Source organism: Spermophilus citellus (genome assembly GCF_964194105.1).
Source record: "Spermophilus citellus genome assembly, chromosome: 17".
Taxonomy (NCBI): Eukaryota; Metazoa; Chordata; class Mammalia; order Rodentia; family Sciuridae; genus Spermophilus; species Spermophilus citellus.
The window spans coordinates 38134801-38278979 of NC_138199.1; the positions used below are offsets into that span (position 1 = coordinate 38134801).

The following is a 144179-nucleotide window of genomic DNA, read 5'->3' on the forward strand; positions in this document are numbered from 1 at the left end:
GAAGCTATTTGCTATGAGCACATATTTTTCAATAACTAGTTTTTTTGTACAGTGGAATTAAAAAAAAAAAACACAAGTAGAGTGACATCTTAGAATGACTTGGTTATAAAAAGTTATTAGCAACTTTTAAATTTATTCATTCAGCCTTTTATTCTAGAGTCAACACAGATTAACGCTGTCTTGAATGTTTTACATGGGGTAGAATTATTCATTGGAATTTATTTAAATGGGACCTATTGCCACAGGATGCAAAAAATACTGATAGCATATTGTTTTATGTTTGTTTGTTCTTGCAAACAGGTCCTGATTCTATATTCTGAAGGTAGGTGTGTTGGTCCAAAGCCATTTGTGAACTGTATGACTTTGAATGTTTTTTCTTAGAGCTTCAAATGTTAAGATTGGCTGCATAGCACAATCCCTGCTCTTAAAATTACTGAAGGAGATAAGTGAAAGAACAAATTAGTGTGGCAAATGCTTTGTTGGATGTAAGACCAAGATGCTGAAGCATAATCAGGGGCCATCTAACCCAGATTGGGAATGCCTTGGAAGGCTGGCATCTGAGTTGAGTCCTACAGATAAAGAAATTAATAGGCAGTGAAGAGGAACAAAGTGTACCAGACACAGAGATCACATCTGCAATCCTTGATCTATACTACTTTATTTTCTCATTTTTAAGTATACCCTCCTTTGCAAACATCCAGTCCACAAAGTGTCTTTAGAAATCTGTATCAAATTGGTTTGTTGATAGATTAATACTGGATTTTAACTCCTTTATATCAGTTGGAGCTATCGGCTACATAAATTTCACCATTGTCCAAGGAAGGGGAGGAGTGAAATTTAGTGAAAAGACAATACATAAAAATTGAATAGCTGCCCCTAGTTAAAAGCAGCAAGGACTGGAATCAAACTGACCTGGGTTTGAATTCTGGTCATACTGCGATAGCTGTATGATCAGGGTATTTTAACTTTTTAAAGTAATTTTTTCCACAGGTACACCGGACTTGTAAATGCACCTAAAGTTCCTGATTAGTGGTTTGTGCCCAATAACTGAAAACTTATAACAAATTATTTCTCAGTCCTAAGGCAAGAGTGAATAGGTTTATTCTAATCTATTACTCAAGGGCTTAAAATCTTTACAGATTAGTAGTTTGTTTAGGGAGGGGGAAATGACAGGAAAAACATGCCCAAATATATTTAGAGCAGTTAACTGCTTTCCAAACACCACTGCTGCCTCTGCCTGCAAGAATGGGGTAGAGGTCAGGAGGGCACTACTAAGTGGCACCATGGTAGACTCAAATACAAGACTTGTGCACCTTGGAGTTTTTTTTATGTGGATTGGTTTTGGTTTTTTATTTGTGCTTTTGGTTTTTTACTAAAGTAAATTTTAAATACATTAGGTGTCTCGAATGCTGAAAGGAAACAGCATGCTGAGTATCAGGGAGAGAGCTCATCAAGTGTTCAGCACTGTGAAGCTATCAAAGGGCCAGCTGGGATCCATCCACTCTTTTACTTTATGTGGTGCTGAGGCATGCTAGGCGAGCGCTCTACCTCTGAGCCGCAACCCCAGCCCTCCATACATTCTTCTTTTTTTAAATATATATATATATATATACACACATACATATTAGTTTTTGGTGGACACTATCTTTATTTTACTTTATGTGGTGCTGAGGATCGAACCCGGTATCTCATGCATGCCCTCCTTCATCTATTCTTTATGTGCAAAGTAACAATGAAATCCGTGTACCTATCATCCAGTTTCAGAATTACGATTCGACCTGCTTTCCACTAATGGAATTGCAGGTTTGCAAACGCGAAAGACCGAGTCAGCTGGGCCCTAGCTGCGGGCCTCCCGGAGGATGAATCAGCTCCCTCGGAGGGGAGCCGGGCCAGCCCAGAGCCAGCTTTGCACCTGAAAGCCTCCCGGCGGCGCCAGGCCAAATGACTAGGGCGCCGCACCTCCCAGAGGGCGGGCGGGGGAAGGGGATGTCACGCGGCCCCGCCTCGTCGCCCGGCCGCGGCGAGGTGGGGCCTGGCGTTTGCCCCGGAAGTGGCTGTCTTCAGCTGACAGCTGCTGGCACGGCGGCGGCCCCGGAGCAAGATGGCGCTGCGGCCGGGAGCCGGAGCTGGCGGCGGCGGGACCGCGGGACCCGGCGCGGGGGCCGCCGGGGGAGGCAGGTGGGTGTGAAGAGCTGGGTGGGGGCTGGCGGGGACCCCCCAGACCGCCGCCGCCGCCCAGCGGTGCTGGCCTCGCCGGAGCGAGGAGTGCTTGGCGGTTATGGCGGTTTTCGCCAGCTCCGACCCCTTTCCTTTCGGCTGGGCTGCAGGAAAAGGGTCGTCTCCAGGGACGCGGCGCCTGGCGCTAGTGTCCCAAGCTCAGGGGCATCGCAGCCTGGGACATCGCAGCCTGGGACATCGCGGGAGAGCGAGCGCGAGCTCGGGTGCGGGGAGGGGAGGCAGAGAAAGGAAGGGTCCGCTCGGCGGGTTGGGCCACCAGGAACCCCGACTCCTCGCCTCCAGTCCCCCTGCATCTGAAGCGACCGGGGTCTTCCCTTTTACAGGGCTTTCCTGGGCTGACCAAGATGTTGTAGGGCAAGCTTTGAAAAATCTGAATACAAAGCTGTTGCCGAGATGTGTATGTTTTCCATTTGTCTTTTCTCCCTTTACTGTGTCTTGTCCTCCTTTTTGTTTATTTTCTTGACACACGACAATCAGGAAAATCTGAAGACCTTTGAATTAGTGATTGGCTTGAAATAGTGCTCTTGAAGATTAACTATAAGACTCATGTGTGTCCTTTTCAAAAAGGCATTTAAAAACAAAGAAAATTCATTGTTAAACAGCAGTTATGCATTTATTACAACAAAGCTTCCAGACTTTGACTTAGCTAGCCCTTTAAAAATCTGTCTATTGTCATGTTTCAGGTAATAGATGGCTGCAGTTCTTATACCCAGAACTGTAAGGGGAGAGGTACAATTACCTGGTCTGAGTTTGTTTTATTAACACATTACTACACACACATTTGTAAGTAAAATTAGCTTTTTATCTTTAATAACCTAAATTGTCTTGGAAAATAAAGTCTTCGGTTTTTACATATAGTTTGTGAAGTCGTGAACACTACAAAGTGAGACCTTTTAATATTATCCCCTCTTGCAGGTGCTTACTGTATGCTAGGGGGAAAAGCAGTCTCTGTTGAAACCACCTGTGTGCAGCCCCATTTTTCATTTCCTCTGCAGACCTCTTTGACTTCAAATATAAAACTTTTTGCTTCTTCTTTTGTTTTCTTCTTTGTTTCATTAGAGCTTTTTGTGAATACTTGGTATAAATTTCTAAAGAAAAATTTAATCTATTAATTTTTATGTATGATGACAGTTTCTAAAATGTTTGTGACATTAATTTGACCAGCTCTAACATTAGTCTCCTTTTGATTGTACCCTGAAAGGATGACTTTAGAATAAATGGTAGATAATTTATGAAGGGCAAAATTTGCCCAAGACTTGAGAAGTATAATTTTTTTTCAAATCAAGTAAGGCAGCAAAAAGGCAGTATATGATGAATAGCACCAAGTTCTGGAAAATATCAAAAGAATTTCATGTTCTAGGCCTAATATTTATTTTTATTTTTTTGCCAGGGGGCAGGGGGAAGTGGTACTAGATATTGAACCCAGGTGTGCTTAACCACTGATCCACATCCCCAGCCCTTTTTATTTTTTTATTTTGGGCCAGGGTCTCAGGCTGACTTTGAACTTGTGATTCTCCTGCCTCAGTCTTCCTAGTTGCTGGGATTACAGGTGTGCACCACCATACCTGGCTCAAATTTCAATTTTTAAAAAAATTATTTAGAAAGGATCTCATGTGCAGAAAGTTAAGAGGATTATTTTATTTTGTTGTTGTTTTTTAACTTTGGTTTAGAGTATTTTAATATCATTGATCCAAGGATACAGATCTTTTTTTTTTTTAACTGTGGCCTGAATTTTGATAGAAATTAGAATGACTCATTAAAAACAATACCGTACTGTAAACATAGTAATGTCTGCATTCTCAAAAACTCTATGACAAGTTTGCCACATATATTGGAAACTTTCTGAATTGAGAAGCTATGTGCTCAGTAAAGAACATTATGGTTTTTAGAGGGCAATGGTAAGGGGCATACCTAACTATGTTTTATGAAAAAGAAACAAGCAACCTCTCTAAACCCCTCCCCTTGTCCCCCTAAGATTTTAATGGGGAATATTTATGAATTAGAAACGATCATATTTCTTAGAACGTCTCTCTATTCCAAAAACCTAAGTAAAAACCAGTGGCATTTTCCAACTTTAACAATCGTCTGCTTTTGATTGGTATCCTGAAAGGATGACTTTAGAATAAATGGTAGATAATGTATAAAGGGAATATATATACTTCTCCAAGAATGGAGAAGTATAGTTTTTTTTTTTTTTTTTTAAATGAAGTAAGGCAGCAAAAGAGTTGAAGATCTGGATTAGTGTAATTGTTCAACTGCTAGTCATTGAATACCTATGTGTGTAAGGTACTGGTTTTGATGAATTTAAAAGATATCCAAGACAAGATTCCTATCCTAGGAAAGTATATAAAATAATTGTAGCACTAAGGAAAGGAAAACAAAGAGATCACATCCTTTGCGGATATTCTAATTTGTGAGCTCTTCTGTTTTTTCCTGGTCTTGTATACTCTTTGAGGGCTTACATTCTATCTTCCACCATTTCTGGCCCATTTGGGCACACAAAAAATTTTTTGGTAAATATTTGATGATTCCACCTGTATTAAAAATAAAGCTGTTTTGTTTCAGCTGCGCCCCTCAGTTGGAGAAAGAGGAAGGGATCAAGAGATTAACACTTATAGGAACAATGTGAACAACACTCCTGCAGTGCCAGATGGGCTGTGGTCCTGAGTGGAGAGAGGAGTTCTGTGAGAGAAAACTGCAAAAGAGAAGTTGTGCTCAAACTGGAGAAGGCCTTGAAGCTAAACTAAGGGAATTCAATTTTCCCAGGCAATCATACATAGTTTTAACCCCAGATGTGCATCTTCCTAAAGGAGTCATTATTAAATGATCCACTAGGAATATGCATCTCTCCTGTGCTATGTTAGATGAATTAGAAACCATAAAGTCTGGAGGTGTGGCAATCCATTAGGAAATCTTTAGGAGTCCAGGCCTGAGAAATGAGGATAGGAGGGAATCTAGGTTACCAACAGAGGTATCTGAAAAGGAAAGATGAAGGAGATAGGAATTGAGACAAAACTCACAGGTCTCATTCCCACAGGGACATTAGCAATATATGAATTAGTGCTTTTATCTTTGAGATCAAATTGTAGGTCACCCTGCTCCCTAGTTTTTTGCCAAGCTTTTGCTGTATTATAGTCTTACTTAGCTGCTGGCTTAACCAGTCTTTAAGCATATTGACATTAGAGTATATAGTCTATATTAGATATAGATTCAGAAAATCATATGAATGGCACATGGATCTTGAGGCAGTTCAGTTTGCTAAGTTTTTACTAAAATAGGACACTATCAGTAGCGTTCTTAAATTTGTTTTTATCTCTGTTTTATTTTTTGAAATAACCTTTATGCATCGGTAGGTAACATTATTATCTGTGTGCTTGTCATAGTTGGAACTTTGGCAGACTTTCAGTTCTGTGTCCTCTTCTGACAGAGGGGAAGGCAGATAGTGGTGAAGGGATTGCACAGAGCTTCACAGTTACCTTATGGCAGAGCCAGAAGAAAAAGGAGAATAACTCAAGTGTGTCCAGTGTTTACTGAGCCACTAAGCCACACTGGTAATTTTATCTTTAAAGATAATTTTGAAAAATTTTTGACAGTTTGATTACTTAAATGCACTCATTGTGCCCAAATTTTATCAATCTTAGTATATGAGTGATTTCTCTAAAAACAGAGTACCACTATATTTCACCTTCAGTTTAAACCTTTTATCCACTTAGCACATTATTTAGCTATTATAGTTCAAAAAAGCTATTCACTCTTCAGGCCTCGCTCAGCTCAGGCCTGCTTGTCAGCAGCAGAATTTGCTCATGATCCCAGTGATCTACAAGGCTGTAAGTAACAACTAGATGGATGCCTAGCTAGCAGTCACATTACGCATCTTTCCACAGTCTCAAACACTTTGGAGTTTAGTTTATAACCTTTTTCTTGGGGAAGAGGGCTTTATAATAGCAAAGTGCAAGGGTTAATAAATTTGACATGTCCCAATCCTGGATTTCACTAGATTCTCTAAAGACTATCTAGAAACTGCTTCTTCAGAGTTGTGACTCCCAAATTAAGAACTTTTCCCACTCAAAAGTTTCTCTTCTTTGTTTTTTCCTCTAATCTCAAAGAATGAAGTGCCCCTTCCTTTTCAAAGCAGACCTCTTTTGCTGCCTTGTTATGTTAATTCCATTCCTTCGGAAACCTTGTTTTAGAATCGCTAAGTATATCTTTTTGTCTTCTCAGCAATGTCTTCCTTTTCCTTTATTAAAACTGCCCAAAGATGATCATTTTCAAAGCAGTGATTTCTTTTTCTTTTTCTTTTTCTTTTTTTGCTTAATTCTCATTCTGACCACCGTTTTTTATAATATTAAACATTGGTAGCTACTTTCTTCTGAAATACGGTTCTTCCTCAGTTATAAGCAGCTCCTTTGATTCTCAGTGACCATTCCCTCCTCAGTTTTCATTGTGAGAATTCTCCCAAGATTGTCATTAATTGTCATCTTCTCACTAGGTAGGAACATTTCATTTGCAGTCAGGTTTTGCTATTGTTTTTAATCTTCATTTGAAAGATCCTCCTTAGATTTATCTGGATCATTCTCCTGAGCCTGAGTTACTTTTCTGATTGCTAGCTAGATTGCTCCTTGTGAAGGCATTCCTCCCACCCTTCTCCCCAAATCTACCCATGACAGGTTCCTGTTTCCAGCAAACAGCATCCTCATCCTTTCAGTTTCCTAGACTCACTCGGTGTCTCAGCAGCATCTGCTCCCTCTCCTTTTCCACTGCTGTTCTCTGTCTTGGTAGCTTTTCATCTCTTATTATAATGGAAATTGGGCACAGTGGTGTACTCTTGTGATCCCAGCTACTTAGGAGGCGAAAATGGGAGGATCACTTGAGCCAGGACTTCAAGTCCAGCCTGGGCAACACAGTTGAGACCCTGTGTGTGGGGGGAGGGGGGAGAGGGAATGGGATTCTTAGCTAATTCTTTTTACTTCTTCTCTGCCATATTCTGTTAACAGAATAACCTAAAGCACATTTCTGATCAATCTTCTTAAAAATCTCTGACATGGGCTTGGGGATGTGGCTCAAGAGGTAGTGCACTCGCCTGGCATGCACGAGGCGCTGGGTTTGATCCTCAGCACCACATACAAACAAAGATGTTGTGTCCGCCGAAAACTAAAAAATAAATATAAAAAAAATCTCTGACATTAGGAAAATCACATAAAAACCACCAGTAGATACTACTTCACACCCATTAGGATCGCTCTCATGTAAAACAAAAAATAGGAAATAAGAAGTATTGTGGAGGATGTAGAGAAATTGGAACCCCATGCATTGCTGGTGAAATGTGAAATGATGCAGCTGCTGTGAAAAAGTTTGGTGGTTTCTCAAAAAATACATAGAGAATTATTATATGACTTAGCAATTTCACTCCTAATATGTAGCCAAAAGAATTAAAAGAGGGATTCAAAGATACTTACACATGGCAGCATTATTCACATCAACCAAAAGGTAGAAAGAACCTGAGTATTCATCAAGAAATCATTGGAGGGCTGGGGATGTGGCTCAAGCAGCAGCGCGCTCGCCTGGAATGCATGCGACCCGGGTTCGATCCTCAGCACCACATACAAACAAAGATGTTGTGTCCGCCGAAAACTAAAAAATAAATATTAAAAAAATTTAAAAAAAAAAGAAATCATTGGATAAATAAAATGTGCTATATACATACGTGGAGTGTTATTTAGCCATAAAAAGGACAGAAATTTTAATAAAGTGGTACAATATAGATGAATCTTGAAAATGCTTCCCTAAGTAAAATAAACAAAAGAGCAAATATTATATGATGCCATTTATATGTGGTGCCTGGAATTGGCAAATTCATAGAGACAAAAAGTAGAATAGTAGTTACTAGGAGTGGGCATCGAAAGGGTGAATCAGTGAGGATTCATTTTTTCAATGGGTGTTTCTATTTGAGAGGAAAGAAAAGTTCTAGAAAAGGATAGTGGTACAACATTTAAATGCCCTTAATGCTACAGAATTATACACTTAAAAATGACTAAAATGAAGACATAACCACAAAAGAACCCACTGGAAATATATTAAAATCAACATTAAACACTTTGAAAACCCTCTACAATCTAGTTGCTTTATAATCATATATTTTATATTTACCCTTAAGTTATTTTGCTAAATATCCCTGAATCTCTGGTCTCAGATCTTTTGCCCAGGCTATGTAGTGTGCCTCTCTTTCTATTTAAGATTTAGCTCAAAAGCTAATTCCAAAAAACTTTCCAAGATGTAACCCATTAAAATTAATCTTTGACTTCTCATCCCTATTAGTATTTTGCTTATAGCAGTTAGCATATTTATCCAGTGATATAATTATTTGCCTGCATCGGAGTCTTCAAGATCACAAGCTATGTCAGTACTTTGTTGTATTAGACACTCAATAAATGTTCACCAAGTTGAAACTAATCCAACCTTCTCATTTTATGAATGGAATCCAGGGAAGTCACCAAGTGACAGAGCCAGACCTTTTTAAAATTTTTTCGCTCTATACTAACGTGCTGATGCTCATGCATCCTATGGAGTTTTTTTTATATGTATATTAATGTTGAGCAATTCAGTATTGTGTTGCTGAACAGACATCAGGCCCTGCCTGTGATTCTTTCATTCATGTAAAGACATTCATGTTTTGTTTGAAATCTTTGTATATATGATGATCCTGATGTATTTGTATTCTGTTTTCAGCTTCATGTTTCCTGTTGCAGGTGGAATAAGAGCCCCTCAAGGTATGTGAATACTTGAGTTTTTAACTTTTGTTTTTTATTATTATATTTTTGAAACTAGGGATAAAAAAGCAAAGTAGAAAATAAGTTGTATTGTTGCCAAATAGAGTAAAATTTTCTTATATTATTGAACCTCTAAGATAACTTACTCTAAGATTTTTCAGAATTATTCAAATCACTCCTCATTTCTACCAAACTTACTTAAACATTATGTCAAGAGATTGATTTTTCATCTCAGAGATGAAGGAGACTTTCAGGGCAAGACTATTAAGAAAAGGTAATAGAATTGAAATGACCTGTAATTCTCTTAAAGATATTTTATCCTCCTTCTATTTAGTCTTCTAAATAGAAGACTGTTAGTGCCATACAATCAGAGCTACGACTGTCTTTGTTCATCAGTATCTCTAGCACCCAATGTGCTAATAGTATGTAGTAGGTTCCCTATAGATGTTTATTCAATGAATAAAAGAGCTTCTTTAGTTCTGTATATGATCTTGTACGTAAAAGATATGTAGATTAAAGTATTCAAGTCTCAGTTTTATTCCTAGAAATTTCTCTACTAGATGTACCCCCTCTGATTTTAGAACCAGGGCCCACTAATATCAATTCTAGCTCTGTCTTCAAGGAAATAGTAGTGAAGGGACATAATCTTGACCCCTGCTTCTGTGCAATGGGGACACAACATTGAGAGATAAATGTCTCTACCCTTCTCTTCTTTCTGCTCACTTCTTCCACTCCAGCATATTCCTGTCTCCATCTCACCCATGTCAAGCTGCTTCTGAAAACTGGCTCTCCAGTGTTGACTGGTTGTGGTAGACTCGCTAGGGAAACAGAGACTTCCAGGTCACCAAAAGAGATGAAAGATAAAGAGCGACTCAGTAGCAGGTGGTCAGTAGCTCATTCTGACTTTGTCTCTGTTTATAATCGGTGGTGAAGATTGAGTTTCAGGTAAAATTTTCCAGGGGTCAGTTGTATTCTTTTCATTGTATTCACATTTATACATTATTAAAGATACCTGTATTAAGATGTGTCCCAGATTTAGATCAAATGGTTTTGAGACCTTTTGTTCCTTAAGTAGGTATTACTGAGTTACATGTTCATTATCATGTGTGGTTTATTACTTTGTATTTTCACAAACTTGCAAGTAAAAATCTACATATGGATCAAAGAAACTGAATAAGGAAAGATCCCAAATGTTTCCTGACACTTATTTCTTCTAAATTTGTAATGGTTTGGGAGGTGTTTTTTTTTTTTTATAAAATATGTTGCAATGGGCTTTTTGATCACTCAAAGGCTTTAAATTATGCACAAATTGTTTTTAAAAGCACAAGAAACCAGTGGGGTGGCCACAAGATCATGTGTACCTCAACAGAAGCTGGGAGAGAAAACTTATTTTTCACTTTTATTCTTTTAAATGTGATATCAAACATCTGAGTTACCCATTCAAAAATGAAATTAATTAAAATTCATAAAACTTCAGGTCAAAGGATAAGAGGAAAAATATTATGACTTTTTTTAATCTGTTCATTCTAATTCTCCATGACACCTCAAGATCTTTGCACTTGATGTTCCTCTGTTTTGAAATATTCCTTTTAATAGCTGCATGGCTTACTCCCTTTCCTCAGGTCTTTGCTCAAATGCCACTCTGTTGTGGAAACTTGTTCTGACTATTCTGTGTGAAGGAGCAGCCACTCCATTCTCTGACTCTCCTCTTCCCCCTTCCTCTGCTTTATTTTTTTCTCTAGTCTTACCACTACCTGATACATAGGTTTTTTGGATTTTTTTTTTATTGTTATCTGTCTCCTCCAGTTACAATGTAAGTTCCATGAAGGTGTAGATCTGATTTGTTCATTGCTGTGTTTATAGAATTGTGCCTGACGTAGAGTAGTCCCTTAAATATCTGTATGAATGATCCCCTGAATAAAGGACTACTCTGTCTCTAATAGTTATTACCTACAAATGTACATGTTCATGCTTCTGAAATTAAGCTATGTATAAATAACCTGGGTAAACTAGACACAGTCGTTGGTGTACTCCTGTAATCTCACTGACCCAGGAGGGTTCTAAGTTTGAGGCCAGCCTCAGCAACTTAGTGAGGCCCTGTCTAAAAATAAAAATTAAAAAGGACTGGCGATGTGGCTCAATGGTAAAGCACCCCGGGTTAGATACCTAATACCAAAAGCATTAAAAATAATAATAATAGCAAACTGGGTAGTAAACAGTGGCAAGATAAACATTGATAACCTTTACTAGACCTTTACTCTTCTTAAGAATATTTTTAGAATATGGACACAATACCTTTATTTTGTTAGTTTTTTTACCTGGTGCTAGGGATTGAACCCAGTGCCTTACACATGCTAGGCAAGCACTCTACCACTGAGCCACAACCCCTTTACTTTTTTAAATTGAAAATTTGGTTAAAAGAAAAAACCGGGTTGGGGATGTGGCTCAAGTGGTAGCACATTCGCCTGGCATGCGTGAGGCACTGGGTTCGATCCTCAGCACGACATAAAAATAAAATAAAGGTATTGTGTCCACCTAAAAAAAACTAAAAAGTATATATTAAAAAAAAAAAAAAGAAAGAAAAAACCACCTAGTAGAACCAACATGACTGTATTGTGGTAAATGCAAACTTAGAGTGAAATGTACACTCAAGCTATATAGGGATTTTGTTTTATTCAGTGTTATACACCAAGCATATGTAACTGTGCCTTAACATTAGGCATTTAGTATTTATTTAAATCCCCAAAGGGATATATTTTTATTTTCTTCTGATCTTGGAAATGCTTCATTGGAAAAGTTTGGGAGATAATAGTCTAAATCATACTTTCATAGTAGTTTTCCTGTCTCTGCCTTTAGAGTTTGCATGTCAAAGGCTGTTTTGTGATAAATGTTATAATATTATCACCTAAGAAAAGGAAGAATAACAAAATTTCTTTACGTATTAAGTATTATACAGTTTTGCATATGAGAAAACAAGACATAGAAAGAAGTTAAGCAAATTGCCCAAGGTCCCAAAGCTAGTAAGTGATACTTCTAGTTGGCTTCCAGAGCTTATGCTCTTAACTGTTACTGTATTAGCTATCTGCTGCTGCACAACAAATTACCTCAAAACTTTATGTGCCTATAGGTCAGGAATCTGAGTAACTTTGTTAGGGATTCTGGCTTGAGGCCTCTCATGAGATTGTGGTAAAGATGGCAGCCAGAACTGTAGTAGTCTGAAGGTTTCATGGAGCTGGACTATCTTTTTCCAGGATGCTCATTCACATAGGTGGCAAACGCTCACTTCCTTTTGGGAGGAGGGCTCAGTTCAACACCACATGGATTCTCTGTAGGACAGCTTGAGCATTCCCATGACACAATAGTAGCTTGCTTGTAGGAAGAAGCTACAGTGTCTTTTGACAACTAGCCTTGGGAGTTACATACTGCTGTTTCCACAATATCCAATTGGTTGGACTAGTTCACTGTGGGAGGGAATGATGCAAGCATATGAATACCAGGAGTTCGAAATACTACAACGAGCCCATAATGTCCATTTTTTAATATGCATACAAATTCTGTGGAACAGATATTGTTATCTTCATTATACTGATCAGGTTTTATAGATTACACATACAACTAGATAAATGATGGAATTGGAATTCATATTCAAGTCTGTCTAATTAGGAACCTGTGCTTTTCCCACTATACTGTGTAGTCTTCTAATTAACAAGTATTTAAGAAAATAAACTTTAAAACATCTTGACTTTAGTTTTGCCTTGGTGTTTTCCAGCAGGCCTGATGCCAATGCAGCAACAAGGATTCCCTATGGTCTCTGTCATGCAGCCTAATATGCAAGGCATGATGGGAATGAATTATAGCTCCCAAATGTCCCAAGGACCCATCGCTATGCAGGTACTTGCCTCTTTGGTTGATTGTTTATAAAGGTATTGTTTTTTGTTAGATGCAAGCACACCAAAAGCTGTTGTTTTTTTTTATTGGTGCATTATAAGTATACATAACAGTGGGATTTATTGTCATATATTTGTACATGCACATAATATAACAATATAATTTGGCCTATATCATTTCTCACTATTTCTCCTTTCTCCTCCTCCCTCCCCTTTCTTTTACTCTGCCGATCTCTTTTATTTTTGTGAGATTCCACACATACATACTTGCTTTTCCTTTTGCCTCTCTACCCTCAACATATGAGAGAAAACATACAACCTTGACTTTGAGTTTGGTTTGTTTTGCTCAACATAATGTTCTCAAGTTCCATCCATTTTCCTGCTAATGACATCATTTCATTCTTCTCCATGGCTGAATAAAAGCTGTATTTTTTTCTCCTTTTTATTGGCATGTTATAATTATACATAACAGTGGGATTTGTTGTAATATATTCATATATGCACACAATAAAACCATATAATTTGATCAGTTTTATTTCTAGTACCTCCCTTTTCCCTCCCCTCCCTTCCCCTAGCCCCCTTCTTCTATTCTACTGGTCAAAGAACTGTATTTTTAAGAGCTTACCAATATAAGCTTTTGGCCAGGTTTGGTGGCACACACCTGCAATTCCAGCTACTCAGAAAACTGAGGCAAGAGAATAGCAAGTTCAAGGAGAGCCTGGAAGATCCTCTCTCAAAATAAATAAACAGGGTTGGGAATGAAGCTCAGTGATAGAACTCTTGCACAGCATATGTAGGCCCTGGGTTCAATCCCCAGTACTGTAAAAACAAAGGTTACTTTTTTTTTTTAATATTTATGTTTTAGTTGTAAGTGGACACAATATCTTTATTTTTATGTGGTGCTGAGGATTGAACCCAGTGCCTCACGCATGCTAGGCAAGTGCTCTACCTCTGAGTCACAACCCCAGCCCCAAGGTTACTTTTTTTTTTTTTTTTTTTTAAAGACAGGGTCTGAGGTCTTGCCTTGTTGCCCATACTGGCCTTGAACTCCTGGGCTCAGGCCTCCTATGTCACACCATCTTTACCCCCAACCCCCAGTGCAGTGGCCTGACAGGTCCTTAAGCATGCTTAGCAAGTACTCTAAAAATGATGAAAATGTGAATTATTGGAACTAGCAGAATAGACTGTGGAACTGCATTTTCTGTCTAAGAAATAAAATCTGAAGTGAAAAATGTTGGCAGGAGACTCAAATTATAAAAACTGATAGCATATTTTAAAATTTTGGAATTGAAAAATACATTAACCAAAAGAAGAGTTCTATGAATAGTTCAATAGCAAATTTAGAAATGGCTAAAGAATGAATTAGTGAACTGACAATAGGTCAGGAGAAGCTGTCTAGAATGCAGGCAAAATGAAATCCTCTCAAGCAATCTGGGTGCAGTGGTGCACGCCTGTAATCTAGCGAGTAGAGAGGCTGAGGCAGGGAATCTCAAGTTCAAAGCCAGCCTCAGCAACTTAGTGAGGCCCTAAGCAATTTAGTGAGACCTGTCTCAAAATAAAAACAAAAAGGCCTGGGGATGTGATTCAGTAGTTAAGTACTCCTGGGTTCAACCCCTGGTACCACCCCCAAGTCCTCAGATGCAGACACATCATAGAGAAACTAGGAGACCATACTAAGAAATTGACAATTAAGGGAGTTAAGGCTGTTTAAAAAGCCATTTAGTATCAAACCTTAGGATCTAAGCTGAGCAGAAAGAAAAGTGAGGCCATGATGATGAAGGTGAAGGCTAGTGGGAAATGTGGGAAAATGAACAGATGGCAAGTGTTAATGAGAAGAGAATTGGTGATTGTAGGTGAACTGAAAGGATAGGAAATGGTCAAATGTTGGGATGCTTAAAGTCAAGAATTTGAAGATGATGTTATTGATGCTGATTAATCAAGGATATGATCATGAAATGGGAAAATAGAATGGTATGTTGGACATGACTGAGGTGAGGAGATCAGAGACCTGAAAGGCCACAGCGTTATCGAGTCATCTATATGAATGTTAACATCACTTCCAGTAGTTTGTGGATAGAATGGAAGATAACAGAGTTCTAAAGTCTCCAATTGAAAAGTGAGAAAGTTGGGGGTGAAGAGATGACAGGAACAAGTTATTATAGTAAATGATGAAGTCGGATGGCAGGGAATTAAAATTTATTCAACTTAAAAAAAAAAATTTTGTAGGTGGATCTTTATTTTTTTATTTATTCAATTACATGCAGTGCTGAGAATCGAACCCAGTTCCTCACACATGTTAGGCAAGTGCTCTACCACTGAGCCACAACCCCAGCCCTTGTATTCAACTTTTTAAAGAAGAGGAAAGGTTTACAAGAGTCGAGAAGGAATATTCCCCACTTACAGAAGTGTAGAAGCAGCAATCTCCAAATGAGAGGGCTTCAGAGAAAGCCAGGTTTCAGTTAGGGCAAAAGGGAGAAGATTAAGAAGTAGAAGAGTTTTCACTCAGTGAAAATTAGCCATTATTATCAATGTCACCATAATTTTTAATATTAGATTTTGTGATTGCTTGTTATGTTATTGTACTCTTACTTCTGACACTTTAGTAAATGTTTTACTGTTGCATTGATACATCATCTACTATTGATTAAATATATTTCCTATAAAAGTTTGGATATCAGGCCTGTTATAATGAACATCAAGATATTATCATAAATATTGGGAAATCAGGTTTAATTTATTTGTAGAATTACTACCATGTTTCAGGCTCTTATCTAATACTGGAAATACGGAGATAAGCGTGATGAGATGCCTCATCTCAAAATGTGTGGATTAATAAACTCTCAGGAATACAACTGTGTAGGGGCTTCCATACCCTCCCTGAAGGATTTTACACACACAATTAGCATTGGTCACCTCTGAGACACTGAAGGGAATGGAGATGCTTTCCATTTTTAGCCTACTGCTTTGAATCTTTGAGTATATTTTATAGTTTAGTAATGTTAAATAAATATTAGTAAATGTTAAAGAATTTGTGCAGGTTACATTTTTCTTTGTGATAATCAAAAGGAAAGAATATATATTTTTTAAGCCTTTGTCTGTTTCTTCTAGGCAGGGATACCAATGGGACCGATGCCAGCAGCGGGGATGCCTTACCTAGGACAAGCACCATTCCTGGGCATGCGTCCTCCAGGTCCACAGTACACTCCAGACATGCAGAAGCAGTTTGCTGAAGAGCAGCAGTAAGAGATCTCCAGGATTCAAGGCTAACAAAGATACATAATAGCAGCTTTTTTTATAAATTGTCAGATGTTCTGTAGAGCATAGTTGAAGCTAAAATAGTAAAGTTGCCTTTGAAACATTTCAAAATACTTTTATTAGACATTTGGAGTCAAAAGGGACTTTAGAGATCCTCCAGTTTAAGGCTCTTGATTTATATATATGGGAAATGAAGTCCAAAGAAATGAAATGATGCATCAATCCAGTTTATAATTACCAGCAAAGCCCGAGCCCAGATGCAGGCCACTGATTCTCTTTCTACTCTTGGTGCTGCCTTCTGAAGGAAGTTTCTTTTTCATATGCAGAGAAGATGGTTTTATGTTTATCTACCTCTAGTTCTGAGAGATTACTTTTATATGCAAAGGTGCAAATTAAATCAAATACATATATACATAATTTAAGCCATTTTTAGATTCATTTCAAATATTTTAGAACAAATATAGTGATCAAACATTGTCATAGAAAAATTAGATATAATTAGGAGTGAAAATTATAGTTCTAGAAATATAATATTGCTACAGTTGTTAGTAAAAATCTGATCATAAGCTGGGCACAGTGGTGCATGCCTATAATCCCAGTGGCTCGGGAGGCTGAGGCAGGAGGATTGCAAGTTCAAAACCAGCCTCAGCAATTTAGCAAGGCCCTCAGCAACTTAGTGAGACCCTGTCTCAAAAAATAAAAAGGTTTGGGGATGTGGCTCAGCGGTTAAGCCCCCCTTGGTTCAATCCCTGGTACAAAAATAAAAATCTGACTATAACATAGTTAATAATCCCAAAGATGGATATTTATTAGATTGTTTTTCCTTCAGAAAACGATTTGAACAGCAGCAAAAACTCCTAGAAGAAGAAAGAAAAAGGCGCCAGTTTGAAGAGCAAAAGCAAAAGCTCAGACTTCTGAGTAGTGTGAAACCCAAGGTAAAATATTTACCATTTCTCCCTCCCCAGACATACACATCCCCAATGTGTCTCCTCTCACCTGTTTGGTGGATTTTGTCACTGAAGCACCAACTCAAGCTGAAGCTCTGATTGATTCCTTCCACTTCAATTTACCTAAATCCTAAAGTAAAGGATTTCTCTTTTTCTGTAAATATGCTCTTGTTGATAAGAATAGAATTTCAGTCATTATCTTCTCAATTATCTCTTACTACCTTGGTAATGTTTCTAATCTTCTTAGTTTAGGAAGTATTAATCTTAGTAATGTTAAATAAATATTAGTAAATGTTAAAGAATTTGTGCAGGTTACATTTTTCTTTGTGATAATTAAAAGGAAAGAATATATATTTTTTAAGCCTTTGTCTGTTTCTTTTAGGCAGGGATACCAATGGGACCGATTATATCTTAGTGATATGAAATGGGTTTCTGTTAGGACCTCACAGAACACTTAATGTCTAAGAGCACTATCTGAAAGCATTTATGAATGGGCCTTTAATATTTTTATATTCTGTAGAATGTCATTTTATGCCTTTGTTTTATGAACATATCAGTGTCTTTCTGACTTGGAGAATTTGTTATCAGAAATAGGTATTAAGAATATTGAAAATAGGGGTTGGGGTTGTGGCTCAGTGGTAGAGTGCTTGCCTCGCACACGTGAGACCCTTGGTTTGACCCTCAGCACCACATAAAAATAAATAAGTGAAATAAAGGTATTGTGTCCGACTACAACTAAAAAATAAATATTTTTTAAAAAGAATATTGAAAATAGACTAATATCTGTGTTTTTTCCTTTAATCTTGGAGGATTTAGGCAAAGAGAGATAAGTGAAGAAATAACGTACATTTGTTGTTTCTTAGACAGGAGAGAAGAGTAGAGATGATGCTTTGGAAGCCATAAAAGGAAACTTAGATGGGTTTTCCAGAGATGCTAAGATGCATCCTACTCCAGCATCGCACCCCAAGAAACCAGGTAGTTTTAAGAAGTATTAATATTTTCTTTCTTGGAAAAAACTTAGAGTCCCTCTGTGTTTAATTGACTATTATGTATGTGTGAAGCGAATGCTAGACTTTGCCTTCAATCTAAGTACAGATGTGGATGTTTTATTGTCCATGCTGCCTTGGGCTGGTAATGTTGCTCAGTAGCAGAGAGTTAATCTACCATTTGCGAGGCCCTCAATTTGATCCCTAGCATTGCCAAAAAGAAAGAAAAGAAAAAAGAAAGGAAGAAAACTTTACAGTGGCTTAAAGGATCCAGTCTAGATAACAACTGTCTTGGGAGGAATAAAAACCTTTTTGTCTTCTAGTTAAATGTCAATATGACAACTTTATTGTAAATCAGATCTTTTATATATGAATGAATATGTTAACACTAGCAATCTATTCACTGAAAGCAAATGTAATAAAGTTTACACTTTCATCCTCATTGTTTTACTATAATTTTACTTTTTTATGAGCTAGTTCAGATTTTATGTTCAGTGTTGCAGATTGCAAATTCTTCAAATGCTCCATTTTTTTTAAAAGTCATGAGTTTAATGATACTCCTTATGAAAGATTTCTTTAGTAAATGTCTCTGAAGTTTTTATCATTAGATAAGCAAAAAAGTACCTATTTAGAGCAGGTTAAAAAGATGCTTTTGGTTTTTTGTTATTGCTTTGAACATTTAGCAGTTGAAATTAGTCTTTTCTGTGCATAATTGTCATTACAGCCTTTTACAATATTTTATTAAAAATACAATATTTTGACATCTGCTAATTTCAAAAATAACATATCATTAATAGGTGAAGAGTTTTCATAAAACCATTTAGCCAACCAAGGAAGTATTATTTTAAAGTGTTAAGGATTATTAAATTTTATCTTAACTCCTTATATTATGGTACCTCTTATATGGGGTATCAGGAGAGAATAATCTGATATCAGCATTGCTTTCAATTCTTGGTTTTCCGGGACAGCTTTTACTCTTTCTACTAATTTCATGGGTTAGAGTGTGTGCCTAGATTCTGTTGCAAAAATATGTCCCTATATAAACTTATACACCAAGATTCAAAAGAGGATAGGTATTAGCAATCAGATTGAGATTCGCAAAGGAAACCATAACTTAAAAAGCCAAATATATCAATAAGAAGTAGTTTAGAAATAGACCTTGGCATAGCAGTAAAACAAAACAGACATCAGAAATTAATGCTAAAAACTGGACATGGCACTGAACTTGGATAAAAGAAAGGCAGGCAGAGAGGAATGATAGCTGTTAGGTTAACAATGTGCTGTCCATATAAAATGCCATTTTCAGCATCCAGCTATAGTTTTAACAATAAGTACTGACAAAGAGGAAGGCTCACTGTTAAGTAATAAATTGGTGTTTTGCTGTTCAAATCTCTGGATTCTGTCAACATATTTGCCCTTAACAATTTCTAGTTCACTGGAAAAAGAGTATTCTGAAGCAAGCCCAGGGAGATTCCAAAACTTCTCAAGTTAGGGTTTTAAAACTAGGACTAAAGTATATAAGAAGAGTTCCAACTGTTTTACCACCAAAGCCATCTTTTAATTTTTTCCCCATAGACTTTTTAACTTAAAATATTGAATAAACTAACTATATTATGAAACTTTTAATAATTCTTATTAATAATATATATAGCTGCCTGATTTTATGAGCCAAAATATCTACAGTAATTAACATAATTGCAACCAAATGCAAAGAAACACTGGTTTAGCCTTCGATGCATATTGCTAGTAAATAGCTAGGGTACATTTAAAAAATATTCAAAGTAGCTGAGAACCTAAATTGAGAATCTAAATCCATATTCTTGATAACCATTGTTGGGAAGACTGGGATTCAATGTGTGGCTTTTTTCTTTTTTAGACAAAATTGGCTATGTATGGCAGTAATTTTGCATATTCATTTTGCATCTTTCATAGAACCTTCAGTGCTTCCAGATTGACCCTAAAGAGAGGGAGTAATCATTTAATGTCCCCATATTTCAGATGAGAGCTATTAAAAAAAAGATTATCTATAAGTAATTGCTTTAATATTTAGTAATAATTAAAATATTTACTAAAAATGTATAAAAATCTGAAGCAACTGCTGGGCACTGTGGTGCACGCCTGTAATCCCAGTGGCTCAGTAGGCTGAGGCAGTAGGATTATAAATTCAAAGTCAGGCTCAGCAAATTAGCAAAGCCCTAGGCAACTTAGTGAGATCCTGTCTTTAAATAAAATTTTTTAAAAAGGGCTGAAGATGTGGCTCATTTATTAAGTGCTCTTGGATTCAATCCCTGGTACCAGAAAAAAAAAAAAAAAACAGGTGAAGCAACATTAAAATAGTATTATTAATGAGCGTTAGGTTAAATGTAGCCCCTGTAGAGCTGATTTATTCCCAAAATTGAAATGTCACATTTAGTGATAAAAAGCCACAGTAATGTTTTTGTCCTTTAGTTTCAAAGATCTTTTAAATATAGACCTCAGTCAAAGTTTACTTTCTAAGTTGACTGTTGTTTCATTCAACACTTTGTGGTATCTAAGTTTTAATGCTTTTTAAGGTGATATTTAAGAAAATATCACCTTAATAATGTGTTTAGTGTTCTTGGCTTCTGTAATATTCATTTCTCATATGATCGTTTTACTGAAATGTGATCTTTGCAAAGTATAGATCAGGCATGATATAAAAATTACAAGTTTGTATTGTGTGATTATTACTGAATTTCTTTCTAAATAACAAAATGTAAACATCAGAATGTTTTTTGGCCAGGGTATAGGTAGGTTTTTTTCTGATATAAGATATACATTGGTTTGAAGGAATATTATCCAGATAAATAGATCATTTGGATTTCAAAAGTATTTACCACTTTGATGTAAATTTATTAGTGGTCTTGGGTAAACAAAAGCAATTAGTACTCACCTAATGAAAGAAGGAGATTTTGAGTTTTATTTTTTTATCCATTTTTGGACAAAATGCAAGTTAGCTATAAAACTTCCTTTTAAAAAGACAAATTGTGCATAGACATCAAAGTGTTTTGCATGTGTTGTATAGTTCCACTTGACTGTTACTACTTGTTATTTTTTATTCACCTCCACTATTCATATTTCATTGTATTCTTTTGGAATTGTACTACACCTTAATTTCTTTCTCTGTGGATTTTCATATCTGTGCATTTCATTGCCATTTTCCATTTTGCAGATTGTCCCACCTCATCTCATTCTACTAAAACTGTCTCCCCATCACCTGCCTTTCTTGATGAAGAAGAATTCAGTGACTTTATGCAGGGGCCGGTTGAAGTTCCCACATGTGGGCCTTCTTCCGCAGCCCAGCCCTTTCAGTCTTTACATCCCACCACCCCACTTGCCCAGTTGCTTACTCAGAAGGCCGGGGCACAGCCTCTCCCTCCAGGTCAGATTCCAGTGTCTTTTGCCTTACATGGTGTCCCTGGGCAAATTCCTTTTTTCTCTACTGCCTCAGCCTCACACAATGTGCAGAAAGCAGGTAACTCCTAGCAGTATTAATGAAAATATTCTTAAGCTATTCTAGGATAATTTGTTTCTGTTACCGTATAATGATACAGTGGTGTTTTGCAAAGAGACATGTGCACAAATCTATGAGTACTGTTGAAATTCACTAAAATAAGAGTCTTGATTTTTAGTTCTAGTGTCTTCACATGCCAGAAAAGTAATTTAAAACATTTTGCTACTAAAGTAGAAAAAGTTTAAACCACCTTAAAACTTTAAAAACAAGTTCATTTCTTAGCATTACTCTTTTGTTTGGGAAAATCATCAATATCATTGTCTTAAGATCATGAGCTTAGGAACACTCCTTTAGAAAGTGCTCTTTCTGGTTCAGTGACAGCACTGGAGACAGAGGTTTGGGGTGTTTGTTCATTTACTATCAGTTTGTCCTTAGACAAGTCTTTAAACAGTCTGTACCTCAGTTTTTATCACCTATGAAATAAAGGGGGTAGCTTCGCACTCTGTCTTGAAATGGTATAGTGCTGGGAGGAATCTTGGCAAGCTTGTACTTAGTCCAGACTTTCTCATTTGACAGATAGGAAAACAGACCTGGAGATGATGCTCCCAGCTTGAGACCTTCCCAGTAATTAGCTTGTAGGTTGCCAGATTTCTAAGTAGTGGCTTCTGCTACACTGTTTACCTACTATCTCAGAATTCTTGAGAATCAGATTAGATAACTATGTTTAAGTTTTCTAAAATCTCTAGTCTCTCAAGTCCTATACAAATGGGTGGCTATTGAATTATGTCTAAGTTTACTTTGTATGTGGCAGGGTTTTCCCTTTAGAATATTGGGGTGGAAAGGGATGATTGAAAAGATGAGAAATATGCAGGTTTGTACAAATAATCCTTCATGCTGTTTGTTTAGGCCCTTCCTTGGAGGAGAAGCTCCTAATATCTTGTGATATAAGTACACCTGAGCAGGAACAAATTAAATTAAATACTTCTGAAGGTGGGCACAAAGCTGTAGGCCCAGGTTCCAGTAAGAACCATTCCAGTTTAACAGCCAGTAACGGGGGTGCTGTAGATGGATATATAAGTGGTACCACCACTACAGAGGCAGAAAAGACTTCAGACCAAAACCTGTCAATTGATGAAAGTGGTGAGCTCACAAAGCAAGAAAATTGTTTAACCAAATGTCGCTCAGCTGCTAACACCTTAAGCATTAATCTTAAAATGAATGCTGCTTGATTTTGCCAATTAAAAGTTTGCTTAAAATATATTTAATGCAATCCTTTCTTCAATTAACCCCTAAGTTTTTGCTCTGAATTCTTTCAACACATTGTATTATTCCTTTTCAAAAAATGATTTTGATAACCAGTTTTCTTAATCTGAATCATTCCTGTTAAAATTTCCTTTCCTTTTGTTTGACAAAAATTCTCTATTTTTTCCCTTTACAATTTCTGTTCTTCCACAAAGATCAAAGAGTTGGAACTGGAAAAGTCACCAATGAAAATATAGTTTTGTGTTCCTTGAAATTATATGCATTGCTGCCTAAAAGATCTAAATTTGGAGGCTGGGGATATAACTCAGTAGTAGAGCACTTGACTAGCATGCACAATGCCTTGAGTTCAGTCCAGCCCCAGTACATGCACATACATACATACATACACACACAAACACACACACACAGAAATTAAAATTTTTTTTCATTTAATCTTCAGAGATAAATTAGAATGTGGCAGCCCTGAAAGCAGACTTTTAGAGGATACTTTACTGAATAGTACAAATATCTCCAAATCCTATATATCTAATGCAGCAATGTTGTATTCAAGTTTTAAAAAAATCAGGTTGAGCACAGTGGCATTCACCTATAATCCCAGCTTCTTAGGAGGCTGAAACAGAAGAATTGTAAGTTCAAGATACTCCTGAATAACTTAACAAGACCCTGTTTCAGTAAACAAGAAGGGCTCCTTGGCCAGGAGCCCCTAGGTTCAATCATCAGTAATCATAAAAAAAAAAAAGTCATATGTTATAAAAAGCTGCAAGTAAACTTAGGCAATTAAATTTTTTTACATATATAATTTTAAACTATCATCATTTTTTTCCTTTAAGTTATAAAAATATGAAATGGTTCAAGCCTCATGATTTAGAATACTGATTCAGTACATGTTAGCTTTTCTTTAATTTATTCTTTAGGGCACAGTTATTGTGTAAGAGTTGTTTAGAAACCAAACACTTGCTATACACAGTGGTGCATGCTTGTAATCCCAGTGACTTGGGAGGCTGAGACAGGAGGATTGCAAGTTTAAGACTAGCCTTAGCAACTTAGTGAGATCCTGTCTAAAAATGAAAAGGGCTGGGGCTATATAGCTCAGTGATAGAGTGCCCCTGGGTTCCATCCCCAGTACAAAAAAGAAAAGAAAAAACAAAAGAAACCAAATACTTCAGTTGTATTGGTGACTTTTTTCTAGTGTCTCCAGACAGTGTTCTTTATAAAAAGTCATCACTCAATGTCATTTTCCCACCTTCTCATGGATCATTATTTACATTAATGTTCCTTATTTTCTAGGTGTGGGAGTGTTTCCTTCACAGGATCCTGTTCAGCCCAGAATGCCTCCTTGGATTTACAATGAGAGTTTGGTCCCAGGTAAAAAAGCCTCTTTACCATCTGAATATTTTGCTTTAAATATCATAGATGTAGTTGTAAGTATTTGCAAAATATGCAGAAGGAGTTGTCACTTTTCTCTTTTTTTTTCCAGAAAGAGTATAGAAAATTCAATAGATCGAGTGTTTCAGACTGATAGAGTAATTATATAAATGAAAGAGAAATATTTTGCTTTTTAATATTTTATTGACTATAATATACTTTTATTTCTAAAATCTTTCTTTAGTTATCTTTTAAAGACATTGTCAAATATTTATTTCAGAGGTTATCAATAACTTACCAAGAACTACACGAATATATTTAACGTCATATTCTGAATTCTCAGTGATTAGTTAATATTTTAAAATATTCTTTGTTATGTGATACTATATGAAGTAAAAGACCGGGTGGCATCTCTTTTATATTGCTGTTTACTTTTTCCTTTTTGTGTATTATTACTGCTTAGCATTAAAAAAAAAAAAAAAAAAAGGCCTACTAAAGAGCATGTTGTAGTAGTACTCAATTGAAATAAGGAAATGGTCATTTTTAACCATGACTGATATGCATAAATTAATGACTATTACAGCAGCATGTTAATCCTAATACACTGTAACTTGTTGAATTTACTTTATTTTGCTAACTCATTGAAAGCTAAAGATAGCTTTCATTAGATCTTAAGTTTTCTGGGTTGGCTAAAGTTGTTCTTCATTTGATTAAATAAAATTCATGCAAGAGTTCTGTAGCTGAACTTCTTTTTGCAAGAAATTTGGTAATGTCTATATTACAATGACATAATCAAAAATTAAAAGGTTAATTATTTTAAAAATGGGGTCTCAATTTTACATAAAAATAATTTTTCTTTCAATTACCCATTTTGTGTCTTTTTCTCTTCCTCTTTCTTTAAGCCCTCCCCCCAAAAAGTAATGAGATTTTGAATATTTTTTAGTTTTATCCATTTTCTGCCAGCTTATCTCTTTTTTTCTCCTCCTTCCAAACATATACACATACTTTCTTTTTGTTTGTTTATTTTGTTTGTTTATTTTTTTATGTGGTGCTGAGGATTGAACCCAGTGTCTCACACATGCTAGGCAAGTACTATGCCACTGAGCCACAACCCCAGCACCAAAATATGTGGTTTTATTGCCAATCTACTAACTTGTAATCCATATCCATTTTTCAAAAAAAAATTTTTGTTGTTCTTGTAGATGGACAGCATGCCTTTATTTTATTTGTATATTTTTATGTGGTGCTGAGGATCACACCCAGTGCAAAATATGCAAGGCAAGCTCTCTTCAACTATAGTCCCAGCCCCCCATATTCATATTTATGATCCTAGGTGTAAAGTGTTTTTTTTTTTTTTTTTTCAAAGAGAGGAAAGGGAGAGAGAGAGAGAGAGAGAGAGAGAATGAATTTATTTATTTATTTTAGTTCTCGGCGGACACAGCATCTTTGTTGGTATGTGGTGCTGAGGATCAAACCTGGGCTGCACGCATGCCAGGCGAGCGCGCTACCGCTTGAGCCACATCCCCAGCCCAGGTGTAAAGTTTTTGTTTTAAACATTTTTCTCTACCTCTCTTAGCCCTACTGACTTTCATTTCCATCAATTCCTCTAACTAGGCCTGCCAGATTTAACATACAACATACAGGATGCTTGGTTAAATTTGAATTTCAGATATACAGCAAATAATTGTTTAGTGTTAGTATGTCCCATGTAATATTGCCCTTTTTTTTTCTTTTTTTTTTTTTTTGGTACTGATCCAACCCCAGGCTGCTAACCACTGAGCCCTTATTTCTTTTTTATTTTGAGACAGAATCTTACTAAGTAGCTTAGGGCCTTGCTAAGTTGCTGTAAGTTACTGAGGCTGGCCTCAAACTTGCAATCCTCCTACCTGGGTCTCTGAAATCACTGGGATTATAGGTGTGTACTACCACACCTGGCCAGTGTTGGTATTCTTTATCCTTGATTGGTCACCCTATCTCTAAAGGCCTTTTCTACTTTGTCCTTTGAAAAACCCATGTGATTGTGAAAAACTCATCAGCAGTCTCTCCCTTTTTTCAAACACTGGTTCTGTTTTATCACTTTAACTACAACTGGGTTTTTCCTTGAAGGCTGTATTTCCAGAGCATCTTCTCCAGTGGTGTTTCTTTCATAGCCTCTGATTCACTGGGCCAGGAGAAAGGTGGTGTTGGTGTTATTCTTTTTTCCCATTGCTATGTTTAAACTGTTTCCACCAGCATCACTTACAGATTCTTCTTTTTTAAAGTCCAAAGCATCTGCCTATAGCACATTCATCTTTGTATGTTGTTTTTATCCAGAAAAATACAAAAACATCGTTACAGTCTTCTACTAAATTATGAGATGTTTTGTTACCTTCAGCCCTAAATTTTTAGCTTAGGACCAAGCTTCATTTCTTCTGAGCTCCATACCCTAATTGTTAGATAGTCCCACTTGAATTTCTTGATAGCTATTCAGACCCTGATGTGGCTTCAGTTCTATTAAAACAGTTTGATTTAAGATTATTATTGTACACCAACAATGACAAAAAAAAAGGATTGACCACTTACAATATGTTTACATTTATAATCTGTTTTTTCCTCTACTAGATACCTATAAGAAAATTTTAGAAACCACAATGACTCCAACTGGAATAGATACTGCTAAACTTTATCCCATTCTGATGTCATCTGGACTTCCCAGGGAAACTCTTGGACAGATATGGGCCTTAGCTAATCGAACTACACCTGGCAAACTTACTAAAGAAGAACTTTATACTGTTCTCGCCATGATAGCAGTAACACAGGTAGGTGATGTTTCTTAAGATAGTTCAAATAAACTTGTAAATATAAATTGAAAGAATATTAATCCTTTTTAACTATCCTTGTAGAACTCCTTGTACACTAAAATGTAGATCACTTTTAATGTACAGTACTTCAAAAATGTTCAGTTCATGTGGTGCACATATTAGCATAATCTTTTGTTTAAGGACTATGTAATGTATGAATACTCTCTGGCCTCACTCTATTCCTTTTAAACTTGAAAGTTGGTAATAGGTGGACAAATTACTCTCTCTGTCCTTCAAAGTCTTTTTACAAAATTCCTTTGGTACAGATAAAGTAGTCTAAGTCTGGTAACAGTTTTTCTTATAAAATCATTTTAAATTATTTGATGATAGCAAATTAACTGAACTTGTCAGAAAGGGAAAATATTGGAATTGATGGGTGTTAGCCACTTTTTTGCTGAATATTAGGTTTACATTACCCTTGTACTTATTTTCTTGTATCAAATTCATGAGTTTTGGGAATCAGAAAAAGAGAGTGAAAACAATATGAAGACTTAGGGTTTTTTTTTTGTTGTTGTTGTGGTTGTAGATGAACACAATACCTTTATTTTATGTATTTATTTTTATGTGGTGCTGAGGATCAAACCAGTGCCTCGCACTTGCTAGGCAAGTGCTCTATTACTGAGCCACAACCCCAGCCCAAGACTTAAGGTTTTACCTTTAGGTCTCTCTTTACCAGATATAAATTGTGGTTTGTAATCCCCTAAAATGTGTCCCTTTTCCTCCTGTTCCATATAGAGGGGTGTTCCTGCCCTGAGTCCTGATACTTTAAATCAGTTCCCAGCTGCTCCTATTCCAACTTTAAGTGGTTTTCCTATGACACTGCCTACCCCGGTGAGTCAACCAACTGTGCTACCTGCAGGCCCTGCTGGCTCCATACCCCTCAGCCTTGGACAGCCAGTCATGGGTATTAACCTTGTTGGACCAGTGGGTGGAGCTGCAGCCCCGGCTCCTAGTGGCTTCATGCCAACTTACTCAGCAAATCAGGTAAGTGAAGAAGCTGTGTATTCCAAATAATCACAGAAAGTGCATCTAGACAGGTTTTAACTTTTCATTATTTAAAACCATGAGAAAATTTATTAAGCATTAAGATGTTTGAGTTTTGTTTTGCTTGTTCATTTTTTTAAAAATTTTTTTTAGTTGTTGAGGTCTATTTTTATATGTGCTGCTGAGAGTTGAACCCAGTACCTCACACATGCTAGACAAGTGCTCTACCACTGAGCCACAACTCCAGCCCTTGTTCACTTGTTTTTGGTACAGGGGATCTAACCTGGGGTGCTTTACCACTGGGCTACATCTCTAGTTCTTTTTATTTTGAGACATTGTCTTGCTAAGTTACTGAAAGTCTCATTAAGTTACTGACACTGGCCTTGAACTTGAGATCCTCCTGTCAAGTCACTGATATTACAAGGGTTTTTTGAGTTATGAGTAAAGGGATATTTGTTATAATATTGTTAGAATAAAACAGTAGAAAAGCTGACTGTCCAAGGAGCCACAGTGCTGGCGGCGGCTGGGAGCAGTGAGAGCTGCGTGTGCTGCCCCTCCCCGGCGGGGACAGCCAGGCCACACTGCACGGGCGCTTCACTGCACTTCACTCACGGCGCGGGCGACCATGGAGTGAGCATAGGGCTTGACGGGAATTGACAGGAGGCACTCCAGTGAAGAAATGGACGAGTGTGTGTAATCATGGAATCTCCTTGCTGACCATCACCACCTGCTCTCCTTAATAAGCAAGAGAGTGGGTTAGGGGAGAAAGAAAAGGGTCACCATGAAACTTAAGCAGCGAGTCATGCTCTTAGCAATACTCCTTATCATCTTTATCTTCACCAAAATTTTCCTGAGAGACAACTTAGATACATCAGCTGCCAACCAGGAGGACCAGAGGGCTTTTCACCAAATGATGGCTTGCGGGTAGAGCTGGCACCCAAGCTGGACCACACCTTGCAGTCACCAGGGAGATTGCAGCCCAGGGGGTGGTACCCTGAAAAGTGTTCCCTGAAGAGACACCAGAGCTGGGAGCAATCATGCATGCCATGGCCACCAAGAAAATCATTAAAGCTGATGTAGGTTATAAAGGGACAGAGCTGAAAGCCTTACTGATACTTGAAGGAGGACAGAAAGTTGTCTTCAAACCTAAGCGGTGTAGGCGAGACTATGTGGTGGAAGGGGAGCCATATGCTGGTTATGATAGACACAATGCAGAGGTAGCAGCCTTTCATTTAGACAGGATTCGGGGTTTCTGCCAAGCCTCCTTGGTGGTTGGCAGTTTGTTAATCTACGGGCAGAGATCAAGCCTGTTGCTACGGAGCAGCTGTTGAGCACCTTCCTAGCTGTAGGAAACAATACTTGTTTCTATGGGAATTGCTACTACTGCTGAGAAACAGAGCCAGTTTGTGAAGATGGAGACACAATGGAGGGATCTGTCACGCTTTGGCTTCCAGATGTGTGGCCTCTGCAGAAACACTGACACTCCTGGAGCAGGACTTACCAAGAAGGCAAATTGGCCAGGTGGGAGTACGATGAGAGCTACTGTGTTACTGTGAAGAAAACGTCCCCATATGACTCAGACCCACGCCTCTTGGACATCATTGACACCTCTGTTTTGATTACCTGATTGGCAATGCCAATCACTATGAGAGCTTTCAAGATGGTGAAGTCACTAGTATGCTCATCCTTCTTGATAATGCCAGAAGCTCTCGGAACCCCTTGCTGGATGAGAGAAATATCCTCACCCCTTTCTATCAGTGCTGCGTCATTAGGGTTTCTACCTAGAACAGACTGAACTACCTAAAGAATGGAGTGCTAAAGTCTGCCTTAAAATCTGCCATGGCCCATGATCCTGTCTCCCCCATGCTCTCTGATCCTCACCTGGACGCTGTGGACCAGCGGCTCCTGAATGTACTAGCCACCGTGAAGCAGTGCACTGACCAGTTTGGGAAGGACACTGTGCTGGTAGAAGACAGGATGCCTCTGTCTCACTTGTAACTTTCAACAGAAAATAAGTGAAACTTATTTTTTCAAAGATGGAGAAACAGCACAATCAATTCCAAATGGTATGAGATGGCTTTGGAAGTGGCCAGCAGCAGGTTCTGGTGGTGGAGGACAGGGTGGCCTTCAGTGTCTTTGTTGTTTTCTGTAGTGGAAGCTAAAGCAAAGACCACAAGTGTTAAGAGCTTGGATGATCCTGCAGAAACACCTTCCAGCGTCCTCGGCAGTTGCTCATTTCTAGCAATGATCATCAGCATTGGTCAGTCTGTGTTCTCATACCAAAGGACAAACAGGTGTGACATTTGGATAAGTGAATGCTGGGATTGCTTCCAGAGTGTGTGTTTTGAAGTGAACTTTGCAGTCCTTTTTCCACACCTGTGAATTTTGTGGAAATACTATACGATCTCTTGTATCTTTTTTACCAAGACTAGTCTAATTTGAAAGCTTACTGCCTCAAGTTAATTATTTAAAAATAAATGAAAGATATGCATGGAAAGTTGTCTGTGTTATATAATTACTTTAAAAAAAAAAAAAGTATAGAACCATATAAGCCTATTGTTCTAACAGTACTTTTTACTGGAATGTATGCTGAGGAGCCAGTGTTTACAGTTTACTTTATAAATTTATGTGATGGGTTATGCCATATTTGCATCACTATTATAATTTAAAATATGCATAAAATGTTTTTTAAAGATGACAGCCTCTCAGTAACCCAAATAAGTTTGATTAGGCTATTTTCTTTTTTGTTTGTTTGTTTTTTTTAGATGTTGATGGACCTTTATTTTACTCACTTATTTATATGTGATACTGAGAATCAAATCCAGTGCCTCTCACATGCCAGTCAAGTGCTTCACCACTGAGCCACAACCCCAGCCCCATGATTAGGCTTTTTAAAAAAATGTATAGATTAGCTTTTTTGGTCAATCTTCTACCATTTATACTAGAAAGTATCTAAAAATACAAAATAGGATTCCTGCCTTAAGCACTTGAGTTGATGTTATATCTAAAATGTATTCTACTGAGCTAGAGGTATAGTTCATTGGTAGAGTGCTTTGCCTAACATGTGATCCCTAACACCACAAACACACAAAGAGTGCTCTTCTAAAATTAGGTAGTTATGAATACAGAATTTTTTTTTAATTTTTTAAAGTTGGTGCATTATAATTATAAATAATAGTGGAATTCATTATAACATGTCCATACATGCGCATAACAAGATTTTGTCAATTCCATTTCTGAGTACTTCTCCTGCCCCCTCCCTCCCTAATCCCCTTTCTCTACTCTACTGGTCTTCTTTCTATAAATTTGGAAATTTAAATCACATTTTTTGAGGTTGACAATTGGAGATTTGTTGTTTACTTATTTTTATCAATTTGATGCTTTCTATTTAAATGTCCTTTCTAAATCTAGGTGGGAAAGCCAGAAGAAGATGACTTCCAGGATTTTCAAGATGCTTCTAAGTCAGGATCCCTTGATGACTCATTCACTGATTTCCAAGAGGTACCTACTTCAAAACCAAGCAATTCCCAACATGGAAACAGGTAAAAAGGAGCTGAATATATTTAACATTGTATTTCATCATTAAAGAGGCATCCACAATAGCAAGCCTAAGTAAGAACAGCTAAGGTGACTTGCTCTAATACTTTACTTGATTATTTCTTCTTTATTCATACTTTTACTCTTTGAACTTCACTGCTCTTTGTCCACCTTAAGCTTTAGCAACCACTTTGGCAGTATTTTTACATAGGAAATGGACATTATTTGTCTTAAAAAATGTAAAAAGTCATTAAAGTGTTAGAAGTAGACTGGGATAGAAAACGTTAATCAGTCAGAAAATGTTCTTAGTTAAGAGCAGCCCCAGTTATGGGAAGCCTTATGATTCATAGAGCATCTTAGGAATAAGAAGTGGCAGAATGAGGGCTGGGGTTGTAGCTCAGTTCAGTGGTAGAGCGCTTGCAATAAAGGTATTGTGTTCATCTACAACTTAAAAAAAAAAAAAAGAAAGAAGTGGCACAGTGAGAGGGATTTTCAGCTGCTGTATGATATCCCTTCACCTGTGGCAATAATCCTGGTGTGAGATTTTGAGAGATACCCTAGAGCTTAGAGTTAGACACTGAACAGTTTCTACCTGAGGACCTGGTTCGACTCCATGTTGAACTGGATATCAGAGTCAGAGGAGAGAGAGCAATTGAGCCTTCTCCTAAGACAGAAGACTTTTGGAAGACAGCTGACCATTCAGAACATACTGTGTGCCAGGCACTAGAGGGCCTAGAATAATCAACAAAGCAGACACGGGGCATTGATGATAGAAAAATTCAAAAAGATTAAGGTCTGGGGTTCATCAGTTTGTTTTATTTTGTAGAGATCAAAACATTTCTTTTAGATGTTTGTATTTAGTAGAGTGAACAACTAAGTGAAGCTATGTACCACAACCAGGTAGAGTGATTACACAACAAATGGATTCACTAAAGAAAAAGCAAAACAGGTTTTTCAGGGCCAAATTTTTAGCTTTACCATCCAATAGAATGCAGGTTCTTAAATTTTAAAACAATGTGCCTCTCTCACTTGAATACTTTAATTAGAGTCAAAGAGTAGAGGGGGGCTGGGGTTGTGGCTCAGTGGTAAAGCGCTAGCCTAGCACGTGTGAAGCACTGGGGTGATCCTCAGAATCGCATAAAAATAAATAAGTAAAATAAAGGTATTGTGTCCAACTATAACAAAAACAATATTTAAAAAGAAAGTAGAGAGAACTGTTTTCATGTTTAAGATAATAACTACTATATATAACTGGAATAAACATGCTCATGGTGATTAGTCTTTTTTAATGACTTCAGAGAAAGAACTGAAATGAAACATTCATTTGCAGCATGCACAAAATTATAGTCTGAGTCAAACCCTTCTTGGCTAGAATTTTATTTTGTTGATTTCAATCAGCAGTACTTCATTACCCTGACGATCCTCTTTTTTTCCAATTATGTGGATATAGTTTTAAAATATATTCAATTAAATATCACAATTAGTAGAAAGATTTTACTGATGAGCTTTAAATGACCATAGCTAAAATTGGAGGATCATGAAAAACAAATAGATCATCCAACTTTGTGGTTTTTTTTTTAAGACACTAATTACTTTTATTCCTATGTAACATTCTGTGCAGTGAGCTGTAGTTTAATTACTTATGAAACTTAAAAATCCACCTAAAGTATAGATGATAGCCCATTATATTTTTCAAGATCAGATATGTAGCAGCTGTTTGGTAGTGATGTGAAATTTTAATATTTGATGGCACTAAGTCCTAAAGCACTGTGGACCCCTATTAGCATGCATGAGCAAAAGCCTGGTTTTTACCTTGCTTGTAGGCCACTGATAAGAAGATTTAAATGACTGTGGAAAGATTTTTGCCTTAGGGCAAAGAATTCAATAGAAATCCATTTATATACCTTGCATGTGTGGTATTGAATGACACAAACTGGTGGTGGAATGTAGTCATTCATATGTAAAGGTTGTTCTTCCAGGGAGCTGCCTGAGTCTGATAAGGGGGGAAAAAAGCAGTGCTTTTATAGTATATGTTTAAGCCTTCCAAGAATTACCCACCCAGATACTACTCATTACATTATTTTTCCAGCCAGGGAAAAATAGGACCACAGGCAGAAGTATCTTTATCTAATTTTGAAGTGATTGTTGTTTTGCCACAAAGATAGCTTCTGGAACTGCTGATGTGATCCTTGTAAAAATGCAAATTGTATTAACTCTGCTGCTGCTTATCAGATGTATGAACTTCTGCCAGAAAGCAGCGCAGTATGATCAAAAGAAGAACAATTTACATGTTGGCTTAAACAACATTTCATAAATAGATTTATATCTTAACTATTCCACCTCTGCACTCTCGATCTCTTTTAGAGAATAATTTATATTGAGCTTAACAGAATTTATTTTAAAATATTGGGTATATCTATTTTGAGCAGTTGACTTTCATAGATTTATGGACCTTAAGTAAACATTGTGCAAGATGGCTATTCTTTAATCTGTTTCCCTTGCCATTCAAATCATTATTATGCTTTAAAGAGATGCTTAGATGTTCAATGTAGATTTGACCCCTCTTCAGTTAATCAAGAAAAAAAAATTGTGTTTTTTTTTTTTCAAGAAAAACATTATTTTTAGTCATTTGTGGTATGTATATATAGTTTCTGGCTTTTAAAGCAGAGAGCCATGAGTTGTAAATAGGTAATTTGCTTGCCATTTTAATTCTAAGCTCCTATTTGATAACAAGGGAAGGACTGAATGTTCTGGTCATTAAGACATTTTCTTTTTTCCTTTTAGTACTCCATCTTTGTTGATGCCAGTACCTGGAACTAAAACAATGGCTTCAACGGATAAATATGCAGTATTTAAAGGAATTGCTGCTGACAAGTCCTCTGAAAATACTGTTCTATTTGGAGGTAAAAATAGTTTGTAAATTCATAAATCTTTGAATGTAACATTTAAATTATATGAATCTTTAAATGGTGACCTTTTATGTTAAACACATAAAATGTGGGTTATGATGTGGCTCAGTAGTAGAGTGCTTGCCTAGCTTGCCTAGCTTGCCTAGCATGTATAAGCCCCTGGGTTCTATCTACAACACTGAAAAAATACACACACAAACACACACACGTATGTATGCGTGCGTATATATTTATAATATATGATACAAGCATTTTACATATGTGTAAACATGTATGGATGCAAATGTGTGTGTATATACACATATGTAAAATGCTTGCATCACGTGTTAAATATATTTGGTTAACCCAATCTGCCTTCTTTCCTTGAGATGTGATCTCAAGTTTCCTTTCCATAATTGAGCTACTGTCTTTCTATTATAGAGCCTGGTGATAAGTATAGTGCTTTCAGAGAACTGGAACAGACATCAGAGAGTAAATCTTTAGGTAAGTTTTTGAATCCCTAAAGGATATATTGTTTCTATTGTTGAAGAGAATTTTGATGTTTCTTTCAGTAACACTTCTCACTTCTGAACATTATTGTATGTATGTTTTGGGGAAAAAAAAACTGGGTAGGTAAAACAATATGGTGTAGTAGTGATTTTGGGGATAGATATTTAAGCTAGAAATATTTTAATTCAGAAATCTTCAATGACTATCTACCACATTTAATAAATGTTGTGATAGAGTATGGGTAGGGAATTATCTTTTGGAAGAGGGACATTCCTTTCAATGTTGTGGTTTTGAAAATTAAAAGGAAGGTGGACACAATGGTGCATACCTGTAATCCCAGCAGTTTAGGAAGCTGAGGCAGGAAAGTTCAAAGCCAGCCTCAGCAATTTAGCAAAGCCCTAAGCAACTCAACAAGACCCTATCTCTAAATAAAATAAAGGTATTTGTCCATCCAACTAAAACATAGGGAGGTAGGGTAAGGATGTGACTCAGTGATTAAGTGCCCCTGGGTTCAATCTCTAAGGGAAAAAAAAGATTAAAAAAAAATTAAAAGAGGCAAATGTGGCTCAGTTACTGGGAATTCTTTTCTAAAATTAAGAGCAAAGCTCAAATCACTGCTCTTTCATCTGAAGATAGTATATTCCCTTTCACTGGAAGTCTGCAAGCCAAGTTGGAATCCTGTCTCAAAAGGTCAGCTGTGACCACTTTTGCTTATTGTTATGTTCGAGAAGACTTGAACTGTTCACAGTGCATGTGGACTGTGCAAAAGGTATCCACCAGTCTTTTACTTTTCAAGGTTTTTTTCCTGTTACATACAGTGCCAGGTACTACAAAAGTATGTGTGCACACCCATGTGTGTACATTAATTTTTAAATCATCATCCAGAAAGAAAACATTCTAGAATAACTTTATTAAAAACAGCTCTGAAGTTAAGCTCAGTGGTGTACTTCTGTAATCCCATTGACTTGGGAGGCTGAGGCAGAAGGATTGCAATTTTGAGGCCTGCCTCAGCAGCTTAGTGAGGCCCTTAGCAACTTAGTAAAACCCTGTCTCATAATAAAAGATAAAAAGGGCTGGGATGTATCTTAGTGGTAAAAATACCCCTGGGTTCAATCCCCAATACCTGCCCCCTCAAAAAAAAAAAAAAAAAAAAAAAAACTCTGATAAAGCAGTCACTATTACATATCATAAAGTAGATACAAGATATTTTACATTCACAGAGGTATGATATAGTGCATCTATAATGCAAGAGGATAGAATTAGAAGGCATTGAGATTTAATCTACTTTTCTCACAGAGGGCCCAAAGTATGGTATGTCAGCTTTGCTAAAGAAATGTGTCTCTTAGAATTTCTTTTCATAGTAGCACAGTTCTAAGTACTTACTACTCTTCAAGAACATGAGCTAAAAATCATTTAAGAACAATAACAACAACAAAAAAAAACATTTGAGTTCATATAAAGATGACCAGGTGCAGGTAAGCAAGGCTCGGCCTAACTACTGTTTGCTAAATCTGCCATGTTTGAATGGTGAGAGCTCCGTGGAAGGAAGGGGAGCATTTCTAGCATCTGAGGCAACAATCAGAACACAGCATCATTTCAAACAGAAGCAGTAGCTGAACAGTGCCCAATGGCTATTTCTATGGATGCTAACAACAATATTTAATTATTCTGGGCTGCTGGTGATGTAGCTCAGTATTAGAGCACTTGTCTAGCATGCATGAGGCCCTGTGTTCCATCCACAGCACTGCAAAAAATCAAATATAACAATAAAATTTAGTTGTCCTCTCACTCATAAAGGAAGAAGGGGAGGTCAGTTACTGTCCTTGGCTTGTGTTTGACTCAGTGATCACTACTCAAGATTTTCAAAGTTGGCTATGAATTAATGAGAAAGATGAGAGAAGAGGTTATATGCATGTGTCATTACTATCTCTGATAGAAAGGCTTAAAAAAGAGTAAAAAGAGAATATAGAATGATCATTTGAGAACCACATGTAAAAACTGAAAGCTAATATTTGTGGCTAAATCCTGTGATAAACATGATGTATATGTAGAGTTTAGGTAATCTATAGGTCAAATTGTGTCCTCCACAATTTAACTGTGTATGTTATGGAATGTATATGCTCTAATGAGGTATATATATTTCCTTTTAGAAACAGTACCATATTCTACCTTTATATACTAAATGCTCAAACTTGGGACATCCTTCAACAATTACTTATTTCCACCCTTCTGTTTGAGATGGGAAGATTTTATAGCAGTAAGGTAGATACACGGTACATGCTATACTGTTTGAACATCTCTAAAAGGGGAAAGCCAGCCAGGCACAATGGCACATGCCTGTAATCCCAGGGACTTGGGAGGCAGAGACAGGAGAACCACAAGTTCGAGGCCAGCCTCAGCAACTTAGTGAGACTCTATCACAATAGGAAATGAAAAGGACTGGGAATGAAGCCCAGTAGTAAAGTATCCCTGGGTTCAATCCCCAGTACATAAAAAAGTTAAAGCCACTTCTTAGAAGAATATCCAATCCCTTATAGCTCCTAGGCTCCAGAGGTATTTCCTTGTGTTTGTCCAAGCATTTAGGGTGTAACAACTATTTCTTCCTCAGTATGTGTATTAGGTACTAGGAGTATAAAGATGAACCCTAGAGGAACTTTTGACATGTTTCATTTACTCCTAGCAATGCTTTCTTCAGCTCTTGAGCCAAGACAAGTTTGGATTAAAGACCACTGATTTAAAACATCTAGGTTCTTTGGGTAATTTGGTGTTAATGATCATGATATATATGTTATTCCTTTTAAAGACAATAGGGAAATACAGAGGTGCCACCAAAATGTAAGCAGAACCTTAGTCCTGCTTTTTCAGTCCTTAACAAAGTCCCAAATTGTTGTCATTTTTGTTTGCTTGCTATCTTTTTTTATATAGTTATATGGCTTAACTTCAACAAAGTATATTAGTGTCTTGGAATTTATAAAGAATCTTAGATATTACATTGGAGTTGTGAATTTCTTATGTTAATAAATGACGGTTTTGTATTTCCTTATTTCTACCTGTGCAATTAGAGCCATGAATTGATATAAATGAAGAAAATGTTCTATATATAGAAAGGACACTTCTTATTGAAGTTTTAACAAAAGTGTTCTTTTTTGAGATTTTTAGGGCCCAAAAGTGACAAATTAGAGAGGAAAACTTAATTCACAAGTGAACCCAAAAGCTACCTACAAAATAATGTTCAGTGTGCCATTTAATATGCAAACTCCAAATATTGCAATTAATTTATTTGCCAGAAAATTTTCCTTTGTTTTGAATTTATAAATCCACCCATTTTTATTTTCTTTTAACCTTCACCTGGCTTCCATTTCTGATGGAAAAGTTTACAATTCATCAGTAAGTTTAGTTTGTTGTGGTGATTTCTTTATAAAAATAACCAAGCAAAACTTGTCAATTTCACAAATAATCAGAGCAACACATCAAAAGTTTAAGCTGTGAGAAAATTGGTGGTCATTACCTTTTCTTTTATAGAAATAACACAAATATAATCAGTGATATGCTTGTCTTAAATTCTGAGGTGATTTTTGTAAGTTTTATCTGTGTCTCCTGTCAATTTGTGAAATTGACTTGAGTTTTATTAATGGTATGTCTTTAAAAAATTACAGAAAATCTGAATGCTGTTCCTGTTTCTAAAATTTTCCTAATATTAAACAGATTTGTGTTGATGAATTTCTCTAGTAAGTTGAATAACATGTTAGAAGGAAAAATCAGCTTCTATTATTTTCATTTGATATATCAAAGTATATATTATGTTAAGAATATATTTAAAGCCTACATTTTATATGCCAATTTTAAGAATTGGATTTGGTTTTTAAAATATTTTATAGTTCATATGCTTCTATGTCTCAGTTTTGGGGGGAAAATAGGATATTTAAAAATTAGGTAAGGAAATTAAAGTTTGTTATTTTAATTTGTAAACCTCCAGAAATGACAGTAAAAATACTGGTTGGAATTTCTATATTCATATTTAGCTTATCTCTGATTTTCATTACCTGGTGTTTCCTAGTGGATTTTATGGTAGACCTTGAGGTGCTTTTAGAAAACTGAGATCATCTGTATCCTAACATTATACCTGTGAATGATAACATTAATATAAGAAATAATGAATAGAGACCCTATTAAGACTCATGGGCCCATTGTTAGAAATAAGTGTTCATAAGTACAGTGAGATGGCTGATTTCAAGAAAGGTCACTTGATCACAGATTTTTTTCTGTGAGATTCAATTTATTTGTTAGAGAGTATGGGGAGGAGCTGCTTTAAAATGTGCCAGACTCTTTGGCAAATAACTAGCTACCTTTTCAAAAATTTTCACCACAGTTTTCCTCAAATTAATAATGCCTCTTTATACTTGAGCAAGATCACATAGTATCCCCCTGCCCCCCGCTTTGGTGCTATGCATTGAACCCAGGACCTTGTGCTTGCTACCACTATTCTACATCCCCAGCTTCTAATGATTCTAAAGATGTCCAGCTGTTCAAAGTGTTTTATGACCTGAATATTAGATGCAGGATTGCTCTTAATACTTTGCTGATACCTCTGGAGAATTTTTTTTTTTAACCGTGTAACATGTTTTATCTTTAAAGGGCTACTATTTCAATATGCCTCTCTCAGGAACCTCCAGTGCCTGTTTCTGTTCTGTTGAATGCTCAACTGGCTGGCCAAAGCAAGAAAAAGTCTCTGAGAACAGTGCCTACTTCCTCATCACTAGGCTTCGGTGTGGAAACAAATACACAGTTTGATAGAGTTCAAACTATGATTAACATCAAACCAGTGGGGGAAACCCTATAAAGTTACACTTGCAGTTTAATATGCTGTGCCCTATGTGGTTTTTCAGTTTAGCATTCTTGTTTATTTGTCGGTGTTTTTTCTTTCAGGAGAGAGCTTTGCAGAATTCAGATCTGCAGGAACTGATGATGGTTTCACCGATTTTAAAACAGCAGATAGCATATCACCACTAGAGCCACCCACAAAAGACAAAACTTTTCCAGCACCCTTCCCCTCAGGAACTGTACAACAGAAACAGCAAACACACATGAAAAATCCTCTGAACTTGGCAGACCTAGATATGTTTTCTTCGGTTAATTGCAGCAGCGAGAAGCCCTTGTCTTTTTCAGCTGCATTTAGCACATCAAAACCCGTTTCCACACGACCTCAGCCAGCAGGTTCAGGCACAACGATGACAGCACTGGCATCAACTAAAACTTCTAGTTTGGCTGATGATTTTGGAGAATTCAACCTTTTTGGGGAATATTCTAGTCCAGCAACTATTGGGGAGCAGGATGACTTCGCAGATTTTATGGCTTTCAGTAATAGCTCTATTCCATCTGAGCAAAAGGCAGAAGACAAATACGATGTCCTTAAGGAAGAAGCTAGTCCTGTTCCTCTAACCAGCAACACGGGCTGCACAGTGAAGAGTGCGCAAAACCCACCTGCTTTATCCACCAAGTATGATGTCTTTAAACAGCTTTCTCTAGAAGGAGCTGGACTAGGTGTGGAAGAATTAAAAGATAACACTCCTTCTGGAAAAAGTGATGATGATTTTGCTGACTTCCACTCCAGTAAATTTTCTTCCATGAACTCGGACAAATCCCTGGGAGAGAAAGCAGTGGCTTTCAGACACACCAAAGAAGACTCTGCGTCAGTGAAGTCCTTGGATCTCCCTTCCATTGGTGGCAGCAGCGTCGGCAAGGAGGACTCTGAAGATGCACTCTCTGTTCAGTTTGACATGAAATTGGCTGATGTGGGAGGAGATCTTAAGCATGTCATGTCTGATAGCTCTTTGGATTTACCAACAGTTAGTGGCCAACATCCTCCTGCTGCAGGTGAGGAATTGGTGAGATTGCTCTGGTGATGGTAACGTAGATCTCAAAAGTGATTCTGTGGGTGTTGATTTACAGAAGAGTGAGGCTCTGGCCCTTCATGAATTTCTGATAATTAGCCTCCTTGTTGCCAGTCTCCTGGAAGCAGTGTTAAATTTGATTCTATGGATCCTTGAATTTATGGATACTGTGATTACACTGAAACTAGGTTGGATAGCTAAAATATTTTTATTTTTGAAATCCAATACTCTCTTGGCATCAGAGGCACATAAAAACCCACTGCTAAATGAACCCTACATTGCCAGAAATTTTATAGATTTTTGCAGTGTCAGCAGTCTTCGTTTCTGTGAGCGAAATCAGTGTTTTCCTCTCCTTTTTTCTTCTCTTGGATATATTTAGAAGCTGCCAATGTAGTATTCTGTTTGATTTACAGAAACTGACTCTTATTAGCCTAAGAAAATTAAAAAAAAAATCTAATGAGTTATACTTCAGTGTGCCACAACCCTTCAAGAGAAGAAGAGGGAAAGAGCTTATTTATGGATGTCTGTGTGGCACTGTCTGGCAAGGAGGAGGGCCTGTGTTAGTGGAATCCAGGTACTGTTTTCAGTGTGAGCTCTATTACTGGAAGTATTAAGTTTTAACAAATGTGTAGATGCTAGGATCAGGTGACTACTGATTTTCTGATAGAATATTTGAAAACATTATTATGGAACCCTCTTTAAATTATGTGTGGAATTATGAGTAGCAGTTTATTCTCTAGTCCAACTTCCTATCACAAAAACTAGATTCCCAAGTGTCCTAGTTTTTGTTTTGTTTTTTTTGATATGTATATAATAAGATAAACCTATTTTGTGGCCTTTAATAATGAGAACATCTCAGTATTATTGTATTCTGGAAAATGTATTCGGCAAATGAAGGGTTTATTTTTCCTTTAACCTGAGAGAGACACGTAAGACAACTTCCAAGTTTACAGGTTCAGGCAGAAATTGTAAAGTACTATAGCTTTTGCATATATCAGATTGCTAAGTCAGAAAACAAAATTGTACCTGTCCTTTGGTTATTGAAATGCTGGAGGTTTTCTTAAGCTGGGTGCTGAATTGGGAGCAAGTTAGCAGAGACCTTATGTCTAGTGTTGCTACTTGCGAAGGTATTTTGCCAGTGCAGTGGGCTGTCTGAAGAGCTCCTTGTGCCCTTGGCTATTTTTCTTTCATTTTTGTTGAGTTTTTGGTACTTTTCTTGCAAGTTTTCTTTTTCTTTTTTTTTTTTTTTCCTTGCTGCTGTTTGTTTGGTAGGGTGATTTTGTTTTTCTCTTTTGTATGAGCTGCTTCAGCCACAGCAGTTGGTTGCAAAGTGCTCTGTTTTCTAAACAACAATATTTGACTTTTATTTCAAAAGCTCATAACATGTATACTACTAGCCTTTGGACTCTGGAGTTATAATTAGAAGCTATTTTTCTGAAAATGAATCTATATTCTTTCACAGTGCCAAGCTAGATATCTTTATGAAACGAGTCTAATCTGGGTTTGGGGTGTCTTCTCCTCCCTCTTTTTATTTGGGGAGGGGAGGTTGGGTTTTTGATTGAGCTTCTTCCGATGAACCTGTTAAAATAATCTGTGCTCATGTTCTTTATGTATGTTTGGAACATTCCCAGATTGGAACCTGTCATGTTCAAGCCACGTCTCTTTAGTGTGAGGATACTCTGAAAAGCAGATTGTTTCCTCCCATTGATCTGTAAACCTCCTGTTGGAAAGGTGCAGTATCCCTTTAGAGCGGTTGTTAAAAAGGGTTGATATCTGACCAAGGATGTCTGTACTGTTGTTGAGCAAGTTTGCTACATAAATATATCCGAGAGGGTAAATGGCAGAGCTTTCTTCAATGTGATGTGGTTTTATTCTTCTATTCACCACAGTATCTTCTGCTCTCTTAGTTTGAGGGTTAAGGGTGTATCCTATTGGAGAAATTAAAAGGGGACTGATGAAGTGAATAAAACCTAGTAGATTGAACTGTGGACCTTAATTCTATTTAGAAACCCTAACTTAACTCTGAAGGGGATACTGTCTCTTTTTAACTCCTGCTATAATTCTTTGTATGGAAGGTAGATAATACTAATAACATTGCCTGATTTCTCTGCATATTATTACATTTAACCCTTTGAGCCCTTGCTGCATATAATTTCAACTAGGCTGCTTCTTTCCCCCACCAAATTTAATCTCTCTGGCACTGAAGCATCTTGATGTTCAGTCATTAAGATCATTGGGTTTTGTTGGCAGCAAGAGCTTACTCTTATTTGTGACATCCTCAAAGGGTTAGTAAGACTTTGTAGCTACCTACTTGTAAAGTAGGTCTTCTTTGACATTGAAAATCTTTGTATTTTAATCAGCGCCTTAATTTTTTTTGGCCGCTTTTCTAATGTCTTTTTTTCAATTTAGACATTTTCTGTGTGAATGTGCCTTCTTGAACTTGCTTTAGTATATTCCTCTGCAAATACTGATCTGCATGCTTATTCTGATGACTTCTTTTCCAGCTCTTCTGTACCACTATCTTTTGTGATCTGTAAGTCCTGTGTTAATAAATAATTCTTTGGCATATTTTGAAAGTGTGGGGATGTGTGTAATTTGTATTTTTTCAGGGTTAGACCACAGAAATACCTGGCTGGTATCAAGTTTAAAGCAGCAGTATCCCTTGAGATTAGACCATTTTTTCCCTTTTGTTTTGTTTCCTCAAACATCTGTTTCCTAAAAGAATACTGGTACATTTTAGCCTTTGCCCCTTATAAATAACATTGATGTATGTTCTTAATATGGCATTGGGCTTAAATATAACTATAGGGCTAGGGATATAGCTCAGTGGTAGAGCACTTGCTTAGGCCCTGGGTTTGATTCCCAGCATTGGGGACCAGCCACATAGATCATATATATATATATATATATATATATATATATATATATATATATGGTATATATTATAAATATTTTATATTTATTTAATTATGTTTTACCTGTTTTTTCATGTATATATCATACACACACATACACACACACATATATTAAAACTTGTTTTAAAAAGTTTAAACCTTACACTATATAATAGGGAAAGAGAAATTTTTCTTTTCTAGATGAAACTGGAGTATATTCTAGCAGAGCACCTGTCTACTAGGAGTTACACTGTGAGACAAAGGGGAGGTGAGAAAGAGAATGTAAGAATTAAGTGTTGGGAAAAAAGACACTGATGTTAAATAACTAGATATTTATAAGCTTAAATTAACTTTTTTTCTTCTTGTGATGGAGATCTATTGTAGGGCCTCGCACATGCTAGACAAACACTCTACCACTAAGCTGCATCCTCAGCCCAACATAAGCTTGATTTAAAATCATCAAAAGGTATTGAGATGGACTGAGTACCGTAAATCTAAACAGGATTTCAGTTGCCAATCTATGAACTAGAAATATTCATGGTTGATGCAAGGAAGCCCCCAGGCTGAGAATCGAACCCAATGCCTCATGCATGCTAGGCGAGTACTCTACCACTGAGCCACAACCCCAGCCCCGCCATTTTTCTTTAGTGAACTTAAAACACTGATGTAGAGACCTAAAGGTGCTTATAGAGGGTGTAGATATAATTTAAACCATAGTGTTAGGGAAGTCAGCACCAAGAAAGAATTGGAGGTTTTCACGCAGATTAGACAATACTGGAAGGCAGTTATACAGCAGCGTTTGATAGCTTGTCACACTTGTTCTATAATTTTTTTTGTTCCCAGTTTTCTTCTGCGACACCTGTCTGGGTGTTTTCCAGAGCAAGTTGAATAATACTTGGTTTCAAAAAACCTTGTATAAATGCATTATGTTTTAATTATTACATGTTCTGCTAAAAATTTGAAAGAAAATGATCTTAAGTGTATAAACCTGGGTGTTGCAGAAGAGACTTAACAGGACACACTGAGACCAATTTTTATAATTATGCAGAATATTTTCTAGGGTAGAATAGAGCCAGGAGTAAAGAGAAACTGAAATATATAAATATTTCATAATTTGCATTTGGTGAAATCTGAATTAAATCAGTATGGGAAGTTAAAAGATGTTTCTCCCTTAGTCCAATGAACATTGTTATTGCTATAAAAAAATCCCTTCAAAAATAGTGGAATTTGAGCATGTGATGTCTTTCTTCTTTCTCTAAATTCCTTCCTCAAAAGCTAGTAACTCTTAATCCCCCAGGCCTGTGTTCACAACTTTAGAAAATGTCCATAGGACTGGGTATGGCCTTCTGTGTCCTATAGTGCCAGCTCACGTTCCTGGAAATACCTTGTTTTCATGTACAACCTCCATTCAAAAAGGATTTGAATAGAGGTTACAGAAGAGACTGATAGGGTTACTTACCAGAATGCACAAGAAATCTATGTCTTGATTTGAGATCCATGATGGAAAGCAGATTGTATAGTTTATTCCTTTACCCTTTGTAAGAGGACTTTCCTGGCTGCAAACAAATAGTTGTATTAAAGCACACAATTTGGTGTATTATCTGTGTGCAATTGCGGCTCAACCTAGTGCAGCCTGGCAGTTCTCCTCCAGGAGAATTGGAAATACAGTAGTGATTCTCTGTTCATTTTGTGGCATTCATTCTCCATTTTCTTTTCTCCTTTTTCTCTTGACAATTTTCAGAATTCAGCTATCAAATTGAAAACCCATCTATAGTAATTTCAGTGATTACAAAATAAAGTGTGGGTTGTTCCACATCATTTTTTCCAGACAAGGTTTCTAGCACTTACAGCGTAAGCTTTACATAATCTCTAATATTTTTAAAGCCATTATACAATAATAATGTATAGCAGGACTGCTTAGAAACTGTAGAACTAATAACACAGGAAATGAGGAATTTTTTTTTCTTTTATCTACCTTCAATGAACTGATGTATCACATTTTTCTTAGAAAATGGTTTATAAGTATTCATTATGCCAGGAAACACTACCATATTGTTGATAAATGCTAAAGGTTAAAGATAAGTGTTATGTCAATGTTCTGTCTTATATCGCTTATATAATGTTCAGTTTAGTACTTATTTGTTCAAAGGATTTACACCTTAGTGAATTACATTTTGACCCCATTGTAGCCAGTATATTTAAGCAAAAGTAAATTTATTTATTTATTTTTTAAAGAGAGAGTGAAAGAGGAGAGAGAGAGAGAGAGAGAGAGAGAATTTTTTTAATATTTATTATTTTTTAGTTCTCGGCGGACACAACATCTTTGTTGGTATGTGGTGCTGAGGATCGAACCCTGGCCGCACGCATGCCAGGCGAGCGCGCTACCACTTGAGCCACATCCCCAGCCCGCAAAAGTAAATTTAAAACTCAACTTTGAGGCTTGACTTTAGTGAATCTTTTATATTTCCTATTCTGTCTTTCATTTGGTTTTTTAGTCTCTTCTTTTTTGGTGCTAGGCATCAAACCCAGGCCCTCACAAATGCTAGGTAAGCACTCTACCACTAAGCCTATACTTCTAGCCCTTATTTGCCCATTTTTGTGAGTTGCCCCAGAAGGCAAAATGTTATATGGATGTCACTTTTTAAAAAATAAGATTTATTAAAGACCTATATAGTTATAAAAATACTTAAAAGTTCTTCAGCTAAGGTAGTCCCTGTTGCTTATAAAGCCTTTAATCTGATGAGTCATTTCTTTTCTTTCTTTCTTTTTTTTTTTTTTTTAGTCATTTCTAATTTAAAAAAAAAAAAAGAAAAAGAAAAATCTTCTTGTCACATAATTACACAAAATGATCTTTTTTATTACCATAGCAACTTGGTTGCAGTGTTTGAACTGGAGCCGTGTTCGTTAAATTTACCTTTGGTCTCTAGAAAAATTGCTTCCTGTTGATAGATGAGATTCTAAAAGCTGTTTCTCATATAGTTCCCCCAAACAACTTTCTGGTAGGCTCTAATAATAATGACAAAAACAATAACAATTTAAAAATCTGTACTATGAAACATTCTGCTGAATCCTTGGAGACTAGACAGGTTTAATTGTATCTGCCTCCTGATTGAATTTCATCTCATTTGAGTCTGGGTACTTTCTGACTTCTTTAAATAGTGGGAGAAAATCACTACAGCAAGAGACTAGGAAAGCATTTTGTCTAAAGGCTCATTTCATTCATTATAAACTATGCATTTTTTTTGCCTGAATATTTTTTCCTTCTGTTTAATAAGTCATATTTGAAGGGTACCATTTGCATTACACAATTTAAAAATACCTATTTTTTATCACTGGTTGATGTTTTTTAGTAATTTTTTTTTTAAGTTGTTGATGGTCCTTTATTTTTTTTATTTGTCTGCAGTGCTGAGAATCAAACCTAGTGCCTCACACATGCTATGTGAGTGCTCTACCACTGAGCCACAATCCCAGCCCACTGGTTGACTTTTTCCTAGCAGTTTTATTAATTTTGTACCTTTTCCTTAAAAGAGCTGAGGGAGAGTTTGGGAAATGTTAGGAGCCCTTCACCTTGTAAAATAGATTTGTTGTAAAAGAAATGACCCAGTGTTTTGACTTAATTGTGAAAATCTGGGTCACAAAACTTTTGAACATTTTCCTTGAAAATTCCATATGTGGTTTTTAGAGGGGCATTTAGCTTGCCTTGGACCCGTGTCTAAAATGAAACCCAACACTGCTCAGCCTGACAGATTGGACAGCACAGCTGTGAAAGTGGCTTTTCCACACCAGCCATGTTCAGCCTCAGCTGATTGTGCTTTTTGAAACAGCAAGAAATTTTCCCTAGTAACATCACTAACATGATAAATTGACTTTTAATTTTTAGTTTGAAATAATTTCATCGTAGGCCATAAACTAGTAACCAAATGCCAAATTGAGTGGTGGCAGCTATGCTGAACAACAACTAGCTGTTGTGTGTTGCTCGCCAGGCCCTGCACTGGCCTTCCACACACATTATCACAGTTGGTCATCCTGGACACAGTCCGTCCAAGTACATGGTCTTCTCCTAATTTGAAAGATCAGCAAACCAAGATTCAGAAATGTGAAGTGATTTGCTTAGTGACCCACAAGTAAGTAGGTGTCAGAGTTGAACTCAGGTCTCTCTAAATTAAAAAAATCCTACATTCTTTCTGTTACTTATGCTCTTCTTAAATTATTTAAACACATATTAAGAATGTTTCATATAATAAGTCTTATGCCCCATCATTTTTTTTTCTTTTTCTTTTTTCTCAATGGTTGGAGGGGTGGGGGGAGTAGATACAAACTAAAGCTGACATGGGAGCCCAATAGAACCCAGATCTTTGATTCCATTTTCTAAGGGCCAAAGTAGATTAGATTGATTTTTCTTTCCTCATAATCTACCACAGCAATATGACATCCACATTGACCAAAATAACAATTAGGTAAGTAATTGCTTAATTCAAATCTCATATTTGGCCTTACCTGAGACAGAAATTCCTAATTTATTACAGTGAGGTGATACTACTTTCACTTTCGTTTTGAGAAACTGTTAACTTTTAACCAGTTTGCCATGTACATTTTATATGACCATGTCTTCGGGGAATATTTTCCAACAAAGTCCAGAGGAAGACATATTTTAAGCAGGGAATATGTTATACATTTTAATGTTTATAAGGAAATAGATAATGTATTAAATTACTTTAATCTTTTTTCAACAGTATATAGATGAATCTTTCATCATTTTTTAGTAATTTTTAGAGCCAAAGTGATCCCTTTAAACTAAATGTAAATACCAACTCAAAACTATTGCAGGTTTTTTTAAGATCAGATCAGATATTACAGCCCAACTCCTTTAGTAGAAGCTCTAAATTTAGTTATTCTTCAACATAGTAGAAAACTAGTCAAATGTGCTAGGCATTTTGCTTCCGCAGAGTTCAGGGCATTTTGCCCAAATTGTGAGTTTGCCTCTAATTGTGGGGTCTTATTTCCCTTTCAGATATAGAGGACTTAAAATATGCTGCTTTTGGGAGCTACAGTAGCACTTTTACAATGAGCACCCTTACAAGCTATGACTGGTCAGACAGGGATGATGCATCTCAGGGCAGAAAACTCTCTCCATTTGTCCTCTCAGCAGGAAGTGGATCCTCCTCAGCTGCCTCAATTCTTCAAAAGAAAGAGACATCATTTGGCAGTTCTGAAAACATCACCATGACCTCTCTCTCCAAAGTAACAACTTTTGCAAGTGAAGATGCTCTTCCAGAAACTACCTTCCCAGCTTTTGCCAGTTTTAAAGACATGATTCCCCAGACCAGTGAGCAAAAGGAATACGAAAGTGGGGACTATAAAAATTTTATAAGACAAGACCTATCTATAGCTGAACAGAGCCAAGAGGCCACATGTTCAAGCCCAGCTTCCAGCAGCGCCTCTCATGAAACCCCCAAAGAATGTTCAGATGACTTTGGAGAGTTTCAAAGTGAAAAGCCCAAAATCAGCAAATTTGACTTTTTAGTAGCCAATTCACAAAGCAAAATGAAATCCAGTGAAGAAATGATCAAAAGTGAGCTGGCAACCTTTGACCTTTCTGTTCAAGGTAAGTAACTTCAAGGTAGATTTTATTATTGTGGGTTTATTCCATTGAGATGTTTAGACAACCTTTCTTAGAAATAAAGTGTTCTACCAGATGTGGTCGAGCACACCTATAATCCCTCCTGAGGCAGGAAGATCCCAAGTTCAAGATCAGACTTAGCAACTAGTAAGGCCCTTAAGCAACCTAGTGAGACCCTGTCTAAAAACAAAAAATAAAGAAAGGGCTGGGGATGTAGCTTAGTGGTTAAGTACCCCTGGGTTCAATCCCCCATATCAAAAAATAATTTTAAAAAAAGAGAGAGAAAAGAAAAAGTTTTGGGTTTAGCAAGAAATAGATTTTCCAACTTTTGAAATCAGGTCAATTATAGATAGCTCTAATAAAGTTTTCCCTGAAACTGAATTGACATTATTGTTAGAATATTTTAACCGCTTTTGTATGAAACACAAGTTATCTGTTGTTCATTAATGAAGTGGTATGCTGGTTTTTTTTTCTTTAATTAAAAAAAATAACTTTTGTGCATGGCGAGAGAAAGGGGTTCAGTTTCATTTTGTTGCATATGGATTTCCAGTTTTCCCAACACCATTTGTTGAAGATGCTATCCTTCCTCCATTGCATGCTTTTAGCCCCTTTATCAAATATAAGATAGTTGTAACTTTGTGGATCAGTCTCTGTGTCCTCTATTCTAAACCATTGGTCTATCCGCCTGTTTTGGTACCAGTACCATGCTGTTTTGTCACTATTGCTTTGTAATATAGTTTGAAATCTGGTATTGCTATACCGCCTGATTCACACTTCCTGTTTAGAATTGCTTTTGCTATTCTGGGTCTTTTATTTTTCCATATGAATTTCATGATTGCTTTGTCAATTTCTACAAGATATGCCGTTGGGATTTTGATTGGCATTGCATTAAACCTATAGAGAACTTTTGGTAATATCGCCATTTTGATGATGTTAGTTCTGCCTATCCATGAACAGGGTATGTTTTTCCATCTTCTAAGATCTTCATCAACTTCTCTCTTTAGGGTTCTGTAGTTTTCATTATATAAATCTTTCACCTCTTTTGTTAGGTTAATTCCCAAGTATTTTATTTTTTTTGAGGATATCGTGAATGGAGTGTTTTTCCTCATTTCCGTTTCCGAAGTTTTGTCGCTGATATACAGAAATGCCTTTGATTTATGCGTGTTGATTTTATATCCTGCCACTTTGCTGAATTCATTTATTAGTTCTAGTAGTTTCTTTGTAGACCCTTTTGGGTCTTCTAGGTATAGAATCATGTCATCTGCAAATAGTGCGGCCCGGGTTCGATCCTCAGCACCACATACCAACAAAGATGTTGTGTCCACTGAGAACTAAAAACTAAATATTAAAAATTCAAAAAAAAAATAAAAATAATAAAAATTATGAGATTTCACAATCTCTATTTCTAGCTTTTCTTGAAAAGTCATATTATCTGGCAAAACTAGGCCTGCATTCCCATGTCTTGACAATCAGCTGTAGGTGATTAGCATTACCCCACATAGGTAATTCTTCCAATTTGTGATTGTCCCCCCCACTTTCTTTTTTTTTTTTTTTTTAAGAGAGAGTGAGAGAGAGAGAATTTTTAATATTTATTTTTTAGTTCTCGGTGAACACAACATCTTTGTTGGCATGTGGTGCTGAGGATCGAACCCGGGCCGCACGCATGCCAGGCGAGCGCGCTACCGCTTGAGCCACATCCCCAGCCCTGTCCCCCCACTTTCTGCCTCACACTGCTTGCCTGTTTCAGATGACATTCAAATTTGCCTCTTCCGCTTTAATCCCATCCTAATGAGATCTTTTACTTCAGTTGGATTGAGAGAGCATATAGGAGCTCAGGTACAAATCCATGACCAGTAAGTAGAAAAGCAGCACAGCTCATGTGCACTGATATTTTTTTTTTAAAGAATTTTTTTTCTTTTTAAAGAGAGAGAGAGAGAATTTTTAAAATATTTATTTTCCAGTTCTCGGCAGACATAACATCTTTTGTTTTTGTATGTGGTGCTGAGGATCGAACCCGGGCCGCACGCATGCCAGGCGAGCGCACTACCGCTTGAGCCACATCCCCAGCCCCATGTGCACTGATATTTAGAAATGCACTTCTGTCCTCTAGACTCTGATGATTCTGTACTTAGAGTTATAGAAGAGCTACAATAGATCAGAGTAACGAAGAAAACCAGTGCAGGGAAACCAAGCAAGAAAAAACAGTTTTGTAAAAGGGATCCAACAAGTAGCTTTCTAGAAAGAATGAATGAGATTGTTTTTCTAAATGCCTCATGACATAACCATCTGAAAAGGAGAGTCCTGTTAACAGGCAGGAAGGAGCCTCTGCTTGAGCTAAACTGAGTAATCAAAAGGTCCAACTGTACCATCCACTTCTCCCAGGATCACACAAGAGGAGCTTGAGCCTTGGTGATAAAGAAATAAGCCGGTCCTCTCCTTCTCCAGCCCTGGAGCAACCTTTCAGAGACCGTTCTAATACTCTGAGTGAGAAGCCTGCTCTGCCTGTCATTCGTGATAAGTACAAAGATCTGACCGGAGAGGTGGAGGTGAGTGGGGTAGTTTTCTTCAGAGGAACAAATAAAAGAGTAGCTGAGCCCTAAGAACTCCAGGAAAAGAGTCCTTTCAGCTTTCACCTAGGAATATGAGGGGGAGAAAGACACAAGGCACCACACATAAAATACATAATTAAAGTGAGACACTGGAACATGGCCCTGCCTGGGTGAAATACCTCCCAGATGTGGCATCCACTGAAGTAGTCAGAGACCCTAAAACTGAAATTATTTGGGGGACTTTACAAGGAGGGAAATTCTTGGGACTTAAATTTTGAGTTCATAGTTATATATCATCTTACTGAATATTAAAATGTCAAAATAGAGGAGAGAAGGGAAATATTCTGAGTCTTCTGTTTATTGCTTCTTAGTCTCATGCTGTCTTCCTCCTGTGACCAACACACTTAACTCTCTTTGCTCCACGTACACACACACACACACATACACACACATACACACTCACTCACACACTCACTCACACAGCACTGTGACTGAAGTGGAAGTCAGTGATTTGACATGAACTCTCACACTAGAAACCTCCAAGGTGAGTACCTTTGAAAAAGGCCTACACTGTTACTAAAACAAATGAGGCAGCGTTTGTAGAGGGAAGCTGCTATTAAACATTTACCTTAGATTCACAAGTCATGTGCTCGGAAGTTACATTTATTAATAATTTAAAATAATTATTGTTAGATGCAGTGGCACATGTCTGTAATACCAGCAACTGGGGAGGCTGAGGCAGAAGGTTGACATATTCAAGGCCAGCCTCAGAAATTTGCTTCAGGGCCTGGGGTTGTGGCTCAGTGGTGGAGCACTTGCCTAGCACACGTGAGGCACTGGGTTCGATCCTCAGCACCACATACAAATAAATAAATAAAAACAAAGATATTGTGTACAACTAAAAGAAATAAATATTTTTTAAATATTTATTTTTTAGCTTTAGGTTGACACAATATCTTTATTTTATTTTTATGTGGTGCTGAGAATCGAACCCAGTGCCTCACGCATGCCAGGTACGCACACTACTACTTGAGCCACATCCCCAGCCCCAAAATAAATATTTTTTAAAAGTTAAAAATAAGTAAATAAAAAGGGCTGAGAACATAGCTCAGTGGTAGAACACTCTGGTTCAATCACCAGGACTAGAAGAAAAAAAACAAATACACACACACACACACACACACACACACACACGGGTAAACTGCTTTTACAAAAATGATTTTTATAAAAAGTCTTAAAAGCTCTTTTTTTTGACAGTTATTAATTACAGGATCCTAGACTTGCCTTATAACCTAGTTCTTTCTACACAAATTCACAGGAAAATGAGAGATACGCGTATGAATGGCAGAGATGCCTAGGGAGTGCCCTGGATGTGAGTATGTCACCTTTGTGTTCAAACAAACATAAGTGTTCTTTTGTATCATTTTGCCTTCCTCTTGGTTCCTTTGAACCAACAGAGGAAAACTTGAGGGGAGCCTTACTCCCATGGCCCTTAGAAAGTGAAAGTCATAGGTCATAAGTAAGACTTCCTTCACGTTCATATGGCAAAAATTATTAAAAATGCTGGCTCACCTGTCAGCTGTCTCTTTGACTGTCACTATGTTTGAGAAATAACGAAGTGATATCATTACCTCTGCCTAAATCAAAATAATATTTAAGCTAAAGAACCTCAATCTTTTCTCTGCCAATGTAACGGAGGATGGTTTCTTTAAGGTTAAACTTAAATTCTCAGATTTGTTTCAGTGTATAATATACCAGTCAGTCATGGTTTTTCACACTTCCTGGTTGGGTTTTCTACTAAAAATAAATTGATTTGCAGTGACCTTTTTTGGTTACATAATGTAATGTGATTTCATTTCTTGTAGGTCATTAAGAAGGCAAATGACACCTTAAATGGAATTAGTAGTAGTGCTGTTTGCACAGAAGTTATTCAGTCAGCTCAAGGCATGGAATATTTATTAGGTATCTTCGTTTTGTTATTACTTATTTGAAATCATGACAACGCATTATTATCGGTTTTTGCTTATGTTAAGTATTTTGAAGCTGGATCTCTCAAGCCATATACAACTTCACTAAGTGGCATCTGCATTTGAATATAAGACACTTAATTCATAGGCAGTAACTTTGACTCTAGGGCCAAGTTTTAAGTCTTTGTTTTATATATATAATAGCAATATAAATTATACTTAACTAGTTTATCCAAGAGTTTGTATTAATGAGGCATTAAAATGAAATTATTAGCCAGGTGCATTGGTGCATGCCTATAATCCCAGGATCTTGGGAGGCTAAGGCAGGAGGATCACAAGTTCAAGGCTCCAGCTGAGCAACTTAGTAAGAATCTGTCTCAAAATAAAACTGAGGGAGTAGCTCAAGGATAAAGCACCCCCTGGTTCAATCTCCCATATTGAAAATATATATTTCTTATCAGTTCCTTACCATACTCAGTAGGTTCTTCCTCCTTACTCCTTAATGGCATAAACAGATTTCCTTAACTTCCTGGTCATTTTCAACTATTAAACGTTCCAACTCAACTTGAAACCTCAGTCTCTGTCCAGTTCAGTGTTCCTCCCCTCCCCAAGTTCATACCTGATCTGTGGCCAGGGCCACATGTACTAGTCTAATAATCATTTTCAAATCTTCACTTAAATGTCACCTTCTCACTGAGGTTTCTCTGTATTCTTTCTCAAAATGGTATCTCTTCTCCTGCCCCTAGCATTCCTGTCCTTGTGCCCCTGTCTCTGCTTGGTTTTCTCCTTAGCCTTATCCATTTTCCCCCCTGTGGTGCTGGGGATCGAACCTAATCCTGTCACCTTTAATATCTTATATATTTTACTCATCCTTGTTTTACTGTCTTGTCTCCCTTTGCTAAGATGAACCTCAATGAAGGCAGGGATTTGGGTATGTTTTGTTCACTGCTGTGCCCCCCAACATCTCATCTAGTACCTGACACATGGAAGTCACTCAAAGGATTTGCTGGACAAGTAGATAGTGAAGGGCTGGAGTCTCTGCCAGACTCTTGACACCTCGCTCTAGTTCCCCTTTTCCTGCTCAGATAGGCACAATTCTACTGTATTAGCAGATATCCACCAGGAAACGGGGTACCTGTCTTTCTGTCTAGTAGTGGAAGATTCTCTTAAAAGCCCACTCACTTTTTTTTTTTTTTTTTAATATTTATTTTTTAGTTTTCGGCAGGCACAACATCTTTGTTGGTATGTGGTGCTGAGGATCGAACCCGGGCCGCACGCATGCCTGGCGAGCGCGCTACCGCTTGAGCCGCATCCCCAGCCCCGCCCACTCACTTTTTAGAGTAGACATAATTTCTCCCTTTCCCTTGGGGAAAGAAGAGGAAAAGCCATAGTGCTGTACACAAGGCTGTTGCCACCCCACCCCGGATTCTCCAGCATTCACTTAGAGGCTGGGATAATCTATCTAGTGACTGTCACATTGTAGGAATCCAGGTATACCTGGTAACTGTCTTTAGAATGTGGAGGTATTTGGCACCTCTCATCCTTACTTGAAGATTTCAGCCCAATGCAGGGTTAAAAGGAAAAGAACCATTCTGCATCCTATTAAGTGTATAAAAGATACATGAAGGGCTAGGGTTGTGGCTCAGTGGTAAAGCGTTCACCTACCATTGCCTGAGGCACTGGGTTCCATCCTCAGAACCACATAAAAATAAGATATTGTGTCTACCTATAACTAATATATATAAAAGATACGTGAAGCCAGTGAGTTTGTAAATCCTTGAGGATTCAGAAGGGTGAGATATTTCTTTAATTACTCTATGATGATATTAACATTTAGATTCTTTTAAACTTTTATTATTCCTATTTTCAGTCGATTTAATGGGATTTCCTAGATTCAAACAGAAACTCATAAACCTGCAAGGGGAAAAAAAAGCTAATAACTTGCCTAATGCGTGTTGTTCTCCAGACACTATTCTAGGCTTTATTTTAGAACATTAACTTATTTCATCCTTTCAACCATCCTTGGAGGAGATATCATTATTATCCCAACTTTACAGATGAGGAAACTGAGGCAGAAAGCAATTTATGTGACTTGCTCAAGGTTACATGCCTAATAAAGGACAGAATAAGGATGAACCCAAGCAGTGTCACCCTAGAGTGTCTGTTTTTACCAGTAAACTGTCCTGCAGCATTGAGAGGTGAATTGGTCCCTAATAGTAGGCTCCCCTCTGTCTAGATATATTCCTTAATTCCAGCCAGTGTGCCAGCAAACAGCAGTGCTGCCCTATCTTGCTCATGTCTTTTTCTGTACTTGCAACTCTTGACTCTCTCCTCTCTTGCCGGTCAGGTGTTGTTGAAGTGTACAGAGTAACCAAGCGCGTGGAGCTGGGAATAAAAGCCACTGCAGTGTGCAGTGAGAAACTGCAGCAGTTGCTGAAGGACATTGATAAAGTATGGAATAACCTCATGGGCTTCATGTCCCTCGCCACACTCACAGTAAGCCTGGTGAACAATTCAGTAATTGCTTTTCTTTCCAGAAACCTATGTTGCACAGCAGCAAATATATTCCTATGCTGGCACTTACAGGAGGATGAAGGTGCCCACTGGATCCCTCATGTTAAAGGAGGAAAGAATGTGTGTGTGGGCAGTTGAGTGGTGCTGGGTGGACTTTGGGATAGCTTCAGGGCCCACTGTACCTAGATAAAATGAGAGTAAAGGACATCTAGTAATTAGAGAAATGCAAATCAAAACTACTACTCTAAGATTTCATCTCACTCCAGTCAGAATGGCAGTTATCAAGAATACAAGCAACAGGGCCTGGGCTATGGCTAAGTGGTAGAGTGCTTGCCTAGCATGTGTGAGGGCTGGGTCCGATTCCTGGCACCAAATAAAAATTAAAATAAATAAATAAATAAATAAAGGTATTGTGTCCATATACAACTTAAAAAAAAAAAAAGAATACAAGCAACAGTAAGTGTTGGCGAGGATGTGGGGAAAAGATACACTTATACATTGCTGGTGGCACAGCAAAATGGTGTAACCACTCTGGAAAGCAGTATGGAAATTACTTAGAAAACTTGGAATAGAACCATCATTTGACCCAGCTATCTCACTCCTTGGTTTATACCCAAAGGACTTAAAATCAGCATACTACAGTGATGTACTAACACCAATGTTCATTGCAGCTCAATTCACAATAGCTAAACAGTGGAACCAACCTAGATGCCCTTCAATAGATGAATGGGTAAAGAAGCTGTGGTATATATACACAGTGGAATATTACTCAGCATTAAAAATGAATAAAATTATGGCATTTGTAGATAAATGGGTGGAGTTTGAAAATATTGTGCTAAGCAAAGTAAGCCAATCCCCAAAAAACAAAGGCTGAAATGTTCTGATAAGTGGATGCTGATCCATAATGGGGGAGGGGGTATGGGAAGAATGGAGGAACTTTGGATTGGGCAAAGGGGAGGGAGGGGAAGGAAGGGGTATGGAGGTAGGAAAGGTGGTAGAATGAGAAGGACATCATTACCCTAGCCATATGTATGTTTGCACAAATAGTGCGACTCTACATTGTATACAACCAGAGAAATGAAAAATTGTGCTCCATTTGTGTACAATGAAATGAAATGCATTCTGTTGTCATGTATAACTAATTAGGACAAATTTAAAAGGGGGGTAGAGGACATTTCCTCTATCTACATCCTTCTTAAATCACATACATATATGCAAATTTTGCAAAAAAGCATTGGTTTGAATTCCTCCCTTTGCACTTCTAATTATTATGTCCTCATATGTGTCCTTCTAAAAAGCTATATGATAGATAAATGTCATGTTGCTGTCTTATAGTTTACTACCTTTCTTAGATTCTTGAGTTATTTTCATTTTTTCCTGTTATGAGTAGTACTGTTCCAAATAAACAAATGATTAGGGTTTTTTTTTTGTTTGTTTGTTTTTTTGTGATAAAGTTCCTCAAAGTGCATTTAAGAGGCCAGAGTGTGGGGCTGCATGTGTATATGCATGCATCATTTATAGCTGCTGTTGCATTTTTTTAGATGATTTTCCAGATAGCATTTAATTTTGTAAGAGGCTTTGCAAAATAATAATTTGCTGTTTTTATTTCCATCATGTATAAACTGAGAAAATATATTGGTTATTGACCTTGCACATTTCATATTTGTGATAGATTTATGTACATATATATAGGCTAGTAAACTTTTATCAGTTTTTTTCCCTCCTTTATTACTGTCACCTTTTTAATTTCATTGTGCAAAAATATTATGTATTCATACTTACTCAGTTTGTCTCTTAGGATATTCTTTATTTCACAATAGTCAGAAAGTTATCTTCCTTCTACAGCTGGAATAAATATGCTATTTTTTTTCTTTTTTTTATATTTAACTTTGTGATCCGTCTGAAAAGGATTGCAGCTTGCAGCTGTGGTAGAAAGCAATTCTTACTGCTTTGAACTGAGAACCCAGTTGTCCCAACAACATGTATTAAATATTAGCAAATCTTCTCACCATTGTTATTTTGCTTCTGGATTACAATATTAAGTTATTAAAGAGTTTACATAGTTTCCAAAATCTCTATTTTGTTCTTTAGAATGATTTTTCAATTTATAACCTAAAATTATACAACTTGGGTAATTAAAAAAATAGATAACTGTCCTAGATACTGTAATAAGAAATGGAATGCAAACATTTGGAAAGAAGAGATGAAAGTATGTCCATTTGGTAATATGGAATTCTTCTAGAGGTTAAATGTATAAGTTAACAAAAACTCATAGCTGGGCTTTGTGGTACACTCTTGCCATCCCACCTAATTGGGGAGCTGAGGCAGGAGGAGCACAAGTTCAAGGCCAGCCTGGGCAATTTAATAAGACTATCTCAAGAAATAAAAAGGGCTACTGATGTAGCTCAGTGGTTCAACCCCCCAGTACCATAAAAATAAATAAAAAAAAAAAATCATAGTGTTCCTACAAATTAACAAGAGCTGGAAAATATAATGAAAGTGGAAAATCTTTTTTAAGTATTAAATCATTCAGACCCTCGTCACTCCTGAACTTCTGACCTTACAGTTAGAGTGATGATTCCATTTTTAAATTCCATTTCAATCTCTTTTCTATACCATTACTAGACTGTTCTTTCCAAGATGCAGATCTGATCATGCCATTTAAATCCCATTTAAAATCCTGTAGTGAGCTCACCATGGTCTTCAGGATCAAGTTCAAATTTCTTAGCTCAGTGAAGGTCTTCCTGTCCTTGGACTGCACTTGCCTCACGGTTTGGCTGCCTTTCCCCAAAAGGTGTTCCAAGAGCCCTTCCTGTGTGTGTCCTTAGCACATTTCTCTCAATTCTCATAGTATTTACTGTGCTTATTGATAATTGTGTGTTTTATTTTCATTTGCCCCCTAGCTTGTCAATTCCTTAAAAAGAGGACTGTCTTTTATTTCTTTATTGGTATTCTGACACAATGTTTGATGGGATCTTTCTTGTTTTAGTAAATAAATAAAGACAATGAAAAGGAAAAATGAAGCAAAAGGAAAACAAATAGGGAAGATAAGATAAAGCCAAGAATGAAGTTAATTGTACAAAAATATGTGCTTAAAGTGTTTGTATTTATTATTGGTGAGCTGTACAGTAACATTATGTGTTCTAGGATTTTATAAGACATGGCCAGTTCCATGATTCACTGCGTTCATAACTTAATACTCAGAAGCAGCATAATTACTGCTGGCACTAATATCAGAAAGTAATTTCTTTTGTGAATTCTCATTAGGAGAAAACTTCCAGAAATAACAGCAACAAAAGAAAACTAATGTAACCAACATTATCTTCAAAAAATACCCTTTCAATAAATAAAATAATAGGTTTCATTCAATAGTTTCTTACAGCATCCTCATGGAGGTTGTATAGGAAACTTTTTGCTCTTTATACCATTTCTTCATTTTAGGTAAATAAGCTCCTCATGGACCACACTGCCATGGTGAGGTGCTTTGAATTTAATACTGCGACCAGCAAAGAGTTGCCATTTGTTCTGTACCTAGACCAGACCTGCTGGGCATTGTGCTATGATCTTTACATCCATTCACATTTAATCCTGGTAACAACCCTAAAGGTCATTAGCATAAACCCTCTTTTTTTTTTTTTTTTTTTTTTTTTTTTTTTTTTTTTGGTGGTGGTGCTGGGGATTGAATTCAGGACCTTGTGCATGCAAGGCAAGCACTTTGCCAACTGAGCTATATCCCCTGCCCCCTAAATCCTATTTTTACAGGTGAAAAAATTAGGGCTCAGAGAAGATAAAACCTGACTGAAACTGACAAATCTGGGATTTGAATCCACATCGTTTTGAAATTATTTCTTCCTGCTATGTTATTTCTAGCTTGCAAGATGCTGAAATAGACTTGTTTCGGCTGTGAAGATTACATGGGACTGTTCCCTTTGAAAGACCGCTGCAGCGGGGCCAGGGTGGAGCTCAGTGGTAGAGCAAGTGTTTAGCATAAACAGGATTCAATTCCCCAGTGCAAAAAAAAAAAAAAAAAATCTTCACTGCACTGTTTTCTTCCACTGAAAAAGTCCCCTAGGTTGCTTTGTGGACTTTTGCCTAAGATCAAGTGTAGTATCTATTTATTACAGTTTAATATATGATATATCCTCTGTCCAAGAACAAAATGTTAAATGGATTTTTGGAGGAGGGAGATGGAGTAGGACCCTGCTCCATACATCCATCTAATATCATAGTACCTGCAGAAATGGTGCAACCCCTTCAAGGGAACATCAAAAAAATGTTTAAAAAAGAAATGGAAAAAAGTCCCAGGTATAGTGTGCTTCACAGTAGGTCGGGATTCTTGGCTAAGGAAAGCGAGATACACAGTCTTAAATTTCAAATTGGGACTCCTTGGTATTTAAGCTGGATGTTGATGAGGCAAAAAGGTGCTTGCATCCCCCCACCCCCACTTCCCTTAAATACTTCCTCTGCCTGTGAACTGAGACTCCCTGTTGGTAGAAGCATTTTCCCCTCTGAGCACCCAGACCAAGAAGGAACTGATACAAAAGAGAAAAGTTACCTAAGCTTTTATCTCATGGATGTGGGTTGAAGTTCAGTAGGTTTGGAACAAAAAAACTTCAATCCTGGAAAACAAAACCAATCAATTTTGCCATATAAAATCTACAAGAAGAGAAAGGACTCCTTTCCTCAGACCTGTAGTCAACTAGAAATCACTCAGCCTCTTTGAGCTCACTGCTATCGTGATATGATACAGGCTGTTTGTTTGATAATGCCTTTCAGTGTAAACTAAGCAGTGAATTTCAGATTCATTTCCGATTGCTGTGGCATATCAAGAGAACAGTTTAATGATAGCAATTTTTTCTCTTGCCAGTATGTGCAGTGTTTTAGAGAAAACATCTTTACCATGTCTCTGGATGGCAATTCTCAGCTGACAGTAGGTGGCAGTGGTAGACAGAATAATGGCCCCACAAAAATGCCCCCATCCCTGATACCTGTGAAGATGTTACTAGTAATAGTAACTTTGCAGAGGGTGATAAGTTAAGTAGCTTCAGGTGGGGAAATGATCCTGGATTATCTGGTTGGGCCTAGTGTCATCCCAAGCAACTTTATAGGAGGAAGGTAGGAGAGTAAGAGGAAGGAAAAAGTCATGAAACAACAGAAGCAGAGAGAAATTGGCAAGTGTTATCCTACTGGTTTTGGAGATGGGACCTGGAGCCAAAGAATGCACAGGCAGTTTCTAGAAGCTAGAAAAGGCAAAGAAAGAGATTCTTCCCTAAAACTTCCAGAAGGAAGGCAGCTCTTCCAAGCCATCTTAGACTCTGACCTCCAGAACTGTAAGAGGGTAAATTTATATCTTAAGCCTTTAAATTTGCACTAGTTTGTCACAGAAGACTAGGAGAGTATTACACAAAACCTTGTAATGAAACCAATATCCAAAAGTCTAGAATTGCTTTTGAAACGTATGTAGATCATTCTTCATATCTGTCAACTTAGACCAGGTTATGCTGCAGTAACAAACACCCCCTTGCCAATCTTAGCAATATACTACAACCACACTTTTTTTTTCTTGCTCATGCTGTGTGTTCATCTCAAGTTCGAGGGGGCTCTATGCCACGTTCTTCTCACTCAGAGACCCAGGTAGACAGAACCTCCACCATGTGAAATAGAGGAAGGGTCTAGGACCTAACCTGACAAATAGCACATTGCTCTTAAAGGCATCCTTTCAGAGGTGATACATGTGACTTATGGTCTGTTGACCATGGCAAGTTACATGGCCATGCCTAATTTCAAGGAAACAAAGAAGATCAGGGTATCACTTTTCCAGAAAAGGAGACTGAGAATATTGGTAAGGAATACTAATTACCACCAAACTCTTCTTCCTTAATAATGATTTTCTTGGACACCATTTTAGCAGGTCATTACTAGCTAAGGATTCAATACTGTGTATCTCAGTCTAACTCTGGGACTTGTCAGTATAAGCAGGTCATATATAGTATGTTTTTAAAAAAATCCTTGCTAAATACATGAAACATCTTCTAATTAAATAATTATGGTGGCCTGTTGAAAGCATAACTTCAGCTATTGATTGGTGTCAAACTGCTACATACACTACAATAATCCCCTGCTTATAGAGGTGTATTTAGGAAGGTTAATTTTGTCATTTGAAAGATTAATTTGATCACAGGGTAATTTATGCAGAGCCTTTTGATTTTCATTGGAGATTACAGTATGACCTTTTCCTCCACTTTTCTAATGCCTTCAGTAAACACATATTAAAGGGCTTTTATTAATTTGATTTCAAATTCACAGTTTTCCCAGATTCCAATTATTTCTCAAATAGTCCTGATTCAGTAAGATAATGAATGTCTGTAATGTAAATGACAGAGATGGTAATGTATTTTTAACTTCTTTGGAAAGCTTTAGTTTATCAAAGTGAATGATTGTGACAATCTTTTAGACTATTTTTTACTTTTCAGAGCAGTTTTATTTTTTGGTCTGATGTTGTTTGGTTGATTGTTTTTAGTGTGGTGCTGGGAATCGAATCCTTCAAAGTACATTTCTCAATATCTGAGAGTCTCAACACCTATTAAGGAAGTAAGATAGCATAAGTGAAATTATTACCATTTGCAGATGATAGAACTAGAAAACAAACAAGTAACAGTACCATCGCTCGACATTTGACCAAAGTGCCTATGATTACTAAAAAAGGAAAGGGAGAGAAGAAAATTTATCCTCTGACTTGGCTAAGGCCATGTGAGTTTACTGTAGAATCCTCAGAATATAATTGAAACACCACACACACACGCGCATACGCATGTTTTTCCTGCCCTTCCTGGAGTTTAAGAAAAATTTGTGAAACTACTTAATGCTTTGTTATTTCACAATAGAAAGGGATGGAGAAACATGATACGTAGTTCACACATTTTTCTAGGAAGAAGCTGCTTTTTTTTTCTCTCTAGGGAAGAAAACTGAAAGTATATAATACAGCTTTCCTTTGTTGTTCAAAAAGAGCCTGGTAACCCTCTGTGGTTCAACCTAGAGTAACTTCAGAAAATGTAGCTACTACTTTGGTAGGAGTTTGCCATCATCCCGGATCACCTCAGTGTCCATGAGGATAAACCAACACCGTGCCAGGTTTCCAGGTCCTTGACCACTTGGACACAGGGCCCTTGTGTCCACTTGCTGGCTTCACCTGCGTGCATGATCCCTGGAGACTGTGTTCCCGTGTCAGACTGCAGTGCGTCTGCAGTCCTCAGTTCAGACAGCTGACTTTCTGAGCCCAGCCACGCTGGCAAGCCTCCACTCTCCCCACACTCCACCTGCACTGCCCTTGTTCTTGGTTCTTAGGACAGGACACTGGCTGGACCATTTACTTTGTTCCTTTCAACTCCTGTCTGTCTTCACTTCCTTTCCCACCTGCTAATCCCTGTGTGCCCGACTCCTCCCTTCAGTCAGGCTCATCAGACAGCCAGCCCAGATATGTGCAGCCATTTTCCTTCTCACAGCCATCTTGACCCACTGCTGGTACAGGGACTCCCACCACCGCAGTTTGCTGCCCTTGATCAGTTCTCAAGGCCACTGCCATTTATATGCTACTGATAATCTCACCACCTCCTATAGAGAGAGGACAGGCCCTCTGAGTTTCCTCCCATTGCAGTGGTGTGTTGGAAGCAACTCTTCCCAGCTTATAAGAACGGATTGTTATATTTTCAGGAATTTTGTAAATCAGTTGTTAAGCACCACCATTATTAAAAATTATATAAATTTGCAGTTAAAAAGTAAGAACAGAGGTTAAAAAAATACTAAAAAAAAGACAAATACTCAAGACTCTCTAGTTCTTTTATTATATTTTACTATTATCTAGCTTTGTGGGTTATTTATGTTTGTCATAGGACAACCATCTGTCTCTGTTTGCTCAGGACTAAGGAATTTCTTCAGTGCTAAAACCAGAACAGTCTTCCACAAACCAAGACAGGTAGTCACCATAGAATATTGTATAACATGATACAGATACTAGATAATGATATGATTGTACATCTCTTCCCAATTTCTTGTGCATTGACATCACTATTAAAAGCTTGAAATCAGCAATGGTGGGAGTATTTGTATCATGGAAACCTGCAAATGCTTTATATCAGGGTTGCTTTATTTTATTTTATTTATTTTTGCTGATTATTTAGATTTTAAAAGGTGTCAGAGAAGCCCAGTATGGTGGCGCATGTCTGTAATCCCAGAGGTTTACATGCCTGTAATCCTCAGCAGGAGGATCGCAAGTTCAAGGCTAGCCTCAGCAATTTAGCAAGGCCCTAAGCAATTTCATAAGACCCTGTCTCAACAAATAAAGAGGGCTGGGGTTATGGCTTAGGGGTTAAGCACCTCTGGGTTCAATCCCTGTACCAAAAATCAAAAAAATATTAACGTGCATTAAATTTAAGCATGCTGTGTGTATAGGGATTGTATTGTGAATACCACAAAGTTGAGAAAATATTCCTCAATGTTCAGCAAAGAAGTTACTCAGTCTTTGACAGACGAGTGAATTTCTGAGATAATGTCTTTGTTGTTTCACTTTAGTCTTAGTCTTTAACATGAAAATATCAACCAGTATTTATTTCAAAACTACACATTTGTGAAAGTAACCAAAGAGTGACTATGAATCCAAGAGTTGGCAAAATCAAAGAAAACATTCCATGAGAATCAATTGACTAATGGAATTTACAATAAAGATGCTTATATATTTTGTTATTTGTAAACTATTTGCTGCACATCCTTTATAGCAGTTAAGTTTATAGTAAATTGTGAGTGTTTGTATGCATACTATTTTCTTGTTGGAAGATCAGTTCTTGATGGCAGGGAATGGGACGATTTTGCTTCTAAGGAAGCCAAGGATGCTGCTGAACAAACGATTATCCAGCCTAAAATGTCAGAAATAAATTGCTTTAGATATTTTAAAAACTTCTTCAGGGCTTAGGGTGTGGCTCAGTGGTAGAGTACTTGCCTAGCATGTGTGAGGGTTAGATTGTCACTACCTCAGGCTGAGGATGTGGCTCAAGCGGTAGCACGCTCGCCTGGCATGCGTGCGGCCCGGGTTCGATCCTCAGCACCACATACAAACAAAGATGTTGTGTCCGCCGAAAACTAGAAAATAAATATTAAAAAAAATTCTCTCTCTCTCTCTTCTCTCTCTCTCACTCTCTCTTTAAAAAAAAAAAAAGATTGTCACTACCTCATATAAATAAATGAATAAAATAAAAGTCTATAAACATCTAAAAAAAATATTTAAAAGAATCAAACTTCTTCACATTGAGTCCAACACTTCTAACTGGGTGTGGTGATGCATGCCTGTAATCCCAGAGGCTCAGGAGGCTAAGGCAGGAGGAACTCAAATTCAAGGCCAGCCTCAATAACTTAGACCTAGTCTGAAAAAATAAAAATGGCTAGGGATGTAGCTCAGGGGTTAAGAGCCCCTGGGTTCAATCCTGAGTACCAAAAAAGGAAAGAAATTGACAACTTTCTAAAATACAGACCTTGCCCTTTTAATCACTATATTCCATATTTCATAGATTTATTTTGGAGGAGTGCATTAGATAACTCCTATAAAGAGTGAGCATAATAGCTGGGCATGGGGCGCATGCCTGTAATCCCAGCGGCTTTGGAGGCTGAGACCCTGTTTCTAAATAAAATACAAAATAGGGCTGGGGGTGGGGCTCAGTGGTCAAGTGCCTCTGAGTTCAATCACTGGTACAAAAAAAAAAAAAAAAAAAAGCAAGGCTTGACTTTCAGATCTTGGAGTACTGACCTCCAACTGCTGACTTTTCAAATCTCATTCTCAGGACTAGGCCCAGCCAGCCAGCCACCTGCACACAGAGCACCTGACCTTAACTGTCCCACAGCAACTCCAGCTTCAGCTCAGCTGTACCAAACTGAACTCTTCTCCCACCCTCTACCTTCAAGCCTGATCCTCCTCTCACATCCAACAGATCGCTCAGTCCTTGATTCCACTGCATTCAAAGCTTTTCCATGTGTCCATTCTCTTCTCTTCCCCACTGTTGCTGCCATAGCTCTAACCTTTAGTATGTCCCCTGGATTGCTACAGCAGCCTTCTAACAGGCTATACCTTGAGGGTGGCCACCCCCAACTCATTGCCTACCATGCAGCCAGAAGGATCCTGCTGTGATCTGGTTACAATGCTCCTTACATCCCTTTGAAGGCCCTTCATGTTCTAGCCTCACCTCCTCCCACCTTTCATAAGCATGACTCTCACCCTCTAGCTTCTTGCCCATATCCATGCTTAGAGGTCTTTGCCTTGTGCCACTTAATACATTTAATACCCTTTGCTCCCCTACCTCACCCAACACATCCCATCTGTACTCGGCCAAGATGATTCCAAGTTCTAGGAAGCATTGCCTGACCTCAGGCTCCTTCTCCTGAGGTTGAGCGAGGTGCCCTTCCCCTTGTCCTGGTACTCAGTGCTTGCCTCTGAGTAAGCACTGGCTACAATTATGACCCTGAATTGCCTGATACCCACCTGACCCCTCTGTAGACCATGAGTCCTCAAAGTACAGGGATCATTTTTTTACTCATGGTGGCATCCCTACTACCTAGACTATAGCAGGTATTTGGCAAGTGCTTGGGGGAAAAAAAAAACTAGGATGGTATTAGAGACTTGGCTTAATTTGCTGCCAGACCTCCGGAGGATGAATGATCAGGGAGTGAAGCAAACAGCATTTGAAATTCCTGGACTCTTACCCATTTGTCTTGTTACTTACAGCCAGATGAAAATTCCCTGGATTTTTCTTCTTGTATGCTGCGACCTGGGATTAAAAATGCTCAGGAACTTGCTTGTGGGGTGTGCCTCTTAAATGTGGATTCTAGGAGCCGGGTAAGTCGTATGCCTTCCAAAGAGGACAGAGTGCTTCCCTAACTTGACCTGGGTGACAACATCATGTAGCATGCTTCAGTGCAAGTTTGTGACTACAGGTGGGGATTTGAAAAAATCACAAAAGCCGAGGTAGTAGGGAATACCTTTCTTTCCAAGGGCAGTCGGGGGTGCTGTTGAAGGAGCAGATGTGGTCCTTCCCTTTCTAATAAGCATGCTGTCTGCATTTCACCCTGGGGTAGAAAAGAGGAAAGGTTTCCTATGAGGATTTATGTGGAGGCAAGAAGCCCTGTTTTGGGTTTTTTTTGTTTTTTGTTTTTGTTTTTGTTTTGACCTTATGGTTTCAACATTATTTCAGAAAGAAGAGAAGCCTACAGAAGAACATCCTAAAAAAGTATGAACCAGTTACACATTATCTTAGCGTGTCCATCTTAATTTTGAGTGTGGAAGGCAAACAGACGATTCTGTTGCCATCCCGGACTGTTCCAATCATGATCCTTTACTGAGTCATCTCTGTTCCCATAATGTTTGACTGAATCAACTAACATATCTGTGTGGACCACTGCTGTCTTGTTTGCATGCTTGTGTCTCATAATTGGCTTCTGGTGTTATAGTTATTTTTCTCTGCAGTGAACAGGGTAACAGAATGAGCAACTTCTGGAAGACTGGAAGTTGTAGTGACACACAGAATGAGATCAGAGAGCTTCAGGAATTAGCTGTTAACAGACAAAAACAAATCCGTTGGGTTTTAGAGTTTTATTTACTTACTTTTAGCATTTTAGGAAACTAATCATAGAAGTGGTCCAGGTTGGTACTACTTTTCCCTAGTTGACTGTAACCTACCTTTAGAAATTACTAATCTGGAAATAAGTCTTGTGTTCATTATTTTTTATAAACCCTATACCTGTTGGGACTTTTTAACTACAATAGTCTCCCCTTGTCCTAAAGGAATATGTTCCAAGACACCCAGGGGATACCTGAAACCTCAGATAGTACTGAGCCCAACATATGCCATGTTTTTTTCTATATGCACATACCTATGATAAAGTTTAACGTAAGAGAATAGTTACAATAACAAAATAATTATAGCAATACACTATAATAAAAGGTGAATGTGGTTTCGCTCTCTCAAAAGAGTGAGGATATGTGTTCATATTGTGAAACCACAGTTCACTGTGGATAATGGAAACTGCAGAATGCAGAATTGCAAATAAGAGGGACTATTCCTGTTGGCATTAGACCTAAGAGTTGTTGATTCTTTTCTAACTCTCCTATAATTTTTCTGCCATAAATGGACTATAATCAGCCACAGAATTTTAAGGGGTTACAATTAGAGGGCATCCTTCAGCACAGTAAGGGATGGCAATTATCTGTGGCTGTTGGTAATTTTAGTTCCGGGTCATGATCTCTCCCCAATCCCCACAGCCTCTGTCTGCCTTTTCTAGGAAAGACTTGGCCTTCTTTTGCTGAAACTAGGTTGAATAGTAACAATCTTTCTACCTTTAATTAGCAGTAAACAACCTTGTTACTTGAATTCCCATAGCTACTTACTCAGCTTTTGTGTGTGTGCCATTCAGGCCTCAGCCTCTGTGACACCTGGTGAGGTGTATGTGTTGGTTGCTGATAAGCACTTGGAAGCAGAAAACACCTGACTTGCCCCATATCTCTATTTCCGGCAGGCGTTCAACTCAGAAACAGACAGTTTCAAGCTGGCCTATGGAGGGCACCAGTATCACGCCAGCTGTGCAAACTTCTGGATCAACTGTGTTGAACCAAAACCTCCTGGTCTCATCCTGCCTGACTTGCTCTGAAAAGGTCCTTTAGGAAGCACTGTTTTGTTTTTGTGTTTTTTCTGTCACACCTCTGAGGGTGACAGGGTCAATAAACAGAATATGAGTACTGCAAGGTTCACCTTCATGGATCTATGAATTCCCCAAGAGGTAAAGAAAATGCAGTGGAAGTTCCCCGACATTCCTATAGACAACCTTTGATCTCTGATTCCTACTGCCAGTCTCTTGGACTTGAGATAAAATTGCCTACCTAAACCACAAGTGACAACAGAAGTTCACACACTTATTTCTAGTTCTCTTAAAGATGTTTGAAAATATGGACCACAGTTTTCTTTAAAGAATGTTTTGCTGCTGCAGTACTGAAACTGTGAAGAATTCGACATTTGAAGAAAAATAACTTATTATTGTGGTACTGGTATTGGCAGGACTGTTCAAGCCAGTGCTTATTTTATGTCTAGAACACGTGGTCCTGTGAAGTAGAACGCATTTCTCTGCATTTAGTTTGTAAATATCTGTAATGAATAAACTGGAAATTGTGATTAAACTGATACTCTATGTTCTTAAAGAAAAAAACTTTGCTCATCTCCATTGGACAGTAGCGGGCAGTGAAGGCAGATGTACCATCTTTGTTGTCACAACTGAACCTCTGACCCTTGTCACCTTTCAAGAAAACTCTTTTCCAAAACATGCCTGAGTCCTTTGCAGTGGAGAGGAGCATCCACTTCTGACAGAGGCCCCAAACCTGCACATCAGGATGAATATGCTTCCCCTTTGAAGCCTTCATTTTTGCCCCACAAAAAGGCTAGTTATTTTTCCAGACAAGATCTGGAAAGGCTGTGAAACAAAATCTCTCTGCAGTGGCATCTCTCCACATTTCCAAAGATGATTGCATAGGGGCCAGCACTGCATATCTGTGAGAGATCTGAAAATTAACTCAGGGTGAGAGAGGAACTCCCAGCCTAGTGAGCAGGATAGTAAGATACGTGTCTGTTTATGGTAGAGATACATGCCGTAGAAGCATGGAAGGAAATTGTTCATCAACCTCACTAAATTTTAGAAGGAAAAGGCTCATGTTCTCTGGTGTAAGATTTTCTTTGCCGCTTATACCGAATGCATAAAATCAGAGGACCCAGAGCCAAATGTTAAAGACTGTTATTTCTTGGAAGAATGGACCAATCTAGGACACATATTTCTCTGTTGCTTTTGTGCTCCATGAAGATATTTTGGATCTAGTATGTTTCACTTTGTATGACTTAGGCTTTCTGACCTAGGCTTGTTTTTTATTTGTAAACTTTGAGAAGGTTGCATTTTTTTGTCTGGATATCTGCTGTTTTTACATAATTGTTTTCTCTCTTTGGGACAAAACTTGGAGGAATTGTGCTGTTTCATCTTACACCTTTTACATATTCTTTAAGAAAGTCGTAGAACATTTTAAACAGCTGTTGATGTGGCTTCTGCTTTACCCTACTGTATACAGGGTGCACAGAGAAGTGTTGATAAGTCTGTTTTTCTCATTTGCTCTGAATGATGCCATCTCCAGCTATTTATAACTGAGATGGCTTTCTGATTTGTCACCTAGAGCCTTCTGCCTTTGCAAGGTGAGTGTGGTGTCTGTAACGGGACAGGTGGGCTGGTGTTTAGCAGACCTTTCCTGAGGTCTCTGCCCCACTTCATCCTGGACTGCAACAGTTTTCATTATGGCACTAAAATAACACGCAGGCTTAACTGTCTTGCAGATTCCATAATAGAATCTACCTTAGCAAGAATGTTTCCCAGTTTGATGGAATTTATATTGCTGAAATACTTTGGGGAGAAGGCTGTATGGACACAGTGGCCTATGTCAATGATATTTTTTAAAGTACCTGTTCACTAGATTGGTTTCCCTTCCTAGATTGACTCTAGAATGCATCAGATTAAATTCCTGCATGTAATCACAGCTGTGTTTATCAAGTGTGATAGGTTCAGTGACTCTTTGGGAGGTGCCAGAAGAAAATTCAGTAGATGTCAACAAAAACCTTTTGTGATGAAAAGTGTTCACTACTTTTTAATATCTGCTTAATACTTGAAATGTTTAGTTACCTACCACCAATAAGGATTCGCTAAGTGTGGAATACCATCAGGCTGACTTTTCTTTGTACATGTTTGTTAAAATGACTCATCATTGCGTTCAGCCTCACCTCGGCTCCTGTTAGCCAAGAGCCCAGTGTCCTTGGAAACAGTAACCAAGGTTACTTATTTCCATACTGTGTATTGTGTCGGGCAGCTTCACCCCACTGCTTGAATGGTGATTAATAAGCACTTTTCTTTTTGGCATTGCATTTTAGCTTTAAAATTTCTATGGCTTATTATGTAATTTAATTTTTGTCTGGACACGCTTGAGATAGAAAAGTACAAGGTATACTAGGACAGTTTCCATGTTTTTCCTATGGTTACTAGTTAACATTGTATATGGGTTGCATATTCTAAATTATTTGAATATTTTGTGTATATACACATATTGTGGGCACTTTGGGCGTTTTGTTTTTTGGTCTGATTTGTTAAAGATATGTTCTACTTTCCTATTTAATTAGTATGTTCCTAAAGCTATAAAAAGATTATGAGGAGCTATATGACCTATACATTTGAAATGCTTGCTCTATACTGGGACCACTATGAAAATTCCCCTTTTATACCTTCTAGGTCAAACACATTACTTTGTGTGAACAGCTAATAAACTGATATTTTCAAAGATATTTGCCATTTAGAAGGGAGCATTATAGTCTGTTGTAGACCATTCTGGCAAATGTTAGAATGCAGGGCAAGTTTAGCCTATTTTGTTTAGGTTGGGGAGTATTTCTTTGGAGAAGTATAGGCCAAATAAAAATATTGAAAAGCCCTTAGGTCAAGCTGAAAAAAAAAAATCTTAAATAGCCCTTGGGTGAAAAATGCTTTACAAATACCTTTCTAACAAAATATATCAAAATTTTTTCTTAATTCCATTCTTCATGTTGATGTGTAAGAAAGTGTGTTTTTTTTGAAAAAGCATTTACGGGGGTGCATTTCATTATTTTGTAGTGGTGGCCATATTAACCAGTGCTGTACATCCACAGTGAAATGAGTTGGTGAGATGTGGAATTTGGTCCTGTATTTTAAAAGATGGTATGGCTTTTTCCCCTTTGCTTACATTTTAATAAACAATTGCCCTAACTGCCATGTTTAGACATTATAAAGATTGATCTCTAAAATATTGTCAAGGTTTATTCTGAATTAAGCATGTGTTAAGCTTCTCTAACAGAAAAGCCAACTGTAGAAAAATCTCAAGCTACTAGTCTTTTGGTCTTTTCAACAGGTGTGGAGGCACACACCTGTAACCCTAGCTTCTCAGGAGGCGGAGGCAGGACTCCAAGTTCAGGACCAGCCTGTGAAACTCAGTGAGACCGTCTCAAAATAAAAAAGGCTGGAGAGGCAGCTCAAAGGGAGAGCACCCCTGGGTTTAATCCCCAATAACGTGCACATGCAAAGTAAGCAGAATGAATTAAGGCCAAAGCACTTAGGTTATCAGGCTTCACGATCGCAAAGAAAGCTCTTAGTCACAGCTCAGTAGTGGAGTTTGCTGGGATTTCTACAGGAAATTTTCTTTAATAATACCTGTGACCAGCTGTTTTCCTCATAGTACAATGATTATTTTTGAGCTGTTACTCAAAGACTATCAGTTCTCAAATTGGGCTTCCTAATAGAATCAATCTCTAGATTTTATCTTTGATCATGTGCTAATGTTAATTTGTGTTCCTTTGAATTTCCATATAAACTTTGATTTTCCTGTTTAGGCAAGAATGATGTACTTTTATAAGAGTGGGCAAATGGTATAAAACAAGGTAGGATTTTTAGATGGAAAAAAATTGCCACAAAGCAGGTAAAATCAGGAAATTTTATCTTTGACTTTTTTGTTTGTCTAAACATGTGCCTACCTGCTGGCCTGTCAGTGGCTTCCTGCCAAAACAGACCAAGTAAAATGAGGCAGTGATGGGACTTTCCTGCTGTGTGGTACAGATTTCTGGATGACTCTCTCATTCAAAACAAGGGGCAACCTGGTCATTAAACTTCTATCCCAACTCTCATGGATTGTGTTGTCGAATTTATTGGGAGCAGGAAACTGGGTGACATATCTAAAGTTAAAGGAAGCCATTATTTGCTTATCATTTATACTTAAGGTTTGGTTTAGAACATTTTTGTGTTAACAAAAGGTATGTATCTGCTTGACTATTAAGAACTGATTTTTTTTAGCCGGGCACGGTGATGCACACCTGTAACACCAGTGGCTCCGGAAGCTAAGACAGGATCATGAGTTCAAAGCCAGCCTCAGCAAAAGTGAGGACTAAAGAACTCAGTGAGACCCTGTCTTTAAATAAAATACAATAGGGCTGGGGATGTGGCTCAGTGATAGAGTGCTTACCTAGCATGTGTGAGGCACTGGGTTCAATTATCAGCACCACAAAATAAAGGTCCATTCACACACACACACACACACACACACACACACACAAATAGGGCTGGCGATGTGGCTTGGGTCAGGTCAGATGCCCCCGAGTTCAATCCCAGGTGCGGGGGGGGGGGGGGGGACTGATTTCTTTGATGAAGGACTCAATACTTTGGTGCACTCCATATACCAAGAGAAAGCAGAAAGCCAGATCATTTATCAAAACATAACACTCTAGCCATGACTTGAGAGGCTGAGGCAGGAGGAACACAGTTTGAGGCTAGCCTCAGCAACTTAGGCCCTAAATAATTTAGGTTGACCCAAAGGTAAAGCATCCTAGATAAATCCCCAGTACAAAAACTTTCCACTGTTCCAACATGAATATTAATGTCTGCCGTCCACAAGGACATGTAACACTGACATGACTGGGAGGTCTATTTCAAGTAGTGTTCATAGTTGTCATTAGAGCCATAGGTTAGCAGTTATTGGATACCATCTTCCACTGTCAACACATGCACATACATACACACTCCCAAATTAGTAAAACTTCTGTTAAGCAGATATATTTATTAAAAATAATGCTAATATAATCCTGGGCACATTGATTTCAAGAGGGTTTTTGCAGCAGATTTCATTATACTTATCAACTAAATAATAAAGGTTAGGTTATTTTAACTTACAGAGTCACTAAATAATGAGAAAGGAAAGAGTAGAGCTAATCCAGTAGAGACTGAAGCTGGTATCAGTCTTCTCTAAGCATCTGTTTGGTGGGCAGCCATGGGCAAAGCCTATCTAAAGGGTTGGTCAGGACCCACAGTGATGTTTTGCACTGAGTTGTTCCTGCACCTGCCATGGTGCCAAAAGCAGAACCAAACAGCTTATTAAACTGTTCAAATTGTTAAAAATGATTAAAAGCCAGTTAAAGATTTTCATAAACACTATTTCAAAATGCTAGTTTTAAAAATGTTACTAGCAACGTATGCATTCCCCTATGTCCCCTCCCTATCTCTCAAAATAAACTTCACACCCAATTTAAAAACTCTTAAGGGGGAACCAAAAGTCAACAATTTGAAAAGATGAAGAGGGGAGCAGACTGTGTAGCAGATGCTGGTACTGCTCGGGGGCTGCCGATGCAGGCTTTGGTGGCATTAAATCCCCCAGTAAGGCATCAGGTGTCGGGACTCTTTCTCGTAAACGTCTGGAACTATGCCGTAAGGTGTCTGTACCATCTTAACTGTAGACTTCCCAAAGAGCTGTCGCTCGTAGTCTATCAGCTGCCTCCAGAAGCCCACGTTGGGCCTTATGACAGGCCTCCGGGCTTTCACCCAGTTGTACGCCTCCAGCAGGCACACGTTGTGGAACTTCATCAGGTAGGCAATACAGAGAGTGGCCGAGCGGCTCACCCCTGCAGCACAGTGCACCAAGGTAGCCCCATGCTTCCTGCTCACACTGTGGATCTTGTCAGCCACAGTGTCAAAGTACAGTCCGATGGGGGCATGAGGCATGTCAGCCAGAGGCACTTTGACGTATTCAAATTGGGGCCAGTTGAAATTGGGGATCTCAATGGTAGCATTAACAATGCAGGTGATGCCACGAGCCTGGAGGAGGTGCCGGTTGGAGGCCACACTGCCTCTGCCCAGGAAGAGAGAGGAGGTGATTTGAGCAATGCCTCCTACATCTCCCTCGGAAATCATCCGAGGAGCCATGAGAGTCCGTGGTAGTGTGCTGTGACCTCTGGAGCTCATGAAGATGCCAGCAGTCACACTTGCATCATCGGGGTACGACCAGAGTGTGTGGTTGTCTTCCACCAGGGAATCCTAAGTCACAATATCTTTCCTGCAAAATACAGGTATCTGTCAGTACTTCAAAAGCTATTGATGTATCACAGCCTTCTGCAGTGTTTCGTGAAGTAGGAAGGGGAAAGGGTGAGAAATAGTTATTTTCTATAATAGAATGAAGAAAAATCATTTTCTATTGATTAACAGGTAGCCTAAGACCCCAATATGTAAAATCAACATAAAACTCAGCTCTAAGTGGAACTAGTCATCCTATTTTCAGAAAAGTTAAAGACAGAAGAAACATGACCAACTAGTTCCTGAAGAACCATCTTGCAGGGCCCTGCCCCTACTAAAGTGAATGGCATTCTATGTTGATTAGAAATCAGAAATTTTCATCTCCCGATAGTCATGTTCTCATACTTTGCCTACTCCCGCAGCTATGGTGGCTGTATTTTCCTAAATCTAATTCCAGACCCAGAGATCTTACAAAAGCAAAAATGGACCTCATATTAGATTAAGTATTTAGTGAACCACCTTTATAGACTAAAAAGATACTGAATTGGATCAAAACAGAAAAGCCAGATCACCTCATTCCTTTATTATTAAAAACAACTATTTCCTATCATATTTGTGACACATGAACACACTGGAAATCCAATTAAATTTGGGAAATGTGCTGTGGCATTTCCATGGAAATAATCCTAGGCAATCTGAAGGCCATGGTCTTAAAAGTTCATTCCTATAAATTAAATGGGCATGTGACCTGACCTGACCTGATCCTGGGTAGAGCTAAATGGTAACTTTACCTTCCTAGGCCAATTCTAAGCTCTCAAGTGAATCCCATTGGCTTCAAATATATTGGAACTAAAATTAATATAGTTCACTCTCTTGAGTATATGCTTACTATAAAGAGTATTAATAATCACAGAAAAGAAAACTATTTGTTTCTTGAGATTTTGGATTTATCAGTTTCTCTCATTGCAAAGTCACAATGCTTTATAGTCTGCCCACTGGGAAGTATATCATGCACACCTAGATACCACAGGAAGACTATAGTGCTCAATATGACAAAAGCATCCCCAGGTTCTACAGAGGTAATGCTGCGGCCACTCACTTGCTGCAGAATCCAGTGAATGCTGGAGCCCTTGGTCTGGATCCAGAAATTCTTAGGTGAGCAGTGCTGATTACAGTGGATAAAATTCAGATCTGCAGGAAGACAAGAAAGCAAGGACACAGCCTGTCAGGAAGTTCACAGAATCCCCCCTGGGGCTAGGAATGGAGCTCAGTGGTAAAGGGTTAGCTTAGTATGCAGGAGGTCTTGGGTTCAATCCCCATACTGAGGAGGAAAAATTCCCCCTGGGTTTTTACTACTAAATCAAGTTTGACTGGAATAAATTTAGGAAGCAGAAGGCCTCCTAAATATTGCATCCAAGGAATGCACTGCTAAGAAATATCAATCTAAAGCCAGGTGCAATGGTGCAAGCCTATAATCCCAGCTGCTTGGGAGGCTGAGGCAGGAGGATCACAAGTTTGATACCAGCCTCAGCAAATAGCAAGACTGTCTCAACATATGAGCTGGTAATGTAACTCAGCAGTAAAGGACCCCTGGGTTCAATCCCCAGTACTTAAAAAAAAAAAAAAAAAAAAAAAAGTCAACCTAAGTCTCAGCTTTTTATTAGTAACTGTGGTGTATAAATGTTTAATACAATAATTCAGAGACCATATCAATGAAATATAAAACACTGCAGAATGCTCCTTTCACTAGGTCTGTAAAAGATGCAAAATTGATCCAGAGTTTCTTCCTGGTACCCTCAACTAACCCAGGAGAGTGAGGATCTGAGCTGGATGCTACAGCGGGTAGAAAAGCTATGCAAGATGCAAGGAAAGATGAGCAGACATGTGACTAACAGTGGAGGACAGTACAGGGAGATCTAAGATGGGGGAGGAGGGGGATGGCCAGGAGTGTTGTCTTTGAACACAGCACTGAGGACAGTTTCACAGGCAGCAGGGCTTTAGCCACCAATGCCAGCTGCAAGCAATGGTGGTGTTCAGGAGAGCAAATTCCATTTTGTCTTTCATGTTAGCCTTCTTATTTTACTCATTTATGTAACAATATGATGAGAACCTGTGAACATCATAAAAAATGTGTTGTTCTCACCTGGTCCCTTGCCTTTCCCAGGTAAGTATCACTTTAAATTTTTTTATAGCTTTATGGAGGTGTAAATAACAGACTGCTGTGTGATTTAATCAACTTGCTGAGTTTTGACATATAGATATACTCAAGACACTGTGACTTCAAAATAATCCCCCCCAAGTTCATATTCCTTTATAATTCACTCCCTTGCCCTTTCCCTCATTTTCAAGCAACTTTTGATCTGTTATTTGTTACTACAGTTTGCATTTTCTAGACTCTCAACCCTGCCTCAAAAAAACAATAGGTTAAAAGAAAACCTGAAGGGCTGGGGCTTAGCTCAGCAGTAGTGTGCTTACTAGCACACATTAGGCCCCAAAGATTTAAAAAAAAATATATATCAAAACATGGTTATATCGTTATAATGCAGTCTTCAAACTATCAAAATCACCTGGAGGGCTTGTTAAAACACAGGTCACTGGGCCCTTCCCCAATCTGATCCAGTACATCCAGAGTGGGGCTCAAGCTGAAGCTACTGGCTAGTGACACACTCTGAGAACCACTGCAGAAGTAGCTGGGGTGGGGCGCTGCAAGATCCCCTATTCAAGACTGAGGCATTAGAGTGCTGTATCTGACAGCTCCTAGTATCAGTGCTGGCTCACCCAAGGTCACACCCCTCCGTGGGGGCCCTCACCAGATGACTAATTCATGCATAGGGGTACAACCAGGGCTGCAGGTAAAACTGCATCATGAGGAGGCATAAGGAGGTAGTCACATAAGGAAAGGTGTGTTCGGTGTAAAACATGAACAGGACAGTAACTTAAGTGAGTACATGTTCCCTACAGCAGAACACTCTTTCCTGGCAGTTTAAAAAGCAAAGTCACTGTGATAACAAACACAAAATTAGGCCTTCAAACTTCTGGGGACTCTCTCCTCACTGAAGAAAATCTGGAAGATGCTAATCAAATATTCAAGTAGGTTATTTGGTTTTCTAATTAGGAAGGACTTGGTTCTGTGTCCTCCCAGATAATTATACCGACTGGAAGTCACCTGCCTTCCTGAGCTGGGTGCCCAGGCTCACTGGCCTTTTCCGTAGAAAGGGCTTCATGAGGGACCATGGCTGTGCAATGGAGGGCTGGAAGCCTGGCTGCTTCAGTTACCTCATTCGTTGAACAGTGATAGGGTATTTGGTGCTTCAGGGAAAACAGACTGAGTCCTTAGGGCAGAATCCAAGTGAGACAGACAAGATGCTCCATCCCTGCTGCTGCTAGTCAATCTGGTGCCAACAAATCTGCTTAAAATGCCAAAGCTGGTCCACAGTTTCAGAAAAACAACTTCTGCCAGAGAGCACTCAGAGGGCAGATACTACAGATGCTCCTCTGACAGATCCTCTTGACCCCCTTTACAGACTGGACAATACCAGGTGAGAAACAGCGAGATGACGGCAACTTGGAGAAGACAAGTTTTTAAAAAGCCAGGAAAAGATCCAGGGTGCTCCGTTTCTAGCTCTAGACCACACGTCTTCTCTGTGGATGGTGTGGGGCAGCCGTGCCCTCATTACCCAGCTTGCAGGGTTCTAACACCACCAGTCAGCACCTGCAGTGCCACAGAGGGGTCTTGTACCTGCCTAAGAACATGTTTAAATGCTATTTACAGAAAAAAGACTAGGCCCAGATGGGCGGAGGTGTTCCAGTTTTATCTAGTGTCCAAAATAGAGAGCTGCCACAGCCACCTTTTGGTCACAGACAGACTTCCTCACAGCAGAGGAGGAGTCCAGGAACAGTCCCAGGATGGTCACAACAAGAAGCCCTAGTTTGATCCATTTCTAAGATTAGCAGAACTTGATCATAAAGAAATTTCTTTAAAAAAAAAAAAACCCATGGGTATTACATCACAGTTGCATCAAAATCAACTTAGTAAATGTGTACCAGAAGACAGAGAAAGGAGATCTATTAGGAGAGTTTGGCCCATATCTGAGAGATGAAAGATGGCATGATGCTCTGAGAGAACATGACACTCGCGCTACAGCACAATGGTGTCTGGGATGAGGGTGGTCAGAGGACACAGAACATCCATGCAGCTCCAAGGTGTTCAACTGCATTCACTTCTTGGAGGGAAAAATGCTTTCCTAGCCAGGAGGATGGAGGTGAGGTAGTATTAAACACAGAAAGGAAGAGCTGTCCTACACCAACCCCAGAAGGTTAGGGGGATTTTTAATTATTGCTTTTTGGATTTTTTTTTTAACAAGCTATAAGAAATGTCTTGTCAAAATGATGATGAGGACTGGTATTGTGACTCAGTGGTACAGTGCTTGCCTGGCACGTGTGAGGCACTCGAGTTCAATCCTCAGCACCACATAAATAAATAAAATAAAGTCACTGTGTCTGTTTATAATTAAAAAATACTTTTTTTAAAATGATGCTGAACTCTTAGAATAATAAACATCAAGCATTAAATGCTAACCAAAGTAAAGAATTAGTGTCTGTCCAGCCACCTTAATCTCAATAATCCATAACCTACCAGCTGCTTGCTCTCTTTGGTACCGGAGCACCAATCCTGAGGTTAGCACCAGCATCCATACTGATGGTGCCTCTGGGAAGTGCTATCTGGGGTCCCAGCCTATTCACAGCATCCACCCCAGTGCTATCGGGGGCTACTTTTCCTTCTCTTTCTCTAGATAACCACCACTAGAATCAGCAGTTAAAGAAGTAAAATTCTACTTACTGCTTTCTTTTCTCATGTTGAACAAGCAGAAAATGGTCACAATGGTGCCAGAGAATATAAAATTATCTAAAATATTTTTGGCTTTAGGAATTTCAGAGGGTCAGAATACACACTAGAGGTTTACACCGTCACTATTTTATACTGAAAAAAGCTCATGAAATCACATTTTTTCCTTCCCTTAATGCATAATTCTTAAAAAAAAAAAAAACAGATAAACTGCATGGTGGCACACATTTGTAATCCCAGCTACTCAGGAGGCTGAGGCAGGAGGATCACAAGTTCAAGGTCAGCCTGGGCAACTTTGCAAGACCCTGTCTCAAAAATAAAAAGGACTTAGGACGTAGCTTAATGGTACAGCACCCCTGCTTCAGCCTCCAATATGGCATGCATAAAAAAATAAACACCTTGAAGTCATTCTTTTTAAAAAAGAAACATTTTAGCCTGCACTGTCATAATATTACTTTTTAATTCACTGTCATTATTAAATCAGAAATGTATTCCACTGGGGGAAGAGTTAAGATATTCACTCTTATAAAAGAAAAATAAAATCACAATGTGGCAATCTTTCATTAAAGAAAAGTAACTTTCTGATAGAACATTAATAATAAAATTCAGGGGATGGAGTTGTGGCTCAGTGGTAAAGCACTTGCCTGGCATGTGTGAGGCTCTGGGTTCGATCCTCAGCACCGCATATAAATAAATAAATAAATAAATAATCCATTTACAACTAAAAAATATAGGGAAAAAATTAAACAAATATTGAGTAATATTCATGTCAAAGTAAAATGAAGTAAAAGATATTCACCAATTGTCCTCAGGCACCTGAAAAGCCTTAGCGGTTGGCTGAAGCAGCACAACATCTTATATTTGAAGACAAGGTCACCCATCAGATTAATTAACTGATATGTTAGTGTTTGGACATGAAGTTAAATACACATCATACACATAAAGCTAAAGACTGAAGAGTACCACTTTTGTTTAGCCACATCCTCCCCCAGTGTGACACACAGCTACCAAGCAACTGCCTATGCAGTGGTGACCAACCTGCCCATCTCAATGACCACAAGTGGACTCTAGCCCCTGAACATGGCACTTGCTAAACTTAACAAAAGCCCATCACTGTAAGATTCCAGCCAGCTGATGGATGTGGAACATGCCACAGTCCAAAGGAGGAGACAGGCTGGCCACTTCATGAGCACAGGAGAAAGGAAAAAAAAAAAAAAAAAACATGCCAAGGCAGTGATTTTAAGAACTTAGTTCCACATGATAAATTCATGTATCTTTCATGTTGGAATAGAATGAGTATGGCAAAGACACTATCAATAACTATTAAAGATGAAGGTACACATATTCATTTGAGTACCATAATCTGTTCACATCTGGAATTGCAATTTTAAATTTGTTCCTTGCCCAACTAAATGTTTAAATTATCCATCACTCATCCATACAACAGTGTTTGCTGAATCCGTGCCGTGTTCAATACTAAATGTTGTTGCAGACTGCTGCAAAATGTATTTGCCGAGATGGACACAACAATACCCATCCTACAAGACATTTTATTGGTCCTGAGGATTAAAACCAGGGGTGGGGTGCTTTACCACTGAACTACATTTCCAGTCCCTTTTATTTATTTATTTTTTATTCTAAGACAGGGTCTTGCTAAGTTGCCTGAGGTCTCACTAAATTGCTGAGGCTGTCCTCAAACTTGCAATCCTCCTGCTTCCACTTTCCAAGTCCAAGTCACTGGGATTACAGGCATGTACCTCCATGCCCTGCCCTACATGGAAGTTCTTACAGTATGATCTTGACATTCCTCCTATCCAATGTTAGATGGTATCTCCTGCCCTTGAACCTGGAGAAACTTCCCAACTGCCTGAGCCAAAAGAAAACAGTAGAAATGATGCTTACAAATATGCCACATACTTCTTTCTACCTTGTTCTCTTGAGATCTGCTCTTGCAACTCAACTGCCATGCTATGAGGAAAACCAAATTAGCCCAACAGAGCTATGCATGGAAAAGCCATATGTGAGTGATCCAATCAATAGCCCTGGTGATAGACAAGATATATGTGAGTAAAGACACTTCACTGACATTCAAGCAGCCGGCCACCAAACTGTCCCCACCCTATAAAGGTTCAAATTCCTGACCTATAGGAATCTGTGAGCACAATACAGATAGTTATTTTATACCACTGAGTTCTGGGATTATGTTACACAGCAACACAAAGTAGAACAGGGAACATAAAAGTAACAAGATATAATACTGCTCGATTTGATTATCTTAAAGAGATGGTGCACCATGCACAGTGGCAGGTGACTATAATCCCAGCTACCTGGAGGCTGAGGCAGGAAGATGGCAAGTTTGAGGCCAACCTGGGCAACTTAGTGAGACTGTCTCAAAATAGGCTGGGAATGTACTAAGTAGTACAGCACTTGCGTAGCATTCATGAGACCCTCAGTTCAATCCCTAGTACTGAAAAAAAAGGAGCAAGGGTGACTGGGGGTATTATCTCAGTGGCAGAACTCTTGTCTAGCAAGCAAGAGGCCCTGCATTCAATCCCAAAACATTCTCTTCATATCTGTCCCATTCCCCAGAAAAGATTTATTTAGCTCACAGATTTGGAGGACAAAAAGTCCAATATTAGGCAGCTCCATCTGTTCAGCCTCTGTTGAGGGCTCCTGGGGCTATATGACAACATGACAATGGCATCATGGTGGGAGCACTGGAGAGGGGGAGAAATCACATGGCAAAACAGGAAGCTAGACACCAGGAAGGGTCAAGTGTTGCTTTTTATAAAATTTGCTCTCATGAGAACTCACTCCAAGACCAGCATTACTCCCTAATCCTTCCCAGGGCAATGCCCTCATGACCCAATTACCTTGCAATAGACCCAACCTCTCAAAGACTCCACTGCCTCAACAGTACCACACTAAGGACCAACCCTCCAGCACATGAACCTCTAGGAGAGAGACTCAAACCATAGGTGTCTTTAGATTATCAGGCTTTTCTCCAATCCATTTCTGTCTGCACTACTCAAAAGAGGTGACCAAAGGCCTAACAGCATTGATAGAAAGAATTTCAGGGACCATCCCAAAACCTACAGAACAAGATCCCAAGTCACTGTATACATAGTAAAGTGACCAGTGCCACTCATTCATCTACCTCACCATCTCAAGGAACTTACTGACGCAAGCTAGAGCACCTGCCCTTTTTAAGCCACATGAGCCTGCTGAGCTTTTCCCAGATTAGTATCATTCTGCTGTCTTCGCTCCCAGATTAGGTATCAGAGGTAAATGGAGGTTAAGAGGCTTTCCCAGACTCTAGACAGAAAATTAGTAGCCCCTCTGGGACCAGAACCCTCCTTCCATGAGCTGTCCATGGTTGATCAGTCATATAACCTGACCACAACAGACCAACCAAACTAAAGACTACAGAAATGTACATTTCCTTGGGGAAAACAAGTAAAAACTGCAAAGAGAAACGAATTAAGGAACATAAGGTCAGTCTGTGCTTTATCTATAATCTAGGAATTAATCTCCCAAAATCCTAAACTGGTGGTGCTATGAGATGATTTTTAAGTAAAAAAAAAATCTGATAAAACTGAACCAAGAAAATGCCTGCAAAAGTCTACAATTACATTACTTACATTACCTTTGCTTAATGATAACCACAAACCAATTTGTGCAACCACTTACACAAATAATATTTTAAAATCTTACAGGAGTAAGAGGTAAAAATTAAAAGTGAATCATAGACACTTGGATAACTTTGATTTTTATAAGTCAGAATCCTGAGAGGCAAAGTACCTAAAAAAAAAAAAAAAAAAAAAATCACAAATCAGCAAAAAAATTGCCAAAGTCATTAGTGACCTCCGAGAAGCAGGACCAGAAAATGCTGATACTTTTGTAAGGTCTCAGATATTTTTGTAAGGAGCACTTACTTGCCTAGCATGTGTGAGGCTCTGGGTTTGATGCTTACACTGCATAAAAATAAAAACTTTTTTTTTTTTTAAAAGATCTCAATTCTTGAAAGTTCATTATTTTAAAGAAAACAAAAAGGGAATTTACCAATTAGAATTAAGTTCATAGGAGAAGATCTGAGTTAATAATCACCCTTTGATCACCTTACCCTTTGATATCTCATAGGACATATCAAATTCTCAACACTCCAGCAGTGAGCTTCACCCATTTCCCTACAAGCACTTCTTCATCATGCACCTGGTCCAATTCCACTTTTTTTGTGTGTGATTTTATGCTAAATTAATAACATATATGAAATACTGATACATTAATTTCCCATTTTTTCTTTAAAAATCAAAAGCATTAAACCCATAAGAATTTCTGAGAAGGATGAGATAAAAACAGTGCAGTCTTGCCAGATATGGTGGCACATGCCTATAATCCCCAAAACTCAAGAAGCTGAGGCAGGAGGATAGCAACTTAAGAGGCCAACCTGAGCAACTTAGCAAGACCATTTCTCAGAACAGAAGACACAGATACCAACCCACATGAATATAGTTGTACGAGACAAAGGCACCAAAAACATACATTGGAGAAAAAGGACAGCCTCTTCAACAAATGGTGCTGGGAAAACCGGAAGTCCATATGTAGCAAAATGAAATTAAACCTCCATCTCTCACCATGCACAAAGCTCAACTAAAATGGATCAAAGACCTAGGAATTAGACCAGAGACCCTGCGCCTAACAGAAGAAAAAGTAGGCCCAAATCTTCATCATGTCAGATTAGGCCCCAACTTCCTTAACAAGACTCCTAAAGTGCAAGAAATAAAATCGAGAATCAAGAAATGGGATGGATTCAAACTAAAAAGCTTCTTCTCAGCAAAGGAAACAATCATTGAGGAAAAGAGAGAGCCTACAGTATGGGAGCAAATTTTTAACACATGCATCTCAGAGCACTAATCTCCACGATTATATATAAAGAACTCAAAAGACTTAATACCAAAAAAACAAACAACCCAATCAATATACCCAAAAGACTTAAAAATCAGTATACTATAGCAATACAGCCACACCAATGTTTATAGCAGCTGAATTCACAATAGCTAAACTGTGGAACCAACCAGATGTCCATCAATAGATGAATGGATAAAGAAACTGGTGTATATACACAATGGAATATTACTCAGCATTAAAAGAGAATAAAATTATGGCATTTGCAGGTAAATGGATGGAATTAGAGAATATTATGCTAAGCGAAGTAAGGCAATCCCAAAAAACTAAAGGACAAATGTTTTCTCTGATTAATGGATGCTGATCTATGATGGGGGTGGGGGGCATGGAAAGAATGGAGGAACTTTGGATTGGGCAAAGGGGTGGGTGGGGATGGGTTATGGGGGGTACGAAAGATGGTGGAATGATATGGACCTCATTACCCTAGGTACATGTATGATTGCACAAATGGTGCATTTACACTGTGTACAACCAGAAAATTGAAATGTTGCATTCCATTTGGGTATGATGAACTGAAATGCATTCTGTCATATACAAGTAGAACAAATAATGATAACAAAAATAAATAAAATAAAAAGAGCGAGGATGTAAATCAGTGGTAGAGTGCCCCTGGGTTCCACCCTGAGTACTAAAATAAATAAAGTCTCTTGCCCTACACCCTCTCATACTGAGAGACAACAGGCCAGTAGCCCTCTGAAGGCAACTGGGTGTCTGAACCAACATATAGCAAAGGGAGGAACTGAATTTTAAGCTGAATATGAGTGAAAAGGCAGAGGATCCTGATTATTCCAGTGGCCTTAACAATCTCCTGAAAAAATAATGTCTTAACAAAATAAGGCAAATGAAAAAAAAAGGTAAAAAAGAAAATATACACAGATGAGGGAGAAAAATTCAATGGATTAGACAAAGGGGAATGAAGGGAAGGGAGAGAGATGGCAATAGGGAAGGCAGTAGAATGAATCGGACATAACTTTCCTGTTTATATATGAATACACGACCAGTGTAACTCCACATCATGTACAACCACAAGAATGGGAAGTGATATTCCATGAATGTATAATATGTCAAAAATATACTCTACTGTCATGTATATCTAAAAAGAATTAAAAATATATATACACAGGCCCCATTAGAAGACTGTAATTATTAAATGTTAAAAATTTTATATATTGTTATTCACATTCTATAAGAGGATGCAATGGCATCTGAACTTTATTCTTGTTCCAATCAGGTGTCAACCAAGAATAGCCTAGGTCCACCACTTGTTTTTGTATCATTCATGATTTGAGAATCATTTAGTCATTTTCTAGTTGGTTGGGAAAAAAAACATCAAAAGAACAGTACTTTGGCACATAAAAATTCCATGAAATTCAAATTTCAGCATTCACGAATTATGTTCTATTGGAACATAGCCACACTCATTTGTTACATGTTAACTGCGGCTGCTTTCTGACTACAATGGCAGAGTTAAGTAGCTGCAACAAAAACCGCCATGGCCCACAAGCTAAATATTTATTAGGAGGCCTTTTACAGAAGAAGGCTACCAAACCTGGTTGAAATTAGTACATTAGGGCTGGGGATGTGGCTCAAGCGGTAGCGCGCTCGCCTGGCATGCGTGCAGCCCGGGTTCGATCCTCAGCACCACATACCAACAAAGATGTTGTGTCCGCCGAGAACTAAAAAATAAATATTAAAAATTAAAAAAAAAAAAAAGAAATTAGTACATTATAAAACCATCATGGTATGGTAATCTGTATTGCTCAAAGTGTGGTGCTAAGATGCCCTACATCAAAATCACCTGCTTGTGGGCTGGGGATGTGGCTCAAGTGGTAGCGCGCTCGCCTGGCATGCGTGTGGCCCGGGTTCGATCCTCAGCACCACATACCAACAAGGATGTTGTGTCCGCCGAGAACTAAAAAATAAATATTGAAAATTCTCTCTCTCTCCTCTCTCACTCTCTCTTTAAAAAAAAAAAAAAAAAATCACCTGCTTGTTAGACTGCAGACTCCTAGACTCCACTTGGGATCTAATTAATCAGAATTTGGGGAGGGGGAGATGAAGGTCTAGGATTCTGTATTTCTAGCATGTTAACACTCCAAAAATAATATTAAGGATCTCCAATATGTTAGCCAAGAGCTCTACCAGAGCTCCATCCCTGTCCATCTTTTTTGTGGTGCTAGGGACTGAACCAAGGGTCTTGCACACGTTAAGCAAGCTGAGCAACAGTCCCAGGATCCAAAATTATTAATACTATTCTTTTTTCTTTTCTTTCTTTTTTTTTTTTTTTTTTTGGTACTAGGGATTGAACTCAGGAGCACTCGACAAATTAGCCACATCCCCAGCCCTGTTTTGTATTTTATTTAGAGACAGAGTCTCATGAGTTGCTTAGTGCCTCACGACTGTGAGGATGGCTTTGAATTTACGATGTTCTTTCCTCAGTCTCCCAAGCTGCTGAGATCACAGGCACGCTCCACCATGCCTGGCTTCCAAAATTACTTTTAATAGAAGAAAATGAACTACTAGGAATAGCTGTCCATCCAAACCCGCTTCCAGTCTCTGGCCTGCACATGGAAGTACTCTTCACATGGGAATAGAATAACAAGTTGTTTAGCGAAAAAATCTGTCAAAGATACTAGCATGCCCCAACAGCTACATCAGTAAAATTCTTAATTAAAAATCTTGGTTTCACTGGGCACCAGTGACACATAACTATAGTCCCAGCTAATAAGGGGGAAGGGGGCCCACAGCACTGAGATAAGAGAATAATAAATTCAACACCAACCTAATTTGGCAAGACTCTGTCTCAAAATAAAATTTAAAAAGTTAATGGAGAGGCAGCTCAGTACTAGAGTGCTTGCCTAGCACACGAGAGGCCCTGGGTTCAAACCATAGTAAGATAAAAAAAAAATTTTTTTTAAATTTCTAGTTTGTATGTAACTTGTGTATTCACAGTATTCTTCCTGCCTTTCTTTTCACCAGTGCTTCCGTGAACTTCCAGAAAGGTCATCTTCCAACTGAGAAAGGCCAGAACTTCACACATTCTCTTGGCCACACAAATTTCTACCAGTCAATGGGAACAAAATTTTCTAGTTTAAAAAAAAAAAAAAAAAAAGAATATTCTTCAGGATGGGGTTGTGGCTCAGCAGTAGAGCACTCCCCTAGCACGTGCGGAGCGCTGGGTTCAATCCTCAGCACCACATAAAAATAAAGTAAAGGTATTGTGTCCAACTACAACTAAAGAGCTGGGAACATAGCTCAGTTGGTAGAGGGCTTGCCTTGCATGCACAAGGCTCTGGGTTCAATCCCCAGCACCAACAAAAACAAAATAAAACAAAACAAACAAAAAAAGTTTCTTTTTTGCCTAAAAAAAAAAAAAGTTTTCTTGTGCTTGGGGTGTATAGCTCAGTAGTAGAGCATTTGCCTAGTATATTCAAGGTCCTGGGTTCAATCCCCAGCACCTCAAAACCAAACAAAAAGAGTATTATCATATGTACACACAAATTTAATGACCTAAGAAGAAAGAAAACATGCCAGGACCATCCATGATGAAACTGGACAAAGGCAGAAGCCAGCCCAGTAGTTAACTATGAATTTCAAAAGAGCCCTTTTATCACCTGAAGTCTTGAGACTTCAATACAGGCAAGGGGAATGCAAAAACTGACCAAAGGGGATAAGAAGTTGCTCTATGTCAGTTTAAGTTATGAGCAGGAATTCCATGTGTCCAGGTGCGCTGGATGGGATGCCCAGCAGTGACTTGAGCAGGTCCCTGGCAGTGACCTGAGCAGCCCCTGGAAGGCCAAGGGGATATCAAAGCACACAAGCGGGATCTTTTCCTTCATCACTCAAATTAAAAGGTTCCAACAATGTTTTTTAACCCACCTCCCATCATCTTTTCTTAAAAAAGTTCAATTTATATGTATGTGGTTTTTTACATTATGATTGGAAGATCTGGGAAAAAAAAAAACTTTAGTAAACAAAAAAAAAATGTGATTTATGTAAATAAACACAGAAAAGAAAAGAAATAAAAAGGAACTATAAATCTCAGGTCCTTTGGGCTCTTCCATCATCCCCCGTACCCCAGAGCAACTAGTAAAAACCTACAGATGGTTATAACATTCTGCTCATTGGAAAGAAAGAGACGAGTACCTGAATTTAATAATCTATCCCCCCTGCCCCGTAGGGAATGTGTGTATACACACAATGTGGGAGTCCTGTCCTCAAGGTACTTTTAATGAGGATAGGCCCAAGCTCCTGCACCCACGATACACTCACTGTTCTATATTCAGAGCTGGACTCAGGGAAGCATTCACCAGTAGGATTCACTCAAGACCTTTAAAAGGTTTCAAGTTACTAGACACTTTTATTTCCAGTACTGCATTTTGCGTAGTTCAATTTTCTATAACTAGTCATCTATCTTAAAAAAAAAAAAAAATCAATGGATGGATTCTACTGGGCATCTGTCAACCAAACACAATGGAAAAACACTTCTAGGGTTTGGGCAGTATGTTAGTCCAAACTATATAACTAAACAGAAGTAAATATAAACGCATTGCAGACTACACAAGTGTCATTTATTTATTCATTTAAGAAGTATGCAAGCATATTGTGGTTAAACAGCAAATATACTGGATTATAGATTCAAGGCAGACACCAATGCAAGAATGAAAATTGGTACAATTACTTTGGGCAAAAAGCATCAATTAGTAAAGCTAAAAATATGCACACCTGACATAATTGCCCAAGATCAGAAACAATCCAGATGTCCCTCAATAATAGACAGACAATTTGTGGGAAGTCATACAAAAATAAACGAATTAGAGTCATAGGCAACAATGTGGATGAATTTTTAAAAAGAGCATGCTGCAGCAATAATATATTATATATACACACACAATATGTATAATATATAATACACACACACACACACACTTTTTACAGCATTATATATTAACCAAAAGAAAAAAAATCCAAAAGACTACTCACTCGATTTTATTTCATAGAGGTGAAAACAAGCAAAAAACAACTATGCTATTTAGAAGACAAAAACTATAGAAAAGAAAGGATATTATTTTCATAAAAACCAGGGTAGTCACTGGCTAGGTTACCTATGGTCCTTAGGAAAGAACAGGGAGAGGACGCTTCTCGACTTGCAAGATGATTAGTTACACTTGAGTTTTCTTTAAAATAATTTATCAATTTATCCATTTGTTTTATACCTCCTCCTTCTTCATGTTATGATTCACAATTTAAAAGATTAAATAAATATAATGTTGATTTCCAGAAATTCAGAACCATTACAACTCTGGCCAGTCTGGAAAGACTACTTCCTCTCTGAATGTTACTACGAGCCTATCAGCTTCATAATGCCAGGAACCTTATTTGCCTTCTACCCTGGTATTCATCACAGTACCTTTGGCATGGTAAAAGTTCAAAAAATATTTCCTTCATAAGTGCATAAACTGCTGATATGAACTTACTCACTCATTTCTTGAAATTACCTACTTGAACTGTACAACCATTAACACTTTCCTTTGTCTTCACCCCCTGAAGCTTTCATAAATAATAAAGCTACCACCTTAAATGTTAGCTCTGTAAGTTTACACCTTGTTGCTTTAGCAACTCTCCCTGCCTTCCACTACCTTTTGTGCCTCCTTTAAGCAAAGAAATGATGAACACCCTAGTCTTAGATTTCTTTTTATGGGAAAGTTTTCATTTGCATCTGAGAGTAAAGTAAGGATCATAATGATTCAATTACTTTGAAGTTGTTTATAAAGAAATCATTTACCTACTGCCTTCAGAAATACCACCATGCCATCAGGGTTAATAAAACTTTACAATGAGTTGTACTTAAAAAGCATGCTGCTTGGGGCTGAGGCGGTACCTCAGTGGGAGAGCACTTGCCTCGCAAGTGTGAGGCCCTATATTTATTTATTTATTTTTATGTGGTGCTGGGTTTGATCCTCAGCACCACATAAAAATAAATAAATAAAGTGTGTCCATCTACAACTAAAGAAAAAAAAAAAGCACGGCTGCTTATTCTGGACTGAAATAAAATCTCTATAAACAGAACCAGACAACTGTAAAATAATTAATTTCAGCTAGAAAATCACTTTGTGCAAATAGACATTTATGAAGATGCTGAGAAAAGTCTGAAGGATAACACAAACCAATATAGACAGACACAGCTGTTACTTTTGAGAAAGATGTCCAAAAGAAAGCTATAACCTATTGGTAAACTTTCAATTTTTACACAGAGAATAATTAAAGCATTTCTTGTGATATTGGAAAAACATTTTTAATCCCCCTTGCCTTAGAACAAAATCCCTACTGTAAAAGAATCCATCAAACAGTTCCCTTCCTAATGCCCATCTTTTTAAAATGCTAGTTTTTATGCTAAGATCTTAAAGGATTTGCTGTACTTGTATACCTGGCCAATTTTTTAAATGATATTACACACACACACACACATATGCCATTCTATTAAAGAACATCACAGAATTCATACCTGCAGTTAACCAATATGAAAGATTTTAGATGAGAACTCAGCAGGGACACCTTCTACACTGATGTTAAGGCTTGAAATGAAGGAAACTGTCTCCTGTTTTATGGGGGAAAGCCAAAAATACCAAGCAGCTATCTCTCCTCCCCCAAGCGTCAGAAGGTGAGTCAGAGCTGGAGGCAGGAATGGGGCCCATGTGTCAAGCCGCCTATGTAGGGCTCCTTCCTGCCTCCTCTCGGGAATTCTCAATTCCCAGCTCTCACCCAGCCTGATGTGAATTCTCAAGATGTCTCTGGCGAAGAAGAGGTGGTAATTCATTCTGCCGGTGCCTCATTCCCTGTGTTTCTCAAGGGAGCCCAGACTGGGGACCTTTATGAGTCTACAAGTAACAACAACCAAACTGCAGCTCCGGGGAATGGAGCCTCCACACACACAACTTTACAAAGAATACAGTACTTATGCTTCCTTCATTTAAAGAGCAGGAAATTAACAGAGAAGTTGTGACTTGTCAGATGTTACTTAACTTTGTAGCAGTAGCATTCACCGGGCTGCTAATCACTGCCCTCTTTTTTCACTGAAATGTACAATCCCATGGGAAGACTTTTCAACGTTCCATTTATACTTCGGAGTGGCTACTTAGGGGGAGGAATTCCAGCAAACTCTGGGTTAAATCTTATGGTCCATTATTCCTCTAAGGCCAGTCAAGAATCAGAAGTTTGCTCTTTGCCTCCGTTTTTGCATCTGTAAAACGGGAAGGTAATGCTCTCCACCTTCCTCTTATAAACTATAATGAACAGCTAACGAGTTAACACATGCCAAATGCCTTAAGGTCCTGCTGGGTGGAAAGTACAAGGTGGTTAAAAAAAAAAAAAAAAAAAAAAAAAAAAAAAAAAAAAAAACCCTACACAGTAAAACTGTATGTTTAAGTCACTCCTCCTTCCCTTGCCTCCGGGATGCCCAGTTACCATAACACTGGCTGATACCATTGGCAACATCCACCTAAATAAAATATAGTTATACAATCCACTTAAGGTGGCTACAGCACTTATTTCCCCCACCCCCACCTCACACAACTCAACTTCTTAGGAGAAATTTTAAAAGCTATTTATTGGCGTCGTGCACACCAGAAAAATACTCAAGTTGAATACTTGGCATCGCTGAAAGTCAAGTTGTTTCTACCAATGCACTAGAAACCTTTGGAAGATGCAAAAAGCCTCCGCGGCTCCTGAAGATCCGCCGCAAGTGGATGCTCACGGCGGGGTGAGGAGGTAGAAAGGCCATGGCGGGGCTGGCGAGGAGAGGGATCAGAGGGGAGAAGCAGACCAGGATGCTGGTGGCATAGCGAAAAGGGTCGGGGTCCCAGGGCTGGCGCCTCGGCGGCAGCTGCTGAGCCACAGGGGTGCGCGCCGACGTCCCGGGAGGAGGGGGCGCGGCGGAGGGCTCCGGACCCGCCTCCACTCCACACTGCCTCCAGGACGCCAGACCGCCCGGGAGAAGGTAGGTTCGCCGGCACAAAGTTTCCAGAGACGAAGGTCGAGCGGGTCCCGGGCCCCTAGTCTCGCCAAGACCCGGGCCCGGTAGGCGCGAAGTTCCGCACCGCCCGCCCGCACAGCCCCCACCCCCCGGGCCTCAGGGCCCCCTACCGGCACGGCGCGGCTCGCTGCTGGCGCTCCGTCCTCCTGCGCGGCTCCCTGCTTCTGCGGGCTGGGAGCCGCGCGCGCCCCTCCTTCTCCTCTCCGCCCGCGCCCGGGGCGGGCCGCGCGCACGCTCCCTGCGCCCCGTCGCCCTCTCCCGAGGGGGTGAACCCGGGGCGGGGGAGGAGTGGTATGGGCGGGGGGAGCCCGAGGTGGACGCGTGGGGCGTCCGTCGCTGCGCGTGCGCGCTGAGTCTCCGCGCCTAGCGTTGCGGCGGGTCGCGCCCTAGGACTCAGAGGTCAGCAGCTCCTCGGCTTCAGTCTAGGGGGGTCAGGTGTAGTTTTCTCACCTGTCTCTCACACATAGACCCCCTCCATCTCACTTAGGCGTTTGCCCACCAGCTGATTTTGAGAAGGGGTGCAGGGGTAGTGTACTTGGGTACTACTTTCTGGATGGGAGAGTATTAAAGGCAACAAAACAATACAAATATAAAAGGTGCGAGCACCGCAGAGAGTGACTAATCACCGCCTCTCTCCCCACCCCCACCTTCCATGCGGCGCGGGAGAACCCAGGAGTTAGGATGGAAGGTTGAAGGAAAAATAAGTCTCATGGCAACTGTTGGGTGAATTTTGCTTGGACAGGTGTGGGCAGTTTCTAGTATCTGTTGTGGAAAGCTATCTTGTCCGAGACTCAAACGGAGGTAAAGGTATGATCTCCTGCCTGCTCCAAGACGCCCAAACCACCGGCACCACAGCGCGAGTGCCCATCAGTGCTCCCAGAGTGGGCAGGTAGGGTCTCGGGAGTCCAGGCTGGACACATAGATTCATTGAAGGCTTATTTGTTGTGACACCCTGGGGGGGGGGGTCCTTTTTTATTTAGGTCTGCCCATCCGTAGCGTGAGTAGATGCAAAAAGGACTTTCTTCAGCACAACCCTCCCCGCCCTCCCACCTCCAGCAGGTGAGGGGCAACACAGGGGAGGTATGAGCGACTTCCTCAAGCTCTGCAGTGAGTCAGACACCGGAGTGCCGACTCCATGCCCAGTCCTGTACTCACCAGACCCAGCTCCTCACCGTTGTAAATCGTTGGCATCAGAATTGCTGAACAGTCAAACGAGTAGTCATAGGTTTGGGGGGAGGGGTTAAAGGGGGAGCATGAACCGCGCTTGGGTTTACATCTCTCTACAGCTTGAAGCAAAAGCTTTGAGGCTTTTTAAATGCTCTTCCTGATCGCCATTGGCCAACCAGATTCAGACTCATCCTGTGGGTGCTGGAATATCTAGAAGTTTTGTCTGCTTCCCAGATAAAAATATAACATCAAAGACATTTTAGTGATAATCCTGGGAAAGCGAAAAAGGCCTAGATGGTAGAGATTTATTTTTGCCTCCATAAAAAGAATCAAAGCTAGAACCACAGTCTTTGGGAAAGGAGTCCCCTGTGTTTCTCCTTTGCTTAGCAAAGCAATAACTCGTCTTTTTCCTTTTTCTCAAAACGGTGTCCTTGTTATTGGATTGGCATCGGGGACCAGGACCAAGCTTTCATCAACAACACTGCCTTCTCTGTGCTGACAAATCTTCTCTGCCTCTGGTGCTTTTTGTTGTTATTTCAGTTTTCTGTGTTACTGGGAATTGAATCCAGAGGTATTATATACCACTGAGCTACACCCGTGCCCTTTTGATTTTTTTTTTTTTTTTTTTTTTTTTTTGAGAGAGGGTCTCATTAAATTACCTGCGGCTGGCCTCAAACATGTGATCCTCCTCCTACCTTAGCCACCTAAATTTCTGGGATTAGAGGGGTAGATGGGCACATGCAGCTCTGCCTTTGTTTTGTTGTTGTTTTTGGTATTGGGTATTGAACCCAGGGGCACTTAACCACTGAGCCACATCCCCAGCCCTTTTTAAATATTTTTATTTAGAAACAGGGTCTCATTAAGTTACTCAGGGCCTTGCTAAATTGCTGAGCCTCACTTTGAACTTGCAATTCTCCTGCCTCAACTTCTGGAATCACGGATTACAGGCGTGTGCTGTGAGGCCCAGTCAGTTTCTTGTTTTAAAATTCCAGTAAATTTATACTTTTTTAACCTAACATTATGAGAGCAGGAACCTATTTTGATAGAAACTAAATTTTTCATATCTTACAATTTTTTTTAATGCCATGAGTTTGATTTTGTGATAGGGGTTCACTTGATGCTTTGACTGTATCCCTATGGATAGACAGAATCACAGCCTTTGGGACAGGAGTTCCCTGTGTTTCTCCTTTGCTAGCAAAGCAATAAACCTAAACCTTTTTCCTTTTTCTCAAAAAAAAAAAAAAAAAAAAAAAAAAAAAAGCTTTAAAATTAGGCAAATTGTTCCAGCAGTTCATATAGTGACTTATTTTTGACATGCCAATACCAAAATAGCAAACTCTCTAACAGAAATGATTGTATGCAGCTTTTCTCCCTACAGTCCTTCCTTCAGCCAATTTAATGACTCAGCAGGACAAAGAGTCATATCGCCCATCAGATTCCAGCTTGTTTGTTAACATAGGTTTCCAAAACAATCTCTAAGTAGTGACAAGGAGTTAGGCATTTCATGGACTATGGGAACTAAACCTAGCATGAAGAATCATCATCAGTGAAGAGGAGGGAAATGCGCTAAAATAGAGTACATGTGGAGTGTGCTGTTGACTTAAAGATGGAGAGATTAAGAAAAGTAGGAAGAAGTGCTGAAGTCAAGTAATAACCATGTAATGATTGTACATATGCCTGTGGGGAGGGAGGTGCTTTCTGTCTTTACAGAATGAGGAAGTGTGGACTCATGTTTGCCTCTGCCAAAAAAAGGGTCTGTAAAGTATGCCGTTCCAGACTAGCACTGTCCAATAGAACTTGGTGTGACCACTAACATCTTCATTGTCCAATAGAGTATCAATATACTAGCCCCACTAGCCTTAGGGAGCTACTGAGCACTTTATAAATGTAGTTAGGGTGAGCAAGGAACTAAATTTGTTATTTTATTCTATTTTAATCAGTTCAAATTTAAATCTTACTGGACAACACTTTTTTTGGGGGGAGGGGTGGTACCAGGGATTGAACCCAGGGGCGATTAACCACTGAGCCACAAAATGAACGGTGGTATAACCAAGAAATAAAATATTGCCACCACCCTAGAAGCCACTTGTCTATTCCTCTCCACTCTATCCTCCTTCCTTGTCCCACCTCACAAGTAAAAACTACCTTAAATATTATCATTCTTCCCTTGTTGCTGCTGTTGTTTAAATCATTTCTACTATCTGTATATCTATATCTTAACCAGGGGTCAGCAAACTATGGCCCACAAGCCAAATCTGAGCACCGCCTATGTATGTATGACCAAAGTTGAGAATGTTTTTTTTTTTTTACAGATGAATGTTTGTGATCAATTTGATAGGGAGCACCCACCTTGAACACCAATTAAGCAAAACATTATCTCCCTGTTATTGACTGAATTGTGTTCCCCCCAAAAGACATGATGAAACCCTAAACTCCAGCCCTTTTTTATATTTTATTTAGAGACAAGGTCTTGCTGAGTTGCTTTAGGACCTCGCTAAATTGCTGAGGCTAGCTTTGGACTTGCGATCCTCCTGCCTCAGTCTCCCTAGCCTCTGGGACTACAGGTGTGCATGATGGGGCCCAGCTTTGTTTGATTTGGTTTGGTACCGGGAATTAAACCCCAAGGTGCTTTATCACTGAGTTACATCCTAGCCCCTTTACTTTTTTGAGGCATGATTTCACTAAATTGTTTAGGTTTTTGCTGAATAATTGAATCTGGCCTCAAACTTTTGATCCTCCAGCCTTAGATTCTCAAGTCACTGGGATTATAGGCATGCACTACTGCACCTGGTCTGGACAGCACTTTCTAGAATATAAATATGTGAGTTTATGGGTGTCAATTATTTTAGGGGTCATCTCCTACAAAAGTATGATTTGGGCCCAGCAAGAGTTTGGGTCTTCCTGACTACAACTAAATAAACAGTTCTTTAGAGCACTGCAGCATCTGTGCTAGATGAGAATTGATTTGAGAAAGCAAATAAAGAGTGGAGACTTCTTCTCCAATTAGCTTCTGATGTCTTTTTTTTTTTTTTTTTTGGTACTGAGGATTGAACCCAGGGTGTTGTGCATGCGAGGAAAGCACTCTACCAACTGAGCTATATCCCCAGCCCTAATGTCTTTTTTTCTGAACATATTCTCACTGGTTGGGCAATGGGCTACTTAGAATACACTTTTATGGGTCCCTGAGAAAGAATGGTTGCATCTTCCATTCATATCATTGCCTCTTGCTAACAAACTGGCAATAAACTGAGCATAGGGCACCCACCTGTAATCCCAGCTACTTAAGAGGCTCAGACAGGAGGATGGCAAGTTCAAGGCCAGCCTGAGAATTTAGTGAGACCCTGTCTCAAAATAAAACCTTAAAAAAGTTGGGTGTGGTGGTATATACCTAAAATTCTTAGGAGGCTGAGACAGGAATACTCCAAGTTTGAGGACAGCATCAGCAACTTAGCGAAGCTGTAAGCCTTTTAGTGATACACTTAAAATAAAAAAAAATTAAAAAATTTTGTTTGGGATACTGAGGATTGAACTCAGGGGCACCCGACCACTGAGCCACATCCCCAGTCCTATTTTGTGTTTTATTTAGACAGGGTCTCACTGAGTTCCTTAGTGCCTCTTGCTGAGGCTGGCTTTGAACTTGCAATCCTCCTGCCTCCGCCTCCCAAGCCACTGGGGTTACAGGTGTGCGCCACCACACCCAGCAAAATAAAAAAAAAAATAAGTGCAGGTAATGAGACTCAGTAGTTAAGCAGCTTTTGGGTACAATCCCCTGTACAAAAACAAAACGACAAAAAAATTTAAAAAGGGGGGTGGGGATGTCAGTGGTACATACCCTTGGATTCAATACCAAAAAACAAAAACAAAAACAAAACCTGGCAACAGCTTTGCTTTACCTGTCAGAATTGGATAAGAGCAGTGATCAGGACACTCCAGTCTACAGAAGTTTGATTTCAGGGAGCCATTAGGTCTTGTGCCTCACAGGTATTTCAAAGCCTGCTCACTAGTGACTGTAATTACAGTTTATATATATGCCACTGATTTCTATAAAGATGCAAATACCCTAAGAGAAGCAAACATTTTTAAAACTACTGTCCTTTGACAGGTTTGAGAGGAACAGTGGACACCAGGTACCTGGGAGAAAACTCTATGCATGTGGGAAAAATAAAAGAATTAGCAGGACAGAAGTCTTAAGATACATTTCATCTACTACAGAGGTTTGCCTAAGGCGTGTGCTATTTCAGAAGATGTAAGAACACCTATATAAGGACTAACTAGGTTTTATTACATGAAAAAAATGCTTTAATCTTCTATTTTTAGTTTCATAGTTCTCAAAATTTTCTAGTAATAAAGAAATGTCATATTACAAACAAAAAAAAGGAAAATAAAAGAGAAAAAAGCATCACCATCACTTTATTAACAAAACAGTGATTAGCACCTGAATTTGTCTTTTTTCTATGAAAGATTTTTTAGTTTTCTTTACACAGTTACAATCATAATATATAGTTCTGTAACCAACATCAAGTTTCTTGGACTAGGCATTACATAAGGGAACATTGCAACATGTCAAGGATAACTAGGTAATTTGAAATCTGTCTCTGAAATTTTCTACCTTTAATTCAATACCAGGGCTACGGCAATGATGCAGTGATGAGAATTAGAAGATAAACAGCATCCATGCACAATACACATCTGCCTCTTTTTATATTCTGTGGCTCAGATTTCAGTGTCCTTCCATGTGACTTTAGCATGATGTGAATTATGTGGTACAACCTGAATGCAGTTAAACGGAGCTAGCAAAGGTTCAAAGGGAAAGAAAGGGAGATGCCAGTTGTGTTGTATACCTTATGTGATATATACCTTATCCCCCCACTGTTCATCTTTTTCTTTTGCAGTACTTGTGAGTGGAACCCAGGGCCTCACACTTGCTAGGCAGATGCTCCAGCACTGATCACATCCCTCAGCTTTATTTATCCCATTTAATCTTTGCCAAACCCAGTCAGGTAGGGATTATCAACCACACTTTAGACTGGAGGGTTAAAAAACTTGCCCAAGGTTGCATATTACTAAATAGCAGAACAAGGATTAGTACTCAGATTTTTCTAACACACCAGGCAGGTAAACAAGAGATCATGTATCCGTATAATAAGGTCAGTAATGTCAAAAAAGTAAAAAATCCGTACTTTTTCCTCAATTATTTCTTGCATAAACCCTTCATTTAAAAGTGAGTGTTTAAGAGAGCTAGGGATATAGCTCAGTTGGTAGAGTGCTTGCCTTGAATGCACAAGGCCCTGGGTTCGATCCCTAGTAGCACCACCAAAAAATCCCACACAAAACAAAAGTGAGTGTTTAAGCCAGGCATGGTGGAGCATACCTTTAATCCTAGCAGCTCAGGAGGCTGAGGCAGGAGGATCACAAGTTTAATGCCAGCCTCAGCAACTTAGCAAGACTCTAAGCAACTTAGTGAAACCCTGTCTCAAAATAAAAAATAAAATAAAAAGGGCTAGGAATGTGGCTCAGGAATGTGCCCCCCACCCCCCTTCATGGCACTGGTACTTTTTTTTTTTTTTAATAACTAGAATGTATTCTAGTATTTCTTGACAAGAAAAAATATTTTTTAAAAGTCTTCTTTAAAAAGTAGAACGAAGGGCTGGGGTTGTGGCTCAGCAGTGTGCTAGGTGTTGGGTTTGAGCCTCAGCACCATATAAAAATAAATAAACAAAATAAAAGGTATTGTGTCCAACTACAACTAAAAAATAAATTAAAAAAAATAGTAGAACAAAGAGGGCAGAGGTTGTGGCTCAGTAGTACAGTGCTTGCGTAGCACATGTGAGGCACTGGGTTCCATTGTCAGAATCATATAAAAACAAATAAAGGTATTGTGTCCATCTACAACTAAAAAAAATTTTTTTTAAGTAGAGTGAAGAAAGAAAATATTCCCCTCCCCCAAGAGTTAGTTACCTGTAGTGATGATAACACCACCATAAAAGGTAAAAGACATGCTTTTAAAGACACCTAACGTAATTAATGCTGCTTTGCATAACTTCCTACCACACCAAAGAGGAAAAACCTGGTCCTACAAAAGGGAAGTACATGTACACGTCAGCCCAAAAGCTTGGAGACTTCCCTCTGGTTATGGAATGCTACCCATAACATCCAAAGCCGCTGAGTATGCAAATGATGAAGTGGAATGTGATAGTAGAGCAGCAAAGGTTCCCAGATGGGTTAAAAGGCAACATCTAACCTCCTGAGTTGTCCATCTGCTCTTGCTTTGCTAAATAGTAGCAAATTTGTAACAGAAAGTCAGTAACCTCAAATAATTCTTCACCAGACTCAAGAAACATACTTCCGTATAAACATACCCTCTGCATTGTGTGTCTCCAGAGCCCTGGGGCAGTGTCTGGCTATATCCTGGATGCTAATTAGGGGTATCCCTTTTCATCCCAGGGCCTCTAAGCTTAGGGCTCCTATATCCTCCCCAATCTTGCCACCTGTGCTGGAAATCCCATGCTTTGTCTTTCCTCTTCCTAGTTTCCATGGAGACCCAACAATTTACTTTTTTCCCCCAAGTCTTAGCCATGGTTATTTTTAACTGGAAAACTCTGAGCCAGGTCACAGCTGGGATCTGGATGATGCAATGACGTCTGTAGCCACCCTTCTCTCCCACAGACGGACGCCTTCTTTTCTGCAGTTGCTGGGGGCGGAGACACTCCTGGGAGACTGTGCTCTCAAAAGCGTTTTTTGCTTTACATCATGAAGTTAAAACCCATGCCCTGACTTAGATCTGACAGGTGTCCTGAATCTGAAGCTGTGTACACTCAGAACTAGGAGAAGATTATTATTTTTTTTTGGGGGGGGGAGTGGGGGGATCAAGGAAAAGTTGACATTGCTCTCAGCTGTCGCTGCGGTTTAGGTACATGGGGGCTCTGGCTCCTATCCCCCAGCAGAGTAGCTTTATCTGCTGCAGATTGCTCTTGATTAAAAAGAGGATTCTAACATGGGACAAGGTGGTAACAGGTGGAAGAGTTGTTTCCCATCTCTCCCGACACCAACAGCAAATGCTTATGTTATCAGGGTCAGAACACTGCTGCCCTCAGTCACAGAAGATTCACATCAGCCCACCCATCCTTGATACCTGGCAGCCAGTGCCTTCAAGGCATATCTGAACTTTTCATACTCCTTTTCAATAATTTTTGGGAGAAACTAGTCAATTACCCTGAATGTTGCCTATGTCAACAATGTGATCCCAGATACTCAAAAAAGGCCAAGGGAGGAACATGGTAAGTCAAGACCAGCCTGGGCAAGGACAACTTAGCAAGACCATGTCTCAAAAGGGGCTGTGGCCCCAGCACCACAAAAGAAGAAAGAGAGAGAGAGAGTGAACGCGCGCAAGAGAGCGCGAGCGAGAGCGAGCTTAACCAATGGTTAATGAATAAATTACAATGATTGATTAAAAAAAAAGGCGGGGGGGGGGGCCTGTGGCTGTAGCTCAGTGGTAGTGTATTTGCCTAGCACATGCAAGGTCCCAGGTTCCAAGCCCAGTACCAAAACAATAAATAAGTTCCACATCCCAGAATCCATTTCATTTTTATTTCTTAAAACGTTTCTGTTTTCAAGAAATTCCCTACATGAAGGGTGATAATGGGATGGGGGGAGCAAATCACGTTTTCTATTGTTCAGTGGGAGAAATGAGAGGCTAGGTCATTTCAAACAATTGGAAATGGAAGTACCCTTGGGAGAGAGCTCTCCTAACAAAAGAGAGCTGCATTTGAAGTGTCATGAATTGGAACTTAGCTGTCAGTTCACTGAATAAGAGGTGATAAGATGACAACATTTCAATCTAAGAAAGTGCTGGTTTCTTAAAATGATTATGAGGTCTTCTTTCTATATTTCCTAAGATGTTGATTCTAGTCAACGTATTCTGAACCAAGGCAGTAAGCCATCTGGAATTTTTTTCCCCTACATAAGACCTCAGGAGTGATCATACTAGATGAAAAATCATTGCTTTGATGGGTGTGGTAGTGCACACCTGTAGTCCCAGTGACTCCAGAGGCTGAGGCAGGAGGATCCTAAATTCAAGGCCAGCCTGTGCAATTCAATGAGATCCGATCTCAAAATAAAAAATAAAAAGGGCTGGGGATATAGCTCAGTGGTAGAGTGACCCTGGGTTCAATCCAAGTAGCACAGGGAAATTTTAAAAAATAAAAAAGGAAGGAAGTAAGGAAGGAAGGAAGGAAGGAAGGAAGGAAGGAAGGAAGGAAGGAAGGAAGGAAGGAAAAAACATTGCTTGGCTTAGAAGACGAGATGAATTCAACCCAAGATTAGTCTGGTGCCACAGAAACCCACCTCCTGTGCTCCAAAGTAGATAATGAATGCATCAAATTCAATTATTCAGCCCTAAAAGATATAGAACAATTCTGAATTCTGGGCTAGCAAAGTTTAAGCACTGGGTTTTCAAAGACAAGGGCAGTGACCTTTTTTTTTTTCTCTTGGCTTTAGGTTCTAAGCCTTTAATCTTCACTGTCCATATTCTCTCTTTTTTTTTTTGGGGGGGGGTGTAACCAGAGATTGAACCCAAGTGTGCTTAATCAAACTCAGCCATACCTCCAGCCCTTTTTTATATTTAGAGACAGGGTCTCACTTAGTTGCTTGCATACTCGCTAAGTTGCTGAGGCTGGCTTTGAACTTGAGATCCTCCTGCCTCAGCCTCCTGAGTCGCTGGGATTTCAGGCATGTGCCACCTCGATCAGCACTATCTGTATTCTTATCCCCACTTTATTACCATCTCAACAAGGAAAGGGCATGTGATGGGTAACAAGCAAGTAACTCATTGTGACAAAGCAATTTTAATGTCAGAGCGAAACATTCATCCTTCCCTCAAATACCTATGTTTTTGATTTATAAGCTTGGCTGATCAAATCAAAGGGCAGCTGATACTCTTTCATTGCAGTATATACCTCTACTGCTGGAAGCCAGGAGAGCAGGCAAACGATGAATAGAAAAAGAACTTCCTTCCATTAGACATGGAAACTGTCCACTCTATCCCCTCCTCAAAATCAGCACACTAAGACTTCAGTGCTGATGCCTGTTTCCAGGACAGGCTACTTAGGTTCTAAAATCCCCCAAATTAAATGTTCTTTACTATTCTTCCACTCCTAAAAGTCCTATGGCAACATAACTTTGACCATACAGGCTGCTCTAATCCTTCTTGAGTTCTGAGATCCTGTTCAATTTCATTCAAAAGGGCTAATTATTATGTCTGATCAAAGAGGGATCATTTACCTTAGTTGGGCCACCTTTTCTACACAAGACCAACAGAAATGAGCCAGGTACAGTGGGGCACACCTATAATCCCAGCAACTCTGGAGGCTGAGACAGGAGAATGGTAAGTTTGAGGACAGCCTCAGCCTAAGCAACTACCTCAAAGTAAAAGATAAAAAGAATTGGGGGGCTGGGGATGTGGCTCAAGCGGTAGCACGCTCGCCTGGCATGCGTGCGGCCCGGGTTCGATCCTCAGCACCACATACCAACAAAGATGTTGTGTCCGCCAAGAACTAAAAAATAAATATTAAAAATTCTCTCTCTCTCTCTCTCCTCTCTCACTCTCTTTAAAAAAAAAAAAAATTAAAAAAAAAAAAAAAAGAATTGGGGATGTAGCTCAATAGTAAAGTACCCCTGGGCTCAATTTCTAGTATCAGAAAAATAAAAAAAGACCACAGAAATGTCAGTATCCCATTGTAACAGAGATTTGTGTGTGTGTGTGGCAGATCTGAGAAAGGTGAGCTGCATCTAGCTAAGCACATTGGAAAGGAAAACAAAGCTCCCAGTTCAGTAATTCAAACAAGTTAAAAAAAAACAAAAAAACAGAAAGGATCCACAAAGACATACTTAAAAATGGATAGGTGATGTTGCAGAATGCTGTTTAGAACACAGATCACTCTCCTGCCTAGAGATGGGTAGAAAAGTGTTTTTTTGAAGTAAATAGGGAATGTGTAATTTGGGCCTCTGATTCTTTTGTTTCTGCAATACTGAAGTTGGAACCCAAGGCCTCATGCATGCCATGTCCCCAGCCCTGGGCCTCTGATTCTTCACAGCAGAGATTTTAGTTCTCTGATTACATATTTCCTAAATTAGAATAACCTATTAATTGGGATTGTGTTTTTACTGATGAATACTATCAATCTTCCTACTTTTCCAGCTAACTCACCAGCTGAAGAAGATTTCAATGACTGGTTTGCTTAATTGAAGTTCAGATTTTAAAAAGGGTGGGGAGAAAGGTAAACGAGGAGGATAGAAACTGGAACCCAGGAAAAATAATCTGTAAATATTTCATATTAACTGATCTCAAGAAACAGTCTTGGTCTTTGAGTACAGGAGAGACTCATTACATGGAAAGAAATTTGTTTTCTATTTCCTACCACTGGGAGAGAAAGATATGCATAAAACTCCACCAGAAATAATTTTTTAAAATATTTTTTAGTTTTAGGTGGACACAATATCTTTATTTTATTTTTATGTGGTGCTGAGGATCAAACCCAGTGCCTCATGCATGCCTGGCGAGCACACTACCACTTGAGCCACATCCCCAGCCCCACACCAGAAATCTTTATTGTTAAATTGGAATAAAAATTCTTGAGTTCTGTGATCCTGTTCTTTATTTATACTGCTGAGTTTCCAGAGTAAACTCTCCCTCTTTCGAGCTGAGTGACATCTAATCAGTGGAGTTGGTTTATGGCCAACCCTGCCTAAAAGCAAAGAAGGAGATCCAATGTTCTTGGAAAGACCCTTGCCAGCTCTGGTTTTTTAATACTAAGAAGTGGCCTTCTCTAGGGGATGACACAGAAGGAAATAATGTATTTAAGATACTCACATCGGATACCAGTAAGTGCTCTTTTATTATAAATGCAAAAAAATAAGGACTCCTTTCAAGAGTACTCCTCACCCAAAATAAGGCTAGACCTTTGAGAAACCCACTAGGGATACTAGGTCTTAAATTTTGCAAAGCTGGGTTTACCAAAACAATAATAATCCTACTTTCTAAAATCTAGTCATTTGTTATTGCAACTTTATTTTCCTATCATTATTTTCAACCATGTTTTTCTCCTCCTCAAATTTACTGATTCCCCACCCATTTTTCAGCACTCAATTGGTTCTGAGGTTTCTATCAGTCTGTCCTACTAACCTCCCACTCCTAACTACCACAGCTGCCCCTTGTGTTCTAGCCAAAGACATCTCTTGGCACCATTTTCCTTATTCCCACTGCTGCCCCCACACCATCCCCCACCTCCTATGTCTAGAACAGCCTCCCACTTCCATCTGCCATTTTTCTCTTGCCTCTTGATCTTACCATTGCCTCAAAACCCACCTCTCCCAAGAAGCCTCCCTTAATCAAGATGAAGGATTCTGCACTGATGGCTACTGTGTCCCAAATTTTCAAAACATGAAATATGTTTCTTAAATAAGAGGCAATTCCTTCATAACTAACCAGGGTGATGGTGGTGGTGGAATATGTTTTCTAGAGATAAAACTATGCAAAAAAAGAAAACCATTTCCACAAACCATCCTTTTCAATGAATGGAATTCTTCTATTTAAATTATCTAAAAAGTATCCTTTTCACTTTTCATCCCCTATATGATGTCTACTAGCAAACTGCAAGCATATTTACATCATTCAAAACTTTGCACTGATGCTCCCAACAACCACATACTACTCACATGTTTGAATGTTAAAGGAACTGAAGAATCATTGGCTATTGGAAGTGATCTGTGCAGATTCTGCACAAATTTCTATATACATTTTGTTTCTAGCAGAAATAAGATATCCATGAATTTGGCTTCTAATTTTGCAGAAAGGTTTGACGTCCAAGTTTCAATTGTGGTGGTGCTACTCACCCCATATCTAGTGAGTCTTGTATATGAAGCTGTTTTACTTCTGTTTTAAAAGCAGCTTCTATTGCAGGTTAGCCTTTCACCATAAGAGATTAGGGTTCAGGTCTCAGTCCAAGCAAAGCTGAGGTTAGTTGCATCATCTCCATCCTCAGGGACCTGGTATCCTGGGAAACCCTGGGTAAGAACAGGGTGAGTCCAGGACACACATGTTAGGAGAGATGGTGCAGCGTGACGGGGCGGGCATCCAACACCCTAAGTGTGCTTTAGTTACCAGAATATTCGACACACCCACAAATTAAATAGCAAAAACACTTTAATCCATTAATTCTAAAAATAACAGAGACATTTTATATCCGGTGCCACCTCCTCAAAAGTCTACTACAGATACACTGCAAAGTACAAAGTCAGACATCAGAGATGCAGTTTGGGACAAGAACATCACGGGGAGATATTCCTCCTCTTTGCTTATAAACATAAGTTTCAGCTTAAAAAATCCTTAGAAGAGAGCCTTTCTCATGCTCTCAAACCTTTCTCTTTTATTCTAAATATCTCTGCAATGTCTGAAGGCAAAACAGATAATCAGCAAATAGCTCTCAAGTACGAGGATCTGAGCTGAACTCCTGGGAATAAACACTGTGGTTTGGTTTGGTTCTATTTCTACCAACACTGTGATGAGAGGTACTATGGTTCTTGTTTTAGTTACAAGAGGTGTTAGGAATAAATGCCCACTCACATTTAATAATAGCTTATCTAACACACAACTCTGCAGCACAATACCAACATAGGAGTGCTTTAAAGCAGGGTAAAGAAGAAAGCAGACATTAATACAACTGAAGGTTTCCTTTGTCCTTCCCCTCTTTTTACAATGATAATTTGGATGAAAATCAAACTCTTCAGAATGCTTATACTGTCCTTTGACCCACCACATTCCAAACTTCTGACTTGTGATCCCAAGCCCTTGGAGCCTCAGGCTTTAGTGATGTATCCTTCTCGGATGAGGAAATCATAGATTTTCCGGGTTTTGTTCACGTCTATCTTGATGAGTGCTCTTGCCTGTGCCAGTCTCAAGCCTCCTTGCTTGTTACATTCGTTCAAAAGAGCAGATTTGTATTCTAAATAGGCTCCAGGAACCAACCTCACCATCTGACAGAGCTGCAAGACACAGCAAATTTAATAAACATTAACATCTGTCTTTCTCATAATTTAATCCAGCAGGTACAGCAAAAAACAAAAAAGTGACATCAACTTCAAACTATTTATAGGAGCTGTTGAGTGGCTGGACCACATTCCACTTAGTCTGTTCCTATCTGGAGACCAACACTACCTAAGGATAGACACCCAGGAAGAAAAAAATCAGGGTGTGATGCTAGGAGAGCCTATAGCACATGCAGACTGGCTCAGGGGCCTGGTTCTGTTAGGAAATACATGTATGTGTTCCTGAGGAGCCTGGCTCATTCAGGAGTGGAGCATTAAATGCCTGGGTGGAGGCCCAACACCATCCCAACACTCTGTCCAGGAAGAGCCACAGGGCACAGTGGGGACAGAGTATAGGTGCTGAGATTCCCAAGTGTGAATCACATTATTGTTACTACTGTCATTAAGGAGTAGTCCCTGTTTTTGTGATTACATTTCCTACTCTGGAGAAGAGGCCACTTTAACTGCTAAAAACCTAGAAAGGTTGCTCAATTCCAGTTCACCTGCCATTATCTAGCAATGAGTAGTCTGAGGTCACCATTATGTGGCTAAGGATAAAAATATTTCCAGGCCATTCAAAATTTGAATCAGACTGGCCTGTGACTTTCTTAAGCAATATGTAGATAAAATATGTACCTCCTTCTACCTCAAAAATAATCTTTACCATTCCTGATGGATAAAACAGAACTGCACTACAATGGTTCCTTGTGACATGAGCTAATGCCACAGAATGGCAGGCGGGGGACTGATCTGGGGAACTGTAAAAGGGGTACGTGAGGAGCAGAAAGGATGCTTCTCTGTTGAAATATGGACTTCATGTCTCAGACATATCCTGTTGAAAATCTGACAAGGGCAGTGTGTGTGTGTGTGTGTGTGTGTGTGTGAGAGAGAGAGAGAGAGAGAGAGAGAGAGGAGAGAGAGAGAGATGCTGGGGATAGAACCCAGGACCTCAGGTATGCTAGGCAAGCACTCTATAACTGAGTTACATTCCCAGTCCCACTATATATATAAAAATTAATGTGTGACTAGGGCTAGGGACATAGATAGTGGCAGAACCCTTACATAGCATGTGCAAAGTTCTGGGTTCAATTATCAGCACCACAAAACATATGAATAAAAGTTAATTTGTGACTATAAAAAGTGGTATAGAGACAGTCCAAAAATGTTTTAAGTGAAGGTTACATCGTTGGAATAAGTACAGAACTTCTCAAAGTGATCAATCTCATAGGAAATACCTATTTTCATGTAAGTTATTTTAAGTTTATAAAAAAAAACTTCATTTACATAAAGTACCTACTGTCTGACACAAAGTAAATGCTCAGTAAATAAGAATCGTTATTATTTAATTGACATTATCACATGAACTTCCCCCAAAAGTGGAATGGTAGCAGGGCAAAGAAAGTTTTTTTGTTGTTGTTTGTATTTGGCACTAAGGACTGAACGAACCCAGGGATGTTTTACTACCACATCTCCAGTCCATTTTATTTTTTATTTTGATACAGCATCTTGCTAAGCTGCTTGGGACCTCACTAATTTGCTAAGACTGCTTTTTTTTTTTTTTTTGGATACTGGGGATTGAACCCAGGGGCACTCAACTACTGAGCCACATCCCTTCTCTTTTTTATATTTTATTTACAAACAGGGTCTCACTGAGTTGCTTAAAGCCTGGCTAAGTTGCTGAGGCTGGTTTTGAACTTGTGATCCTCCTGCCTCAGGCTTCCAAGCTGCTGGGATTACAGGTGTGCACTACCATGCCCAGCTGAGACTGGTCTTGAACTTGCAATCCTCCTGCCTCAGCCTCCCAAGTCTTTGGGATTATGGGTATGCACCACCATGCCTGGCAAGAAAAGAGCTTTCTGAAACCTACCAAGGATAGCTCCTAGACTACTGGGACACACTAGACCTGTGTACATGTTAGATGAGCAGAGCATAATAGGCTTGATACTGTAATTTTTTTTTTTTTTTTTTTTTTTGGTATATGTGGTACTGGGGTTTAACTACATCCCCAGTCCTTTATTTATATATATTTTTTTTTCGATATTTTTTTTAGTTGTAGTTGGACACAATGCCTTTATTTTATTTTTTGTTATGTGGTGCTGAGGATCGAACCCAGCATCTCACGCGTGCTAGGCGAACACTCTACTGCTGAGCCACAACTCCAGCCCCTAGTCTTTTATATTTGAGATAGTTCCCCAGGCTCCTAAGTAATTGAGATTACAGACAAGGGTATCACCATGCCCAGCTTTTAATAGGCTTCTCATAACAAGTAAATGAATAATCAGCCCGTATTCTCTTCCCCCAAGTCCCCTTCTTTTTGTTACCTCCTTTTCTTTTTCATTCAGCTTTTCTGTGCCAGGGAGGCCAGTGAGATTCAAGGGTGGTGCACTCCGTCTACCTACAAGACACAGGCAGGAAAAAACAAACAAACATGTATTTCATAGGAGCAACAACTGCTCCGGTATAAAGTATAACAAAGTTCGAAGCACAGACCAGTTAGGTGTAGGATCAATACATCAATCTGCAGAAACACTCAACCTGCCCCTCAGGCCTGTTTAGCTAGAAACATGCACATCCCAATATTCACTTGAAAATAAAAATGAGGGACTGGAGATGTGGCTCAAGTGGTAACGTGCTCACCTGGCATGTGCAGGGTGCTGGGTTTGATCCTCAGCACCACATAAAAATAAAAATAAAGATGTTGTGTCCACCGAAAAACTAAAAAATAAATATTAAAAAATTCTCTCTCTCCTCTCTTAAAAAAAAATAAAGTAAAAATGATAATTCACGTGTCCTTTGCTCTGCCAAAGTACACAATCTCATATATCTTAGCATGTAATATGACTGCTCATCACAGCAGTTATCATCCATTTCTTCCTACCACATAGGAGACTAAAATCCGAAGCCCAGATGTCATTCAGTAAAGAAAGGACATCCACTGCCTAACTTGACAACTGATGAATGGAAATAACAACTCTGCAGGAGAGACATTCCTAATCCTCCCAACTCTGCCAGCAAGACAAGGTAAATATTGTAATTAACCAAATACCATGTGCCTTCAGATCAAAGGCAAACTGTTAGGCCAGCAAAAGGCCCTTCTTATTAATATGTGAGAGAATATCTGTTCCTTTCAAAGGAGCCCTGTTTACCTAAAAGATACACACACAGGAACAATAAGCCATTATATGGCAAAGCAGGAACTAAGGTCAACTCACATACCTGAGAAAGAAATCCAAACAGGAGATCACTGGCCAGGCCAGGATGGGAAGTTTGAGGTGCAAGTTTGGGGTGGCAGCGGCGGGAAAGGCGGGGGTGGGGGGTGGGTGTATTTTGAATGTATATTTGAGATTAATGTTCTAGGGGTGAATGGAGTGAGTTAGGCAAAAGAAAATGTAGAATACTATATTAACAAGTTTTATGGGGAACATCTTTTACAGAAAGAGAAGGGACTATTTGAAACTGCTCTATTGGAAAAGAGGCTCCTCTATAATATCAACAAAGGCGATAAGGGCTTACCCTAAATGCTCAAAAAAGAAGATAAAAATCATATGGCATCTCACAAGTCACCAGAGGCTGGCTACAAGCAGTGATGCCAGGCTTTCAACCTTTCACTACCTAAAGAGCAACTCCCAGCAGTAAGAAAGCAGGGTCTCCTCAACCTAAATATAAGGGGTGAGGAAAACTAACGCTAGCCTAAAAACAAACAAAAAAAAAAAAAGAGTGAATAAGTGTGTGTATGTGGTCAAAAAACCCCACAAATACCAAAGCTGTGTAATCATGTTAGCCAGTTCATTCATTTTAATTAGCCAGTATTAAGTATTCTGTATTTAGATTGCATGAAAGCACTGGAAGTAAGAAAATTAGAAAATAAAAGATGGATTTCATTGTCTTGACAACTCCCTAAATGGCTTCTTTTCCTCTTTTAAGTATTCAGAAATAATTTACTTAAAACAAAGGGAGGGAAATATTATTCATCAAAGAGCCTTATCTGAGCCCTATCTAGATTCTGAATATCATAAATAATTTAATAAAGTCCATTGTTCAGAGCCTTCAAAGAATGGTAAAAGAGCAAATTATTATTATTATTATTTTTGGTGCTGGGGGCCTTGTGCATTCGAGGCAAGCACTCTACCAACCTGAGCTATATCCCCACACCCATGAATTGCTTTTTTTTTTTTTTTTAACATTTTTATTTTTTAGTTCTTGGTGGACACAACATCTTTGTTTGTATGTGGTGCTGAGGATCGAACCTGGGCCGCACGCATGCGAGGCGAGCGCCCTACAGCTTGAGCCACATCCCCAGCCCCATGAATTGCTTTTTGACTACTCTATTCCTACTCAGTGGAATGGTCTGTATATTCTTATTAGGAGAAATGGCTATCTATTCATATGGAGTAGAGGGAGATGATAACTAGGAAAACAGGCAAAGAAACACCACAATCTTGGTTCAGAGCAGCACAAGTAATACCTTCCCAAATCCCTAGTCATTGATTTCCAATCACCAAGAGCATCAGACAGCATATGGCTTAATCTTGCTTTGTAAAACTAATCTCAAAAATAGGACATACCCAAAGAGTTAAAGTTTAGAAATAGAAATACATAAAGTCTACCACTTATAAAAAGCCTGAAGTTTCTGGCAAGTAACATGTTTCTTTCCCCATATCAGAAAGATTTTTAACTTATCTTGTATGAGATGCATCTCAGAATCTGTGGTAGATATAACAGCAGTAAACAGAGTGTGAAAACTAGTAAAACAAAGAAGCTACCTTTCTAGAATCCTTTCTTCACCTGTCTTTGTACTCTGGTTATAAATTAGCCTAACATTTGATTACTATTAATCCACTGAGAAGAGGAAGACTGCTGGATCACCTCTCAAATACAAACTTTACAATCAAGACTTACCTGGGGCTGGAGGCTGCTAAGTGGTAGAGAGCTTGCTTATCACCCACAGAGCCCTGAGTTTCATCCCCAGCACCAAACATACAAAAAAGACTTGCCTGGGAAATAATTACCTGAATTCGAAGCCATCGGAATGGAAGGAGTCAGCCCAGAATCACTAAAACAAAGAAAAGGAATTTAAGCTTAGATCACATCAAAGAAGGCAATTTCCAAAAGTCCCTATGGGACTTTATCAGGAAAGTCACTTTGAAGAGATATAATAAGATAAACTACATAATGTTTTATAGGATACCTTACTATACTGACCAGGAAAGAAAATCTCTTCTGAGGGGAAAAAAATTCCTTGGATTGGCTAAGGAAAGTTTGTTAGTTTGTATGAAATAAGAGCTCTTAGCATAGAACATCCCAACAGCATTCATGGGGAAGAGAATCATATAAGGAAAATGCAAATCATACAAGGAAAAAAAAAAAGGTGGAAAGCTAGGCAGAACATACTAATTTTTAAAAATAAGATTACAATAGGAAAGTAGGATTGCAGGAGGCCCAGTTGTTTCTTAATTGTCAGTGCTGTACTATTTCTGAGATGAACTTCTAAAATCTTTTTGAAAACAACTGGGGAGCAGGAGGGTAATGGGGATTGAATCCAGAGGCACTTTACCATTGAGCCATATCTCCAGCAAATAAACAGAATATCCACAACAGTAAACAGACTGTGAACACTGGTAAAACAAAGAAGCCTTTTTGTTTTTTATCTTGAGATAGGGTCTCACTAAGTTGCTTAGGGCCTCAAACTTGTGATTCTCCTGCCTCAGCCTCTCAAATCATTGGGATTACAGGGGTACACCACTGGACCCAGCTGAATTTTTTTTTTTTTAAATTATGGGACCTGTCATACATATTTGTACATACACACAATATAACAATATAATTTGGCTAATATCATTCCCTAGTATCTTTCTGAATTCTTCTAGCTACCCAGATTTTATTACTTAGCCATCTCAGGTGCCCACAGAATCTGAAACACATGTGAAGCTAAAGTGTCCCAGAAGGAGTGCTTCCCCATCCAGGTCCTGAATTGCTCACATGTCAGCTTGCCGACGGAGCCACTGTTGGCAGGCACTACTGTCCTGGATGTACTGGAGAACTTCAGAGAGCATGGTGCGTTTAAGGCGTTCTTCTTCTCTCGTCTTCTTTAAGTGATCATACGTTCTGGCACCTGGAGGTGTAGAAAACACCATGACCACAACAACAATGCAGCAGAACGCAAGGGCCTCTTAACCAATCAGCAAACAGTCTGTCTTTCTTTTTTTTCTGCAAAACTGCATTCACTATTATTATTATTATTATTATTATTGAACTGGGGATTAAACACACGGTCATTTTATCCCCAGTCCTTTATTATGAACATAATACTTTTATTTATTTTTATATGGTGCTGAGGATCAACTCAGGGCCTCACATGTGTTGGGCTCTACCACTGAGCCACACCCTCAGCACTACCACCCCCAGTCCTTTTCAAAAAAATATTTTTGAGTTATACATGGACACAATATCTTTATTTTGTTTAATTTTATGTGGTGCTGAGGATTGAACCCAGTGCCTCTCACGTGTGAGGCAGGCTCTTTGCCAGTGAGCCACAACCCCCACCCCGCCTAATCCTTTTTATTTGTTATTTTGACAATAGGGCCTCACTAAAGTTGCTGAGTCTGGCCTCGAACTTGCAATCTTTCTGCCTCAGCCTCCGAAGTAGCATGTACCACCATGCCTGGCTAATTTTACATTTCCAAAATGGTTTCTGTTGTTAAAAATAAAGACTATTACACTTGAACTTATATCCATACAGCTACTTTTTATTTTTATTTATTTAAATATTTATTTTTTAGTTGTAGTTGTACACAATACCTTTATTTTATTTATTTTTATGTGAGCTGAGGATCAAACCCAGGGCCTCGCACATGCTAGGTGAGTGCTCTGCCACTGAGCTACAGCCTCAGCCAGCTACTTTTTATTTTTTGAGACAGGGTGTTGCTAAGCTGCTGAGACTGGCCTTGAATTTATGATCTTCTTGTCTCAGTCTTCTGAGTTGCTGGTATTACAGGCATGCACCACTGTACTGGGCCATAGCTACTTCTTGTGTGTAGTGGATGATATCTTTTAACTACCACAGAAACTTCAAATATGCAGAAGAAAGGAATGCTATAGATCACTCCAACAGCAACAGTAAAACAACAGAAAACAGCCTGTATATGCGCTGGAGTTGTGGCTCAGTGGTAGAGTGTTTGCCAAGCGTGAGGCACCGGGTTCAATCCCCAGCACCACATAAAAAACAACAACAAAAAAAAACCTAAACAAAATAAAGGTATTGTGTCCATCTAAAATAAAATTTTTTTTCAAAAAAAAGAAAATAGCCTTTATTAAGGATTTGCTGCGTGCCAGGTGCTATGTTTTTCCAATCTCTCTCTCTCTCTCTCTCTCTCTCTCTCTCTCTCTCTCTCTCTCTCTCTCTCTCGTAAAGGGATTAAACCCAGGGGCACTTAACCACCAAGCCACATCCCCAGCCCTTTTTTAATTTTTTGAGACAGGGCCTAGCTAAATTGCTGAGGCTGGCTTTGAACTTGTGATCCTCCTGCCTCAGCCTCCCAAGCCACTGGGATCACAGACATGTGCCACTTTGCCCAGGCACACAATCTCTAATTTAGTCTTCATTCTAAGAGACTCAGAAAATGAAAACTTGAACAGAATTACAGAATCAGTAAACAGTGGAGTCAGAATCTAAACCTAACCTGTTTTTTTTTTTTTTTTTTTTTTTTTTTCTGTGCTGGGGATCAAACCCAGAGCATCACACAGGCTAGGCAAGCACTCTATCACCAAATTATCTGAGTTATATCCCCAGGCGTAAGCTGTATGGTTTTAACTGCAGTAATACACTGCCTTCCCATACGACCTGGCTTTACTGTTAACTTGATCTTGAAACTTTAGTTTCTTCATTAAACAGAAGTAACAGTACCCCGTAAGTTTGTCATGAGACACTAAATGACATGATGCATCCTACATCTAAAGCACCACTCTCTTTTCTATGTGTTATGACTTTTATGCTACCTCAGATAATCTATATAATGATATTTATAGGGATTTAACAGATGAAACTTTTCTAGAAAGATTGAAAATTCATTCTGAAAAAGAAAAGCTTAATTTAAAAAAAATCACAACCCCTTTGAGAATCCCTGCATATAAAGATGCCCCTTTTATATACTTACTACAAAAATTGGTAATGCCTGCTGTCCTATATTCCTGGAGCCGCTTGATTTCCCTTCGAAGTTCAAATTCCACTGTTTTCCCCAAAGAATAAAGGAAAAAAAAATTTGAAAAACAAAATCAACATCAATGAGTACTTCTGCTGTTAAGCATTTTCAGTAATTCTTGTCTTACATAAAAGGCTGGGCAATTTCATCTAGGGAATCCTTTTTATTGATAATCTTTTATTAGAAATTTACCCAAAAGCTGAGAAAAGCCTACTCTAAATGTCTCAAGCTGCCATCTCCAAATGCAGTAGCTGGAATTTTTTTTTTTTTTTAATTTTCTCCTAGAAAACTTAAATTGGCTGAATTCATGTGTCTCCCAAAGTAATGAATATAATTTGTTAAATAACCAAGCTTTCCTGGTCTATCTGTTCTCTCTCAAAATTTTTACTCATACAACCAAGTTTGTGAAACCCATCTCTGGTATTACTTGATGTTGCCCTAATGCAAAAGAATAACAAAAGTTCTCTACTCAAGTCCCAGTTAGTTTCTTTACAGCTTTTCTCCTATAGGGACAAAAGAGCATTGTGTTTTCCATAAACCAAAGATTTCTGCCTCCTCTGAGAACACAGATCAGGTTGCCCTGCTCATGTTATTATGTGAAAGGGCATTCAAACTTGGGTGCTTTTGAAACAGAGGATGAAGGAAAAGCCTGGACAATCCATGGGGTGTAGTTTTTTGGAGTGACACATAAACCAGGGATGACACAAACTGGGACAGGAAGTAAAAGATCAGTCACTCAGAATGCCAACCAAACAAGGTGTTTGCTGAGGACAATCAACCTGGCTCAGATAAATGCCTGTGATGCTTCCTAAGAAATATTTGCATGAAACAGGGTAAGAGCCCTGGCAAAGAACCACCCAGAACAAAACTAAAGGGCCAAATAGATTTCATAATAAAAAGTGTAGAAAAGTCAGCCAGTCCATTCTGTCTTAGGTTAGGCCTTACTGACCTCACTTCAAATATTTTTTAGTAAAAAATCAAAATATAAAATGGATGACCTCCCTCCAGAATACCAAAGAAAGGCAAGAGAATGATGGAAGTACAATTTCTATGAGTCATCCAACTCTGTTCCCATTTTTGGTACTGGGGATTGAACCCAGGGGCTGGCTATTAACCAATGAGCAACAACCCCAGCCCTTTTTAAAAATTTTCATTTAGAGACAGGGTCTCCCTAAGTTGCTGAGACTGGCTTTGAACTTGGGATCCTCCTGCCTCAGCCTCCCAAGCTACTAGGAGTACAGGTGTGCGCCACCACACCTGGCTTCAGCCTCCCATTTTTAAAACTACTTTTTTTTTTTTTTTTAAAGAGAGAGTGAGAGACAGAGAGAGAGAGAGAGAATTTTTTAATCTTTATTTTTTAGTTTTCGGCGGGCACAACATCTTTGTTTGTATGTGGTGCTGAGGATCGAACCCGGGCCGCACGCATGCCAGGTGAGCGTGCTACCACTTGAGCCACATCCCCAGCCCTACTTTTTTTTTTTTTAATGTTGATTTATTTTCTTAGTTGTAGTTGGACACAATACCTTTATTTATTTATTTATTTTTATGTTGTGCTGAGGACTGAACTCGGGTCCCGCCTGTGCTAGATGAGCGCTCTACCACTGAGCCACAATCCCAGCCCCTTAACATCCCTTTTCTTGCTCTCACAGTTCCAAATTTATTTCAATAATAATAAAGGGGAGTAGAAACAGACATATCCATGTTATTTACTTCACATAAAACACACACACACACACACACACACACACTTGTTCATTAAGGCTCAAAAACCACCTACATGCATGGCTTTCAATGAACTTATCATGTTCCACTGGACCCACAATCCTTGCAAATCGCCTCATTGTTTCATAAAGGTCTTGAACCTCCTTGGGATAACGCCGTTCCATTACTACAGAGAAAGTAAAACATAACCGTGTCATTGGAGAATGTAAGGATTCCCAAGTTGGCCACATTTTTCTCTCCCTCACAGAAGTGAAATGGAAGAACATTATTCCTGACCTCATATGACTAATTTACCCATGACAGGAAGCAAACAGGAAAGCTCAGAATGCAAAATACTAATCATAGTGACTGCTTCATAGCATCTCCATAAGGATTATCACTGGAGATCATCTCCATCACTAAGCACTAGTGACTTCTCCCACCTCACTGTCTTTTATCTGCACAGGCAATGCTATAGTAATGGGAAAAGATTAATGGTAGATCTTGCATTCTCAGAAACATGTTGGCCAAAATTTCTGGAATTACTACCCACAGGATAACTAGGAAATTGCAGACACAGAATCTATCTAGATTAGCCTAGAAAAGTATGTGCTTGCTCACATGAACCTTGTGAAATCTCCCTGTCTACAAATATTCAGGTGAGGTGTATATTTCTTCATTGCCCATAGGGGTTACTTTGCCTTTCTCCAGACCAAATTAACTAGTTCAACTTAATTAACCAATGAAGTTATATTTTGACAATTATCATGCACATAAATGGTCACATATCCAACAGAGCCAGGAGCAGCAACTCTGGGGATCTCTTTTGATCAAATCTCTAATCAAAAGAGTAATATTTACAAAGAAGATGAGTAGTAAAACCAATCAACAACTGGTAAGTTGATGTGGCCAGGAGCTCTGATTGCTTTTCAGTGATTTTAACCATATTCAGTAGTAACTAGGTCAGCGCTCGCTCTCTCTCTCTCTCTTTTTAAAAATTTTTGGTGCTGAGAATTGATCCAGGGCCTTGTGTGTGCAAGGCAATCGCTACCAGCACAGCTGTATCCCCAGCCTAGTTCAGTCTATTCTTGAAGTAAAGATAATTTTTCACATATGACAGTTATTTAAATTGCCTTTATTTTAGATGAATTTCTTCACTTAGAAGACACATTCTTATCTACTTCACTTAGAAGAGACATTCTTATCTACTAATTCCAGGAGTTTGTTTTAATTTTTTTTTTTTCTTTTTGGTGGTACTAGGAACTGAACCCAGGGCTTCATGCTTGCTATGCAAGCACTCTACCATGGAGCTCCAGTTCCAGCCTTCCATCTTATTAATTTTTATTTTGGGACAAGGTCTCACTACATTGCCCAGGCTGTCCTCAAACTTTCAATCCTCCATCCTTAGCTTCCCAAGCAGCTAGGTAGGTGTGCACCACCATGCCTGGACTAGGAGCTGACTGAATAAATACAGACTGATTATTTCTTTCTTACTACCAAACAAAAACAAAACAGAAATCCCAACTCATAACAAGGATAACAACAAAGAATCTGAAATGAAATTGGAAAAATAACTTTTTTTGTTTTACCTTTACTTCTGTGTATATTTGAAAATGCCCATAATAAAAAGTAGGGAGAAAAACTACCAAGCTATCATTTTTTTCTGGGGGTGGGAGGAGGCCATTAGGCTTTTTTACCCTCCTTTCTCTTGCTCTGACAGTTCCAAATTTATTTCATAATAATAAAGGGGAGCAGAGACAGTGGTAGATTTTTTTCCTCCAGTACTGGGATTGAAACCAGGCTTTACGCATGCTAGGCAAGTGCGCTACCACTGAGTTATATCCCCAGCGCTTTTTATTTTATTTTGGAATAGGTCTTTTTTTCTGTGTTCCTCCTGTCTGTTTTCCAAGTAGCTAGGATTACAGTTGTGCACCACTTTGTCCAGCTGGAGTAAATCTTTAAGATCTGAAGGGAAAGAACCTAACCCATCATACTAAGGTCACCTGTATATTCAATATAACAGCAACTGGCTACCTCTGAAACCACAAAACACATGCTACTTCTAAATGCTCAGAATCAGCTTCCCCTTGGTCTTCTTCCTGGAAAAACTATAGTAACAGAACAATAAATCCAAACTGACCTGTCCACCAGTTAAAATTGGATTTATGTAACAGGAAATTTCATGAGTGAAAGTCAAAACTTAACTGATCTACATGAAAAACCCAGTAATTCAGATAGAGGAACTCATTATTGTGTCTACCAGAACACAGATAATTATTGTCTATAGAAAAAGCATGGGAAATCTAATCCTGAATTATTTTTGCAAATCCATAGTTCTTATTTTGGAAGGGGATACAGGGGGGGCTGGAGATTGAGCCAAAGACACATTTAGCATGAAGTTACATCCCCAGACTTTTTTATTTTTCACTTTTAAATGGGGTCTTACACCAGGTGCAGTGGTGCATGCCTGGAATTCCAGCCACGAGGGAGACTGAGGCAAGAGAATCATATGTTCAAAGCCAGCCTCAGCAAAAGTGAGGCACTAAGTAACTCAGTGAGACCCTGTCTCTAAATAAATACAAAATGGGGCCAGGGATGTGGCGCAGTGGCCTAGTGCCTGAGTTCAATCCCCAGTACTCCCACCCTGCCAAAAAAAAAAAAAAGATGGGGTCTCACTAAGTTGTTTAGAGTCTTGCTAAATTGCTGGGCTGGCTTCAAATTTGAGATTTCCTGCCTCAGCCTTCCAAGCTACTGGGATTACAGGCTTGTGCCACCACACTGGACTACAAATCTACAGGTCTTGATGAGGATGGAATTAAATAAGCAATCTAATACTACAAGAAGGAATATAAATTGATATAACCTCTTTTGAAAGCAATCTGGCAACATGCACCAAGATTTTTTTTTCTTTTTAATTTTTAGTTGTAAATGGACATAATACCTTCATTTTATTTACTTATTTTTATGTGGCACTGAAGATCAAACCCAATGCCTCACATGTGTGAGGTAAGTGCTCTACCACCGAGCTACAACCCCAGACGAAGAATTTTTAATGATTCTATTTTGTGACCTATTAATTCTACTTTAAGGAATCTACCTTTAATAATAGGGCTGGGGGCTGGGGATGTGGCTCAAGCGGTAGCTCGCTCGCCTGGCATGCGTACAGCCCGGGTTCGATCCTCAGCACCACATACAAACAAAGATGTTGTGTCCGCCAATGACTAAAAAAATAAATATTAAAAAAATTCTCTCTCTCTCTCTCTCCTCTCTCACTCTCTCTTTAAAAAAAAAAAAAAAAGAATTAATAATAGGGCTGGGGATACTATAGCTCAGTGTGCAGTGTATGCCTAGCATGCATGAGGTCCTGGGTTAGATCCCTAGCGGTGCAAAAAAAAAAAAAAAAAGCAAAACTAAAAAACCATTAAACATTCATAAATAGAGCCAGACACAGTGGCACAAGCCTATAATCCCAGTGCGTCAGGAGGATGAGGCAGAAAGATTGTTAAGTGAGAGGCCAGCCTCTGCAACTTGACAAGAGTGTCTGAAAATTTAAAAAGGGCTGGGGGTTGCAGCTCAGAGGTACAGCAACCCTGGAATTCAATCCCTGGTTCAAAAAATAAAAAAGAAAAACCTAGACAGAGAACAAATAAGTTCATCATAGCATTATTTATGTAATGATTCAAAAAATGTGAAAACAAGCTAAACATTTAGAAATAAGTGATTAAACACACAACTGTATTACTTTATATACAACATATTCTGACTATGTAAAGTAAATAAAACACCATAATAACTTGAAAAATGTATAAAGTACCAAAATAAAGGCATAAGATGTAACATTCTTATGACCACAACCATATTTTTAAAAAATTATATATAAATTATTTAGATTGAAAATGCACTCAACCTGTCTGACTGGCTAACTTGACCCTTTCAGTGCCACAGTGTCCAAGAGACTCCTATTGAAGATTCTACCAAATAAGACTTTTACAAAAAGAGTATTATGACACATAACCATTATAAACATTTTGAACACTACAATTATTATTATGAAAGTATTATTATTTCCTGAACAGACTCTACGTTGTAGAAAAAAAAGTACTGGGGCTTTTTCTGCCAGTTTAAGTTCCTCCATTATTTAAAACTGTAAAATTTAAGTTAGCAATTCATTTAAAAAGCCTTTATTTACTATCATCATCACACAATGTTAAATATCTTTTTTATATACCACCATGCAAAATGAAAGCATCACTTTCTATTGATGTTTCTATAAAAATAATTTTATAACCTGAGGATAAAGGTTATTTTATGTTTAACACATTGTTTCAAAACATGACAAATCTAGAAAATGATCATTTTTCCATGCTGTAATTACTACACTAGTGTAAAAAATTCTCATGTTAATGTTTTGACTATAAATTAATAGTTCTTTATTATCACTATAGATCAAAATGGCCTTGAAGACTTTTATATTTCTTTTGGTGCTAGAAATTGAATACAGGGCCTTGCACATGCTAGGCAAGTGCTCTACCACCAGTCCTGTATCAGAATTTTTAAAATCGTCCTAGGTGATGCTAACATGCAACTTGAATTAAGAACTAGTGCTATAAATGACCTGTTATAATTTGGTATAAGTATTTGTTAAATGTTTTGTTAAAGCTATTCAGTAATATTAGAAGAAATTAGAAAAAATAGCCAATACTTACATTGAAATTTTCTAAGGTTGATTAATCCATGATCTCTTATAATTCTAGAATAAAAAACCATAATAATCTCTTTTAGAATAAGTTTCACATTTAATGTTTTTCATATGCAGCTTTTGTTAGACATCTTAAAACACTCTGATGTAGAATACGGAGATCCAAAAGAGTCGCTCCCCACAAAATTCTGCAATCAATGAATCATAACACAATTTTAGGCTCTCCAGCATCACACATTTTCCCTCTTCTTCGGCGTTGGAGACTCTAAAAAGCTATTTGCTAGATAAATGAATCAATTACCACTCACAAATACTGAAAAATATGTGTCTGTCACTTAAGATGAACAGAAGGAAATCTGTGTCCACATTATACAATTAATCTATTCAGCTTGTGGAAATGTTAATTGAGAATACTCATTCAAGAGAAATCTGCTAACCATAAAAAGGCACCATGATCACACATTCAACATTTACAACTGTGCATTCATAACAACACTTTGAAGCTATTTGAAATAAGTATATATTGTGTATCTTTAATGGAAGGGCATCATAAAACATAAGATCTAACAGCACCTCTCAACAATTGAGTTCTTCAATACTTTCTAGGTCTAATTATGTGTTTTAAGCAAAGAGAATTTAAGTAAACCACACAGGGTTATTCTTCTGGAACCTTTATTTATTCCAGAAGAATTCATGACTAACAATGAAACATCTCATGGAAGTAGCTGGGTAAGCTTCTTCAGTACTTCTTGGAAGCTGACTCCAGCCAGGCAGAGAGTAAACTTCACTTTAGATTACATCTGGTCTCTCAGGAGTGCCTCCAACTACTCCCTCACATTTTTATTGCTGATACCACTATGTTTATACTTAGTAATATCTCAACATACATGCCTTCACATATACACATACCTGCACACTCACACCCTCTACAAATCCCTCTCAGAACTGGTAAGTCTCTGTAATCCAACAAGCATCAGGGATCCATAATTTCTAATCTAAATATGTGTATGTATGTGTATATTTTTAGTTCAGGGATTGAACTCAGGAGTGCTTTACCACTAAACTACATCCCCAGTCCTTTTTAATTTTTTATTTTGAGACAGAGTATCGCTAAGTTGCTAAGGCTGCCCTAGAATTTGCAATCCTCCTGGCAAGTCATTGGTACAGGTATGTATCACCATGCCTGGCTGAATGTGTAAATATATAAAAATATGTAATTTATATTTATATATTTATATTGTATATTTATATAAATACATATCTATATGTATATTTATATATATGTTTTTTGTACTGGGGATTGAACTCAGGGTGCTTAACCACTGAGCCACATTCCTAGAACTTTATATATTTTATTTAGAGACAGGTCTCACTGAATTGCTTAGGGTCTTGCTAAGTTGCTAAGGCTAGCTTTGAACTCATGATCCTCCTGCCTTAGTCTCTCTAGTCACAAGGATTACAGGCATGCGTCACCATGTTTGGCCTGAATATGTGTGTGTGTGTGTGTATGTTTTAACTATTTTTTTAGTTGTAGACAAACACAATACTTTTATTTTATTTATTTATTTTTATGTGGTTCTGAGGATTGAAACCAGTGCCTCACACATGCTAGGCAAAGGCTCTACCACCTGAGCTACAATCCCAACCCCTGAATGTATATTTTTGACATACTGTGAAGGGAAGCAAAACTAGGGTGCCTGAAACTTGTTCGGAACTTCTTTGTAATCCTTTTAAATGAAAGACTTCTCATAAAATTACAGTAGTAAGAATGAGGGCATTAAAAAGAATATAATGACTAAACACTTCGAATTGATATTATTTTTTTTTCCTAAGAGCTTAAAACCCTGTAACCATATTATTCATGTTTTATCCTAACATCAACAAAGGAAGATATAAAAATAAGACAGATACTATCTCCATCTGACAAATGAAAAATTGAGGCTCAAGGAGAATAAATTTCTTCCCCAAGGTCACAAGATGAGCCACAGTGAAGCATTCTTATAGACCATATGCAATCAAACAATCCGAAGCTGAAAGAAGGCAGGATGGTTTTTCTGTACTTACTTTTTTCGTCTCTGTCTCTCCTTTAACCTCGAATGATAGATATCCACCACAGCCATCTTCAGAGCTATAAATAAATAAATATATATATATATATATATATATATATATATATATATATATATAATAAAAATTATATAAGTTATAAAAAATCAATCTTTTACCCAAACTGTAAACCTGAAATTTCTAACAATTCCATACTCACTAGTTTGGAAATATGTCCACTAAAAGCACAAAAATATCCTAGCATTCTGAAATTCTCTAATGATAAATTATGAAGAAGTTCTTTTTCCCTATGTATTTAGTGTATGGCAGTACTCTGTAGCCTACATTTTCTCCTTTCTACTACACATCTCTTTTGCTAGGTATAGTGGCACATGCCTATAATCCCAGCTACTCAGCAGGCTGAGGCAGGAGGAACACAAATTTGAGGCCAGCCTAAACAACTTAGCAAGACTGTACCTCAAAATAATAAAATAAGAGAAGGGCTAGGGATGCAGCTCAGTGGCAGAGAACACTGGGTTCAATCCCCAGTACCACACACAAAAATACATACATACCTCTTTTGGACATTTATTATGTATATTACTACATATAGTGAAATGTTAAAACTATGGCAGTATATGGGCTAGAAATTACATCAATAAGAGTAATCTTGGGAACCTAGGATCTCACAAATGCTAGGCAAGCGCTCTTCTACTAAGTTACATTCCCCAATCCAAAATTGAATATTGATGGATTGTGGTTTTAACTGTACAGAACTAAGCTCAAGAGACAATGTTAAGACAGAACTAATGTTCAGTACAGACATTTTCCAGAGTAGTAGCAACTGTTTAGGGTGGTAAGGTTCTGCTTTCTGTAATGAAAAGATACATTAAGTAGCCTAATCACAGTGCATCTCCACATAATGTACATCCACAGGACTGGGACCCTAATTAGAATAAGACATACTTAATGTTTGTATAAATATGTCAAAATATACTCTACTGTTATGTATAACTATGAAGAAAAAAAATTTTAAAAGTAACCTAATCAATGTAAAAGCCATGCCCTACTTGGCTACCCATTTCCAATCCTTTCCTGCCTTTAGCCTCATAAGTGGAAAACAGGCAGTGGATATTGTAAGTTTTAATCAACAGTTCCAGTTTTTCCTTTCCCTGTCCACATTTGTCCTAATTTCTCTTTTCACTTTATTCTTATATTTCTATGATTCCTAGAATCATATGCTCTCAAACTCAGTATCTATTTGAAGCTTTAGATCTTATTGGATACTTCTAGTCACATGGCCTTTAGTTGCAAATTTGTATTCACCCCTTGCCCATCCTCTTACCTTGGTTGTCTAAGCCAAAAATCAATGTAGACTCTTCCTTCCCCCTCTCTTCATATATGGTCAATCTTATCTAAATATTTGTCTCTCAAATTCATTTCTTCACTCTTAATCCCATGCCTTAACTTAGGCTTCTTTTCTCTTGTCATCCTGATGCCATCTTGTAGGAGGCATTATAACACTTTGTTCCTGCTTTATTCTAACTCACCCCCTCCAAATGGTGCCAGAGTAATATTTTACAGAACAATCCATGGTGCAATTCCCCTGCTTGAAATTCTCTACTGGCTACCCATCCACTTCAAGAGTTCAAACTCTTACAAGGCCTTTTACTGTCTCAATACTGCCTACCTTTACCAGTCTTGTTTCCTACCATTTCCTCATAGGCCCTATACACCACACACACAAAAACACCAGGCCAAGATCACATGGCTACTGAGTACAGATAAACTGGAATGGCCTGGTTCCAAGGCTGTGAGTAGGAAAAAAGAAATTGCCCCAGTATGTTTACTTTTAATGGGCTTACTTTCTCCATATTAGTCCCACATTCTAGCTTTGCGTTGACTAAAAATAAAATATATATTAAAAAAAAAAACTTGAGAGGCAGAAAATTACCACAGGCCGTTTATAATCAAAGGATCTCTAGGCTTAAAAAATGAAGACCAATTATTAACAACTCCTGAAGAAATTTTGAGTACTGTACTATGGTACATTAAACCATTTATCTCATCTATGGATTCTGAAAGCATGTCAAGATTTAATGAATTTTTAGAAGATTCTGGAACTACATTAACAACTTCCTGTTTCCTTAAGGTTTGTATAAATTGAGAATTTGGTATTTCATTTTTATTATTGATTGTATTCACAGAAGAAAGATCCCAGAGCACAACACATTATCCAAATATTAGGTAATATAATTCCTAAAAAAAACCCCACCAGACTTTGTAGCAAAGAATTTGGCTGTGTATGAGAATCACTTCTTTCAAGATAGCAAGCTTCTTTTCAAATTATAGCCTAGAGCCTCTGAAATGCTGATAACTCAAAACAATAATGTAATCTCATCCTGCTCTAAAGAGTACAGAAATCCAAGTTCAAGTTCAGCCCAGTGGATGCCATGAGTCATATTCTATGACAATAAGTTTTAAACATTGTTTTCAAACAAAACATTATGTGAACTACTAAGTCAGATCTACTCTTGCTAGATCTCTTACTCTAGCCCCAACTATCTTGACTAGCAGAAGTCCTTACTGGAAAATTAGACTTTAGGGTAGGGAGGAAAAAGGGGAGAGGGCTCTAATTAAAAGAACAACACACAATGGCTTATAAGAATCACAATTTTGCCTGGCGTAGAAGTACATGCCTATTAATTTCATCAACTCGGGAGGCTGAGTCAGGGGGATTGCAAGTTCAAAGCAAGCCGCAGCAAAAGTGAGGCACTAAGCAACTCAGTGAGACCCTGACTCTAAATAAATACAAGATAGGGCTTGGGATGTGGCTCTGTGGCCAAGTGCCCCTCACTTCAATCCTTGGTGCTTGGTGCCAAAAAAAAAAAAAAAACCCACCTATTTCTTTTATTATGTGAAAATGAACAAAAGTTATTACACATGTACAATTCTCAAAGGCTGTCAATATGGTACCCTGGCAAGATAACAGAAATAAATTCTGGATAATCCATATAAATATTTTACTGTGCATCTTGCTGCTACCTGCCCTGGAGATATTCTTAGATTAGAAAGTTCCATACCCAAATCTTACATGCTGGGCTCTGAGGGAATGTGCTATATATAAATGTAGCTTCAATCACTGAAAGATGTCCAGGAATACTTGTATCCAGGCCATTCTCCTGTGGGTCAGAGATTTTTAAAAAATTTAAAAATTTAAAAAAATAACCTAAATCTTAGCAGGATAATCTGAAGAGATGAGTGAATGCAACCTTTAAAAAAAAAAGTTTAAGTATTTAAAAAAAAAAAAAAAAAAAAGAGCTACCATGGATTCTTTTTCTTTGTTTCTAACAAGTTCAAAGATTTAAACCACAATGGTTGATTTTTCCTCATAAGTGCCAACAAATGAAAAATATTTCAATGTTATCAATCTTAAGATTTAAGGTAATGGTTTTCAAACTCTTTCAGGTAGTAAACTCCTTCTACAAATGATATCTTTCTTTTCTTTTTTTTTTTTTTTTTGAGGCAGAGTCTGGCTAAGTTAGCCAAGCTGGCCCCAAACTTACTAGCCTCCTGCCTCAGCCTCCTAAGTAGCTGGACAGGCATGTGACACCATGCCAGGCCATAGGACATCTTTCTTGATTATGGGGTTGTTCCATATAAAACTCCTGATACCACAGAATGCCCTATGTTTTACCTGTTTTACAAAACAATTGCTGTGGAATGGAGATGCACTTTATGTGCCACCATGGTGGAAAAATGAAGAGTAAAAGAGTCTCTAACATACATTATAACCAAATACAAATTTTATAGACTTTATTTCTTACTAAAAGGGAAGAATTGGGAAGTCAACAGTTCAAGGCAGGAAGGAAAACAAACATAGTAGTATTAGCTAAAATAGCTGAGAACTTCTTATGTTTTAGGCTTTTTTTAAAAAATAGATTTTTAGTTGTCAATGGACTTTAATTATTTATATGCAGTGCTGAGAATTGAACCCAGTGCCTCACACATGCTAGGCAAGCACTCTACCACTGAGTCACAACCCCAGCCTGATGTTTTAGGCTCTTTATATACCTTATTTGTCTGCTCAATAAAATAAATTCAATAGAAAAGAAATGTCTAAAGATCCAGTGGGAATTACTGCTAATTTTGCTAAAACATTTTGTTTAATTTAATTTCTATAATTTTTCTAAGACACTAACTTTACCATGTTGCTTTCTGAGATTTGTGTGGGAATGGCTTAATTAAAAAAGAAAAAAACCAAAGTGACTACATTACCACACACACACACAAATCTATAAATAAATATTGCCAATGATTAGTTCTACTACTTGATCACATCAGTAGTTTAAACTTGTTCAACTGGCTTTAGAAGACAAAAGGTGGGAAAGAATGCATAGAGACAAATGGGAGGGAAACTGAAATTCTCCCAGAAAAAAATTCATATTTTAAAATCTCTTTTCTTTATAAAGCACACTCAGATAGCAGCAACTGATTTCAAAATCTTGGCTGCATAAATAATCCAGGGAGGACCTCAGCACAGTAGGCAGAATAGAAGCAAGAAAGCAAACTAAGAATGAGAATCAGGGATTGGTTCATGTTCGTTTAAAGTGACTGGAAGCTCCAATACAAGCTGGCAAATAAAAAACAAAGATCATTAAACATGAACAACCAAAACTACCCATAACCTATCCACTGATAGAAGGCCTCTGAAATCTCAGCTTTGGGGGAAGAACAGTCTCTCTGTGATTACACTGAGGACTGATAAAGTTTCCCATCGGCTGGCCTTAAAATATTTCAAGAAGTGGGCAGAAGACAGAGGCAGCTCCTTCCCACTGCAATGTATTTCTAACATTGTTCAAAATAGCTGGCAACATGTTTCTGTTTTCTTGACAGAAGGCACTTACTGCTTGCTTGGCAAGAAAATCAACTCAGAGGCTTTAACTTCGGGAAGACCAATCAAAATCCTAATTGCAACCACATAAGCACAAACCTGTGACTCAGGTATTCCCCAGAAGCAAAGCTTTTAAATAAAAGTCATTATCCTCTGAGCTTTTAGCCAAAATACACACAAATAATTCTGTGAGGGGAAAACTATGTGACCTAATGATTAAAGTCAGCAAGTAGAAAACCTTAGGTAGGGCTGGGGTTGTGGCTCAGTGGTAGAGCATTTGCCTCACATGTATGAGGCACTGGATTCAATTCTCAGCACCTCATATAAATGAATAAATAAAGGTCCATCAACAACTAAAAAAATATATTTAAAAAAACCTGAGACAAATTACTTAACTTCTTTGCACATTTCTCTGAATGTAAAATGGGAAAATATCTATTCCTACTTCTCAACAATGTGATGAAGCCATAACAAATCAGAAACCACATTAAAAAAAATTTTTTTTAAAGCAACAAAAATTCAAAAATGTAAAGATATTATACAGTATTAAGAACATAGACTCTGGAGATGGCACTGCCTCTTGCCGTTTGTATGATCGCAGGCAAGTTACTAGATCTTTCCATGCTTCAATTTCTCATCTATAAAATGGGAACAATAATAACACTCAACACATGAGGTTTTTTGTTTGTTTCTGTTGTACTGGGGATTGAAACCAGGCCCCTCCAAATGCTAGGCAAGCATTCTATTACTGAGCTATCTTACAGCATCTTTCTTTTTACATTTTTTTTTTTTTTTTTTAAGAAATAACTATTGAAGGGCTGGGAATATAGCTCAGTTGGTAGAGCGCTTGCCTTGCATGCATAAGGCCCTGGGTTCAACCCCTAGCACCACACGTGAAAAAAAAGGAAGTAACTATTCAAATCCTTTGCTCATTTTTTTATTTAGTTTTTTTTTAAAAAATGTGGTGTTAGGGATTGAACCTAGTGCCTCATGCATGCTAGGCAAGCGTTCTACCACTGAACCACAACTCCAGCCCTTCTTTTTACTTTTTTACTAAGAGCTTTATGGTTATACAGAGCAGTTCGGTTCATCCTGACAAACTGAAACACAAATGGATAGAACTTTTATTTTATTTTGAAACAGGGTCTGAGGCTAGTCTCAAACTTACAATCTTCCTGACTCAAGCTTCATGAAGCTGGGGTTACAGGCATGTGCTACCCACACCTGGCTCAATAGGGTTTTGTGAGGATTAAATGACTTCATGTATGTGGCAAACAAAAGTGTTATATATATATTGGCTAATATTATTAATAATATTTAAAAAGTATTTTTCAGCTTTGGATGGAGCTATCTGTATTTTACTTATTTTTTATGTGGTGCTAAGTATTGAACCCAGTGCCTCACATGTGCTAGGCAAGCGCTCCACCACTGACCCATAACCTCAACCCTATTATTAATATTTATGTTTAAAACTGTCTTATGCAGAAACCATCTAGATCACTTAAATGTAGGGCACTCCCAAACAGGTGAATGCACATGGAAACGAAGCTGGATCTCTGATCTACGAATTGTCAAAGGATATGGGCGAAGAATATGGGCCAAAGAAATACAATCTGAAAAACGAAAGAGGCTCCATGCCTAGAAGAGAAACCTTGATGAAATAAGCTTTCCAAATAGAGAAAATGTAAACTTACTAATGTGCAACCCTATGTTGAAAACACAGACCCAACACATAACAGAAGTTCATAATGCTTCTAGGTTGCCTGGGTTGCGAGACAACAATGACCAGAAGGATGCTGAATCCATAATTTAGGAACACTGAGGAACTCAAGAAAAGAGGAGTACACATATTTAGGAGAGTTTTTCACAAGATGGGGAAAGAGATGTCAGCAAAAAGAGATGACAGAACTATACTAAGCATCTGCACTGAGCTCCCACAACATACACGAGACATTAAAGGATCCAAGTTATGAGTCTTCTGCATCTCTTTCTGAACCAAAAATTTTTCCTATGTCAATAAAATAGGAGAAGATGACATTTAGGGATTTCAGCACTTCCTTTTTTCCTCAGATGTGCCTTCACTTATAGAACTCTTTCTGGACCCATTCTGAAAGCCTCCTGTTATAGCTGGAATGCCAATTAATTATTCCTCCATTGTATCCCAGGCCTCTATTATGGACTATACAAGCCAATTTTATTAGGCAAGTTCCAGAAATCAAAGCAAAAGCCTTCAGGTGAGGAAAATGGCTTGGTGGCACCAGGTGATATTCTAGATGGGTTCCAAATACAAAAACCAGCCACTCTGCTTCCTTCTAGTACTTATAAGTGAGGGAACATAAAAAGAATGTTAATGTTCAGTAATATTAGGAGTATAATCGTATAATGGAATGGTAATAACACCAACCTGAATTGTGTACCATCTTTCATTGGAGCCATTTACACTCTGACTAATCAGTGTCACCTCTTCTTTACTGGCAGGAGACACAGAAAAAACATCAATCAAGACTCCAAGGACTTGACCACTTGTAACTCAGAAACAAGTCTGAGGTTGATTCAGTGTCCTGATTTTCACTATATCTGTGCCCATCTCTGTGAGCCAGGCACACTTAATAACTCCTTCTCATGGCTTCCTGAGTCTCCTTGGGCTCTCAATTCCTTTTCTAGGAGAGACTGCTCAAGGGCAACATGCCCCACACATGGGTCATGCTACTATGTTAGATACCTAAGAATGCAGAATCATAAACAAATCATCTCTGTGGTAACACCACCAAGGCGACCCTTTGACTTCCAGTGCTGCCAAACCTCTTTAAAATGTTATCTTTTTAAAAGTACATATCTAGCCAGGCATGGTGGCTCATTCCTGTAATCCCAGTGACTCAGGAGAGGCTGAGGCATGAAGATTCCAAGTTTGAGACCATCCTAAGTGACTTAGTGAGACCCTGTCTCAAAATAAAGTTAAAAAGGGCTGGGAATGTAGCTCAATGGTAAAGTACCCCTGGGCTATATCTTAGTACCAAAAAATAAGTAAATATGGGGTTGAGGCTGTAGCTCAGTGGTAAAGCGCTTGCCTTGAATATGTGAGGCACTGGGTTTGATCCTCAGCACCACATAAAAATAAATAAAGATACTGTGTGTTTGTTTACAACTAAATAAATTTTAAAAATAAGTAAATAAAGGTACTTATCTAAAAATTTTATAGTTCACTATTGGGCTGGGGGAAAGATTATTATTCATGTTATATTAAAGTCACTTACTTATAAGAACTAAAAACTAGTGCTTCTGTTCTAGTACAAATGAAAATCAGTGATTTACAAGGTTGTTGAAACTGTAGGAAGAGCATAAATAACTTATGTTACAGGTGTGAAAAGCTAGCTAAGCTAAATATCACTAATCAACTGCTTCTTTTTGATTTTTCTTTTTGTCTTCCCTTAATTATAGAAAGAACCACAAATACATCAGAAAAAGGTAAAAATCCTGCTTCTACAAAGAATGAAGAGAAAAACTAATGCCAACCACTACTATAGTTTTATTTTATTTTAGAAATTGAACCCAGTGGCGCTTTACCACTGAGCTCCCCCACCCCCACTTTTTAAAAATTTTAGTTGTTGACAGACTTTTATTTTATTCATTTATCTATGTGTGGTATTGACAATCAAACACAGTGCCACACGCATGCTAGGCAATCCCTTTAAAACTAAGTCACAATCCCAGCCCCTACTACAGTTTTCTTAATAATGTTGAAATGTAAGAATGAAGACTTTGGATTAAAGCCTAGAGAAGTGATTCAGCAAGTCCCCTGCATAACTGAGCCATTATTGACATTAGAGATTTTGATTTTTGACTTTTAAGAGGTTTTTTTTTTTTTTTTGGTACTGGGGATTGAACTCGGGGGTACTCAACCACTGAGCCACATTCCCAGCCTATTTTGTATTGTATTTAGAGACAGGGTCTCAATGAGTTGCTTAGCGCCTTGCTTTTGCTGAGGCTGGCTTTGAACTCACAATCCTCCTGCCTCAGCCTCCGGAGCCACTGGGATTACAGATGTGTGCCACCACATCTGGCAATGAATTTTAATATCTAAAAGGATGATATTTATGAAGCTTCCCTTTTTGCATATAGAGCCCCGTGTTTGGATAAGAAAGATACAAGCCAGGAAACAATACATTTTTAATTAAAGGTATGTATGTAGAGAAAGTGTCTGTAGAGAAAGATTGAATGGCAATCTGCACACCACCTTAAAGGGAACAGCCCATGAGATGAGAAAAGACAGCATGAGTCACTGGAATTGAAAAGAAGAGATTGACACAAAAGACTGAACAAATACAATGGATCTAATGAGTGCCAAGGTAGTCTGCTTTCAAGTTTTCCTCTTTTAGTTCAATCTGCGTCACTTTGACTTTCATTAAACTTGTGTGGGAGAAAAGAAGAGGAATCAAATTCTGCAAAATAGAAAAAAAATTGCTCAAAAAATGTATACAGATAAAAACTTCAAATAAATTTTTTAAAAAAAATTTTTTTAGTTGTTGATGGACATATATTTATTTATATGTGTTGCTGAGAAGTGAATCCAGTGTCACACATGCTAGGCAAGCACTCTACCTCTGAGCTACAACCCCAGCCCAAAGGTAAAATTTTTGTATTGGTCCCTGGTTTGAAGACAAATACTCATGCAGCTCTTCCACAGAGAGAGGAACATGTTCTTCTTCTAGTGACAGTGTTGATTTATAATTCAACAAGTATCCTACCTGCCTTTCCCATCTAGGATATAGATTTAAAAGAAATAATGAAAACTGTTTGAGGAATACAGACCCCAACAGAGCATTACTGATCTATTGTATCATAATCAATTTTGGACTGAAATGAAAGAGAAGATCGAGGGCTATTTAAGTACACAGTTCACTGAAAATAGAGAGGAAAAGGGATTCAATGAAAGCTCAACCATTTTGGGGGGAGGATGCAGAGTACTGGGAATAGAACCTAAAGCTTCATATGCTACTGACTACCCACTTTCAGTAACTCTGTGGCATTCAGCACTTAAATTATAACAGAAGAGTTATCATAAAAACTTAGAGATCTAATCTAAGGTTAAGATTCAGAAGTACTAAAACTTCCAACAGTTTTAAGAAGCAAGAAATTCCCAATTTTGGTCTAAAAACCCTTGAAATTTTTCCATTCTTTTTCTTTGCTATTGGCAATTTGGGGGGATAAATTATAGTGAACATTCAGTATCAGCAGTTACTGAAATCTCAAGGACTGAACACCATTTCCCTTTCTTCTAAGGAGAAATGAGGGCTACTTAACCAATTACCTCAGTATAGGCTTACCTCAGTCAAAAGAAAGATCACACAGCCCAAGGGATGGGATATTCCCAACTATTCTTACATGATCAATATTTTCACCATCATCAAAAATTGTATTTGATATAGTCAAAACCCAATAACAGAATACATTCAGCAACTTAATCATAAGGGGTGTGGGGGTGTGTGTGTGTGTGTGTGTGCACGTGTGCGCATAGTAGTGCTAGAGACAGAACCCAGGGGCTCATGCACGCTAGACCATCACTCAACCACTGAGCTACATCCCCAGCCCCCACCACTAGATTCTGAATTCCACTAGGGCAAGGTGCATGTTTTATTTATTCTTATATTCCCAACATCCAAAACAAGTGTCATCTCATATTTGTATTCAATGAACATTTGATAAAATAAAATGTTACCATGTAAAATGTCTGAGTCATCTTCAACAAAATCAATGTCTCTCAAGTCCCATTCTGCATAATTGTCAAACTCCTGTTAGGGGAAAAGAAACCCCCCACCCCAAACCCATCAGCTTTGAATAATGCCTTTACAGTAGCCATGCTTTAGAAGAAACAGAAAATACACAAACAATCATTTGTAAAAAAACTACTAAATGTGATAAAAAGCCAGGATTCTGCCACAAGTAATAGGAAATCATGGTGAAAATCTGTGAAGCTTTCAGGTAGTAGCAAAAACAAAAAATTAGAATAGTTGTAGGAGTCTAAGAATGAAGCCAGATCCACTGTTCTAAAATTTTTAAATACTCTATTCATTATCAAGAAAATTGAACTTTGACTAGGCCTTCAAATATTAGGTAAGAAAAACTATCTGTACTAATTTATTTACCTTTTATATTCTTTTGAAGACTCTATGTAGTTAATAATATTGCTTATAGTTAGTTAATAATTAATATTAATAATTAGTTAATATTATACTTATATGTAGATTTGTTCACATTCTATTCAATGAGTAAAAATTATCAGGGTAGTCTCTATTGTGTAGGTTTACAATATCACTGCTGTGAACAAAATGTGGACTTGGGTATCAAAATTGTTTGCAGTTTGTTAAACTTTTAAGCTGCCTCCAGAAGCACTATTGTGTTGATCAATAATAAATAAGACACTTGTGACTACATTCACATGGATTTTAATTCCATGGCTGAATGGAGAACATGGTTTTTATATACACTCGTCATTCTTTATATACTGGTGAATGCAGTTATGGGAATAGGCAAGTAACTGTCCCAGCCACTATCTGGTTTTTTACATATGATTCTACTAGAACACAGGTATACATTTGTTTATGTATTATGTATGCTACTTTCACCCAATAATGGCAAAGTTTAATTTAAACCAGAACTTTATGACATGGAAAACTTAAATATTTACTATCTAGTCCTTAATAAGAGGCTCAAGCCCTGATTTAGCTCAAACTTGAAGCCTCATAGGTGTGAAATGAGAACCAGGCTGTAAAAATACCATACTACAAAGAAAATAAAAGCCAGCAGTGATGCAACTTCAATAGTAGATTTTTGTTTCATAAGTGAAAATGTTTACAAATGAGAAAAGGAACTCAAATGGAAGAGTGTGGCTGCATAAAGGACCCACAAATGACAGTGATTTGAAAATCTACTTTCAGTGGCATGGGTAGCAGATAGAAGCCTTATCAGAAACAAAAACAATTTTTTCCTAACTTATAGCTAAAAACAACAAGTTTCTCCTACCTCAATGAAATCTGCTCGAGCTGGCATGTATCCTGCCATGTCCCGAGAAAGCAAGGAGTCAAAGGTAGGTCGAGGAGGATCATCTACAGCTGGAAGAATTAAGTTTTCCTCAGTTAATAAAATATTGGCACAAAGAAGTCACACAAAAAATTCCTTATTAACATGGAAATATTTTTGTTTGTGTTGGAGAGAATAAATAAATAAACAGTGTTGGAGAGAATAAATGTTTTTATGAAAAAGATGAAGCATTACAGAAACAGACTGATTTCTTAAAAAAGAAAACCAAGAATAAGGGATTCTCTAAAATGGGGAAATTTCCTCTGATTTTTGCTTTTCTGAAATAAAAGGAAACCAGTTTTTAAATTTTTTTTAAAAATTTATTTATAGGGCTGGGGATGTGGCTCAAGCGGTAGCGCTCGCCTGGCATGAGTGCAGCCCAGGTTCGATCCTCAGCACCACACACAAAGAAAGATGTTGTGTCTGCCGAGAACTAAAAAATAAATAAATATTAAAAAAAAAAAAAAAATTCTCTCTCTTTAAAAAAAAAAAAAACTGTTTCTAGGAAGTATGAGAAAAGGGGAGGAGAGAAAACAATAATATCTCATTACTTGTGCTTTGAATGTCATTCAGAAAATATGTCTATTATAATTCATCATGTTTTTGGTTGATTTTTTAAAAAGACCCATTAATCCCAGAGGCGCATAAGATTAAAATGTTTGCCTTCACTGCCACAACCTTAAGTAAACAAAAATAACAAACTGCTCCTTGGACTTGACATTGGGGCAATTAATGATAATAAGATAATACTGGACCCTGTTAAGCAACTTCTATCTATGATGACAAACCCTTGGATTACAGGGCCTGTACTCATAAAAGCATGGACAGGTTGATCCCTTTTTGACACTTCATCTATAGAAACATGCATTAAAGTTAACTGATATATTCACTCTGAGTGGGTAGAATTACATGTTGGCTTAAAGGATCCAGATGTCCATTATAAAACTGACCCCTTCTTGCTATTGATAACCCTATCTCTCAACAACTTCATTCCAACTCCTCCTATTTTCCATAAGCTCTTTATCTATCCAAGTCATCAAACCATTATTTATCTGCAACTGAAACAGGGTTCCAAAATGAACTAAGTATCTCTTACCAAATTAGGGAGGAACTTACAGTGAAATGGAATGGCTGTATCAGCAGTTTTTGCCTCCTCTGCTTGTTTCAGGTTTAGCAGGGTAGATGCAAACAGAGGATTATTGATGAAATGCTTCATGTAGTGTTTCTCACACTCCTCCTTGGTCTTGGTGCACATCTGATTTGCTACATCCTGCCTAGAGAAGTGTGGGCAAAAAAAGGAAGGGGAGTAATTTTTCCATGTATACATAATTCTAAAAGCATGATTTCTTCTTTCCATGTTTAAGTAAATCCATATAGCATCAATAATCTAATACCTCCAAACAGATATCATGGAGATATCAGCTGAACTATGAGAAGAACATAAGCCTAATCTTAGTTTAATCTGATGTTCTAAATCCTAATACTTAAAGATGTAGAAACAATAACTAAGAAGTCCTTTCTTGCCACGAGAAAGATGACTAGAATAATCTGTAAATTTCCTTCTGAGCTAGACCCCAGGGATGCTATAAATAATAAGCCACTATTATTTATAGCATTATAAGAACATGCACAATGTACTCAAGTATAGTTTTATTTTTGCATAATGTTTTACAATATACAAAACACTTCACACGAACAAACATTTCTCAACTAGAGCTCCTACAATATGCCAGACATTGAGCTAGAAAATTCATAAAATTATTTAAATTATTCCTAGTATGAACTCTGTGGTATATTATTATTATCATCTCAACTTCAGAGAAGAAAAAATAAAACTCAAAGAGATTAATAAACCTGCTCAAGAATATAAAGCTCCTACGTGACAAAGCCAAAATTTATAGACTTCTGATGATAGTAAAATCTCTCAAAGTGCCCTCCTCAAGCTCACTCTTTTTTTTTTTTTTAAAGAGAGAGTGAGAGAGGAGAGAGAGAGAATTTTTAATATTTATTTTTTAGTTCTCGGCAGACACAACATCTTTGTATGTGGTGCTGAGGATCGAACCCGGGCCGTACTCATGCCAGGCGAGCGCGCTACCGCTTGAGCCACATCCCCAGCCCCTCAAGCTCACTCTTTCAGAGTACTTTCCTAGTGCCTCACCAGAGCACTTCACTTCCTTCTTCTAAGCATCATTATGATCTGTTTTGTGTACTTCAATCATCTATATATACAGTTTTGATTCTTCTACTAGACTATGAGTTTCTTGAGGGCAAGATACATATCTTAATTCTTAGCTCTAGCGCCCTCACCACCAACCTTAGTGTCTTACCCACAGTGAACAGAGAAGCAAGTCTCTGTTCTGTGTGCATGTAGTGCTGAAGATCAAACCCAGAGCCTCCCACAAGCACGCAACCACTGAGTTATATCCCCAGCCCTAGAGAGGTGATAGTCTTTTTTGTGGCCTTTATTAAGAGGGAAGGAGGACAAGGGGGAAAGGTTTAGCCCATTTTAGAATTAGAATGACAAGCAAAAACTGAAAACCTAGGCCAAAGATGACTAGTAAACTCCTCACAAGTGATCACTTTTTTATCTTCTTTGGTATTGTCCACAGTACAAAATATTTTATGATGCTTAATGTTGAATAAATGAATTGAACTCAGGGCTCCTTCTTCAGGACCCTAGACATAGGGAGGCAGCATGGATTATTCTGATGAATACCAGGAAAAATTATATATACTAGCAAGTCAGGATAGGGAGGATCTAGTTAAGAGTCCTTCATTAATAAGCCATATGATAATAAAAAATAGTTTTAACTAAGCTTCAGATTCTTCAGAAACAAAATATAGTTAATAATGCATATGCTTTCTGGTTCACAAAACAAAATCAATGGTATGAAAGAGCTCTCAAAAGGTAAAAAATGAAAGTGGTGGGGTTTTGGGGCACCAGGGATTGAACCCAGGGGCATTTACTTAACCACTGAGCCACATCCCCAGCTTTTAAAAAATATTTTAGGGACAGGGTATTGCTAAGTTGCTGAGGCTGGGTCTGAACTCACAATCCTCCTGCCTCAGTTTTCTGAGCTACTGGGATTACAGGAGTGTGTTACCATGCCCAGCAAGTGATGGTATTTTTAAGTAAGTGCTTACTTAGGGCAAAACAGTAGTGAATGCAATTCAGTTCTGCCCAGCTTGGACTAAGGCAGTTTGACAGCAAAAACCAAAGAGTGCCATTAGGATGACTTGAATTTCATAAGCTATGATCATCTACCTCAAGTCTGACTCACTTAAATGACATGGGCATCTATAGCCAATAAAAATAAAATCATAAGGGAGCAATAACTAATAAGTGTAAAACTTTTCCACTATTCAGAAAGGAACAACAAACCTTCCCAGTGTTGATATTTCCAAAGTAGCCTTTTAGAGCTGCTCAGTCATGGACCACTAAACATCCCACATTCCTGTGAAGCATTTCAGGCCTGGAAAATAATGTGCAAAGAGGAAGAGAACTTGTCTCTGAGTCCTGAATCAATAGGAGAGCAGCATAGTTTTCCTCTTTTTGAAGCTCCTCCCTTCACCCTTCAACAGTGACTTCTTCTCTGAGCCCACTAGGGAAGGACCACTCTTAAAACCAAGAGCTTACCAATTTCCAAAGCCACAGTCCATCACAGCTTCTAAAAGGGCCATTTCTTCTTGAGCAGTCCAGCTGGGATCAAGAACTGGAAAGTCTGAAGTCTAAGAGAAAAAAGTTTTGACTAAGAACACTGATAGAAATGAAACTCAAGGAATCCCAACTGTAGTAAGTACTACAGTTAAATGGTTTTCATTCTCATGTTATTGAGAAACAACTAAAGTACATTCTTATTAGTTGTCCACCTCTATATTCACCACTAGCTACAAAGGTTCTAATAAATATTCTCACCCATAACTGCAATACATTTCAAACTTGGCACAGAGGTAGAGATATAAGTTATGCTCCCATTTATCTAAAAAAGTGAGAAGTTTTAAACTTAAAATTTTAAAACCAAATTTTAAATTTCAAATTTCAAAACTGTAAGAATCAAAAGAAAAAAATGGAACAAACATGCAAATCAACTTGAAGGCATAATCATACAGAAAGGAACTAAGTGATTTTAAAACACTATAAACTGACTATACCTACAGTAGGCTATACCTTGAAAACAGAAAAACAAACCAACCAAACAAAAGAAAATCTTAAACTGCTTTTTTTGGGGGGGTTTTGGTACCAGGGATTGAACTACGGGGCACTAGACCCCTGAGCCACATCCCCAGTATTGTTTTGTGGTTTATTTAGAGATAGGGTCTCACTGAGTTGCTTAGTGCCTCGCAATTGCTGACGCTGGCTTTGAACTCACAATTCTCCTGTCTCAGCCTCCCAAGCCGCTGGGATTATAGGTGTGCGCCACCGCATCCGGCTGTTTTCTTTAGTGTTGATAATTTTTCTGAGACTGTATATACATGTTTTATGGGGTAAACCAAATTAGTAATTATGTTATCATCATTGGAAACTGGGAGTTTTGGCCTGGAAAAAAGAAGAGATCAAGGAAGAAATAGAAAAGTAGTAGTTTTGTATTTGAACTGAAAGTTTTACTACAAGGGAATGATAGGTAAAGTCAATGGGTCCTAAGTTACAGTTAAATAGGAGCAAGAAGCTCTGGAGCACTACTGAACAGTATATACTGTACATTTCAAAAGCTAGAAGAAAGGATTTTGAGTTTTCATTACCAAGAATTGATAAAATGAGGAGATAAATGTTTAACCTGATTAAAACACTACCCATGCATAAATGCACCCAACATTACACAGTAATCCGTTAATATGTACAACTTTAATGTTTTTGTGTTATCAGTTAAAATTTTTGTTAAATATAAAGATATGTTTTTTTTAATTTTTAATATTTATTTTTTAGTTTTCGGCGGACACCATATCTTTGTTTGTATGTGGTGCTGAGGATCGAACCTGGGCCGCACGAATGCCAGGCGAGCGCGCTACCACTTGAGCCACATCCCCAGCCCACATATGTTCAAGAATTAATAAAGTGAGCCTGAGATTATGGCTTTGTGGTAGAGCGCTCGCCTAGCATGTGTGATGCACTGGGTTTGATCCTCAACACTACATAAAAAAAAAATAAATAAAATAAAGGTATTGTGTCTATCTACAACTAATAAAGAAAGAAAGAAAGAAAGAACAGACCATTTTGATCTATTCCAAATGGACTTTTTTTTCCTGAATAATATTTTTAGAGTGTATGTTTCAAAAACATCAATTATACAAAAGAAATTGGGATTCTAAATGTACTCTAATCAAAATTACTTTTGTTTAAACATTTTTTTAAATAACAACTCATTTTTTGGTGATACTAAAATGTTATACCATTAATATATACAACTTTTATGTTTTAAGTACCAATTGAAATAAATTTAACTAAAAAGTGTTATAAAATAGAAAGTTTTGGTATGAATGTTTTGGGTTTTTTGTTTGTTTTCACAGTGCTGGGGATTGAACATAGGGCCTTGCATATGCTAGGCAAGATATCTACCAATAAGCTATATACCAAGCCATATGTATTTACACATAAGATATATTTTATCTTAAATGACAACCAACCCAGCAGTATGAGTACTTTTAGTACCCAGTTCACAGTCTTTAAATACTACTTTCCACTAAAAGGAACTAGGGTTCCTTAAAGAAAAGGCTGTCGCCAAGTCTGGGTCAGGAAATGAACAAGACCAAATTGAAACACACTGTCATACTGAGAAGCAAAGCAGCTCTCCAAGACTAAAAGGGTCATATCAAAAGGATTCAAGAGACAACTTGTAGAAGCTCCTACTAACCAAAAAAGGAGTACTGTGAGCATCAATAAGGACAACCTCAAAAGACTAAAACACACCAAATATTTTAAATATTCGAATGATGCTAGGTAACCAACTTTCAAAACTAGAAATTAGCATTTATCCTGCCTTTCCTATACAAACTTTATTCAGGATGACCACATAGATAATGATAAGAACTTTCTTTACAAAATTATTCCGACTCATAAATTAAAAGATCACGGGCTGGTGATACAGCTCAGCTGGTGGAGTGGAGTGCTTGACTCACACACACACACAAGGCCCTGGGTTCGATCCCTAGCATCACAATAAAAAATAAACAAATAATGGGAGTTCATAACCCATTTGAATCAAACTGTGAAATATGATATATTAAGAACTATGTAATGTTTTGAACGACCAACAATAAAAAAATAAAATAAATAAAAATAAATAAAAAAATAAAAAAAGAACCAAAAGCTATAAATAAATAAATAAATAAATAAAAATTAAAAGATCACTATTTTGCAACTCCTGACCAATTAACAGATCTAGACAATGATTATAAATGAATTTGATGTAGCCAGTGAACATAATTTCCAGTAAATACAAAAGATGGAAGAACAGGTTAATAAGCAAAACCTAGACTGTACTAACACCTATAAGGTGAACAACCCAGTTTTTAAACATTAGATAAATTGGCACAGTGGCATATGCCTGTAATCCCAGCGACTCTAGAGGCTGGGGCAGGAGAATCCCAAGTTCAAAGCCAGCCTCAACAACTCAGGGAGAATCAGTCTCAAAATAAGAGAAATATAGGGGCTGAGGTTGTAGCTCAGTAATAGAGCGCTTGCCTCACAAGTGTGAATTACGGGGTTCGATCCTTAGCACCGCATAAAAATAAATAAATAAAATAAAGGTATCGTGTCCATCTACAACTAAAAGAAAATTTAAAAAAAAGAGAGAGAGAAATATAAAGGGTGGGGGTGTAGTTCAGTGGTAAAGTACTAAACCAGTAACAACAACAAAATTAGAGAGAATGGATCCACACAATAACATATCACTCAGTAATTATAAGGAATGACTACTAATATACACATAAATAAATACATCTCAAAAACATGCTGAGTGAAAGAAACTAGAAACAAAGGCACACACAGTAGGATTCCATTTATATGCAGTTCTGCAATATGCAAAACTGACTATGTTGATAAAAATCAGAACAGTGATAACTTCATAGGTGGAGAAGTAGATAGGATTTTAAAAATAAAGACTTTATGAGATGACTGGAAATTGACCAGAATTACTTAAGAGACCTAAATGAAACATTTAAATGCTATAATGTCTGGGGAGGATTTGCTTCAAAATAATGCAGACGGGTGAGGGTTTCAATCAAACAAGATTAGCCATAAATTGATCATTTTAAGAGCTAGGGTGGGTATATGGAAATTTATTTTTCTATATGTGGTAGCTGGTTACAGTAGTGGCCCCTGATGAATTTCTCTTAGAATTTTCATTTAATATGGGCTTGGACCTGTGACTTGCTCTTTTGAAGACCTAGCAGCTTCCATTTTTGCACTCCTAAGACACCAAATAAAAAAATCTAACCCTCTTGTTGGAAAGACTATCTGGAGAGGCCACATGTAGAAATGACCCTGAGACCACGTGGAGAACCAAGGCCTCAGTTAAGAGGTTTTAGCTAACCCCCAATCAATTCAAGCTATCCTAATGAGGTGCCAGAGGTCTATGAAGAAAGTCTGGTGTACTTCTCTAACTCCAGTACCTCATGTGGAGCTAAGGGCCACTCTATCTTGAAAGATAATTAAATGGTTGTTACTTTATTTTTAAAAAATATTTATTGTTAAGTTTTCGGTGGACACAATGTCTTTATTTTACATTTATGTGGTGCTAAGGATCGAACCCACTGTCTTAAGCATGCTAGGCGAGCATTCTACCACTGAGCCACAACCCCAGCCCCTGGTTGTTACTTTAAGTCACAAATTTTGAGGAAGTAGCTATGTAGCAACAGATATTCAAACACCATTCTCTCTAATGTCTGTTTGAAATATTCCATAAGAAGTTTCATAAAGTGATACAATAGGTCTCCAGATAACAGATATTTAGAAACATCTTACATTTTTTATTAGTGATTAAAAAATCTGTCATGATTAACAAAATTATAGAACCAATAAGCAACACATTTTGATCTAACTACATACTATGAATATATGCCTAACATATGCGCTATTATGAGATCCAAGAAACACTCCTTGGAGGCTATGTCTATATTAAATTCATACCAATCATTCTCAATCTGGCAAGTACCATAATGATATGTAAATATGACAACTCACACATTAGTT

General features: G+C 38.2%; 3 protein-coding genes and 1 pseudogene across 18 annotated transcripts in view; 2 read left to right on the plus strand and 2 right to left on the minus strand.

Moving 5' to 3' along the window:
- The first annotated feature begins 2027 nt into the window (after positions 1 to 2027).
- Positions 2028 to 73134, plus strand: SYNRG (synergin gamma). 13 transcript variants are annotated; one of them, XM_081271637.1, is made up of 24 exons: positions 2084 to 2178; positions 8965 to 9005; positions 9743 to 9950; positions 12775 to 12896; positions 16001 to 16131; positions 16977 to 17082; positions 17958 to 18069; positions 21271 to 21573; positions 22459 to 22692; positions 24103 to 24180; positions 26782 to 26978; positions 27756 to 28004; positions 31416 to 31546; positions 34326 to 34444; positions 34871 to 34933; positions 39866 to 40813; positions 48736 to 49329; positions 51727 to 51890; positions 53212 to 53265; positions 53759 to 53855; positions 56208 to 56356; positions 67140 to 67250; positions 67606 to 67641; positions 68927 to 73134. In XM_081271637.1, the coding sequence occupies exons 4-24, from the start codon at positions 12783 to 12785 to the stop codon at positions 69056 to 69058; spliced, it is 4122 nt and encodes a 1373-aa protein (XP_081127763.1). In that variant the 5' UTR covers positions 2084 to 2178; positions 8965 to 9005; positions 9743 to 9950; positions 12775 to 12782; the 3' UTR covers positions 69059 to 73134. The 13 variants fall into 13 exon arrangements, with proteins under 13 accessions (XP_081127759.1, XP_081127755.1, XP_081127765.1 ...); XM_081271638.1 differs by having other exon boundaries at positions 12778 to 12896; XM_081271629.1 differs by lacking the exon at positions 9743 to 9950 and having other exon boundaries at positions 2029 to 2178.
- Positions 28658 to 30447, plus strand: LOC308636252 (glycosaminoglycan xylosylkinase-like; annotated as a pseudogene). The gene has a single exon. The product of its transcript is annotated as a glycosaminoglycan xylosylkinase-like (transcript).
- Positions 73135 to 73576: 442 nt separating the features above from the next.
- On the minus strand, positions 73577 to 93397 carry DUSP14 (dual specificity phosphatase 14). Its single transcript, XM_081271643.1, has 3 exons — positions 93240 to 93397; positions 76386 to 76477; positions 73577 to 75329 (listed from the first exon to the last, which is right to left on the minus strand). The coding sequence occupies exon 3, from the start codon at positions 75236 to 75238 to the stop codon at positions 74642 to 74644; it is 597 nt and encodes a 198-aa protein (XP_081127769.1). The 5' UTR covers positions 75239 to 75329; positions 76386 to 76477; positions 93240 to 93397; the 3' UTR covers positions 73577 to 74641.
- A 13080-nt stretch (positions 93398 to 106477) lies between these two features.
- TADA2A (transcriptional adaptor 2A) overlaps positions 106478 to 144179 on the minus strand; it is a 53543-nt gene continuing 15841 nt past the window's right edge. For all 3 annotated transcript variants that reach the window (XM_081270873.1, XM_081270874.1, XM_081270875.1), the window contains exons 5-16: positions 139629 to 139720; positions 137108 to 137265; positions 135935 to 136023; positions 134631 to 134703; positions 124039 to 124102; positions 121982 to 122025; positions 117352 to 117462; positions 115530 to 115601; positions 113356 to 113488; positions 112386 to 112429; positions 109698 to 109771; positions 106478 to 107334 (exon numbers count right to left, since the gene is read on the minus strand). In XM_081270873.1, the coding sequence (XP_081126999.1) occupies positions 107149 to 107334; positions 109698 to 109771; positions 112386 to 112429; positions 113356 to 113488; positions 115530 to 115601; positions 117352 to 117462; positions 121982 to 122025; positions 124039 to 124102; positions 134631 to 134703; positions 135935 to 136023; positions 137108 to 137265; positions 139629 to 139720 (1140 nt within the window). In that variant the 3' untranslated portion in view covers positions 106478 to 107148. The remainder of the gene's footprint in view (positions 107335 to 109697; positions 109772 to 112385; positions 112430 to 113355; positions 113489 to 115529; positions 115602 to 117351; positions 117463 to 121981; positions 122026 to 124038; positions 124103 to 134630; positions 134704 to 135934; positions 136024 to 137107; positions 137266 to 139628; positions 139721 to 144179) is intronic.

What these genes read in the sequence shown, in the direction of transcription:
- SYNRG (XM_081271629.1), top strand. Translation starts at nt 2,102, where the DNA reads ATGGCGCTGCGGCCGGGAGCCGGAGCTGGCGGCGGCGGGACCGCGGGA. An exon ending in TGGAATAAGAGCCCCTCAAG is followed by an intron (nt 9,006 to 12,774) that starts GTATGTGAATAC and finishes GGTGTTTTCCAG; the next exon opens with CAGGCCTGATGCCAATGCAG. An exon ending in CAGAAGAACATCCTAAAAAA is followed by an intron (nt 67,642 to 68,926) that starts GTATGAACCAGT and finishes TATTTCCGGCAG; the next exon opens with GCGTTCAACTCAGAAACAGA.
- DUSP14 (XM_081271643.1), bottom strand. Translation starts at nt 75,238, where the DNA reads ATGAGCTCCAGAGGTCACAGCACACTACCACGGACTCTCATGGCTCCT.